The sequence below is a fragment of the Coptis chinensis genome, chromosome 9, assembly GCF_015680905.1.
Source record: "Coptis chinensis isolate HL-2020 chromosome 9, ASM1568090v1, whole genome shotgun sequence".
Classification (NCBI taxonomy): Eukaryota; Viridiplantae; Streptophyta; class Magnoliopsida; order Ranunculales; family Ranunculaceae; genus Coptis; species Coptis chinensis.
This window is the reverse complement of record NC_141464.1, coordinates 15,360,219-15,501,309: the sequence shown is the minus strand read 5'-3', so window position 1 is coordinate 15,501,309 and position 141,091 is coordinate 15,360,219. Positions and strand designations below refer to the sequence as shown.

General features: G+C 37.2%; 3 non-coding genes and 88 pseudogenes across 3 annotated transcripts; 1 reads left to right on the top strand and 90 right to left on the bottom strand.

Moving 5' to 3' along the window:
• The first annotated feature begins 34,413 nt into the window (after positions 1-34,413).
• Positions 34,414-36,358, top strand: LOC147475004 (leucine-rich repeat extensin-like protein 6 pseudogene; annotated as a pseudogene).
• Positions 36,359-58,576: 22,218 nt separating this feature from the next.
• On the bottom strand, positions 58,577-58,695 carry LOC147475003 (5S ribosomal RNA; annotated as a pseudogene).
• Positions 58,696-58,808: 113 nt separating this feature from the next.
• Positions 58,809-58,927, bottom strand: LOC147475002 (5S ribosomal RNA; annotated as a pseudogene).
• A 115-nt stretch (positions 58,928-59,042) lies between these two features.
• LOC147475001 (5S ribosomal RNA) lies at positions 59,043-59,161 on the bottom strand (annotated as a pseudogene).
• Positions 59,162-59,521: 360 nt separating this feature from the next.
• On the bottom strand, positions 59,522-59,640 carry LOC147475000 (5S ribosomal RNA; annotated as a pseudogene).
• A 119-nt stretch (positions 59,641-59,759) lies between these two features.
• On the bottom strand, positions 59,760-59,878 carry LOC147474999 (5S ribosomal RNA; annotated as a pseudogene).
• Positions 59,879-60,237: 359 nt separating this feature from the next.
• Positions 60,238-60,356, bottom strand: LOC147474998 (5S ribosomal RNA; annotated as a pseudogene).
• Positions 60,357-60,467: 111 nt separating this feature from the next.
• On the bottom strand, positions 60,468-60,587 carry LOC147474997 (5S ribosomal RNA; annotated as a pseudogene).
• Positions 60,588-60,704: 117 nt separating this feature from the next.
• On the bottom strand, positions 60,705-60,823 carry LOC147474996 (5S ribosomal RNA; annotated as a pseudogene).
• Positions 60,824-61,182: 359 nt separating this feature from the next.
• Positions 61,183-61,301, bottom strand: LOC147474995 (5S ribosomal RNA; annotated as a pseudogene).
• Positions 61,302-61,633: 332 nt separating this feature from the next.
• On the bottom strand, positions 61,634-61,752 carry LOC147474994 (5S ribosomal RNA; annotated as a pseudogene).
• Positions 61,753-62,112: 360 nt separating this feature from the next.
• LOC147474993 (5S ribosomal RNA) lies at positions 62,113-62,231 on the bottom strand (annotated as a pseudogene).
• Positions 62,232-62,594: 363 nt separating this feature from the next.
• Positions 62,595-62,713, bottom strand: LOC147474992 (5S ribosomal RNA). Its single transcript, XR_015209919.1, has one exon. It is a non-coding gene; the product is annotated as a 5S ribosomal RNA (ribosomal RNA).
• Positions 62,714-62,825: 112 nt separating this feature from the next.
• LOC147474991 (5S ribosomal RNA) lies at positions 62,826-62,944 on the bottom strand (annotated as a pseudogene).
• A 120-nt stretch (positions 62,945-63,064) lies between these two features.
• LOC147474990 (5S ribosomal RNA) lies at positions 63,065-63,183 on the bottom strand (annotated as a pseudogene).
• A 127-nt stretch (positions 63,184-63,310) lies between these two features.
• Positions 63,311-63,429, bottom strand: LOC147474989 (5S ribosomal RNA; annotated as a pseudogene).
• Positions 63,430-63,788: 359 nt separating this feature from the next.
• On the bottom strand, positions 63,789-63,907 carry LOC147474988 (5S ribosomal RNA; annotated as a pseudogene).
• A 76-nt stretch (positions 63,908-63,983) lies between these two features.
• LOC147474987 (5S ribosomal RNA) lies at positions 63,984-64,102 on the bottom strand (annotated as a pseudogene).
• Positions 64,103-64,223: 121 nt separating this feature from the next.
• Positions 64,224-64,342, bottom strand: LOC147474986 (5S ribosomal RNA; annotated as a pseudogene).
• Positions 64,343-64,450: 108 nt separating this feature from the next.
• LOC147474985 (5S ribosomal RNA) lies at positions 64,451-64,569 on the bottom strand (annotated as a pseudogene).
• Positions 64,570-64,686: 117 nt separating this feature from the next.
• On the bottom strand, positions 64,687-64,805 carry LOC147474984 (5S ribosomal RNA; annotated as a pseudogene).
• Positions 64,806-64,917: 112 nt separating this feature from the next.
• LOC147474983 (5S ribosomal RNA) lies at positions 64,918-65,036 on the bottom strand (annotated as a pseudogene).
• Positions 65,037-65,557: 521 nt separating this feature from the next.
• LOC147474982 (5S ribosomal RNA) lies at positions 65,558-65,676 on the bottom strand (annotated as a pseudogene).
• Positions 65,677-65,793: 117 nt separating this feature from the next.
• LOC147474981 (5S ribosomal RNA) lies at positions 65,794-65,912 on the bottom strand (annotated as a pseudogene).
• A 108-nt stretch (positions 65,913-66,020) lies between these two features.
• LOC147474980 (5S ribosomal RNA) lies at positions 66,021-66,139 on the bottom strand (annotated as a pseudogene).
• Positions 66,140-66,259: 120 nt separating this feature from the next.
• LOC147474979 (5S ribosomal RNA) lies at positions 66,260-66,378 on the bottom strand (annotated as a pseudogene).
• Positions 66,379-66,504: 126 nt separating this feature from the next.
• Positions 66,505-66,623, bottom strand: LOC147474978 (5S ribosomal RNA; annotated as a pseudogene).
• A 125-nt stretch (positions 66,624-66,748) lies between these two features.
• On the bottom strand, positions 66,749-66,867 carry LOC147474977 (5S ribosomal RNA; annotated as a pseudogene).
• A 121-nt stretch (positions 66,868-66,988) lies between these two features.
• LOC147474976 (5S ribosomal RNA) lies at positions 66,989-67,107 on the bottom strand (annotated as a pseudogene).
• Positions 67,108-67,499: 392 nt separating this feature from the next.
• Positions 67,500-67,618, bottom strand: LOC147474975 (5S ribosomal RNA; annotated as a pseudogene).
• A 1,078-nt stretch (positions 67,619-68,696) lies between these two features.
• LOC147474974 (5S ribosomal RNA) lies at positions 68,697-68,815 on the bottom strand (annotated as a pseudogene).
• Positions 68,816-68,923: 108 nt separating this feature from the next.
• Positions 68,924-69,040, bottom strand: LOC147474973 (5S ribosomal RNA; annotated as a pseudogene).
• Positions 69,041-69,149: 109 nt separating this feature from the next.
• Positions 69,150-69,268, bottom strand: LOC147474972 (5S ribosomal RNA; annotated as a pseudogene).
• A 118-nt stretch (positions 69,269-69,386) lies between these two features.
• On the bottom strand, positions 69,387-69,505 carry LOC147474971 (5S ribosomal RNA; annotated as a pseudogene).
• A 121-nt stretch (positions 69,506-69,626) lies between these two features.
• On the bottom strand, positions 69,627-69,745 carry LOC147474970 (5S ribosomal RNA; annotated as a pseudogene).
• Positions 69,746-69,866: 121 nt separating this feature from the next.
• On the bottom strand, positions 69,867-69,985 carry LOC147474969 (5S ribosomal RNA; annotated as a pseudogene).
• A 113-nt stretch (positions 69,986-70,098) lies between these two features.
• LOC147474968 (5S ribosomal RNA) lies at positions 70,099-70,217 on the bottom strand (annotated as a pseudogene).
• Positions 70,218-70,573: 356 nt separating this feature from the next.
• LOC147474967 (5S ribosomal RNA) lies at positions 70,574-70,692 on the bottom strand (annotated as a pseudogene).
• Positions 70,693-70,811: 119 nt separating this feature from the next.
• On the bottom strand, positions 70,812-70,930 carry LOC147474966 (5S ribosomal RNA; annotated as a pseudogene).
• A 111-nt stretch (positions 70,931-71,041) lies between these two features.
• On the bottom strand, positions 71,042-71,160 carry LOC147474965 (5S ribosomal RNA; annotated as a pseudogene).
• Positions 71,161-71,514: 354 nt separating this feature from the next.
• On the bottom strand, positions 71,515-71,633 carry LOC147474964 (5S ribosomal RNA; annotated as a pseudogene).
• A 123-nt stretch (positions 71,634-71,756) lies between these two features.
• Positions 71,757-71,875, bottom strand: LOC147474963 (5S ribosomal RNA; annotated as a pseudogene).
• A 115-nt stretch (positions 71,876-71,990) lies between these two features.
• On the bottom strand, positions 71,991-72,109 carry LOC147474962 (5S ribosomal RNA; annotated as a pseudogene).
• A 359-nt stretch (positions 72,110-72,468) lies between these two features.
• LOC147474961 (5S ribosomal RNA) lies at positions 72,469-72,587 on the bottom strand (annotated as a pseudogene).
• A 366-nt stretch (positions 72,588-72,953) lies between these two features.
• Positions 72,954-73,072, bottom strand: LOC147474960 (5S ribosomal RNA; annotated as a pseudogene).
• Positions 73,073-73,191: 119 nt separating this feature from the next.
• Positions 73,192-73,310, bottom strand: LOC147474959 (5S ribosomal RNA; annotated as a pseudogene).
• Positions 73,311-73,898: 588 nt separating this feature from the next.
• Positions 73,899-74,017, bottom strand: LOC147474958 (5S ribosomal RNA; annotated as a pseudogene).
• A 123-nt stretch (positions 74,018-74,140) lies between these two features.
• LOC147474957 (5S ribosomal RNA) lies at positions 74,141-74,259 on the bottom strand (annotated as a pseudogene).
• Positions 74,260-74,384: 125 nt separating this feature from the next.
• LOC147474956 (5S ribosomal RNA) lies at positions 74,385-74,503 on the bottom strand (annotated as a pseudogene).
• Positions 74,504-74,623: 120 nt separating this feature from the next.
• On the bottom strand, positions 74,624-74,742 carry LOC147474955 (5S ribosomal RNA; annotated as a pseudogene).
• A 119-nt stretch (positions 74,743-74,861) lies between these two features.
• Positions 74,862-74,980, bottom strand: LOC147474954 (5S ribosomal RNA; annotated as a pseudogene).
• A 121-nt stretch (positions 74,981-75,101) lies between these two features.
• Positions 75,102-75,220, bottom strand: LOC147474953 (5S ribosomal RNA; annotated as a pseudogene).
• Positions 75,221-75,562: 342 nt separating this feature from the next.
• On the bottom strand, positions 75,563-75,681 carry LOC147474952 (5S ribosomal RNA; annotated as a pseudogene).
• A 341-nt stretch (positions 75,682-76,022) lies between these two features.
• LOC147474951 (5S ribosomal RNA) lies at positions 76,023-76,141 on the bottom strand (annotated as a pseudogene).
• Positions 76,142-76,262: 121 nt separating this feature from the next.
• LOC147474950 (5S ribosomal RNA) lies at positions 76,263-76,381 on the bottom strand (annotated as a pseudogene).
• A 125-nt stretch (positions 76,382-76,506) lies between these two features.
• On the bottom strand, positions 76,507-76,625 carry LOC147474949 (5S ribosomal RNA; annotated as a pseudogene).
• A 1,063-nt stretch (positions 76,626-77,688) lies between these two features.
• Positions 77,689-77,807, bottom strand: LOC147474948 (5S ribosomal RNA; annotated as a pseudogene).
• A 116-nt stretch (positions 77,808-77,923) lies between these two features.
• Positions 77,924-78,042, bottom strand: LOC147474947 (5S ribosomal RNA; annotated as a pseudogene).
• Positions 78,043-90,366: 12,324 nt separating this feature from the next.
• LOC147474946 (5S ribosomal RNA) lies at positions 90,367-90,485 on the bottom strand (annotated as a pseudogene).
• A 118-nt stretch (positions 90,486-90,603) lies between these two features.
• On the bottom strand, positions 90,604-90,722 carry LOC147474945 (5S ribosomal RNA; annotated as a pseudogene).
• A 121-nt stretch (positions 90,723-90,843) lies between these two features.
• LOC147474944 (5S ribosomal RNA) lies at positions 90,844-90,962 on the bottom strand (annotated as a pseudogene).
• A 119-nt stretch (positions 90,963-91,081) lies between these two features.
• Positions 91,082-91,200, bottom strand: LOC147474943 (5S ribosomal RNA). Its single transcript, XR_015209917.1, has one exon. It is a non-coding gene; the product is annotated as a 5S ribosomal RNA (ribosomal RNA).
• A 121-nt stretch (positions 91,201-91,321) lies between these two features.
• Positions 91,322-91,440, bottom strand: LOC147474942 (5S ribosomal RNA; annotated as a pseudogene).
• Positions 91,441-91,553: 113 nt separating this feature from the next.
• Positions 91,554-91,672, bottom strand: LOC147474941 (5S ribosomal RNA). Its single transcript, XR_015209922.1, has one exon. It is a non-coding gene; the product is annotated as a 5S ribosomal RNA (ribosomal RNA).
• A 9,418-nt stretch (positions 91,673-101,090) lies between these two features.
• Positions 101,091-101,209, bottom strand: LOC147474940 (5S ribosomal RNA; annotated as a pseudogene).
• A 109-nt stretch (positions 101,210-101,318) lies between these two features.
• LOC147474939 (5S ribosomal RNA) lies at positions 101,319-101,437 on the bottom strand (annotated as a pseudogene).
• Positions 101,438-101,551: 114 nt separating this feature from the next.
• On the bottom strand, positions 101,552-101,670 carry LOC147474938 (5S ribosomal RNA; annotated as a pseudogene).
• Positions 101,671-102,437: 767 nt separating this feature from the next.
• On the bottom strand, positions 102,438-102,556 carry LOC147474937 (5S ribosomal RNA; annotated as a pseudogene).
• A 366-nt stretch (positions 102,557-102,922) lies between these two features.
• LOC147474936 (5S ribosomal RNA) lies at positions 102,923-103,041 on the bottom strand (annotated as a pseudogene).
• A 121-nt stretch (positions 103,042-103,162) lies between these two features.
• On the bottom strand, positions 103,163-103,280 carry LOC147474935 (5S ribosomal RNA; annotated as a pseudogene).
• Positions 103,281-103,399: 119 nt separating this feature from the next.
• LOC147474934 (5S ribosomal RNA) lies at positions 103,400-103,517 on the bottom strand (annotated as a pseudogene).
• A 125-nt stretch (positions 103,518-103,642) lies between these two features.
• LOC147474933 (5S ribosomal RNA) lies at positions 103,643-103,761 on the bottom strand (annotated as a pseudogene).
• Positions 103,762-104,126: 365 nt separating this feature from the next.
• LOC147474932 (5S ribosomal RNA) lies at positions 104,127-104,245 on the bottom strand (annotated as a pseudogene).
• A 121-nt stretch (positions 104,246-104,366) lies between these two features.
• LOC147474931 (5S ribosomal RNA) lies at positions 104,367-104,485 on the bottom strand (annotated as a pseudogene).
• Positions 104,486-104,599: 114 nt separating this feature from the next.
• Positions 104,600-104,718, bottom strand: LOC147474930 (5S ribosomal RNA; annotated as a pseudogene).
• A 120-nt stretch (positions 104,719-104,838) lies between these two features.
• LOC147474929 (5S ribosomal RNA) lies at positions 104,839-104,957 on the bottom strand (annotated as a pseudogene).
• A 122-nt stretch (positions 104,958-105,079) lies between these two features.
• On the bottom strand, positions 105,080-105,197 carry LOC147474928 (5S ribosomal RNA; annotated as a pseudogene).
• Positions 105,198-105,318: 121 nt separating this feature from the next.
• On the bottom strand, positions 105,319-105,434 carry LOC147474927 (5S ribosomal RNA; annotated as a pseudogene).
• A 488-nt stretch (positions 105,435-105,922) lies between these two features.
• Positions 105,923-106,043, bottom strand: LOC147474926 (5S ribosomal RNA; annotated as a pseudogene).
• A 1,241-nt stretch (positions 106,044-107,284) lies between these two features.
• On the bottom strand, positions 107,285-107,403 carry LOC147474925 (5S ribosomal RNA; annotated as a pseudogene).
• Positions 107,404-107,767: 364 nt separating this feature from the next.
• LOC147474924 (5S ribosomal RNA) lies at positions 107,768-107,886 on the bottom strand (annotated as a pseudogene).
• Positions 107,887-108,004: 118 nt separating this feature from the next.
• On the bottom strand, positions 108,005-108,122 carry LOC147474923 (5S ribosomal RNA; annotated as a pseudogene).
• Positions 108,123-108,243: 121 nt separating this feature from the next.
• Positions 108,244-108,362, bottom strand: LOC147474922 (5S ribosomal RNA; annotated as a pseudogene).
• Positions 108,363-108,719: 357 nt separating this feature from the next.
• LOC147474921 (5S ribosomal RNA) lies at positions 108,720-108,838 on the bottom strand (annotated as a pseudogene).
• A 121-nt stretch (positions 108,839-108,959) lies between these two features.
• On the bottom strand, positions 108,960-109,078 carry LOC147474920 (5S ribosomal RNA; annotated as a pseudogene).
• A 358-nt stretch (positions 109,079-109,436) lies between these two features.
• Positions 109,437-109,555, bottom strand: LOC147474919 (5S ribosomal RNA; annotated as a pseudogene).
• Positions 109,556-109,678: 123 nt separating this feature from the next.
• On the bottom strand, positions 109,679-109,797 carry LOC147474918 (5S ribosomal RNA; annotated as a pseudogene).
• A 122-nt stretch (positions 109,798-109,919) lies between these two features.
• On the bottom strand, positions 109,920-110,038 carry LOC147474917 (5S ribosomal RNA; annotated as a pseudogene).
• A 26-nt stretch (positions 110,039-110,064) lies between these two features.
• LOC147474916 (5S ribosomal RNA) lies at positions 110,065-110,183 on the bottom strand (annotated as a pseudogene).
• Positions 110,184-110,529: 346 nt separating this feature from the next.
• On the bottom strand, positions 110,530-110,648 carry LOC147474915 (5S ribosomal RNA; annotated as a pseudogene).
• An 825-nt stretch (positions 110,649-111,473) lies between these two features.
• LOC147474914 (5S ribosomal RNA) lies at positions 111,474-111,592 on the bottom strand (annotated as a pseudogene).
• Between the last annotated feature and the right edge of the window lie 29,499 nt (positions 111,593-141,091).

Below are 141,091 nucleotides of genomic sequence, written 5' to 3'. Positions count from 1 at the left end.
CTAACATCACCTATTACGGGTGGTTTTTAAAATTTAGAGTTAAAGAATCACTGCTTTTGGGTAAGAGTATCTTTATAGCATCTCTACATAGTTTTCAAAATCGGAGGATATAAAAATGAAAATTATACGCCCCGGAGTAACCAAAATGATACCGGTTCAACGTATACTTTTATCTTCCTGTCAAAACATCTATATGGTTAAAGATACATTTAGATTGAGAAAAAAAAAATTACTATAACATAACACACACACACATTTTATATGTGTCCATTTAGATAGTTGTTTACGTACTTTACATTTTGCACTTTTTATTGTTAGTTTAATAATAATTATGCATGCATGTTAGATTTTTTGCACTACTTAAGTTTTCAAAAATACAAAAACCCAAAAACTTTCATAGTAGAATAATTACGTAGACCTACTAGTACATTAACCCATGTACTTCTCGTTCTATATCAAACAACCCACGCTCCAAACTTATTTGGGGGTGGTATATTTTCATCAAAAAGAACAAAGTACAGAGGTATTGCCATTTTTTCTCATGTTTCTATGGTAATCTCTTTCCTTATCTCTTCATACTTTGAGGGCAAAACATATTTCTATTTGGGGGTGTGAAGTAGACTAGTGTAGGTATCTCAAAGTTTGTTTTTGATGTGGTTCATCCTAGATTGTTTAAAGTTTGAATGATGGGAGTTTGAAGGAAGAAGGTAGGCTCTTAGTTTAGAACTAGTTTAGTTTATGAATGAAAAACATTGAAACTCAAGTTGTTTAAGATGGAAATGATACAAAACAATGAAAAGAAGTATTGAAATGAAGATTGAAACAAATAACAACAAAATAAGATTGATTGATTGATTAAAATAAGCAAAATAACAAGATTGAAATGAAAAGAAAATGAAGAACAATAAAGTAAAAAGACTTGAAATATAAATGACTAGAAATTAAATCCTACATGACACTAGATTAAGTCTAGGTGCCTTCTCTCGCCTTAACTTTTAGATTATATACCCCTAATTTTGCCTTTTACTAATTTGCCCTTCTCTATTATAATTGGGACACCTCACACTTCACTTTTTGTTTTTTCTTTTGCTTGTTGATTTCTTCTTGACCAAGATAGGTTTTGGAGAATGCCATATTTTGAGATAAGGTCCTCCATCTCTGGTCTTCTGAGTTGAGGGCTTTGACCTTTGACTTTGACAGTTGACTTTGACCTTTTTAGCACTTTTTCATAGCAGCTTCTGGTCTTTATAATGAGCGTGATTAAGGCTCCTAAGATGCAGCTTTTATAATAAGTGGTCTGAAATTCTTTGTAACCTGAAAAAGATAATAAAAGCTATGAGTTTTCTTTTCATTAAGCGTAAGAAGGGCTATAATACAGTAATATAAGGGTAATAAAACACACATTTGGGAGCTGATCACCACCCCCAAATAGCATCTTTCTTGTCCTCAAGCAAGGATGAGAGAAAAAACTAAGATCACAAATGAGTGATTTTTATATGTTATACTAATCTCGTTTCGCATAGTGCGATTGCATTGAACATATGTAACAAGGCCTTAAACTACTAGGAATTCCCTAGTAGATGAGCTTTAAGCCTCATAAGAGTTTTCTAGTGAAGGTACTCACAAACTTCTTCTATTTAGTACAAAGGGTCTTGTTTCCTTATTTATTCTCAGAAGTCTATATATCTCATTAGCGGGGAATAAGGACAAGCTCCTTTGAACTTAGAATAACATATGTACAGTAATTTAATCATCTAAAGATAAATGTGCAAAATATGAGCTATGAAATGCAAAAGCAGAGTCGTTTCTGAGACTTTTGGAGAGCGTCCTTAAGGTGGGTTCACATAGGGGTGTGTTGCAATCATAACTCTCTGATAGATTTACTCAATGTTTATTCTCTCAAGTGCAATGGGCACTTATATTCCTCACATACTCAAATGACGTTCAAAGAAACTGGTGTCGATTGATCACGCTTGCCACTTACTATCACACCATCCTATTCTTAATTGAGCTAGAGGTATTTTATTAGGAGTTACGGGGCTAGGGTGGTGGGTTAGAAAGAAAAAGGAAGGGAAAATAAAATTTTGATAAGTTGAGGAACTGGTTCTTCAAGATACTTGTAACCAAAGAAGAATCTCATTTTGTTATTTTGCTTTCGAATTGTGATACATTCTTTTAGCCCTTTGACTTTGAAACTCCATATGATTTTGAATTTTTGGGAGTTCTAACCTTGCTTTTATTTATTTTTGTTTTTGTTTCTAATATCGTCTTCTTTTGAATTTCACTTTTTTGGGAGATTCGATTTTTGACTCCTTTAATTTTTTTGGAGTTTTTGTTTTTGATGGGTCTTTCTTTTCTTTTTAAAGCAAATAACTGTTCTGTTTTTGTACAAGGTATTCTCTTCTCTTTTTCTGATATCCATCCAGTTCTCAACTTGTTAGGATGCTTTTTATTGTGTGTTGTAACGGGTTAGGAATTCTTTGTGAAAAATAAAAAGGCTTTTAGAAAAGGGTGAACTATATTTTTGGGGTTTTAACGTTTATTTGGCTATATCGATCCATAAAAGACCTAAATTATCTCTTAGGATAAGGCATGGTGATCAAGCAAATGGATGTGTGGTCTTTCTATCCGGACATCCTTTGTGTCATCACTCAATAATCATTCTGATGAGGCTTTTGGCTAGATTCTCACATGATATAGAACTTAATTGATCTAACCTTGGTCTCAGAAACTCACTGCTATATACAAACAAATGTTGATGCATGCCATTCATGAAAAGATGTATAAACTATTGAATGTATATTAGTCTAAGTACGAAGAATGAATCCTTACTCTACTGCTATATTAAGACTTCTCCAGATGAGGGACACATGCTCTATGACCTTCCCCAAATCTTAGTGTCTAGTTTAGCACGAACCCTATAGTATGAAGCATAAGTACTTTCTTATGCCTGTCTTGGTTTGCCGCATAATGCTATGTTTCTTTCCTGAGTTCTGTACCTATTTCACGGATTGGGTTGGGGTTGATATTATGAGACCCACCAATTGCATTATAAGTTTTTTTCATGTTATGATTTGGCCGGGGTGGAGGCTACAACCTAATTGGGTTGCTCCTTACACCCCATCCGGCCAATTGGCGTTTAACACGTTAGAAAAGGTAGATGATAAATGGTGTGAGGACTGGTAGATTATCATGGCTTGGCAGGACGCAAAGGAACCTCACTTCTTTATAGAAGGGGAGGCCAATGCTTAGTGCTAGATCTGAGGTAAGTTTTACTTTCTATTAGTGTCTGCTTATGTCCCAAGAAATTTAATTTTTGTTATTCTCATAATGGGTGGAACTCATATAGAGTTGCGTCTATTTTTCTTCAGCTATATTAGTATGTTTTAAATTTGTTTTGCAGGTGCTCTAAAATTTTACGCGTTTCCATGATATTTCCTATCCTTCTTATTTCTATACTTTGAGGACAAAACATGTTTTTGTTTAGGGGTGGCATAGAAACACACATAATTTAAGGCATCTGTTAGGATATATATATGTATAATATGCACTTTTTTTCTAGTAAAAAAATAATAAAAAATATTTATACTATGCACTTAGGAATATTAGTATTGTTTCTTTTTCGGTGATGATAGTAGTCTAGAAGTTTCACTTAATCTCTTAATATAGAATAGTTTTTAGAAACATAGGTTAATATGTAGGTAATAGTCATTGCATCTTTCCATAAATATATTGCATGAGTATCTATGTTTGTATTGGCAGTAAGTTTATGAAATCTAGGCTAGAGTACTTATTCTACAAATCCTGTGAGAATATAGCCTAAAAGCCTAATATGAGTGAAATATTTGAGTAATGACACAAGGGAGAAGTAAATTCCGAATAGATAAATCACATATCCACTTGCTTGATCACTATACCATATCCTAAGTGAGAATTTAGGCCCTTTTTGGATTGATATAGCCAAAAATTCAAACCTATATAAAATTATTTTCCGCTAGTCGCCCCTCTGAGCCTTTCTTTAGCCTTTTCATAAACCACACATCCTTTACCCTTTTATAAAAACAAAATAAAAATAAAATCAGCCTATCCATTTTTGAATGAGTCTGAAAAGTAGGATGAAATGAAGAAAAGAAAAGAGAAAGACTTGTGGAAAACCAAAAATTTGTTAGTTGCTTCAAATAAGATAAGAAAAGAAAGTTTCCATCCAAAGAAAAAAAAAAAAAAAAAAAAAAAAAGTTAGAACTCTAAAAACAGAATCAAAATAGTCAGAAGCCAAAAGAAAAAAAAAAAAGGCTAAGGATGGAAACAAAGTGTAGAAGCAAAGTAAGAATAAGGTTTTCTCTAGTTACATATGTTGAAGATCTTATTATCTCAGACTTGTCCTTTTGAATATCCATTTCCTTCTTTTTTAAAACCATCACCTAATCCCCGCAACACTTAATAAAGACCTCTAGCTCAATTAAGAATATGTTAGTGTGATAGTAACTGGCAGATGTGTTTGATCGACCTCGGCTCCTTTGTACGTCGTTGAGATTATGAGGAAAAGTGTGCCCACTACACACTAGAGTGAGCGAAACTTGAGTGGAAAAATCAGAGTATTTTTGTCTTGGCATATTTGTGAAGACCTACTTAAGGACGCTATTCCAAAGTTTCAGAAACGGACTTGTTATTGCATTTCATAGCATAGTTTATTATATATATATATATATATATATATATATATATATATATATATATATATATATATATATGTTTATCCGTAGATGATTGATTATTATGCACGTATTAGCTTAGGTTTCCAATTGATTATTCTTTATTAATTATTAATGAGATATATAGATATCTGAGAAGAGTTCATGACTATTTAGTACCACGTACTTTCACTTTTTTTCCTAAATGGTACCTGAACTTTGTTTCTCGCTTATTCGTACCACGAACTTTCAAATTGTTTCAATTTAGTACCTCAAGATATTTTCCATCCAATTCCGTCCAATTTCACTAACGGTGTTAGCACTATTCACATGAATAATGTTTTCCATCCAACTCGTTTTTAAAAAAAAATAAACAAACACTATTCACGTGAACAATGTTTTTTTAAAAAATCAAACTTAAAAATAAAAAAACACTATTCACGTGAACAGTATTTTTTTTGTAATAATCTTTAATCAATCTTAAAAATTAATTCTTTAATAAAAAAATAAAAATTGATTAAAGATTATTACGTGAATAGTGAATAGTGTGTTTTTTTTAAAAGAATTAATTTTTAAGATTGATTAAAGATTATTACCAAAAAAAAAAATGTCCATGTGAATAGTGTTTGTTTATTTGTTTAAATTTGATTTTTAGAAAACATTGTTCACGTGAATAGTGTTTGTTTATTTTTAAGTTTGATTTACTGTTAATGTGAATAGTGTTTTTATTTTTAAGTCTGTTTTTTTAAAACACTGTTCACGTGAATAGTGTTTGTTTATTTTTAAGTTTGATTAAAAAAAATTAGATGGAAAACACTATTCACATGAATAGTGCTAACAATGTTAGTGAAATTGGACGGAATTGGATGGAAAATGTCTTGAGGTACTAAATTGAAACAAATTGAAAGTTCAGAGTACCTAATAGGCTAGAAAACAAAGTTCAAAAATTTAGGAAAAAAAAAAAAAGTAATGCGGGTACTAAATAGTCATAAACTCTATCTGAGAATAAATAAGGAAACATTAATTTTTTTCTTACTCGTTGTAGTATAAATAAAGTTTGTGAGTATCTTCTCTGTAAAACTCTCACGAGGTTATAACTTGTCCACTAGGGAAATCCTAGTGGTTTAAGGCCTTATTGCATATGGTCAATGCAATCGCACTCGGCAAAACGAGATTAGTTAGAACTCCATTTTTGGTTACTTATTTTAATTTCTCATCTTTGCTTGAGGACAAGGAAAATGCTGTTTGGGGGTGGTTTGATAAGAGCCCAAAACTGTAGTTTGAACCCCTTAATAATATTACATTTAGACCAATTATGTTTATAATAAATAAGAGTTAGTATTGTTTACGTACTTTTGTGTATTTCAGGTCTTAGAGTCAACTATGTGATGAAATATGTCACTTTTGCAAGAGAAAGAAGCAAAGGTTTGTTGCTAAGAAGTTCTATGGTTAAAGCCCAAGTTTCAAGGAGAAAAATCCTTTTTAACGCCCAGTTAAAGCTGAAAAGTCAAAGTCAACGTGGGCAGAAATAGAGCATAAAAGTTAACAAAACTTCCGTAGGCCGTATCATTGGACTCAAACCTTGGAATTGGGCCTACTATATGTCAAAACGACCGGCTCAGAAAGAGATTTCTAATGGTTCAAGCCTTGATTCAATAAGAGGATTAAAAGTGGACGAAAAAGCTGTTGTAGTAATTTTCAGCAGAGAAACCCTTTTTGGACTTAAGTAATTAGGTTTTGGGCTTTATTTAATGGCCCAAAATATAGCTCCAAAGACCATGTATGAAATTGTAAACCTAGCCCTCTCCTATATAAAGAGGACTAAGGCCAAACTCTAGGTATCTACTTTTCCATTAGTTAGAATAATTTAGACTTCTCTATATCTCCTTTTCCATTAGTTAGAATAATTTAGACTTCTCTATATATCTTTTTTCCATTAGTTAGAATAAATTAGACTTTCCTCTCTCTCCTATTAGTTATTTAATTTAGTCTAAACCTAGTTTTATGTTTTATTTGCCTAGCCACCATTAATACAATTCAAGTTATTTTTAATACAAGTATTCTTTCAATTATGTCTTCTTATTCTTATTATTTACTCCATGATTGTCTAATGAACCATAGCTAAACCTCCATTAGAGGGGTTTGATTGAAACTGTGATGAAGACTTGATGTGTTAGTATAGAATAGTTGTATGTATAGTAAGAGCTTCAATTATAGAGGGTAGTTTATTCACCATGGGAATGGGTTTCAACTTCCTCTCATGCTAATTATTAGTTGGTTAGGGATGCCATGAATAATTAGGGATAAAAAGACCTAACATTTATGTTAAACCTTGTGTGAAAACATAAAGATTATGGTTGCAACAAAATCTATACTAGCATGTTAGGGAATAATCAAGGTGGATTTCAAATCCCCCTAATTCCTTCTTCATATTCACATCATATTATTTAATTATAATAGTTTAAATTAGAATATTTTAAATCATAGTTTTCACCATATTAGTTATATTCACAATAATTACTCTCATATTTGTTGAATTGTTAATCACTATTAAAATTAGTTATGTTCTAACCAATTAGGAGTGGAACGAATTCTGACTCCAGTTTTATTATATGATAATCAAGAGTAGAACTTTGATAACAATATACTAAAGTAGTTTTTACTTCTGCCTAGTTTAAATTAGCTAAGATAGGGTAAAAGCTTGTTTTTAGTATTATCAGGTTAGATATGCAATAGTCGAAAGAATCTCCATAGAGGAAAAAATCATCCATAAAGACTTCCATGAATCTCTCCACCATATCACTGAAAATGGGTAACATGCAGCGTTGAAATGTGGCAGGTGCATTGTAGAGACCGAAGGGCATACATGCATACGCATATGTTCCAAAAGGGCATGTGAAGGTAGTATTTTCCTGATCTGCTTCATCAATTAAAATCTGAAAGTATCCTGAATACCTATCCAAGAAATAGTAATAAGCATGTCCTGCTAAACGTTCAAGCATTTGATCTACAAACGGCAAGGGGAAATGATCTTTCCTTGTGATTGCATTTAACTTCTGATAATCAATACAAATCCTCCACATGATGGGAACACGTGCTAGAATTAACTCCCCTTCATCATTACAGACCCTTATAATCCCAAATTTCTTTGGCACCAAATGAATATGACTGACCCATTCGCTGTCAGATATAAGGTAAATGATTTCAGCATCCAGTAATTTTAGGATCTCCTCCCTTACTACTTCTTTCATAGCTGGATTTAACCGGCGCTGTGGCTCTCTAGAGGTCTTGGCGTTCTATTCTAGGTGAATCCAGTGGGTTCAAATCTTTGGATCAATTCCTTTTATATCATCAAGAGACCAACCAATTGCAGAACGATGTTCTTGAACCACTCTAATTAAGTGCTCTTCTTCACCTTTGGACAATTGGGATGAAATGATGATGGGATGTGTACTATCGGTATCAAGATAGATATATTTTAGGTCTGGAAGGAGAGGTTTAAAGGCAGCAGTAGGTGATGTGGGTAATAAGGTCTCTATAGGATTCTATTCTTCCACAGTAAACACTTGGGCTCGTGACATCTCTTTATGTTTAGGTATCTCATCATCTGAATTGGTGGTAGTTGTATCTTCTTTATAATGATCCATATCAAATTCTGAATCTCTGAAGGATAAGAATTGATGCACCTCATTTTTTGGGAAACTCCGGTTATAGTACTCTTGCAGTTGTCTATCATACTAACTTCTTCATCCAACTCTTCTTCCATCTGTTGTTGCATCATCTTGAAAACATTGACTTATATTGAGAGATTTCCGAAAGACATCGTCATAGATCCATTACGGTAATTTATGAAGGCATTGGCAGTTGCCAAGAATGGGCATCCTAGAATGATGGGTATGGCATCATGAGCTACTTCGGTGTCAAGGATGATGAAATCAACAGGGTAGCAAAAATCTTTAACCTTGACAAACACATTTTTGACTACTCCTTTTGGGTATTTGATAGATCGGTCGACTAATTGCAATGTCATGGTGGTAGGTGTAAGGTTGTGGAAACCGAGTTGTTTAAATAGGTAGTATGGAAGGAGGTTAACAATTGCTCCAAGATCGATCAAGGCAGTGGCAGTGTACTTATTTTCTATAGCGCAAAGGATGGTAGGACGACTAGGATCTTTATATTTGACTATTTCGTTGGTCTCTGTGAGGGATGTAAATTATTCTGTAAGGAAGACATCTTTTAGAATGTTAGTTTTTCTTTTGTTGGTGCACATATCCTTAAGAAACTTGGCATGTTTGGGTAAATGTTTGATGACATCGACAAATGGCAATTTTATGGTTAGACTCTTGAATGTTTCTCTGACTTCATCAAAAATTTCATCCTCCTTGGGAGTCATTAGGCGAGCTGGAAAAGGTGTCTTTGGTTTGTATTGCCTAACTGGGTTAGGTGGAGGAATTGATGATTTAGAGACTAGAACATTGATAGGGATATGTGGAGGTTTTTGGCTTTCAATTTCTGGTTCTGATACTGGAGCGGGTACTTCTATAGGTGTAGGGTCTTCTGGTAAGACTACTTTATTGTCAACTGTTTTGCCAGATCGCAAGGTTGTGACTGCTTTAATCTCTTGGGCTTTAAGGTTTTGAAAATTTTGGCCTAGCAATGAACTTTTATGGGTTTTATCTTGGGCTAACAAGTTCAGAGATTGTTGCATGGATGCTAGGATTTCGGTTTGTTGTTGCATGACAGATAACATTATTTCGGTGGGCTTATCTGTTTGGACACTAGTTGATGGTGTAACTGGAACTAGGTCTCTTTGGTTATTGATAGGTGGGTTTTGGTACTTCTAGTGGTAATAGAATGGAACCAATGCTCTGTTCTAATTATTATAGGTACCTTGTCCTTGTCCTTGTCTGAATGTATTTGTTGGTTTGTTGAATCGTGGAGGTGGTTGGTTTTGTGGAATGTTGGTGGAGGCGAAGTTTGGATGTTATCTTCATTGTGCATTTGGTACATTGAAAGCACATAGTTCTTCTGGCTGAAGTGATTATAGGTTTGTGATCAAGGGACATGTGGCATCTATATGATTTAGGCTTAGACAGAAATTGCATGGTGAGGTATTTATGTTCATCACAGGATGAGGGGTTTGGTTTTTTTGTTTCGTTGTGAGGGCATCTATCTTTCCTGTGAGGGTTTCGATTAAGGTTTTGATTTTTGGATCTGATTTCACCTCAAAAATACCACTAGCCTTAGATGTACTGAGTTGGGCTATTCTGGAATTGTTTATGTCGCCCCAATGGGAACTATTTTCAGCTTGGTTTTCAAGAAAGGTTAAGACTTCGGTTGCACCCTATCCAAAACATTACCATTACTTATGATGTCGAGGGTTACTTTGTGCTCTGGAAGAAGACCTTTGAAGAAATATTAGAGTTTTCTAGTTTATGGTGAGGACATGAATGGAGTAGGTCAGAGAATTTATCCCATGCTTCGAAAAATGTCTCACTTGGTGATAAGTGCTTAAAAGTAATAATTTATATCCCCAATTATATGTACGTTCATCTCCATTTTATATTTAAATATTCTAATATGATGCAATTTGAGTTTTTGCAGGTCAAAGAACCTAAATGTGAAATATAGAAGGAAAAGAAGTCAAACAAGTCAAAAAGGAGTAATTGGGATTTACAGCTAAAGGCCTAGGGCAAAAACGTCATATTTGTCTCCCAAAGTGCCAAGCCTAATCTACTATCTATATACTAAAGCAGAGAGTTCTAGGTGAGATTTTTCTCTCTCCTAGGTGACACTCTAATATCAAAGCTTTTGAGTATGCTACGCCACGTGGATCTCTAATTGAAACCTTTCCTACTCTAATTGAAACACTTCCTACGTGAAACCCTTTCTACTCTAATTGAAAACCATAATTAGAGTAGAGTAGTACCATAACTGAGAAGCCGATTGAAATCGACTCATTTGATACTCCTTTGAACATAACATGTGAAATGCAATGCTGAACATCGCAATCTCTCCAGCAACATGATTACCAACAATGTTGCCAACATCATAACAAATGAACCGTATCCTAAAATTGTTTGAGGTCTATTTTGCATTTGTCTCTACTTGATTGATTTCCCTCACTGAAAGAACACACGTACACCTAGATAATTACCTTGGGATAGACTAATTTTTGAACGAAATTGATCCTATTGTGAACATGCTGTAGCAAAAAGCAAATCCTCTCTGAATCTTGATTAAGATGGTTGATTAGCATGTTATGTATAATGAACAAGTTTGTAAAATATACTTGTGCTACTCTCAAGTTATTGACTACTTTTCAAACGAACGATTTGTCCTGTTTTCCAATTGCATGTCTTAAATGGTCCAAGTAAACTCTTTCACTGGATGACTATCTCTTTATAGGTGCAAGGGAGCTTGGTCACACCGCTCTAGTTTGGGATCAACGGTTAACGATTGTACTCCACATCGTGAAAGCCATATCATACATCCATGGACAATCACCTCTGTATGAGAAAAACTTCCAATTGAATGTTCATGGTAACATAAAAATTTCCAACGTCCAAATTAGAACCGATTTCTCAGCATGTTTGTCAGACTATGGCTTCATTCAATTGGCAGACCTACAAAAAGCCACTGGGGAATGGCAGTACTGTAAGTTAATGGAGACAACCAAACCCTTCATAAGTTGATGCAGAAAAACGACGACATATGTTGCTTTGGTGTGGTGTTGGACATGCTCGGGGGTTGAAGCACAATCTCAGGTACACTATATAATAGACAGGAAAGAGGACATAAAAGAAGGGGTGGTTGATTTTTTTGAGTTCTTTGTGAGAGGTAAAGAGAGGAAGCAGGCAGTGCATGTTTTGGACATTGCTTTGGTTTGCACAAATAGATCCCCTGAAGCAAGACCTTCAATAGATCAGACTTTGCTGTATCTTGAAAATGTTATGTTTTGAGAATGATGCAGGTTATATATTGTGGAAGTCTTATATAAACAATAACTTTTCTCCCCTCTTTTGTATATATGATGATTAGCCTTAATCCGATTGAAGTTTGCTTTTTGTAAATGTGCTTGTGTGGCTCTTTCCTCACGTCTCTTCATATATCATCATACTAGATGCCACTTATGATCATTACCTGCATGAAACGTTAGATAACTCCATTTTCAAGTTGATGGCATCATATTGCACAATCAAAAGGTTCAAATAAAACTGGAAATTTACATGTATGGTAATGGATTAATCAGTTCCTAAGTGCAATTGGTATAACGTTCTACAAAGTACGAACAAGTAACAGGTACAACCCCCTTGAAAATCATACGAGAGAATAGAAGAAAATAGTGAGCTATAGATTGCTGAGGAAAATTTATACAAATCTCTCTAAGTATACCAAGAGAAATAATATCACAGTCCTAAAAGGAAAATAAGTGGAAGCTTAGTACTCAGCGAGTTTGCAAAATCTCCAGGCTTCTTTTCCTAAGCATTTTCTACCTTGGCCATCTATATAATCCATGTGTAGGGTGCCATATGCATGTTATTTGCCATAACTTTGTATTCCGGTTATAACAAATGTTTTAAAGTTTTTGAATCTATTATTATGCCACGTGTAATTAAAGCTTTTAAGTCTAATTAAAACTCTTCCTACTATTTGAGTGCGAGTGTAAGTAAGTGTAGGCAGGGAACGGGTCGGGTTCGGTTGGCTATAGTTATATCCGAATCCGAACCCAGATAGTTTGACAATATCCAAACCCGAATCAAACCGAAAGCCCGACCGACCCGATCGGGTAACACTAAAAAATTAAAAAAAAAAACCCAAAAATTAAATCCAAAATAGAACCCGAATATGACATATCCAAATCCGAACCCGACCTGAATAAATAAACGAATATGAAAATTGACCCGAACCCGAACTATTCAGATTCTGGTCGGGTCGGATTTGGGTCAAACCATGCCCGATTCCCTGCCATAAGTAAGTGCGAGTTAAGTAGTTTCCTATTACAATTACAACTCTATTAGAAATAGTTTCCTCTATTATGATACCTTTATATGCTCGGTATCTATGAGACAGCCCAAATAATCAAGTAAACATGTTTTTGAGTTCTAGAGCATACAAATAAAATATATTGAGTTCCAGGGCATACAATAAAATGTTATTTTGGACAAATTAATGATCTTCTATAGAATGTTGTTTTGATAATTTTATTTCAGGGCATACTACGTATAAATTAGGCATTACCTCAGTACATATCTATTGCTATGGTGTGAAGAAAATATGAATTTAATTATCATCTTTGCCTACCTATAGATAGTAGAAACTAGATAGTTTAGAGTTAGAAATTATAGTATGCTTGGGATTTTTTTACAAATGCTCATTCAAATGGCTTTTGTCGTTATATGTTTTTCATATAAGCTCTGTAACTTAATTTAAAGGCACATGGTGCTTTGAGCTAGCTTTGACTCATGTTTTAGCTCTCCCAAAAAGCTTCAATTATAGTAATTCACTGTTATGTATTGATAGAAGATCAACTACAAAATGATTATTGTAGTTTTGGAGAAAAATCGATATGGAGTGGATTTAAGGGAGTAGTGATCACGGGTCGGGTTGTGTCGCCTGAGCATGGCAGGAAAGTGATTAACGAACAATTGTTCATGATGAGAGGTCATTTGAAGATTTTTGTTTAGATCACTTAGACCAATTTGATGAATTGAAGTGATAGGGATTCAAACCCAACGAAAAAATAGATGATTCATAGTACGTGGAGCGGAAAAAAGTGTATCAAAAGGGAAACAATGACAAGTTTGTTGCTATATATTGATGTATCCTAGGCGTATGTATGGTATTTAGGTATTGGGATGGGGAGGTTATCGATTTGGTGTATCCTCAATTGTCTAAACACTATATGTTATCTGTCCAGGTTCCATCTCTACATAGAATCATATCCATTAACTAATTTTTGTTTAGCATGTTATTATTCTATCCAGTCTAATATTGCATGAATCAATCACATTATCAAAGTGATACTTGAGGGTATATCACCCAAAGTGCTCTAGACAAAGAGATTGTTCTGATGGAGCAAATGCTTCTTCATTTACCCACAATTTATATATAATATATAAATTGTTGTGCTATGAGCTTACACAAAAGTTATGTTAGTAGAAGAGTTAGTAGATTTTCAAGTGATGTTGGTAAATTTAGTAGTGGGTCATTGGCCAGGTTAGTAGCTTATACTCAAAAGAGCCGTATAACTTACATCTTCTCCGTGAAACCCCACAAAAATTGATTTATCCAAGTGATTAATTAGTAATGGTTTCTCAGCGACAAGACATGAGCTATAATAAAGTTGGTTTGATTTGATTGATTTAATGAAAATGCAACAAGAATTCGATCAGGTGAAGTGCTGGACCAAAACCTTAAGTGGAAATGGTGCTTTTGCTTAAACGACACCTGAACTTTAGAGGGGATTGGGAATGGGACGCATGGGAATATGGGATAGGCTGATCAAGTACGCAATCAAGTTGAATATTAAGGTAGAGTTAAAAGGTATAGATTAATGCTTCGAATTATATATATTGCTTGCTACAATTTGTGCCTCCGTACATTATTTGTGATGCAGTTGACGTGTTCATGTGTGGGTGTTCGGAATTTTGCTACCAAATGTGTAGTTAAGACCTTTTGTACATACCTCCAAGGAAGGATTTTCTCTATCATATGCGACATCTTCTAATGGAGTTGTGGTGACACGGATATCTACTTGATTGGTAAGCTCTAATGAGACTATGAGAGTCCATTAATTGCAAACGTTGATTATTTTTAAATTAATAGCAATTATCTTTAAATATGAAAGATATCATAATTACCCCACAAATTCATAACTCTTTCAATTTGGAATATATAGTAATTATTTCCTAAAAAATAAGAAAGATTATTACAATTATTTCCTAAAAAATAGGAAATTAAGATCTTATAATCGCGGTTTTTATGATGGAGGACAGATTAAAGGATGTAATAAAAAATTCTTGAACTTTTAGTTTGGGCGATATATAATGTAGAGAACTACCTTATCACTGCATTGTGCGTATATATACTAACTATTGTGTTTGATAACGAGAATAAACATAGGCAATGACATGGTACTGATCGAACATAGGCAACACAATGATGAAAGGTAAACATTTAGATCTAAAGCAAACAATAAATGAGGAGGCAATGAATTGGTGAATGGTGATGTTGTTATCTTGTTGTTTCGTGGCTGTCCTTTGCCAAAATCAGATAATTAACATCCTTATTGTTGGTGGAAAGTTAGTATTCGATAATCAAGAGAGCGACTCTTAAAGGAATAAATGTTATATCACTATTGTGATTCTATTTTTCATTTAGAGCACATAATTTCTAAGGTTCGAAAAAACGACTCCATAATCAATGGAGCAGTTGTGATGGGAGAGAATGAATAGCTAGAGGTTAGCATATGAGGCCATGATCACCAGAGGCACACTCAACTGATTCACCATGGACTTTTTGAAATTGCTTTAGAGCATATATCCTTTTTAGTTCTTCAAATCGGCCTTTGTAATATATAGTTCGCACTCATGAATAAACTAATGGATAAATGTTGCTTCTTGATTGTTCGTGGTTTCAATAATATGCAACTACTAGAGACACATAAATAGAAAGTTTGCTTAAAAAATTAGAGGAAATCAACTATGTTAACAACTTATGATACACAAAAAATTGAATGAACAGGGGTCCTGAAAATATTGAAAGACAACAATAATATACGAGAAGTCACGACATTCCTGTGTGAAGTTCTCATAATAGGTTTGTGAAGTCGTGACATTATCAAAGCGATATATTGGAACACCCAAACAAGTGCTCTAAACATTGTGCAAGATAAATTTATACTCTTTGGAGTATTACATGAAAGAGCCATATAACTTACATATTCTCCATCAAACCACACAAAAATTGATTTATCCAAGTGAGTAGTGTTGGTGTCTCAGCGTAAAGACGTGAACTATAATCAAGTTGGTGTTATTTGATTGAATTAATGATCATTCACCAAGAATTCCATCATGTGAAAGTGCTAGCTTGAATGACACTTCGACTTCAAAAGTGCTTCGGAAGGGGACATGTGCTAGATTGCTAGAGTACGCATTGAAGTATAGAACACACTTGATCTTAATAAATACATAATGACATCTGCTCTGTGCTGCCCACTTGGCACATGAGAAGGAAACATGGGTTTGGAGTCTAACTATAAGGGAAAACTTTTTTTTTAAATGAGTTGTACGTATATTGTTTATTTAATATAAGTGTTTTAGTACATAAACAATGTTTGGATATTGCAATTTTAATACACAAAATATCTAAAAGATCCTGGGCGTATGCCCGGGTCCAAAATCTAGTCTATATACTAAAGCAGAGATCTTTAAAGGAGGATTTTTTTCTCTCCTATGTGGCACTCTAATATGAGAGTTAGCCTTTTCTCTATCCTATGTGACACTTTAATATGAAAGATAGTATTTCTAATAGCCTATAATCCCACGTACATTGAACCACTTTGGACAGTTTTAGTGTATTTCTAATTCGTATTTAGAGAGTTTGAGTATATTTCCAATTCTTATATATTTGATCAAATAAAAAAAAAATTGCTAAAAAAATAGGTGATTTGTAGAAAGTAATTTCCTATTACGAATCAAACACTTTTAGTGTTCCAATTTTTATATATTTGATCAAATAAAAAAAAATTGCAAAAAAATAGGTGATTTGTAGAAACTAATTCCCTATTACAAATCATACAATTTTAGTGTCTATGATAAAACACCGACTTATTTCGAATATATCCTTAACACGGCTTTAAAACATAGTTAAAAACAATTATACAAAATATAACATCACAAAATATATAATAGAAAATGAAAAAAAAAAAATAACGGCAAAGCAGTAATGACAAATATTTTAAAATATATATAATATTGATTGAAACTAATGTAAAAAAAACAATTAATGGGGAACTGAAAACTGGATGCAAATGCATCGAACTAACCTCAAATAATATTTAACAGGAAATCAGAAACTGGATGCAAATGCAAGCATTAAACTAATCTTAAAAAGTAATTAATAGAAAATCAAAATATGGATAAAACTGCATTAAACTAACCTCAAAGAATAATTAACAGAAAATTAAAACTTGGATGCAAATATATCAAACTAACATCAAAAAATAATTATCGGAAAATCGGAAACTGGATGCATGTATTGAGCTAACCATCAAAGATTAAATTAAAGGAAAATCAGAAACTGGATGCAGCTGCATTGAACTAACTTCAAAGAAAAATTAATTATAAATTGGAAACATAACGCAAATGCGTGGAACTAATCTTAAAAAATAATTAACGGAAAATCGGAAACTGGATGCAACTACACTAAACTAATCTCAAAAAATAAACTGGATGCAAAATCTCAAGAAATAATTAACGGGAAATCGGAAACTGAATGCAAACTCATTGAACTAACCTCAAACAATAATTAACGGGAAATCAGAAACTAGATAAAAATGCAACTTTATCAAATAATAAACGAGAAATAAAAAACTGGATGCAAATGCATTAAACTAATCTCACAGAATAATTAACGGGAAATCAGAAACTAGATGCAAATGCATTGAACTAACCTCAAATAATATAACAATTAACAATAGGATTTTGGAAATTGGATGCAAATGTATTGAACTAACCGAAAAGAATAATTAACGAGAAATCAAAAACTGGATGCAACTATATTGAACTGATCTCAAAAAATAAATAACGGGAATTAGAAATTGGATGCAACTGCATTGAACTAACCTCAAAATATAAATAACGGAAAATCAGAAACTGAATGCAAATGCATTGAACTAACCTCAAAATATAGTTGGGTTATATGTTATGGGAATGTCTCAATAAGTATAGTTTTGCATTTAAAATGGTATTTATCTTATCTCTTTCCGTATGATTGGGAACTCCTTGCTATTCAAGTAGTTTCAATATATATGGACTTCGCCTTATTAGGCAATCTCACAAAACTTCAATCAAACTTCTATTATTAAACAACAAAATAAATTTGAATTGTTTTATCAAGGGTGAGTTTTTTTTAAATGGAGAGTGAGGTTTTCACGTTATAAGAAATTTGGTTGAGTGATCAATATAATATGAATATATAATAGTTTTGCATATTTGCAAATATTTTTCAGAATAATTAATATAATAACACCCGTTCGTAGATAATCTTTGAAGATTCCACATAGTGAGTCATACATAATTTAAATAATAATTAATGGGAAATCGGGAACTAGATAATCTTCGATGATCCCATGCACATAGTAAATTAAGCATAATTTACTTTTTATGTCATGTTTGCAAGGACACTACAGATGGATCATTAGAAGTTGGTATTATACACCACATTGGATAATTATAAGGAAATCGGAAACTAGATCAAATACATAACTGAGCTCAAAGAGTAATTAACGGAAAATTGGAAACTTTATGCAAATTGCATTAAACTAACGATAGAGAGTAACTAATGGGAAATTAGAAATTGGATGCAAATCTTTCAAAAATATTTAATGGAAAATCAGAAACGATATGCAAATACATCAAAGAAATCTCAAATAATAATTAATGGAAAACCGAAAACTGGATGCAAATGCATTGAACTTAACTAAAAAAATAATTAACAAAAAATCAAAAACCAAATGCAACTGCATTGAACTAACCTTATAGAATAATTGGTGGGAAATCAGAAACTAAATGCAAATGCATTGAAATAACCTCAAAGAATAGTTGATGGGAAATAAGAAATCAGATATAATTATATCGAACTACCCTAAAAGCATAAATAATAAAAAACTAGATGCAGATGTATTGAACTAACCTTAAAGAGTTATTAATAGGAAATTAGAAACTGGATCCAAATGCAATAAACTAATCTCATAGACTAATTAACGAAACATTAAAAAATGGATGAAACTGTACTGAACTAACCTAAATGAATAATTAACGGAAAATTATAAATTTGATGTAACTGCATTGAATTAACCTCAAAAAATAATTAACGGAAATCAGAAACTTGATGCAAATGCATTGAACTAACCTCAAAGAACAATTAACATAAAATTGGAAATTGTATGCAATTGTATTGAACTAACCTCAAAGAATAATTAACGGAAAACAAAAAATTGGATGCAACTGCATTAAACTAAAATCAGAGATTAACTAACGGGAAATCCGAAATTGGATGCAAATGGATTGAAATAACCTCAGAAAATAGTTAACTAGAAATCGAAAGTCGGATGTAACTGCATCGCACTGACCTTAAAGCAAAAATGTCCACTTTTTTAGCCTCCTCACATGAGTAATTACGAGTAATTAGGAACCCAAAACAAAAGTGAGTTTATAAAAATAAACTTTTACATGTATGCAAACTGTATAAAAATTGTAAACTATCGAACTAACCTAGAAAAACAATTAACGGAAAATCAAAAACTAGATGCAGATGTATTGAACTAACATCAAAGAGTAATTAGCGAGAGATTGGAACCTAGATGCAAATGCAATGAACTAATCTCAAACACTAATTAACGAAACATCGAAAACTAGATGTAACTATACTGAATTAACCTTTTAATGAATAACTAACGGGAAATCATAAAGTAGATGCAATTGCACTGAACTAACCTCAAATAATAATTAATAGAAAATCGAAAACTTGATGAAATTGCATTGAACTAACCTCAAAGAATAATTAATGAGAAATTGGAAAGTAGATGCAACGTAATATATTAAACTAAACTCAAAGAATAATTAATGAAAAATCAGAAACTTGATGCAAATGCATTGAACTAATAACCCTAAAACATATTTGTATTATATATAGGGGGAATAAATGTCTCGACAAATATAGTTTTGCATTTCAAGTAGTGTTTATTATAATTCTTTTATTGTGATTGGGAATGCCTTGCTATTCAAGTAGCTTCAATATTATCTTCGCCACATTGGGCATTCTCACAAAACTTCAATCAAATTTCTATTATTAAACCTAACAATAAAAAGAAGTCGATGAGTTTTATCAAGGTTTGATGCTTCATTTTTATAGAGAGTTGTGCAAGAAATTTAAATGAGTAATTAATATAATTTTCATATCTCATAGCTATGCATAGTTACTAATATTTTTTAGAATAATTTAATATAACGGCACCCATTCGTAGGACACGTTCATGTGATAAATCTTTTCAAGTGGGAGTAGTTTATTCTTTGAGGATATGGAAACAATCAAGCTGTTTTAGTGATTTGTACATATTATTACGTAAGCCTAACGGTGATGATTTACCACTAAATTACCATAAATCTAATACAACTATTATACAAGCTAGATCGAGTTTAAGATCATTTTATTTGAAAATTACGGATTAATATTCTAAACCACAAAGTGAAAAGGCTATCTCAATTTGATCCCTTAGTTTCCAAGTACTTATGCACCATAATCGCTAGTCATTAACGTATTTCAATTTATTTTCAATAAAAATATATTCTTATTCGAAAATTTGTGTGAGACATTTTGTAAAGCCTTTTTAGCACACAAAATATTTAATAGATTCCGGGCGTATGCCCAGGTCCAAAATCTAGTGGGACTCTAAAAGAGGATAATAATTGTGTTAGAAAAGTCTTAAATCTAATCTCAAAACCTTAATTTCGAATTCATAGGAAGAAGAGATTAACATGGAAAAGAATTCATAGTTTCACAAAAATTAGAAAAATGAAAGTTGTCAGAAGCTGCAGCTTAGGAAATAGCCTGTAGGGAAAAGTGGACCACGTCTGACTTTTGTGCAACCTAAACTAACTTTTCCAGGATTGCTTCTAAAAACATTTCATAAAGTTTGACACTGAATAAATATATGATTCACATATCTATCTAGACGAACATGTAAGCCAATATATAAGGCACAAAAACCTCAGTTTATATCATCTAGGAAATTTAGTTTTTGCATCTTAGATCTAGAATTAAGAGAGAAGAAAGTTCAGGCCTTTTTCACCATTACATTAATAAAGATTATTCCTTTTCATATTATGTTCATAACATAGTATGAGGAGTTAATCTCCCTTCTCTTGGGAGGGGAGATGAAATATTTTTCTTATGTTTTAGTTTAGTTCTTCTTCTTTCATGTTTTAGTTTAAATCCCCCACTGAGTTTTTTCTTCTTCATTCATTGATCTAACGCTCCTTGTGGAGGTTAGGAGGTATTAGGTAATTCATGATTGTGTAGAGCCAAATACCACAAACCCTAGATTCTTTTCTTATAGTTTTTAGTGTTCTAGTGTGATGAATGGATTCTTTATGGCACCTCAATTAGTTGTATAGTTAATGCCACATGTGGATTGAATGCCACTTAAAGCACAATTTGGTTAGATAGAAGATATCATTGGATATTGAAGAAGTACTTGGTGGTAAGGTAGAAAGCACGTTGAAAACCAAATATTATCATCATATATGGTTATGAGCTTAGGTATGGTGAGTTTCTATTGGTGATTTATATTAAGCATGATTGATTAATTATTAAACTAATTCTATGATTTTGGTTGATTCATCACTCCCAAGTTATTCTCTCTCTTGATTTATATTAATATATTCAATTTAGTTTAGTTTATGCATAGTTTAAATCTCAAATCAAATCAACCATATATTCATTATTACTTAGCCACATCTTTTACTTGCATCCATTAGAATAATTTAGATTAGGAATTTCTATTATCATCAACTAATTATTTAGAGTAGGATTGATACCTTGCTAGCTATTATACTAATCAATATTTAATAAGCTAAGTACGATTTGCAAAAGAAATGTAACACAATCAACGGCACAAATAAATATGTGTTACGTGCTTTTTTACTTGGACTCTGTCTGAAGAACTATATCTTACTTCTTATCTCTTCTATTTTCTTCGACGGAAAGTACTTCTTCATGAAGGAGAACACAACATTTTCCCATGTACCAATAGAATTGGGATTCTGAGAAAGAAGCCAAGCGGCTCTTATTAGCTAGAGTGAAAGGAAACACTCGTAGCTTAACCTGATCATCGAAGACGCCCGGATAGTGGAAAGTATTACATATTTCATGTATCCAGCGTAGATGCTCATATAATAACTCGTGTTCTAACCCATGGAAGATGGGTAGAAGATTGAACACGTTTGGTGGAATGCGAAAATCACTCGTGAGCAGTGTGAGTCATATGCAAGATGGAGGCCCATCTTGCAAAGGTGTGTAGAAGTTGGAGAGAGGCTCTTCAACTTCCACTACTTCATCGGCCATCTTAGTAGATGGATGACTAGAAATAGGAGATTCTCTAGGATGACGTGCTCTTCTACGTGAGTAAGTTTTATTCATGCTAATACCTGTAGTGCCTGAACACAGTATCATACACTTTTAGCAAGACCCCAAAAATATCCTAACATGCACAAACGATGCAAATTATGCTCAAGAAATCGAAATTCGTTTTTGCAAGTATGGAGTTTTGAAAACTTTGCGTTGGTCTATAATTTACTATGCCCTATTCAAGGGAACAATTGGGTGCGAGACTAGGATGGCTCTACTATACGTCTCAGGAGAGTAGGCAGTCACTTTACCAAGTGGTGTGCTATCAAGAATCTCACTCACGATGAATTTGGGGGAGGGGAGTGAAGAAGGTAGTTGGTCCACTGGAATCTGGCAACTGATTACTCTCAATCCTTGTGGCTATATTTTTGTCATTTTCTGGAGAAGCGTGACTACTTTGGAATCTAGTTGATTGATTTTAATTCATTTTTTTGGTCTAGGGCTTCAAGAATCAAGCAACATCCATTTTACCAATATTGGGGAATGACTTCCCAATGGTTGTTAAGTGGCTCGGGTTCAACCTTATGCGTGAATGTAAATTGCGGTGCGGAAATTAAATTTCAAACAATCATGTAAGCATGTTTGAACACACAAGGTATCCTCTTACGTAGGCTTCGAGGAGGTTTAGATTTTATCTTTCAAGCTGTGCTTACACACTACTTGAGGAGAAGGTGACGTCGATTGGCGCATGATATGAGAATCAGGCCCAACTTTTCGAGCTTTACCTTGTTTTAAGTTACAATAAAGGTATCCTTAAAAAGCCCACAAGTTCGGTTTTTGATAATTAAACAACTTTGCCTTCAAGGTCCCAAAACCTAAAACTAAACTAATACTATACTAATCTAATAGATTAACTATTTTAGATTGATTATCTAGATTAACTAAAGTTAAATGGACTTAGAGTGTTGATTACCAAGTTGATTCAAAGTGTGCGAGCGATAATTCATGACTTGCCTCACACACTTAAACTTCCCAAGGTAAAGAAAACTATAATCTCTTGGTAAGTTTACAACTTCAACCAAGTTTCAACTCATGTTCATCCACAAAAATCAATCAAAAACCATTTTCTATTTTCTATTTTTTTTTCTTTTTTCTTTTTAGCTCTAACTATTACAAACAAGTTCCACTAATTTATACTACTTTATTACAAAATCCAGGTCTGGAGTTTAGGTAAACATCTCAAAACAACTGTAATTGCAAAAGACTGGACCACGATGTGCTGACGTGGCCTCGCGGTCGCCGTCGGCTAGGGCACGGTCGCCGTCGGCTTTCGGTGAACTTTCATCGGTTTTTGTCCATAGCTTCAACTCCTCTTCAATATGTTGATCCCGAACACTGATTTGCAAAAAAGTAATTTAGTAATGAAAAATAATGAAATAAAACAACAAAAATTTTAAAAAATAAGAAATGGAAAGGTGAGAATGGTGCTTCCTCCTTAGATGCTCAACCAAGCACTCTTGCTCCATCAATCCATGACGGCAGTGCCATTTGAAGTTAGTTGTCTAGTGATGAGTCTTCGAAATATTAGTAGTGAGGTTCACCATAAATTGTTTTGAGTTGAATGATTGGGAGTTTAGAAGAAGGAAGGTAGTTTCTCTTTAGGATTGGTTTAGTTTCTAGTGAATGAAGAACATGAAGAACACAAAAGAACTTATTTAATGAAAGATGTAAACACAAACATTAAAGTAATATGAAGATGGATTGAAAGAAATAACACAAAAAGGAAGATTGATTAATTGAATAACAAGCAAATAACAAGATTGAAATGAAAAGAAATGAAGAGCAATAAAGTAAATTACTTGAAAATGTAAAAGACTAGAAATTAAATCCTACATGACACTAGATTAAGTCTAGGTGCATTCTCTCTCCCTAACTTTTAGATTATATACCCCTACTTTATGCTTTTTACTAATTTGCCCTTCTCCATTACATTTGAAACACCTCACACTTTGCTTTTTTCCTTTTACTTTTTGATTTCTTCTTGATCAAGATAGGTTTTGGAGAATGTCATATTTTAAGATAAGGGCCTCCATCTCTGGTCTTCTGAGTTGAGGGTTTGACCTTTGACTTTGTCCATTGACTTTGACTTTTTCAGCACATTTTCATAGCAACTTCTGCTCTTCATAATAAGTGTGATTAAGGCTCTTTTTGGTGCTAAGATGCAACTGTTATGATAAGTGGTCTGAATTTCTCTGTAATCTGAAAAAGGCAATAAAAGATATGAGTTATCTTTTCATTAAACATAAGAAGGGCTGTAATGCAGTAATTTAAGGGTAATAAAACACACATTAGGGGGCTGATCAATTGTAAATACTGAACCCTCGCTTATCGACAGAAGTCCAAGGCAGTCTTGTGTTTGACATCTCAAACACCAATTTTCCCTAACTGCACGCCGTCTGCGCGCATAGGAATTTTTTCCTACACCAGGGGTGATGGTGTGAATTCTCTTCTAGATATCAAGTTGAATATCAAATGGAAGAGATGTATAAACTTTAGAATCAGAGGGTACATGTCTCCATTGAGCATTGCTCGATAAAGTTGAACTGTTTTTTAACATTCTGAAAGGTTTTTAGAAAGGGGGGAGAAAAGAAAAAAAAAATTGAAAAATGGGGGGCAGAAAAGAAATTTTTGAAAATTTTGTACAGAATGAGTCTTTTAACGTCAGATTCTCAAGACAAACATAGAGAGTGCATAAAATTAAATAGATCATGGTTTCACTTTGGGTTACATGAAGCTGATGTAGAGTGATGAGTCTTCAAAAGTTTGTAAGAAGTGAGGTTCATCCTACATTGTTTGGGCTTGAATGATGGGAGCTTGAAGAGAGGAAGGTGGAGTTCTTATCTTAGGACTTGTGTTTTTATCTAAGTTGTGAAGAACATTGAAAACAAAGTTTAAGTTTTTGAATGATTGAAAGAAACATAACTTGGAAACAAGGAAAGGAGATTGATTGCTTGAACAATAAAAGAAGATTGATTGATTGAAATAAAGCAAATAACAAGATTGAAATAAAATAAATGAAGAACAATAAAGTAAATGACTTGAATTGAAAAACAAGAAAAATAAATCCTAATAACACTAGATTAAGTCTAGGTGTGTTTCTCTCTCCCTAACTTTTAGATTATATACCCCTACTTTTGCCTTTTACTGATTTGCCATTCTCCATTATAATTGAGACACCTCACACTTCACTTTTTCTTTTGCTTTTAGGTTTCTTCTTGACTAAGGTATGTTTTAGAGAATGCCATATTTTGAGATAAGGGCATCCATCTTTGGTCTTCTGAGTTGAGGGCTTTGACCATTGACCTTGACCTTTGACTTTGACCGTTGACTTTGAGTTTTTCAGCACTTTTTCATAGCAGCTTTTGGTCTTCATAATAAGCGGGATTAAGGCTCCTTTTGGTGCTAAGATGCAACTTTTATGATAAGTGGTATGCATTTCTCTATAACCTGAAAAAGGTAATAAAAGCTATGAGTTGTCTTTTCATTAAGCGTAAGAAAGGCTGTAATGCAGTAATATAAGGGTAATAAAATGCACATTTGGGAGATGATCATTACACTACTTGTTTAATTCTAGATTTCGACACCTCATCGAGGGTTTTTTTTTTTTTTTTCAGAAGGTATCTCTAACCATGTAGAGGGTTTTTACAAGAAGATAAAATCATACATTTATCCAGTATCATTTTGGTTACTTTGGGACGTAAGATTTAAAATTTTTATATCCTCAAGTTTTTGAAAAAAAAACTATATAGAGATATATATCAAGAACTCGTACAAAAGCAGTGATTAAAAACATACCATAACAGATTGTTATAGGCAACTTTCATGTCAGCTCAGGTGAACCCAATCCAGAAAGACAGAGCTTCAGTTGTACGAGTTGGGGGATTTACTGCACAAGACATGATACATCCTAACCTGTGCGAATAGCACGGTGATATAGGTGACCATTAATAAGCAAAACTAATATAAAACCGCCCCTAGATTGCGTTTTTCTAGGGGTTGGTCTATGTAGAATCTATTACCCAGGCTTTAGAGAATCACATAACTAGTGTTGTACCGAGGATCCTCTATTATAAGCACAAAAAAACAAGAACTTTTGTAAAACCAACAAAGAAAAACTATTTTAAAAAAAGAATGTAAAATAAAGAAAAAAAAATGTATACTTGCTCCATAGAGGTACACTACTCAAACTACGAGTAAAAGTGCTAACAAGGAATATGCAAGGTATACTTGGACTCAATGCTCCAAAACTTACAACCACACACTCCAAGTAGAGGGTTCAGTTGCCTTTTATGATGTATTCCATTGAAGCAGTGTAACAGAATGAATGGATTGGAAATACATCATGGAAAAAAGGATTTAAACCTCATAGATAGGATCGTGGAGAAGGGTTTCTTTTACATCCGTAGACTGTAACTCATGATAGTGTTTTACTTGGGATCACTTGTAGCTTCAAAGGTTGTGTTTGCTTGTTTAGGATTGGGAACTGCTTGACCTTGGAACACACCTTTCTGGGCTTTCTCTTGAGTTAGTAGGTTTAGAGATTATTGTATGGACACCAAGATTTGAGATTGTTGTTGCATAAAAAATAGCATCATCTCGGATGTTTTATCTAATAAAATATTAGTAGGTTGGGTAGCTGGAACTAGGTCTCTCTGGTTGTTGATTGGTGTATTTTGGTAGTTATGGTTAAAATTGGATGGAACCATCGCTCTATTCTGATTGTTGTAGGTACATTGTCCTTGTCTGAACTGATTGAAAGCCTGGAGGTGGTTGGGTTTGTGGATTAGTATTCCATTGAAAATTTGTGTGTTGCCTCCATTGTGCATTTGGTACATTGAAATCACAAACTTTTTCTGGTTGAAGTGATGCGATGTTATTGAGCAAGGGACAATGGGTAGATACGTGATTTAAATTGAAACAGAAAGTGCATGGTGCTATATCTATGTTCATGACTAGTTGAGGAGTATGGTCTTTTTGTTTGGTTGTGAGGGCATCTATATTTCTTGTGAGGGTTTCGATTAGTGTTTTACCATTGGCTTTAGAGGTACTGGGTTGGGATGTTCTGGAATTGTTTGTGTCGTCCCAATGAGTATTGTTTTCTGCTTGGTTCTCAAGAAAGGTTAAAGCTTCTGTAGCACCTTTATCTAAAAAGTTTCCATTACTCATGATGTCTAGTGTGACTTTGTGTTATTGGAGAAGACCTTTGAAACAACATTGGACAAGAGTGGATTTTTCTAGTTTATAGTAAGGACATGAATGGAGCAGGTCAGAGAATCTATCCCATACTTTGGAGAATGTCTCACTCGGACTCTATCTGAAGAATTGTATCTTGCTTACAATATCTTCTATTTTCTTCAGTGGAAAGTACTTCTTCATGAAGGAGAACACTACCTTTTCCCATGTATCGAAAGAATTGGGCTTCTGAGATAGAAGCCATGTGTGGTTTTTGCTAGCTAGAGTGAAGGGAAACACTTTTACTTTAATCTGATCATCAGAAACGACCAGATGATTGAAAGTATTGCATACCTCATGTATCCGGAGTAGGTCTTCATATGGTAACTCGTGTTCAAAATCGTGAAAGACGGGTAAGAGATTGAACACATTTGGTGGGATGCGGAAATCTCTTGTGAGCTATGTGACTTGTAGACAAGATGGAGCGCCATCTTGTAACGGTGTGTAAAAACTAGATAGAGGCTCTTCAGCTTGTACAACCTTGTCTGCCATTTTAGCAAGTGGGGGATGAGAAATAAGAGTATGTCTAGATCGACGTGCTCTCCTACGTGGGTAACTTTTAAACACACTAAGCTTTGTATAGCCTGAGCATAGTTTCATGCACGATTGCAAGACTATTTAGAATGAGCACACAAATGTATTGGATACTCAAATAGTGAAATTCATTTGTAGCTTTGAAGTTTTTGAAAAGTTTGCATGCAATGTCTATAGATTGGAAACTATGCCCTGCTTGAATTGATCAGTGGGTGCGAAACTAGGTTTTGGGAACTACACGCGTCAAGGGAGAAGATTGCTACTTTACCAGATGGTGTGCCACCATGAATCTCACTCATGGTGAATCTGAGGGAGGGGAGTGCGTAAGGTGGTTGGTCCACTGGAATCTGGTGAAACTATGCCCTGTTTGAATTGAACAGTAGGTGCGAAACTAGGTTTTGGGAACTACACGCGTCAAGGGAGAAGATTGCTACTTCACCAGATGGTGTGCCACCAAGAATCTCACTCATGGTGAATCTGAGGGAGGGGAGTGCGTAAGGTGGTTGGTCCACTAGAATCTGGTAGCTCACTACTCTCTTTGTTCGTGCTAAATGTTTGTCCTGATGGACGTGACTAGATTGGATTTGCTTGATTGATTTTAAGTTTTAGTTAAGTCTATGTATCAATTTGAGCAATCAACGTCTGTTTTAAGTAACATACAAGTATCAGGTTTAGCCTTAGTGTTAACTGTAAAGACAAGATTGAATCGGAAATCACACAATCATGCACGCATGCTTAGTAATAGACAAGTATCCTATTACACTTTGTAGCGAGAATGTTTAGAAAGTACCGCCCAAGGTGTGCGTACACGACCCTTGGGGTGAAGGCGACGTAGTAGGGTTGACAAAGTGTTTGGTATCTTGCGTGTTAACCCACCATTCGAGCATTTCCTTATGGTTACAAGTTTAATCTATCTAAGACCCACAAGTCGGGTCAAAATATGGCCGACAAAAACAATAAGATACAATTGGTTGCCTTCGTGGGCCTAAAACAAAGTTGCCTTCGTGGGCTTAAAACTATGAAAGCGGTAAACATGAAAAGTAACTACGTTTAACTAATTAACTATTCACTAATGATTAATTAAACAAAATATTATTTTGATTTTTGAAAGCTAGAAAGTGTTCGTCAAAGATTGGAACTTCGACCCCTATGTTGGGTTGAGATGTGCGAGCGTGATGTCACACTACTCGCCTTGCGCATTCAACCAGTCGAAGTTGGTTGAATCACCAACTCTTGGTAAGTAAACTTAAACCAGAAGACTACACTTTCAAAACTTAAACTATTTTGTATTTATCCTAATTAATTTGTATTTTTTATTTTGGCTTAACTATATGATATTATCCTAAACTAACATGCATAAACAACAGTTAATTGAAAATAAAACCTAAGCATGCTCCTAAACTAATTTTAATATTTAATCTTTTCTGATGGATTACTACTTCATTTTAATTAATTAATTAATTTTTTGTAAAAATTTTAAATTATTTTTAAATTAATTTTTTTGGTTTTGAAAACTCAAAACTTTGCAAATCTATCTACTTTTTATCTACTAACAGTTGAATTAAACTAACTAGGGGAAAGTAAAATTCAAGCATATCTTTAGGGAAGGTAACCAAGCTGCAGACTACCTATCGAAAGTAAGTAGAGATTGTTGTAATGAAACTATGTACTACATCCCACCTATTGATAAAAAACTGGATGAACTGATCAAGGGGGACAAAGAAGGGAAAATGTATCTGAGAGGTTGCCATTAATAAAAGGTTGGGGCACCCTTAACCCCTAGTTATTTAAAAAAAAAAAAAAAAAAAAAAAAAAAAAAAAAAAAAAAAAAAAAACACTAACTGGGGGTAAGTAAAAATTGTATACATACGAAGATTCTGATCGAACAGAATCTTCGGTAGAGAAATTGGAGGTGTGGGTTCGGATTGATCATGCGCGGGCGCGACAAAGGCGCAGGTGCGGATTGATCACGTGCATGCGCGGGTCGATCAACACCGTTTTGGCTCGTTTTTCTCCAGCAGTCTCTGGTGAACCGTCTCATGCTATTCTCGGACTCCATTTGCTCAAAAGTTTACTGGAAGTATAAGAAAAAGAAACATCAGTTACGAAAAATGAGAGAAACTTAAAAAACAATTGAATTTAGATTGAGAAGAAGAGGTTGAGAGTGTTGGTTTGCTTCATCTTCCTCCTTGTTCTAAATCTATGATGGCGGCGCCATTCGATTGTTTGTATGGAGCGGGCGAGTAAGTGGTTTTGTTGTTCATCTTAAATCTATGCAAAGAAGGATGGTTTTGATGATAGAAACTCTCACTCTCTAAGCTTTTCTAATCAAACTATGGGTTATTTTTGGTGTTATCAAAGTAAAAACTTAGTTGTTTAATGGGAAGGTTTAAAACTAGAATTTTAAGATTGTTGATATGAAAACAAGTATGGAATGAAGTTTGTTTAAGATTGCTTAGTCACCAAGTAACACTCATTTAAACTTGTGTTTGAGGTTGTGAATGCAAGATTAGAAAGAGAGACGAGATAAGAGTAGTGGAAACAAGATTGAAAACTTTGTATTGAAGACAAATAAGAACTTGATTAATTAACTAAAGCTTGAAGAACATGAAAATGGAAAACAAGATAAATAACAGTTAAATCATTAATTAAACATATTAAACTACTCCTATTGAGCAAAGAATAATTCTAGGGTAAGTTCTCTCTCCTCTCACTTTGGCTTATGTACTACACTTTACAACTTTGCCCTCATCCTTTAGAAATAAGACATCTCATTAGGGTTATTTTATGCTTTAGGTATCTTCTTGAACAAGCTTGTTAAGGATGCCCACTTTTGAGTTGAGGACATAATCTTTGGTATTTTGGGTTAATGACATGATCTTCTATCTTTTGGTTTTAAGTCCTTAACTGTTGACTGTTGACTGTTGACTTTGCCTTTTTGTCACTTTTCTCCAAAGTTGGAATCTTCCCAAGCAGCGTCGATAGCACTCCTTTTTGTGCTAAAATGCATGTATTAGGAGTATAAGTCCTAAATGGCCTATATTCTGCAAAAGATAGTAAAAGCTATGAGTTGTCTGTTCATTAAGCATAAGAAGGGTATATTTGAAGCATTGTAAAGGTAATTAAATGCACATTTGGGGACTGATCATGGTTCCATCCACCCTGGCTCTTCCACAGTGGTTAACCACACCCCTTCGCCCTCAAAGGTACTTGGCTCCCTCAACACCCTAATCTCAATGGATTTGCCTTCCATACCAGGAAATGTTGCCGCGACATATTGACACATTGTCCTTTTGTGTGTATGTGATGGTATATGGATGATGTAGATAGATGATGGTCGTTAAACAAAAAAGAAGCGTATCAAAACCTAATTATCCTTCAATAAGTAAAGGATGAGTGGGGTATCGTTCCACTTGTAAGTGTATGTTATATGAAGGACATGACTGGAAAGGGGGTTTGAGGGATTAAAAACTATGATTGTAGAGATTGGAGATTCTAATGTTAAATTAAACTACACTAACTAAACTATTGAGAATTTATAGGAGAGGGAATTCAAGAGATTAGAATCCACCAATACCTTTGATCTATGACCATCTGCTTCATGGTTGTTCTCACAAGTAGACTACAATTAGGCAAACCACAGAGTGTCGATGCCCTATTGGATGAAACATCGTTAACGAATAACTCTACTTAAGGTTGTTCCTATGTTTATGCTATTAATATCTTCTTTCCTTTTATGTAAGCTCAGGCAGCCATTCAATGTATTACTGAGACCAACATCAAGGAGTACTTCCTAATAGGGAGGCCATTTAATGAATCACCACTTAAGACAAACACAAAGAATACTTCCCCTGGGTAGCCACTCCCTGAGCTACCCCTTCCAGGGTAACACAAAGAATACTTCCCTAACTCTAAAGAACTGCACTACTAGAAGAAAAGTAAAGAACACTAGCATGATATTAATATTGCAAAACATAAACCCTATTCTATACTTCCATCCCCTGGTGTGGGCAATGGAACTAATAACTAAAAACATAAAGAACTAACCTGATTAGAGAACACCATGAACCAGAAGAATCATCAAACCCTAAGCACCAGCTTCATCTCCTCCATTGAAGGAGAAGATTAGCCTTCCATGAAGAAAGAAGAACACGAAGAACAAGAAGAAGAAGAGTCGAAGAACATAAGACTAGAATCTTTTATTAAGACTAAAACCGAATATTTTATTGACTAATTTATTAAGACTCAACAAGTTAAAACCGAATCTTTTATTATTAATCTCTCTATGCCTCAAGTTTTAAAGACAAGAATGTAAGTGAATTGGTGAGTTTCATGAGGCACTTAGGTCCTCTATTTATAAGGGTTACAATGAGTTCTAGAAACATCCCAAACCGTGGCTTGTTTCCTATTACAAATCAACTTCTTTCAGAGTCCAACTTCATTTCCAAAACTATAAAAGAGGTGGGCTACAGTGTCAGTTCATGCATCTGGATGCACGATCCTTGTGTCCCAGACGCAAGAGTCGCGTATGGACGCACAGGCCTTGCATCCCAGACGCGAGAGTTTTTTTTTTCTCTTTTGCTCCATCCTTCTTTCCTCTTTTGCGGGCTCTGGTCCAAGCAACGAATCCTTTTGCCTTAGACTTCCAAATAAGCTTAAGAACAGGTCCAAGTCGCATCTTTCATAACTTCAATTCCTTGGCCTTCTCCATGATTGTCCACGGGTTTCCCATGTGATCCTTAATGCTCTGAGTTGCTCCATTTTACCCCTTTTTCTCTAATATTATACAAAACTCTCTTTTTCACCTGTAGAATCATAAAACACGACTTACAAGCACTGTTAGTCCACTAAGATGGCTAAACAAGAGGTATAATCGAGGGTTAAAATGCACTATTTAAGCACTTATCACAACCCCCAACTAGCCTTTTGCTAGTCTCTTAGCAAATAAGATAAAAAGAGATAAGTGATCAAAATCACATCCTAATAATAAAAATAAATTCCTAACTTACTTTTGTAGGCATTATGATTGCATTCACCATATGCAACAAGGCTTTAAACCTTTAAGTTCCCCAAAAAGGATGAGTTATAGTCTCGTGAGGGGTTTCAGGTGATATACCCATAAAATCAATCAATAACATGTTCAAGAATGATAGTATTTTTTAGAGAAAGAAATTCCTTACCCACTTAGTGCTTACTCTAACAGACGGTCTCCATTGCTAACTACATTGCTGCAAAGACTCATAGATTATGATGGGAGATAGTAAAAATTGACTAAATTCTCAATCAAGGCTTATGTGTGTACTAAGTCAATCTCCTATACTCTCCTATCCAAGAAACGGAATCCCTAGTTTACCTTTAGATAGATACTCTCGACTTTCAATCCTCACCGGTCATACTCTCAGAAAAGAATCTCTCAGAAGATGGTCTACTATTTTATCTCATGTATGTGGGGAAAAGAATAATGAATACGAACATCTCACATACTACCTTGAAAAACAGACTTCTAGATGATAGTAGTCTCATGGAAAGAATGTCAATCACATATGAAATGTCGGGTCCTTCACTTTAGCATCCTCCCACCTATTCTAGACTTCGTACCATACTGTAGTGATAAGTTATAGGTTGTAACTTGGTTTGGGTATTGGTTTATGAAGGAAAGGTAAAAAGGATTCAAAGGTTATTTTTGAAAACACTATGGGTTTTGCTTATTTCTTTAGAAGATTTCTTCAAATTCTGTACTGCAGAGAAAATTCTTCCGTTGTCTTAGCTTTTCCATCCATTATGTTCAACTTTTTTTTTTTTTTTTTTTTTTTTTTTCTTTAGCTCAGTTGTATATCCTTGATTAGTATTGGATATGCTTGTTTTCCACTAGCTTGTTTCACTTCGAACATAATGATGGTTTTCATTGTATCTCTCTAATATTTCTTTGTAATCTTCCTTTTGTGCTCTTTCTTCCTCCTTGTGCCCCCTAGTTCTCTCAAAAACATATGGGTATGGCTGATAAGGATTTTGGCTATACTCCTTCTCTGGAGTTGGGTCAATGGTAAAGGGTTTTATGAAAGAAAATGACTTGTTGTAAGGCTCAAAAGGGTTTAACATGATGGTCCTATTAGGTGGGATAAAGGTTGAATGGGTTCACTACTTGACTTATCAATATGATACTCTGTTTTGAATAGACTACAAGAAATAATGGCTATCTCCTCAGTTGATGTCACTTCGTGATTAACCAAATCAATGAATAATGAGACTATAATACAACGACATAAAGAACTGAAAGATGTTAAGTCACTAAGACTCGGATTTTTCGTAAGAACTCTCCAAAGAATGGGTATAAAGCTCAAGTCTCACGAGCTAAGTCAAAAAAATCTACTTCCAGTTTACTGGGGGTTAAATCTCTCTTCAAGAAAAAGTACACAAAACTGACCGAGTATTATGGTGGTTCCATTGATAAAGAATTCTATTAACAAGAACTATGTCCGAGCATAATAAATAGTCTAAGCGGTAATGAAATCAATAAGGGTTTATTCGTGAAAACCCCCCATTTTATGACATGTTTTTGTGTTTACCCCCCAAATTTTGAATCATCACAAAAGTCCCCCCACTCCGTCTTGGCCCCGTTCAGAAATCATCCATATTTACTCTATTGCCTAAAGTACCCTTGGGGGGTAAACACAAAATAAAAAAAAATCCGTCCAAGCCCAACTAACTAAACTAAACAACGAATGGGTGTATAGGATCACCCTCGCCCTCATCTTCTTCCTACCACCGAACCAGCAAACCCTAACCACAACAAATCCAACTGTTATAAACTTTATACATTTTTCTTTCTTTTCTTTGAGTCGACTCAGCATCTTCCCCAATTGAAACCCAAAAACTAGTAACACCATTATGACTCAGGACAGTAATATGAACTAAAAACCATCTAGATTTATACTTCTTTGTTACCATGTGAAAGTCAAACTGAATTCAGATTATCTGATGATCATCAAGAGCAAGAGCAATTCTATATTCACGTTCTAATCACTTCCATTCGTTTTAAATTGTGACATAGTCAGTTGTATTTGTTGATTATACCACATACTTTATTAAACTTAACAAGTCATCGACTCTCTTATATATTACACGTTCACTCAATAATCAAACCACAGAGAACATTCCAAGGATAAAAGCACATCTGTTCTTGTTCGTCTTGAAAATGATGAACTTACATCTTAGTCTGGGCCTCTTTTTTGTTCTTATTTTTCCTAGTTCCTCTCAACAAGCTTCCCTAGATCTCCTTAATCCAAGACTATTAAAAGCTTTTGATGCTCTTCAAGCATGGAAACATGTGATTGTCTCGGATCCAAAAAATTTCACTTCCAATTGGTATGGCCTAGATGTTTGTAATTACAATGGCGTCTACTGTGCACCAGCCCGAGATGATCGTCACATAATAACTGTTGCAGGAATAGATCTCAACCATGGTAACATTGGTGGCTCACTACCAGAAGAACTTGGATTACTTACTGATCTTGCTGTTTTTCATATCAATTCTAATCGCTTCTGTGGAACCATACTCAAGAGCTTTCAGAACCTACGTCTCCTCTATGAGCTTGATGTGAGTAACAATCTATTTGCAGGTCAGTTCCCTGAAGTAGTCTTATGCCTCTCTTCTCTAAAATTTCTCGATATTCGTTACAATGACTTTAAAGGTGATGTACCAAATAAGCTCTTCGACATGAAACCGGATGCACTCTTCATAAACAACAACAAATTCGCTTCACTTGCCAAGTAATATTGGCAATTCACCGTATCGATTACTAGTCTTGGCAAACAATGACCTTAGTGGTTGCTTTCCTTCAAGTTTAGCAAGATTAGGAAATACTCTAAATGAGATAATTCTCATGAATAGTGGGATAACCGGATGTTTGCCACCAGAGATTGGTTTGTTAAAAAATCTAATAGTTTTCGATGTTAGCCGCAACAAGCTAGTAGGCTCATTGCCTGAAACAATGGGTAATATGAAGAGTTTGGAGCAACTGAATGTAGCATATAACAAACTATCTGGTGAGATTCCAGCAAGCATATGTACATTGCCAAACTTGGAGAATTTCACTTACTCAAACAATTACTTCTGTGGCGAACCACATAGCTGTCTCAAACAAAGAAGTATAATGGTGTTGCTGGTTTTTGGGTTTCAATTGGGGAAGATGATGAGTCGACTCAAAGAAAAGAAAGAAAAATGTATAAAGTTTATAACAGTTGGATTTGTTGTGGTTAGGGTTTGCTGGTTCGGTGGTAGGAAGAAGATGAGGGCGAGGGTGATCCTATACACCCATTCGTTGTTTAGTTTAGTTAGTTGGGCTTGGACGGATTTTTTTTTATTTTGTGTTTACCCCCAAGGGTACTTTAGGCAATAAAGTAAATATGGATGATTTCTGAACGGGGCCAAGACGGAGTGGGGGGACTTTTGTGATGATTCAAAATTTGGGGGGTAAACACAAAAACATGTCATAAAATGGGGGTTTTTCACGAATAAACCCAATCAATAATATCAACTATCTATCAAACTCAACACTAAGCAGTATAGAATATATATCCCAGACTCATCATTAAAATTAATTTTTCTCATGGTACTGATATAGAAACAAAAATTGTTTTTGAAAACTAATTTTTGAAATTCATTTCTCAAGTACACCCTCCCCCTACTTATGCATGCATTGACCTCAATGTATAAAGAAGTAAATAAAATAGATGAGAAAAAGGTAGGATATTACCATTGATGTCGAATATCAATATTTTGATCTTTCTCTGTCATATAAAGGTTAAGCTCACAAAATAGAGAAAATCAAATACAATTAGTTCAAATCAAAATTAATCCTCATAATCAGCATTAGTTCTCATAATCATGTATCAGTATTATTATTGTTTTTATTTATTTTTTATTTATTTTTATTAGGTGTTTTTACGTCAGATCCCCAAGACGTAATGTGAGTTTTTTAAAGTCAGATTCTCAAGACTTTTGAGTCCTTTATAGTAAGATCCTCAAGACTAGTATTCCCACCCACTAGGTTTAACTTTTGTAGGGATTCTTCCGATCTCTCTCAGCAATTGATTTACAAAAATATACCTTGTACCAACAATTTTCTCTTAATGGTTATAACCCAGGACAAATTTCAGAATGGCAATTCTTGCACCAACCTAGCTTATGCACTCTCCTCTTACGTGCAAATGAACTTTTATCGAACCTTACGCGAGCGATAGAAATAATCTTCCTTTGAAGGTCAACGGGGAGCAAATCCTACAAACTAACAGGTGGTGAACACTTAGGTTTCCATTTCAAAAATGATCTCTCGACAACATGCTTACTTCCTATAGACATTTTATAGTCAGTCTACTAGAGTTATGAGACTTTGACTCCGGCGCTTGCAACTCCTCTCAGTAAAGGATAAAGTTATGAAAATATGAAGGCCTGGCTATCGGTGACACTTATACTAATGAGATCCTAAGGAGTCTGCAAGGTTACAACGCTTGGCTTCCTCATGCAAAAAACTTAAACTAGACAGAGTAACATGTTCAGCAAGACATAGAATGTAATCTTTAAGGTGTGTAGGTAACTTACCCCAATTTTCCGCTTTAACAGTGGTCTGATAAATCGGATCCTTGAGAAAAATGGCCTCCACGTCTCCAGTATGTAACTCCAGAAAAGGCTTCAGTCGATGAGCATTGACTTTGAAACGAATCCTTTTCTTTATGTCTTTTACTTTAATAGCTCCAAAAGGTGTGACATGTCTTACTACAAACGGTCCCGTCCATCTAGATCTCAACTTTCCAAGGAAAATTTCTAAACGAGAGTTGTAGACCAGAACCTTCTATCCAGGTTCAAATTCTCACTTCAGAATTCTTCTGTCATGTAATGCTTTAGTCTTATCCTTGTAAATCCTTGACTTATCATAAGCATCACTTCTCAATTCCTCTAATTCACTGATCTGAAGCTTCCTCCTTTCTCTTGCCTGATCTAGGCTGAAATTCATCTCTTTCACTACCCAATAGGCTTTATGTTCTAACTCAACAGGTAGATGACACGCATTTGCATATACCGAGCGATAGGGTGACATCCCTATGGGTGTTTTGAATGTTGTTATGTATGCCCATAGTGCATCTTCGAGTCTAAGAGACCAGTCTTTCCTAGAAGGATTAACTGTCTTCTCCAGAATACTATTGATTTCCCTATTCGAAACTTCTGCTTGACCATTAGTCTGAGGATGATATGGTAAAGCTAGCTTGTGAATTACTCCATACTTTGCCATAAGATTCCCAATTATACGGTTATAGAAGTGAGAACCGTTATCACTGATGATGGCTCTCGGTGCTCCAAATCTTGGTAGAATATTCTTCTTCAGAAAGTCCACGACGACTTTATGATCGGCGATCTTTGTAGGAACTGCTTCAATCCACTTTGAAACATAGTCCACAGCCAGCAGAATATAGGTGTAACCAAAAGAAGGCGGAAATGGTCCCATGAAATCTATACCCCATACATCAAAGATTTTTGAGATAAGGATCGGTTGTTGAGGCCACTCGAACCTTTTCGAAGTCTTACCCAAAAATTGGCATCTTGGACATACTTTGCAATAAATAGTTGCATCTTTAAAAAGAGTAGGCCAATAGAATCCAGCTTGTAATACCTTGTCTACAATACATTGTGGGCCAAAGTGTCCTTCGCAAGGCTGATCATGACATAATGATAGAATGGATTCCTATTCCGATTCTGGGATGCATATTCGAATAATCTGGTCCAAACACTTCTTGAATAAGTATGGATCATCCCAAAAATAATATATGGCCTTTGAGTAGAATAAATCTTTTTCTTGCTTGCTCCAATGCGATGGTACTTTGTCGGTCACAAGATAATTTGTGATGTGGCCGTACCATGGTACTCCTGATATATTGAACAACTGTTCATTAGGAAAAGTCTCACAGATTTCTAAATTGTCTTCCGTATTCTCCACTAGTAATCTAGAAAGGTGATAAACAACGACATTCTCTGTTCCTTTCTTATGATGTATCTCCAAATCAAATTCTTGTAAAAGTAGTATCCATCGGATCAACCTAGGCTTGGCATCCTGCTTAGTGAGTAAATGATGCAAGGTAGCATGGTCAGTATAGACTATTACCTTTGAACCTATAAGATATTGACAAAATTTGTCAAGAGAATAGACGACGGCTAAAAGTTCCTTCTCAGTGGTAGAATAATTAATCTGAGCTCCATTTAGAGTCTTGCTAGCATAATAGATTGTGTACGACACTTTCTTGTCTCTTTGTCCTAGAACTACTCCTATAGCATAGTCAGATGTATCACACATGATCTCAAACGGCTAGCTCCAATCGGGCGCACAAATGATTGGTGCTGAAGTGAGTGCTTCCTTCAACTTCATAAATGCTTCGACGCATGAGTACATTATCAAAATCAAAGACAACATCTTTCCCTAATAGATGTGATAGCGGTCTTACAATTCTGCTGAAATCCTTGATAAATCGACGGTAGAATCATGCGTAACCTAGGAAGGCACGTATATCTTTGACAGTTCTCAACTTGGGTAGATAATTTATAATATCAATCTTCGCTCGATCTACTAGAATTCCTTCCTTTAAACCTTGGTGACCCAGCACTATCCCTTCCTTTACCATGAAATGACACTTTTCCCAGTTCAGAACTAAGTTGGTATCGCAACAACGTTTAAGGACTAAGAAGAGATGGTGTAGGAAATCCTCAAAAGATGATCCAAAAACTGAAAAATCATCCATAAAAACTTCCAAGTATTTCTCTACCATATCGTAAAAAATACTCATCATGCATTGCTAAAAAGTGGCCGGTGCATTGCATAGACCAAAAGGCATACAATGGTAGGCGAATGTTCCGAACGGACATATGAATGTGGTCTTCTCTTGGTCCTCAGGGTGAATATGGATATGAAAATATCTTGAGTAACCATCAAGAAAGCAGTAATAAGCTTGTCCAGCTAATCTTTCAAACATCTGATCGATGAAAGGCAATGAAAAATGATCTTTCCTTGATGCGCTATTCAGCTTCCTGTAGTCGATGCAAACTCTCCATCCAATCTGAATCCTCGTTGGAATCAACTCATTGTTCTCATTCTCAATCACTGTGGTTCCGGACTTCTTCGGCACAACTTGAACTGGACTAACCCATTGACTATCAGAAATAGAGTAGATGATGCAAGCATCAAGGAGTTTGACAACCTCTTCTCGAACTACTTCCTTCATTTTTGGATTGAGTCTCCTCTGTGGTTGCTTAGAAGTTTTGGAAGCCTCTTCCAAATGAATTCTATGTTGAACTATCATAGGGCTGATCCCCTTAATATCATCAATTGTCCAACCAATAGCTGTCTTATATTCCTTTAAAAGTGTTACTAACTTAGATTCCTGCTCCTCAGTCAAATCTGATGCAATGACTACTGGGTAAGTTCCCAAATCTCCCGAGAAAACATACTTGAGTGTAGACGGCAAAGTCTTCAATTCTAGCTTAGGCGGCTCCTTCTTAAGCTCTTTAGATGGTCCATCAGGCATAGGTGATTCAAACTTTGCTTTGAACTTGCTGTCATCCATGACAGGTGATGAATCTAAAATCGCATTGATTGCCTGGACACTAAGTTCCTCACAGTTTGAGTCTATTAGAGTTTTCAACAACTCATCAGCAGGATATGAATAAGTCAGATAATCCTGTGCTAACGCTTCAATCAAGCATACCTCGTTCACAGCACACACCTCTTGTGGTTGCTGTAACATATGGAAAACAGTGGTCTCGACTCTCATATTACCAAAAGATAACATCATATTACCGTTTCAACAATTGATGAGTGCATTTGCAGTGGCCAAGAATGGTTTGTCTAGAAAGATTGGTATCTGCCTACCAGATGTAGGTTCTGTGTCGAGTATTATGAAATCAACCGGATAATAGAAATCTTCGATCTTGACTATGACGTCTTCAATTATTCCTCTAGGTATCTTCATTGACCTATCTGCCAACTGTAGAGTAACATCAGTCGGTTTAAGATCCTTCAACCCCAACTTCTTGTAGACGAAATATGGTAGAAGATTCACACTGACACCCAAATCTAATAAAGCTTGATCCTCCAAAGAATCTCCAATTCTGCATGTAATAGTGGGACTTCCAAGATCTTTTAGTTTCACAACCGCTAGATTCTGTAGGTACGATGAACATCTTTGAGTGATAAAAGCTTCTTTCAAAATGTTGGTCTTCTTCTTCACTAGATCTTTCACGAACTTGGCATACGAGGAAACTTGCTTGATGGCAGTCAGAAATGGGATATTAATCTGTAAATTCTAAAATACATTGCAAATCTCCTTATACTGGTCATCCTTTCTGGTATTCACTAGTTTTGAAGGAAATGGCGCTGGCGACTTCTTTAATGTAGGTTCTCTTCTTTCGGCTTCGGTTGGCTTGGTAACAGATAGTGGAGTGACAGGTGGAGTCACTCGTGATGGCTTCTTCTTACTTACTTCCATAGTAGTTTCTTTAGCTTCTCTCTCAACAGTTACTTCAGCGGGTGGCACAACACTAGATATATCTGGAATGTTAGAACTGGGTGGGATGGTGGGAACATAAGTTACCTCAGGCTCCGTAGAATCTTTTCTTGGTTCATAGACAATCTTGTTATCAACCTTCTTGCCTGACCTCAGAGTGGTGATAGCATTAACTTGGTCATTCGACTGAGTAATCTCCAGGTTATCCACTTTCAAGACACCTCTTCCTTTCGGATTTGGCTTCGGCCGGCTTGGTAATGCTCTTTTCGATCTTTCTGTCAAGGTGACAGTGATTTGCCCTATCTGACCTTGAATGACACTAAAGTTATTCTCCAGTTTCTGGGTTCTTTGATTTGTCTATTTCAGCTCATTGACAATGGTGATGATAACTTCTTCCAGATGTATTGAACTAATTATTTCTTCAAAAAGAGTTGATGCTATATGCCTTTACATTCGTATCCAGATAGTACGAACACTCTTCAGTGGTGTGGCCTTCATCAGAACATAGCTTACAAATGACATAACAAGGCTTGGATGGCTGCGGTTTAGCTTGGAAATTGTTTGCTTTTGGAGGATTCATAGAGAACTGATCAAACTTCTTGTTCAGAGTTTCAAGTCCTGTTGACAAGCTTGCCATAATTGATAGCATCGCTTGATTTGGGTCTTCACGAATTTGGTTACCAAATTGCTTCGGCACACCCTCCACTCTAGCTACATCCTCATTGTTGGTACTCTATTATTGAGTGTCTTCAGCTAAATTCTCGAGAAAGTTGTAGGCTTCCTCTCCATCCAATGATGTAAACTTACCTTGATGCATTGATTGTATCATCTGCTTGTTCATAGTAAAAAGTCCTCGAAAGAAAAAATGAGCCAATGTGCTCTTATCATAACCATGATGTGGACATGAGACTAGCAAATTATTAAATTTTTCCCAGCTTTGATGATATTCTTCAATCACCTTCCCTTTGAAATTATCGATGGCTTGCTGCATGGCATCTGTCTTCTGGGGTGGGTAGAACTTGTTCAGAAACTTTGTTCTCAACTTCTCCCAGTTGTTGATTGAATTTTTCGACTGTGCAGTTAACCATTCAGATGCTTTACTTTCGAGTGAGAGTGGAAAAAGAATTAACTTGATACTCTCATCCCTGATATTCTAGTTCTTGAAAGTTCTAGGACTGATAGAAATTTGTTGATGTGAACATAAGGCTGAATATTGTCTGAACCATTGAACTTTGGAAGCATAGAGATTACTGATGCTCTAAGCTTAAACTGGTTAGCTTCCGTCTCTGGAAAAACAATATCTGCTGGGTGGGTCTCCAATGATTGGCGAATAGAAATCACTCAACTTCTTCTTTTGTTGTGCTTGCATGGGTGGGATAGCTTCAAGATTATTTGGGTCCATAACACCTCCATCATTGCGTTCGGCCATTGTATCAATCTCATCTAGTATTCTTGTGAGTCGGTTGTTAAACCATGTCCACTATTGTGTTCTTACCGGACGATTATATGGACGATGGGGCATACACTAGAAAATGCTATGCGAAAATGACGAAAAACTATCCTACTATGCTTGAATGCAATTAAACTAATATGTAACTACTTTAAATTATACTAAAATACAATTATACTAATTTTTTTGGATTTTTAAAAAATAAAATAAAACTACTTTCCTTCAACTGGGTTGGGCTTCGCCGCTAGTATCTCGCCCGTTGTCTAAAGCTGTCTCTTCTAGGGTTATGGTGAATCACTTGGATTGCTTAAGTACCACTGCCCACAGACGATAGTCTGTTTGTCAAGATTCAGACAAGAAACACTAGAGTTTGATGTTTCACTGTGTCTGCTTGCAACTTCAATTGTGGAAAAGATCCTAAATGCAATTATACTAGAAAGCAATAAAACTAAACTACGATGCAACTAAACTAAGAATTAAATAAAAAGAATAAAGATTCGACTAACCTGGATGGGAGATCTTGTCTTCAAGATGTCCTTCAAGCTTCTCTCTCTCTCAAAAGGATGGATGATGTGGCTAAAATTACCTTAATATCCAAACTTCTAATCTTGAAAGAAAACGTTAAACATAAACAACTTAAAACGGCAGCGGCGCCATTTGACACGTGCTCCTCGGGCTATAATTAATTATATCCCTAGCAGCGGCGTCATTTCACATGTTGTCTTTTTGTGTGTATGAGATGGTATATGGATGATGTAGATAGATGATGGTCGTTGAACAAAACAGAAGCGTATCAAAACCTAAATATCCCTCAATAAGTAAAGGATGAGTAGGGTATCGTTCCACTTTTAAGTGTATGTTATAGGAAGGACAGGACTGAAAAAGGGGTTTGAGGGATCAAAAACTATGATTGTAGAGATTGTAGATTCTAATGTTAAACTAAACTAAACTAACTAAACTATTAAGAATTTATAGGATAGGGAATTCAAGAGATTAGAATCCACCGATACCTTTGATCTGTGACCTTCTGCTTCATGGTTGTTCTCACAAGTAGACTACAATTAGGCAATCAAGCGAGTGTTGATGCCCTCTTGGACAAAACATCGTTAACGAATAAGTCTACTTAAGGTTGTTCCTATGTTTATGCTATTAATATCTGCTTTTATTTTATGAAAGCTCAGGCAGCCATTCAATGTATTACTGAGAGCAACATCAAGGAGTACTTCCTAATAGGGCGGACATTCAATAAATCACCACTTAAGACAAACACAAAGAATACTTCCCTAACTCTAAAGAACTACACTACTAAAAGAAAAGTAAAGAACACTAGCATGATATTAATATTGAAAAACATAAACCCTTTTCTATACTTCCATCCCCTGGTGTTGGCAATGGAACTAATAACTAAAAACATAAAGAACTAACCTGATTGGAGAACACCATGAACCAGAAGAATCATCAAACCCTGAACACCGGCTTCATCTCCTCCATTGAAGGAGCAGATTAGCCTTCCATGAAAAAGGAAGAACACGAAGAACAAGAAGAAGAAGAGTCGAAAAACATAAGACTAGAACAACTAATTTATTAAAACTCGACTAGTTAAAACCGAATCTTTTATTATTAATCTCTCTCTGCCTCAAGTTCTTGAGACAAGAATGTAAGTGAATTGGCGAGTTTCATGAGGCACTTAAGTCCTCTATTAATTGGGGTTACAATGAGTTCTAGAAACATCCCAAACTGTGGCTTGTTTCCTATTACAAATCAACTTCCTTCAAAGTCCAACTTCGTTTCCAAAACTATAAAAGAGGTGGGCTACAATGTCGGTTCATGCATCTGGATGCATGATCCTTGCGTCCCAGACGCAAGAGTCGCATCCGGACGCACGGGCCTTGCATCCCACATGTGAGAGTTTTTTTTTTCTCTTTTGCTCTATCCTTCTTTCCTCTTTTGCGGGCTTTGGTCCAAGCAACGAATCCTTTTGCCTTATGCTTCCAAATAAGCTTTAGAACAGGTCCAAGTCGCAACTTTCATAGCTTCAACTCCTTGGCTTTTTCCATGATTGTCCACGGGCTTCCCATGTGATCTTTAATGCTCCGAATTGCTCCGTTTTACCCATTTTTCTCTAATATTCTACAAAACACTCTTTTTCACCTATAGAATCATAAAACACGACTTACAAGCACTGTTAGTCCACTAAAATGGGTAAACAAGAGGTATAATCGAGGGTTAAAATGCACTTTTTGGGCACTTATCACATATGCTAATGCGTTGGCATGTATATTCTCTCCACGACCTAGATGAGCAAACCTGATCTTAATGAACTTGCTCGCCTTTCTTTGTAATACCTCCAAATACCTCACCATTCTTGGGCATCGGGCCGTAAACCTTCCATTCACTTGACATATCACCAAGTTGGAATCAGAATAAATTGTCAGTTCGCTCACACCCAGATCCGCTACCAAGTCCAACCCTGCTATCACCGCTTCGTACTCTAACTCATTGTTCAAAGTCGTGAACCCCAGCTTCATCGACAGCTCTAGTCGATTATTCTCTGGTGTTTCCAATACCACCCCAATTCCATTCCCTGTATCGGTAGCTGACCCATCTGTAAAAACCCTCTATTCGTTCTGCATATCCCAAAGGTCTAAAGGGTCATGGATGTTGTCGCCTTCCTATTCCATAATATTCTCTTCCCCCTAAGTAGGGTCCTCGGTAGGGAACTCTGCCAGGAATTCGGCCATAACTTGTGCCTTTTCCGTGGTCCTGATTTGGTACTCAATGTCATAAGAATTCAGTATCACCGCCCATTTCAACATTCTTCCTGATTTGTCAACCTTCAAGGCCTATTTAAGTGACAACTTTGTCACCACAATTACCGAGTGAGCATCGAAATAAGGTTTTAGTTTCAACGCTAAGGAAATCAATGCCATGGTGAATTTCTCGATCCTGATGTATCTCATTTCTGCGTCTAACATTATTTTGCTATGAAAGTAAACTAGCCTCTTTGCCTTGTCTACTACCTTTATCAACAGTGACACCCCCAAATATAGATACAATTTCTCCCTTTGCCCTGGACGCGATAGGATCAGGGCCTTTCCTAAATAATCCTTTAACTCTTGGAAAGCCCTTTCACATGCTGCGGTCCACTGAAAGTCGGTTGTCTTCCTTAAGAGGAGTTATAAAAGTTTACACTTGTCTGAACACTTCGCGATGAATCTATTGAGGGCTGCAATTCTTCCGGCCAACCTCTAAACCTCTTTCACAGTCTGTGGTAACTGCATTTGCAGTAAAGCCCTGATCTAATTCGGGTTTTCTTCTATTATGCGATATGTAACAATATACCCTAAGAACTTTCCGGACGTCACCCCAAATGTACATTTTTTCAGGTTTAACATCAGCTTGTGTTTTCGCAGTATAGAGAATGTTTCACTTAACTCCGCCAGATGTTCCTCCTCGGTCATACTCTTTTCTACCATGTCATCTATGTAGATTTCCATACCTTTTCTGATTTTTCTCTCAAACATCTTCTCCGCAATTCTCTGAAATGTTTCCTCTGCGTGTTCTTCAGTCCAAAAGGCAATCTGGTATAACAACAAATTCCCCCTTCTACTATAAATGCGGTTTTCTCCTAATCGGGCTCGTACATTACCACCTGTTTGTACCCCATTGACGCGTCCATGAAGAAGAAGATCTTTAATTCAATGGTTCAGTCTACCAGTTCGTCGATCCACAACAAGGGGTAGGAATCCTCCGGGCACTCCTTGTTGACATCTGTGAAATCGACATACATCCTTACTTTCCCGTTCTTCTTGGGAACCGCCACTATGTTTGAGAGCCATTCTGTAAACTGGCATTCACGGATTATCCCGACTTCCTTCAGCTTTTGTACCTCCTCTTGGATTCCTTGCACATACTGCGGTTTAACACCCCTCATCTTTTGCCTAACGGGTCTTGCACCTTCTCTCATATGCAGTCTGTGAGACGCGAACTCAGGATCCAGTCCCGCCAGGTCCTCTATTGACTATGCAAACACGTCGTTGTTTTCTGTCAAGAAGGTCGTCAACCTTGCTTTCCATTCCTCCGGTAAACTGGCCCCGACGGGTACAAATTTCTCTTCCTCCACAACGCCTATATTCTCAGTCTCAATCTTATCCATCGTCTTTGCACCGTCGGTCATTTCCTCAACCTCGGTCACGGCCTGTAGTTGCTATGCTAGGAGTTTGCCCTTCCCTAACATATCCTTCTCTAGTGCGCGGAACAAACCTTTAACTATCAACTGGTGAATGTTTTGTGTCACAACTTGATCTCCTCTTATCTCGTACATTCCCCCGTTGGTGGGGAAGCAGATTACTTGATAGTAAGTGGATGGGATTTCCTTCATCTCATGAATCCATCTTCTTCCCAGGATGGCATTATATTGCGAGTTGGTGTCTACTATCACAAAGCGAGTAAATACAGTCACCGGTCCCACAGTCACGGTAGCATTAACTCCCCTATTGGCTCTGTCATACTGCCATTGAACCCAAACAAGTTAGTCTGGGGGACTTCATCTGTTTCTTTTCGATGCTCATTTCCTCCATCGTGTCCCTTAATAACAAATCCACTGAGCTTCCACAGTCTATTAACACCCTCTTCACCATGTACCCATCGTTATCGTGATCACCAGTGCATCCTCATGAGGCGAGATTACTAATTCCAGATCCTTTCAGGTGAACTCTATCATTCCCTCTCCCATGGAGGCTCCCGGAATTGGCCGCAAAATACTCACAACCTCATTTATCTACTGCAAGCTGGTCGTCCTCCTTACCTTGTCCCTGTGGATGTTCCTCCCCAACGATTCTCCACTAAAGATGATGTGATTGTACCTAGGATCTTGGCCACTACCGACTCTCTTTCGACTGGGCGTACCTCCTTCACAAACTCCCTCAGCATTCTCTTTTCTATCATTCTCTCCACCAGCCATTGCAACGTGAAACAATTGTTGGTTGAGTGATTCATGATATGATGGTATGCGCAAAACAGCTTCCCTTCCAATTCCCTAGGAGTACTTCGCGGCCCTTTATAGTACTACTACCCCTTGATTAATGGCAAGATTTCCTCCAACGGCTTGTTCAAAGGCGTTGAATTTATTTTGCGGTATGGCTTCCTCTCTCGGATGTCCCTCCTAACTTGGTCTCAGCCTCTTTCTGCTTTATGTGTCTCTCCCCTATAGGATCCCCCTTCTCTTGCCACAGCTTTGTCTCTACCTTCTCGATCCTCCTGTCCTACAATCTGCACTGATTTCTCTGACTTATTGGGTTCATTTGTATTTCTCTGCAAGATGTCCTCACATATGTACCTTTCGACCTTCGGATACAACGCGTGTAATGTAGTGACTTCGATTTTGGTCATAGATTCATGGACCCTAGTTCCCTGCTTCAACCCATGCTGGAAAGCAATGACCGCAGTATGCTCATCCAAATTTTCCACTCGTAGGGTCTCTTCCTTGAATCTACACAAAAACTCCCGAAGTGTCTTGTTGGATCTTTGCTTGACATTAAAAAGATCAGCAATGTCGACCACCCTCCTTTTCTGATGAATGATGTGGTCCACGAATGCCTACTCCAACTCCTCGAACTTACATATACTTCGCGACACCAATCAATAATACCAGTCCGAAGCTCCCCCTTTTAGGCTGGCGGGAAACATCATACAGTTGAGCCCATCATACTTGCTCTCTTGCCACAGCGGCATCTGTTGCATAAAGTGGGGTAAGTGGTCTGCAAGATCACCCTTCCCGTCATATCTCTCAAACCTTGGTTGTGTGAACCTTTTAGGTACCTCTAAGTTCAAGATAGAATCAGCTAGCGGGATCTGATTAAGACTTGCCACCACCTTTTTCGCCACGCCTTGGTTCTCCCTTTCCGCCGGATAGTTTACTTCTCTATCCTTTCCAATCATTACTTGGACTACTTCCAGCGTGATGCCTCCCTTAGGTTCATTCCTGGTCTATGAAGAGCTTCCTCATACTTACCCTCTACTTCATTATTTTATGGTTCTCCTGTCTCTGCTTCCCCCTGTGTGGTTTCTCTTTCTCTTCTCAGTTCTTCATTCTCATCTCTCAACTTCACTACCTCTTCTTGTAGAAGTCTTGTTGCTTCTGCCGTTGTATCTTGCACCTCCTCTTCCATTTCTTCCATCTCAACACTCATGGTTTCTTCCTTAACAGCCTCAGCCCTCACCTTTTTGGGTCTCCCTCTTCCTCTTTTAGCTATTGTAACCATACTATAACTTTCTATTTTTACCACTAGATCGCTGGCCAACTCGTCCCCATAGACGGTGCCAAATGTGTTACACACTAAGAACTCCCTCTCTCTTAACCCAAAATTACAGCTTCTCTCCTTGTTTTTCACCTCTTTCTTTCTTTTTTCAGTCTTTTCTCTTCTCCCCTCTATCTTTCTCTTTATATCTCTTCCATCTCTTTCTCCATTCGTTGGTCTCTTTTTCATAACTTGGTCGCTGACTCTTAACCTCTCCTTTTAAGGATATCCTTTTTCTCTACAATGTTTCTCCTCTTCTCACTCTTACTCTGCCCCTCACCTAGTCACCAACACCCCTTTCTCTTTTGCCCATCTGAGGCCCACTTCACTTTAGGTTCCGCAGACTCGCTATCGTGCATCTTGTTTCTCCTCCCTTATCCTGCCTTCGGTCTTCAGACATCACCCTCATGGGTCATGAAATAAGCTGATACACATGGTTCAGCAAATTGAATTTGTTGGTATGAGTAAAACTAAAATAAAATATATAGTACTACATTCATAACAACTGCACTATTAGACCTCGGGGCGAGTGTTAACTTACTCCATTTTTATTTATATAAACAACTAGGTCTAACAAAACTTCAACCAACCAAAATGACTTTACAGCTAGCCGATCATTCTATTAAGTATCCCAAGGGTGTAGTTTAAAATATTCTGGTCAAAGTTCAAGTCTTTTACTACCCAGCTGACCTCATTATTCTCGACACAGAAATTGCGCATGATTCTATTCCCATCATCTTAGGGCGTCATTTCTTGGCAACCGCTAATGCCCAAATCAATTGCCGGATGACTCAGTGACTCTTTCCTTTGGAAATCTTTTTGTGGAAGTGTACGCACAAAAATGTGTACGTAGGTCTATGAAATTGATTTTAGAGTCGCCACTAACTTTATTAAGGAAAAGTTGAGTAAAACCTATGTGAAGGACTAGCCCTCGAAACTAGATGATTATTGGGTTTGAGAGTCAAGGTACGATGTGGGAAGGTGTTAGGCACCCACGCTCGCCTAGTAAAACCAGCCTTACTTCTATTGAGGTGTAATGTATTAAAATAGGTGAATGAAGAAAGGTTGAAATTTTATTACGAAATTGGATATATGATCTTCGCTAAATTATTTAAAAGCAAATAACTATATGCTAGAGTAAAACTAAAAAACAAATAATCCTAATATGCAATACTAATTAAAATAAAAGAGAAAAAGAAAGATGTCACCTTGTATGGAATGTTGCCTCATACTTGATTGTTGATTGATTAATTGATTGTTGATGAATGATGATGAACTTGATCTTGAAATGACAACTTTGATTTTTGGATTGAAATAGGTCATTCAGGAGAAGAAACAATTTTTGGTGAAAAGGTGCTTCAACTCAGGATCGAAAAGAAGAAAAGAAGGCTAAAATGAAGAACACTCAAGAAAGGAAAACAACTAGGCTATTAGTACTTAATAACTAGCTGAAGATCCTTAGCTCTAAATAATTAGTTCCAGATTATTAGCTTCAAATCACTAGCTTCAGATGTTTTTTTATGAGTGAATGAGACCCCTATTTATAGTGTTTGGGCGTGGATTCCAATATGGTAATGAGTTTGATCCAAAGGCTGAGTGTTGATTAAGAAAAAATTCAATGGCTTGATATTTTTCTGGATGCACCTCCTAAATCTGGCCCTTGATTCAAGAGGTGGAAAGAAAGGTGTGATCTTGGCCCATGATTTCTAGGTTTTGTAGATGGATTATGGCAAAAATACAAACCCTAGACGTGCTCAATATTCCCACAATCTTGAGTTTCCAAACATGGCTCCAAAATGGCATATTCTTTAAAATATACTTGATTTTAAGGATCAAATCAAATCAAACAAATAATGAAGGTTATCTAGGGCTTTGGAGGCTTGAGAATAGTCTAGAAACCCTAATGAAAAGGTCCAAGACGATCTAGATCCACAGCCGATGAGCACATGTCCAAATCCAACCAAAAAGGCCCATTTTGACCATTTTCTTAACACTGCAAATTCCCTTTGACTAGGTCAAAATTATGCAAACTCTTCTTCACAAAAATTGTTCACTAATACATTAGGTAGGCCCATGAACTCTTAAAAATACCCTTGGGTCGAAATCTCACTTCAAAAATATATTGCACTGAACAACGTGCACCACGGGCTGAAAAGGGATAGGGCAAGATTAGGGTTTTTGAGATCCAAAAGATACCTAGGCAAGCTTGTACTCATTCCGAAGGATTTTTTAAGGGAAAATCACATATAAAATAATCTCATCCAAAGAAAGAGTGGAAAATTCGGAATTTGGGCTCCAAAGGGTTACAGGGGCATTTTGGTCATTTCCAGCTCAAAATTCAAAAAATAACGAAACTTCTTCCATAGCTAGAACATGATGAGAAGAGTCTAAAGATGCTAATAGAAGATGAAAAGAAAGAAGTTTGATGTAGAAATGAAGACTCTGGAATGTAAATCACCTTATATGATCAAATTTAATTCAAGGCAAAATCGTAAATGAATTATACTTGGGGTGCAAAAATGGGGTGTCTACAGTTGCCCCTCTTTGGCGGAGGTTGCTTGCAACAGAACGGCAAAGCCATGGAAACACACTATTTTTGCCAAGCTCCAGCCAAAATATCTCATGCAATTTTTGAAAATTCATTTGAAAAATATTTTTGAAAGAGGGCATTTCCCTGGATATTTGAAATCCTCAATTTTTTTCAAGTTGTTTGTGAAAGCACGGTTGAAAATGGTTGTCACTCAAGAGAGGATGGTATCCTACTTTACAAATGCGTGTTTTACGTCTTACCTTTTTTCAGTAGTCAACCAAAGGTATCACTCCTTCTAATGCATGTATTTTATGTCTTGTTACATCAGTGTATAATAGGATATATAATGGCGCTCAGGCCAAGCACTTAGGCTAAAAATGGTGATGGATAAGGATGAACAACTTTTTGAAATCAAGGGACAAATGTTTTTTGAAATTTGGTATTTTCAAATTAATTTTGAAAAACTGGTGAAATCAAATGGATATATCAATTCATTCATGATTTTGACTTAGATTAAAGATTCTCATATAATGGTGATAACCAAACACTGACGAAAGACGTACTCACTGGAGAGAGCTAGAAGATCCACTGGAGATAGGAGATTCTAATAATGAGGGAAGAAGACACAAAAGAACACTGCTAGGGAAGATAAGTAACTTGCTGTAGATGAAAGATGGATGCTGGGGATGGTGATATTCAAGTTCAATCAATCAATCAAGTACGTTCAAGTATACTTGGATTGGAAAAGACTGCCATTGTGAGTTCAAGCTGATCCATCCATGAGGTTGTCAGTAAGATCAACGTTGTTCTTGCGAACAATTTTAATGTTGCACAATGTGGTTACCGAAATGATATTAGTGATCAAGTGGTTGTCAAAAGTGCGATGAAGAAAACAAAAACTTTGATGAATATTTTATCATATTGAAGGGTAAGAACCCCATGATATTAGTATTCATCATTTATTTTTATTGCTTTGAAAAGTTTTTTTTATTTTTTATTTTTTTATTATTATTATTTTTGGGTCAAACTTAGTCAATTGTCAAAATTGAGTCAAACAGGTCAAACTTGTCCAAACCGGGTTGAATAGGACCGAACCTCAGTGACAAATGTAAGGGCACCCGACCTTCCTTGCTCGTGTTCCCACCATATCATTGTATTAAAACAATTTTCTTTATCAGGGAGCGACTCTAGAGGACAAATCGGCCGAAAGAGAAACTCTAGAGGGCACGTTATTTTTGTAATCACTCACAAGGACCGAGTGGATGAAAGTTCAAGTTTACCCTTGACGCGAAATAAGAACAGCTCGGGTAGATGAAAGGTCAAGTATACCCCTGAAGAAAAAAAATAAATGGCCCGACCCAACTGAAACAACCCGATTATGAACATTGATTGTTCATACCCACAATAGGTATGAACAATGATTGTTCATACCTATCCATGTATGAACAATAGCTATGAACATTGATTATTCATACCCCAAATTATGAACATTAATTATGAACAATAGCTATGAACAAAACAGATATGAACATTGATTGTTCATACCTTCTTTGGGTATGAACAATCCGTGTTCATACCCAAAAGAAACATGAACCCAAAACAGATATGAACATTGATTGTTCATACCCAAAATAGACATGAACATTGATTGTTCATACCTATTGGAGCTATGAACACTCATTGTTCATACCTTTAAACATGTATGAACAATAAATGTTCGTAGCCCCAATTATGAACATCAGTTATAAACAATGATTGTTCATACCTATCCATGTATGAACAATAGCTATGAACATTGATTGTTCATACCCCAAATTATGAACATTAGCTATGAAAAATATGTATGAACAAAACAGATATGAACAATAAATGTTCACACCCAAAACAGATATGCACATTGATTGTTCATACCTTCTTTGGGTATGAACAATCCGTGTTCATACCCAAAAAAACATGAACCCAAAACAGATATGAACATTGATTGTTCATACCCAAAACATATATGAACAATAAATGTTCATACCCAAAACAGACATGAACATTGATTGTTCGTACCTATTGGAGCTATGAACACTCATTGTTCATACCTTTAAACAGGTATGAACAATAAATGTTCATAGCCCCAATTATGATAATCAGTTAGGAAAAAGGATATAAATAATATGAAAATTAGTTATAAATAAAGAAAATATAAATAATAATAAGAGAACACATTAAGAACACCAATATTTAACTTTCATAAACAAAATATCATTGTGCACAAAAAAATGTTTGTGCACAAAAAACACCACAAAATATCTAGAGTCGCTCCCTGTTCATAAACAAAATATCATTGTGCACAAAACACACCATAAAATATATTGTTTTTTGCCTTCCTCACATTAATTTAGTAAAACATTCCCTTTCTAAAATCTCACAATCATTCAGCAAACATTCCCTTCCTATAATTTTCCTGAAAATCATGATTTTCTTTACTCCAACTTCTCAGCAAGTCTGAAAGCATTCTGCATGCAATGTGAGGGCGCAGCTTTTGTATTTCCTCTTCATTTATAAATTGATAGAAATCCATATGACCTTGTTCATACAAAATTTCCATCATTTTACAGATATGGAGCCCACAATCAATGCTGCAATTTAGAGAATACACAATCAATGCTAAAATATAAGGAATCATTGTATTCATACGTATTGGAGTATAAACAAATATTGTTCATAGTTCTTATGGGTATGAACTATGATTGTTTATAGCTATCTAATGCATGAAAAGTCATTTTTCATACCTATTGTATACCTAAATTTAGAGAGTACACAATCAATTTAGAGAATACACAGTCAAATCACAATCATTTCTAAATATGACTAATCATTGTATTCATACCTATCTGAGGCATGAACAACCAATGTCCATAGCTATCTGAGGTATGAACACTCATTGTTTATACCCAATAGGTATGAGCAATCATAGTTCACACATGTAACACATAAATAAATAATTACCTATTATTTTGTTGCGGACATTTTGGTGAAACTATTCTTCCTTTATTACTGACAAGTTGGATTTTCAAATCCCCCTTTTCTGATAAGATTGTTTATTGACTCAACTAGTACCTTCTTCTGCAAAATTAAAATAAGTTATTTCTTTATATTTTAACAGAAAAAATTTTATATAATTTAAGTGTTTAATGTAGAACTCACAAATTCTTTTGCAACTTCCAACCCCTTTTTTGTCTGGCTTAGGGAGTTGAAGTAATACCATCTTGCTTGTTGTCCCTCCACTAACTCCAACACAAGAAGAGTCCAATGATTGTCCGAATGAATTGGAATGGCAATGAATTTCATATTGAAGTCGATGCTCTTCAATATGGTTTCCAATCCTACTTCTTCCAACAATCTCTGTGTCAACAATTGTGTGAAATAATAAGAATGTGACAATAATAATAGATGACACAATATTTTTTTTTTATAAAAAATTAACCTTGGAGTTTGCAGATACTAGACAAGTCTCTGCTTTTCCAGTCTTCCTTTGTTGAAGTTCTATCGCCCACCAGTCAATGACCTGTTGAATGGATAAGTGTTTTTTAAAAATTGGCATCACATAAATAGCTTATGACTATGAACAATGAATGTTCATACCCATTGCTGGAGTATGAACAAATAATGTTCATAGTCCAATTGTGGTATGAACAATGAGTGTTCATAGCTACCAGATTCTTGGCAAGTTGCTCGAGTATGAACAATGATTGTTCATACCCATTGCTGGAGTATGAACAATGATTGTTCATAGTCCAATTGTGGGTATGAACAATGAGTGTTCATAGCTAAAGACTATGAACAATAATTATTCATAGTCCAATTATGGTATGAATAAAATTTACCTGGTGATCAATTTCTCTATCAAAGAGAATATCTTCAACTAGAACACCTTGAATTTGTAATGTTCCATTTGACCAAGCAATAACTATTCAAAAACCATAAGAAATAACCATTAGTCAAACAACATATTTACTCAAAATATTATTTTTTGGTATCTTAAACTTACCCACTGTCCGCAATTTTGAAGAACGTGTCAATGACTTCTCGATGGGTTTCTTCCAAACCCATATAGTATCGACACGTCTTCAGGTCAAACAGAGAACGAACGGTACTGTCATCAACAAGAGTTTGCTTGCCAGTGTCACCTTTCTTCTTATTTTTTCGCCCATCTCCAGTGAAATCCTCGCCAATCACTTTACTTTTCCTTTCTTTATTTTGCTTCACTTGCTTTACAAGTGAGCAAGGTTTCTTGGCTCCCTCGACATCCTTCTCCTCATCTTTATCTGAAGGTGACAAGGTTAGGCGTAGATCAAATGATGGACCATCAAAGGGTTTTGCGGCATTCTTACTCTGCTGAACTTTATCCGCAACTTCAATTGTGACTTCGTCAGAATGCCCCTGCTGCACTTTAGCCACTACATCCGTGACTTCATCAGGATGCACCTGCTGTAATTCTTTAGATGGGGGGACTTCATCAATTACTTCAGTTGTGACTTTGTCAGAGTGCCCCTGCTGCACTTCAGCCACTACATCTGTAACTTTATCAGGATGCACCTGTTGCAATTCAATAAGTGGGTGGACTTCATCCATTACTTTAGTTGTGACTTTGTCAGAATGCACCTGCTGCACTTCAGCCTGGTGGACTGCATCCGTGACTTCATTAGGATGCCCCTGTTGCACTTCTTTTGGTGGGTGGACTTCATCCATTACTTCATTAGGTTGCAATTCAACCTCATCAGACATATCCCTCTCTTGCTTCTCCTTTAACTTTTCCTTTAACTTTTCAATTTCATCTCTGGAAGACATAATTTGCTTTTCAAGCTCAATGACCCTCTCCTTCAGTTCTTTGTTCTCCAGTTTCAATGCATCAATATTTTCTACAGTAGGCTGGACTGTTACTTCATTGTTTGTGACTAAATCACTATACATGTCATGAAGTAAAGTCGTTTCAGCCTCCGTTGCTACTTCAGCATCAACAATAATCTGACTTGCAGCTATTTTTGTTATTGGTGTCTTTCGGAACGCATCAATCAAGGTCTTCAAATTCGACCTTGCACACCTCGGGAATTTGGTTTCATGGTCCTCTACCTTCTTGATGACTACAGAGTGCTCACAAAACCAAAACTGCAACGCACGTGACGAAAGCCATATTAGTTTACACACCAATAAACCAAACATTAAACCAATCAATGTTCATACACTAATAATATATATGAACATTGGTTGTTCATACCCAACAATAGCTAGAACATTGGTTGTTCATACCCACTAATAGCTATAAACATTGGTTGTTCATATCCACCAATAGGTATCTATGTATGAACAATCATTGTTCATACCCACCAATAGCTATGAACATTGATTGTTCATACCCACTATTAGCTATCCGCCAATAGGTATCCATGTATGAACATTCATTGTTCATATCCACCAATAACAATGAACATTGAGTGTTCATACCCACCAATAGGTATCCATGTATGAACATTAAATGTTCATACCCACCAATAGCTATGAACATTTATTGTTCATACCCACAAATTGTTATAAAAACATACAAACAACCATAAATTAAGGATATTGAGTTAAAGAATATACCAAAAACATTATAGTGCATCCATTGATCGTCTGTATTTTTGCTTCTTTGTATTCAATGGCAGCATCAATTAACTCCATGTGTATAGTAGTTGGCCAAGACAGACTTCTAAGTGTATTTAAGCTGTCAATAGCCTTGATCAATGGCCATGATGCTCTGTAATTGGCATTGCTAAAGAAACATTTAACCAACATGAAAAGCGACCATCAGCCTTGCAATATCTTCAGCTGCAGATTGCTCATCAGTGGTTGCCAAAGTCCTCATTATGCCATCTTCAACATGAGACTTGGAATACCTGGTGTTGCCATCACCAAAGTACTTTTTAATGAAGCTGGTTTTCTTTTCATCATCTCCAACAGTCCTATTTAACAGAACCAAAGTATCTGTGATAGGCAGCCCAAACATGAGACTAACCTCCTCTACAATTAGCTTTACTATTTTTTTACCAATCTCAAATTCCTCCTCATGTACTGATTTGAAATTGTCCAAGAGATAGAATATTTCTTTGTTTGGCTTGAATTTGTTTCCTTCAACAATCCCACTGTTGTATAACTCATAAAACATAAACCAGAATGGTGTCTTCTTCATTTCATCAACATACTTTTTTGGAATTCCCACTTCTTTAAATTTTTGTACCAAACTTATCATGTGTGAGAAGGTACATCGCAGCTGCACAGGTGCTACTATGCTACCTTTAACATTCTCTTTCTTATCTTCCTCATCTTCTCTCTCTTCCACCACCTTCCCTTTCCTAGTATTCTTAACCACAACCTTCCCCCTACTAGTATTCTTGACCACAACCTTCCCTTTACTAGTTTTCTTTGTCTTTAGTTTTTTCGATTGGCCGGCAGCGCTGCTCGACTCCGATTTCCTTTTTTTGGATGCAGATCTCAAACACAACATTTTGTTTGGTGTGTGTCAGATCTCAAAGATAACTTTCTACTCACACTTCAACTCACAGGGGACTTATCAACTTTCTTCTTCTTCTCCATATTGCTTTTCTTCCTTCCTCAGATTAAGGACTGCAAATAATTGAAGGTCAGACAGTACTACTCTCGCCCAAGCACACTTAACTGTGGAGTTCTGATGGGATCCGGCGCAATAGTGCTGGCATGATCACACTCGAAAGAATTGGTGTTTTACATGTATTTGATGAAACTCATGTTCGAACTTGCGCTCATTTCTAAATCGAAACAAACCTCGGTTTTCTTATTACAAAAAAAAAAAAAAAAAAAAAAAAATTGCAAAAAAGGGGTGCAAGACAAGGACTTCCCAGGAGGTCACCCATCCTAGTACTACTCTCGCCCAAGCACGCTTAACTACAAAGTTCTGATGGGATCCGGTGTATTAGTGCTGGTATGATCGTACCAGAAAGTATTACGGTTTTATTTGTATTTGACCCAACTCGTGTTCGAATTTACTCCTCGAAACAAACCTAGGTTTTCTTTTTACAAAAAAATTAAAATAAAAAAATAGCAAAAGAGGGGTGCAACACGATGACTTCCCAGGAGGTCACCCATCCTAGTGCTACTCTCGCGCAAGCACGATTAACTACGGAGTTCTGATGGGATCCGGTGCATTAGTGCTGGTATGATCGCACCCAAAAGTATTACGGTTTTATTTGTATTTGACCCAACTCTTGTTCGAATTTACTCTGATTATTAAATAAAAACAAACCCCGGTTTTTTTTTAAAAAAAAAAAAAAAAGAGCAAAAGAGGGGTGCAACACGAGGACTTTCGAGGAGGTCACCTATCCTAGTACTACTCTCGCCCAAGCACGAGTAACTACAGAGTTCTAATGGGATCCGGTGCATTAGTGCTGGTATGATTGCACCAGAAAGTATTAGGGTTTTATTTGTATTTGACCTAACTTGTGTTCGTATTTACTTTCATTTTAAAATCGAAACAAGCCTCGGTTTTCTTTTTACAAATAAGAAAAAAAAATATTGCAAAAGAGGGGTACAACTTGAGGATTTCCTTGGAGGTCACCCATCCTAGTACTACCCTCCCCCAAGCACGAATCACTGCTAAGTTCTGATGGGATCCGGTGCCTTAATATTGGTATGATCGCACCCATAAGTATTGGGGTTTTATTTGAATTTGACCCAACTCATGTTTTAACTTACTCCCATTTTTAAATCGAAACAATCCTTGGTTTTATTTTTACAAAAAAATTAAAAAAAAAATTGCGAAAGAGGGGTGCAACAATAGGACTTCCCAGGATGTCACCCATCCTAGTACTAATCTCGCCCAAGCAGGCATAACTGCGGAGTTCTGATGGGATCCAGTGCATTAGTGATGGTATGATCGTACCCGAAAGTATTGGGGTTTTATTTGTATTTGACCTAACTGGTGTTCAAACTTACTCTCATTTTTAAATCGAAACAAACCTTGGTTTTCATTTTTTAAAAAAATAAAATAAAAATTGCAAAAGATGGTGCAACACGAGGACTTCCGAGGAGGTCACCCAACCTAGTACAACTCTCGCCCAAGCACGCTTAACTAAGGAGTTCTGATGGTGTCAGGTGCATTAGTGCTGGTATGATCGCACCCGAAAGTATTGGGGTTTTATTTGTATTTGACCAAAACTGTGTTCGAACTTACTTTCATTTTTAAATCGAAAGAAACTTCGGTTATCTTTTTACAAAAAAATAAAAGAAATAAATTGCAAAAGAGGGGTGCAACACGAAGGACTACCCAGGAGGTCAACCATCCTAGTACTACTCTCGCCGAAGCACGATTAACTGTGGAGTTCTGATGGGATATGGTGCATTAGTGCTGGCATGATCACACCCGAAAGTACTGCGAATTTATTTTTATTTGACCCAGCTCACGTTCTAACTTACTTTCATTTTTGAATCGAAACAAACCTCAGATTTCTTTTTACAAAAAAAAAAAAAAAAAAAAAAAAGAGGCTGCAACGCGAGGAATTCCCAGGAGGTCACCCATCCTAGTACTACTCTCCCCCAAGCATGCTTAACTGCGGAGTTCTGATGGGAACCGGTGCATTAGTGCTGGTATGAACGCACCAGAAAGTATTAAGGTTTTATTTGTATTTGACCCAACTCCTGTTCGAACATACTTTCATTTTTAAATCGAAAGAAACCTCAGTTTTCTTTTTACAAAAAAAAAATGCAAAAGAGGTGTTCAACACGAGGATTTCCTTGGAGGTCACCCATCCTAGTACTACTCTCCCCCAAGCACGCTACACTGCGGAGTTCTGATGGGATCCGGTGCCTTAGTGCTGGTATGATCCGCACCCATAAGTATTGGTGTTTTATTTGTATTTGACCTAACTCATGTTTGAACTTATTCTCATTTTCAAATCGAAACAATCCTTTGTTTTAGTTTTACAAAAAAAAAAAATAATTGCAAAAGAGGAGTGCAACACGAGGACTTCCAAGGAGGTCACCCGTCCTAGTACTACTCTAGCCCAAGCAGGCCTAACTATGGAGTTTTGATGGGATCCGGTGCATTAGTGATGGTATGATCGCACCCGAAAGTATTGGGGTTTTATTTGTATTTGACCCGACTCGGGTTCGAACTTACTCTCGTTTTTAAATCGAAACAAACCTCAGTTTTCATTTTTAAAAAATATAAAAAAAAAATTGTGAAAGATGGTGCAACACGAGGACTTCCTAGGAGGTCACCCAACCTAGTACAACTCTAGCCCATGCACGCTTAACAGTGGAGTTCTGATGGTATCAGGTGCATTAGTATTGTTATGATCGCACCCGAAAGTATTGGGGTTTTATATGTATTTTACCCCAACCGTGTACAAACTTACTCTCATTTTTAAATTGAAACAAACCTCGGTTTTATTTTTACAAAAAAATAAAAAAATAAATTGCAAAAGAGGGGTGCAACATGAGCACTTCCCAGGAGGTCAACCATCCTAGTACTACTCTCGCCCAAGCACGATTAACTGCACAGTTCTGATGGGATCCGGTGCATTAGTGCGGGTATGATCACACCCGAAAGTACGGTGGTTTTATTTGTAATTGACCCAACTCGTGTTTGAACATACTTTCAATTTTAAATTGAAACAAACCTCGGTTTTTCTTTTTACAAAAAAAAAAAAAAAAGGCAAAAAGGCGCTGCAGCGCGAGGAATTCACTGGAGGTCACCCATCCTAGTACTACTCTCCCCCAAGCTCGCTTAACTGCGGAGTTCTGATGGGATCGCACCATAAGTATTAGGGTTTTATTTGTATTTGACCTAACTCGAGTTTGAACTTACTCTCATTTTTAAATCGAAACAAACCTCGGTTTTTATTTTTGAAAAAAATAAAAATAAAATTTCAAGAGAAGGGTGCAACACGAGGAATTCCCAATAGGTCACCCATCCTAGTACTACTCTCTCCCAAGCACACTTTACTGTGGAGGTCTGATGGGATCTAGTGCATTAGTGCTGGTATGATCACACCCGAAAGTTTTGGAGTTTTATTTGTATTTGACCCAACTCGAGTTCGAACTTACTCTCATTTTTAAATAGAAAGAAAAATCGATTTTCTTTTTACAAAAAAATAAAAAAAAAAATTGCAAAATCGGGGTGTAACACGAGGACTTCCCAGGAGGTCACCTATCCTAGTACTACTCTCGAACAAGCATGTTTAACTACGGAGTTTTGATGTGATCCGGTGCATTAGTACTGGTATGATCGCACAAGAAAGTATTGGGGTTTTATTTTTAATTGACTTAACTCGTGTGCGAAGTTTCCCTCATTTTTAAATCGAAACAAACCTCGGTTTTCTTTTTACAAAAAAATAAAAAAAAAATTGCAAAAGTAGTGTGCAACACGAGGACTTCCCAAGAGGTCATGCATCCTAGTACTACTCTTGCCCAAGTACCCTTAACTGCGGAGTTTCGATGGGATCCGTTGCATTAGTGTTGGTATGATCGCACCCGAAAGTCTTAGGGTTTTAATTGTATTTGACCCAACTCGTGTTCGAACTTCCTCTCATTTTTAAATAGAAACAAACCTCAGTTTTCTTTTTACAAAAAAATAAGAAAAAAAATTGGAAAAGAGGGGTGTAACACAAGTACTTCCCTGGAGGTCACCCATCCTAGTATTACTCTCGCCCAAGCACGCTTAATTGCGGAGTTCTGATGATATCTGATGCATTTGTGTTGGTTTGATTGCACCCGAAAGTATTAAGGTTTTATTTGTATTTGACCCAACTCGTGTTCGAACTTACTCTCATTTTTAAATCGAAACAAGCCTCGGTTTTCTTTTTACAAAAAAATAAAAATAAAGAAATAGCAAAAGAAGGGTGCAACAAAATGACTTCCCAGGAGGTCACCCATCCAAGTACTACTCACGCCCAAGCACGATTAACTGCGGAGTTCTGATGGGATCCGGTGCATTCGTGCTGGTACGATCGCACCAGAAAGTATTATGGTTTTATTTGTATTTGACCTAATTCGTGTTCGAATTTACTTTTATTTTTAAATCGAAACAAACCTCAGTTTTTTTTTTTTTTTTTAAAAAAAAAAATGGATGGGTGCAACACGAGGATTTCCTTGGAGGTCACCCATTCTAGTACAGCTCTCCCCCAAGCACACTTCACTGCAGAGTTCTGATTGAATCCGGTGCCTTAGTACTGGTATGATCACACCCATAACTATTGGGGTATTTGTATTTGACCCAACTCATTTTTGAACTTACTCTCATTTTTAAATTGAAACAATCCTTGGTATTATTTTTACAAAAAAATAAAAAATAAAAAATTGCAAAAGAGGGGTGCAACACGAGGACTTCCCAGGAGGTCACCCAACCTAGTACTACTCTCGCCCAAGCACGCTTAACTGCGGAGTTCTGATTTGATCCGGTGCATTAGTGATGGTATTATCGTACCCAAAAGTATTGTTGGTTTACATTTATTTGACCCAACTCGTGTTCAAAATTACTCTCTTTTTTAAATCGAAACAAACCTAGGTTTTCTTTTTCCAAAAAAATAACAAACAAAAAAAAAATTGCAAAAAAGTGGTGCAACACGAGGACTTCCTAGGAGGTCACCCACCCTAGTACTACTCTCGCCCAAGCATGCTTAATTGCGGAGTTCTGATAGGATCCAATGCATTAGTGCTGGTATGATCGCACACGAAAGTATGAGGTTTTATTTGTATTTGACCAAACTCGTGTTTGAACTTTCTCCCATTTTAAAATCGAAACAAACCTCGGTTTTCTTTTTACAAAAAAATTAAAAAAATATAGCAAAAGTGGTGTGCAACATGAGGACTTCTCAGGAGGTCAGCCGTCCTAGTACTACACTAGCCCAAGTAGGCATAACTGCATAGTTTTGATGGCATCCGGTGCATAAGTGATGGTATGATCGCACCCGAAAGTATTGGGGTTTTATTTGTATTTTACAAAACTCGTGTTTGAACTTACTCTCATTTTTAAATCAAAACAAACCTCGGTTTTCTTTTTACAAAAAAATAAATGAAAAAATTGCAAAAGTGGGGTGCAACACGAGGTCTTCCCAGGAGGTCACCCATCCTAGTTCTACTCTCTCCCAAGCACCCTTAACTACAGAGTTCTGATGGGATCCGGTGCATTAGTGCTGGTATTATCGCACCCGGAAGTATTTTGGGTTTTAAATCGAAAGAAACCTCGGTTTTCATTTTAAAAAAAAATAAAATAAAAATTAAAAAATATGGTGCAACACGAGGACTTCCCAGGAGGTCACCCAACCTAGTACTACTCTCGCCAAAGCACGCTTAACTGCGGAGTTCTGATGGTATCAGGTGCATTAGTGCTGGTATGATCGTAACCGAAAGTATTGAAGTTTTATTTGTATTTGACCAAAACCGTCTTCGAACTTAATCTCATTTTTAAATCGAAACAAACGTCCTTTTTCTTTTTAAAAAAATATAAAAAAATAAATTACAAAAGAGGGGTGCAACGCGAGGACTTCCAAGGAGGTTAACCATCCTAGTACTACTCTCGCCCAAGCACGATTAACTGTGGAGTTCTGATGGGATCCAGTGCATTAGTGCTGGTATGATCACACCTGAAAGTACTGCGGTTTTATTTGTATTTGACCCAACTCATGTTGGGAATTACTTTAATTTTAAAATCGAATCAAACCTCGGTTTTCTTTAAAAAAAAAAATGCAAAAGGGGGCTGCAATGCGAGGAATTCCAAGGAGGTCAACCGTCCTAGTACTACTCTCCCCCAAACACGCTTAACCGAGGAGTTCTGATGGGATCCGGTGCATTAGTGCTGGTATGATCGAACCAGAAAGTATATGGGTTTTATTTGTATTTGATCCAACTCGTGTTCGAACTTACTTTCATTTTTAAATCGAAACAAGCCTCGATTTTCTTTTTACAAAAAAAAAAAAAAATATCAAAAGAGAGGTGCAACACGAGGATTTCCTTGGAGGTCACCCATCCTAGTACTACTCTCCCCCAAACATTCTTCATTGCGGAGTTCTGATGGGATCCAGTGCCTTTGTGCTGGTATGATCGCACCAGAAAGTATTAGGGTTTTATTTTTATTTGACCTAATTCGTGTTCGAATTTACTTTCAGTTTTAGATCGAAACAAACCTCGGTTTTCATTTAAAAAAAAAAAAAAAAAAAAAGAGGGGTGCAACATGAGGATTTCCTTGGAGGTCACCCATTCTAGTATAACTCTCCCCCAAGCACAGTTCACTGTGGAGTTCTGATGGAATCCGGTGCCTTAGTACTGGTATGATCGCACCTATAACAACTGCGGTTTTATTTGTATTTGACCCAACTCATTTTTGAACTTACTATCATTTTTAAATTGAAACAATCCTTGGTTTTATTTTTACAAAAAAATAAAAAACAAAAATTTGCAAAAGAGGGGTGCGACACGAGGACCCAGAAGTATGATCGCACCCAGAAGTATTTGGGTTTTATTTGTATTTGACCCAACTCGTGTTCGAATTTACTCTGATTATTAAATCGAAACAAACCTCGGTTTTCTTTTTTAAAAAATAAAAAAAAAAAAAATAGCAAAAGAGGGGTGCAACAAAAGGACTTCCCAGGAACCCATCCTATTACTACTATCGCCCAAGAAGGGTTAAGTGCGGAGTTCTTATGGGATCCAGTGCATTAGTAATGGTATGATCGCACCCGAAAGTATTGGGGTTTTATTTGTATTTGACCTAACTCGTGTACGAACTTACTCTCAATTTTAAATTGAAAGAAACTTCGGTTTTCATTTTTAAAAAAAATAAAAATAAAAAAATAGCAAAAGAGGGGTGCAACAAGAGGACTTCCCAGGAGGTCACCCATCCTATTAATATTCTCGCCCAAGCAGGTTTAAGTGTGGAGTTCTGATGGGATCCAGTGCATTAGTGATGGTATGATCGCACCCGAAAGTATTGGGGTTTTATTTGTATTTGACCTAACTCGTGTACGAACTTACTCTCAGTTTTAAATCGAAAGAAACCTCGGTTTTCTTTTTTTTAAAATAAAATAAAAATTGCAAAAGATGGTGCACCACGAGGACTTCCCATAAGGTCGCCCAACCTAGTACTACTCTCGCCCAAGCACAATTAACTGTGGAGTTCTGATGGGATCCAGTACATTAGTGCTGGTATGATCACACCCGAAAGTACTGCGGTTTTATTTGTATTTGACCCAACTCATGTTCGAACTTACTTTAATTTTTAAATAGAAACAAACCTCGATTTTCTGTTTAAAAAAAAATGCAAAAGAGGGCTGCAACGCGAGGAATTCCAAGGAGGTCACCCATCCTAGTACTACTCTCCCCCAAGCACGCTACACTGCGGAGTTCTGATGCGATCCGGTGCCTTAGTGCTGGTATGATCGCACCCATAAGTATTGGGGTTTTATTTGTATTTGACCTAACTCATGTTTGAACTTACTCTCATTTTTAAATCTAAACAATCCTTTGTTTTAGTTTTACAAAAAAAAAAAAAAAAAATTGCAAAAGAGGGGTGCAACACGAGGACTTCCAAGGAGGTCACCCGTCCTAGTACTACTCTAGCCCAAGCAGGCTTAACTATGGAGTTTTGATGGGATCCGGTGCATTAGTGATGGTATGATCGCACCCAAAAGTATTGGGGTTTTATTTGTATTTGACCCAACTCGTGTTTGAACATACTTTCAATTTTAAATCGAAACAAACCTCGGTTTTTCTTTTTACAAAAAAAAAAAAAAAAAAAAAAATTGCAAAAAGGCGCTGCAGCGCGAGGAATTCACTGGAGGTCACCCAACCTAGTACTACTCTCCCCCAAGCTCGCTTAACTGCGGAGTTCTGATGGGATCTGGTGCATTAGTGTTGGTATGATCTCACCAGAAAGTATTAGGGCTTTATTTGTACTCGATCCAACTCGTGTCTGAACTTACTTTCATTTTTAAATCGAAACAAACCTCAGTTTAACTTTTTACAAAAAAAAAAAAAAAAAAAAAAATACAAAAGTGGTGTGCAACACGAGGATTTCCTTAGGGGTTACCTATCCTAGTACTACTCTCCCCTAAGCACGCTTCACTTTGGAGTTCTGATGGGATCCGGTGCCTTAGTGCTGGTATGATCGCACCCATAAGTATTGTGGTTTTATTTGTATTTGACCTAACTCGTGGTTGAACTTACTCTCATTTTTAAATTGAAACAATCATTGGTTTTATTTTTACAAAAAAATAAAAAAAGAAATTGGAAAAAAGGGGAGTAATACGAGGACTTCCCAGGAGGTCACCCATCCTAGTACTACTCTCGCCCAAGCAGGCTTAACTGCGGAGTTCTGATGGGATCCGTTGCATTAGTGATGGTATGATCGCACCAGAAAGTATTGGGGTTTTATTTGTATTTGAACCAAACCGTGTACGAACTTACTCTCATTTTTAAATTGAAACAAACCTCGGATTTCTTTTTACAAAAAAATAAAATAATATATTGCAAAAGCGGGGTGCCACACGAGGACTTATTAGGAGGTCAACCATCCTAGTACTACTACCATTTTTAAATCGAAATAAACCTCGATTAAAAAAAAATAAACATCAGTTTTGATGAGATTCGGACTTCATTAGTGCTCGGTAGTATGATCACAGCGAAAAGTTAACTGGGGGATTTTATTTGTATTTGACCCAACTCGTGTTTGAACTTACTTTCATTTTTAAATCGAAATAAACCTCGGTTTTTATTTAAAAAAAAAATAAACATCAAATTTCAAAAGAAGGGTGCAACACGAGGACTTCCCAATAGGTCACCCATCATAGTACTACTCTCTCCCAAGCACACTTAACTGTGGAGTTCTGATGGGATCCAATGCATTAGTGCTGGTATGATCACACCCGAAAGTATTGAGGTTTTATTTGTATTTGACCCAACTCATGTCCTTACTTATTCTCATTTTTAAATCGAAAGAAAAATCGATTTTCATTTTACAAAAAGGTAAAAAAAAGTGTTCCTCCATTAAAACTATTACAAGCTTTTTCAATAAAAACAAAAACTTAAACTTCCTTCTCATTTTCACTAAGGAACTAAAATAATGTCATGTGAGGAAAATAAGTCAAGGGATGTAATTGGAGTGTCCCAAACAATGACATTTGTCTAATTTCTTCTCCCATTTTGGGGTAGATGAAATTGTTCTCAAACCTTTCCTTTACCCACGTGAATTATCAAACCACATTGATTCATTTTTATCTACCACATTAAAACAAAGTGACACCTTGCCTTTTTTCACTATTAAAACCTAATCTAATTTATTTTCATGCAAATAATGTCATGGTGTCAACTTTGCACCAATAATTTGTTATCTTTGTCTTGACATGCTCCATGATTGATGACTCATCCAATCTTGTGGCCCCGATATGGGTCCATGTGCGATCCGATGGCGATCCGTTATTTTGGGCGCTTTTACAACTTCCGCCTTATCGTAGAGTTCATCGCCCTGATTGTCTGAGCATCTCTCTTGTCGCATTCGGAGTCCTGGTTCGAGAGGTAGGAGCTTTGGAAGTTTGATGCTTCAACGTGGATTTGGGAGAATTCATATATACGCCGTTCCTCGTTAGCTTTTATTGCAGTTTAACCAATATTTCCATGTTTACTGCAAATACCTGTAAAAGTATGAAAACATATTTATTTCATGATTATTAAACACATAATGAACCAAATTTATATGTCTCAATGGGGTTTCATAATACACTTTTGGGTGCTTATCATCACCCATCCTAGTACTATGCTCTCCCAAGCATGTTTAACTATGAAGTTCTGATGGGATCCGGTGCATTAGTGCTGGTATGATCGCACCCGAAAGTATTGGGGTTTTATTTTTAATTGACTTAACTCGTGTGCGAACTTTCCCTTATTTTTAAATCGAAACAAACCTCGGTTTTCTTTTTATAAAAAAATAAAAAAAAATTTGCAAAAAAGGGGTGTAACACAAGGACTTCGCAGGAGGTCACCCATCCTAGTACTACTATCGCCCAAGCACGCTTAACTGCAGAGTTCTGATGATATCTGGTGCATTAGTGTTGGTTTGATAGCACCTAAAAGTTTTAAGGTTTTATTTGTATTTGACCCAACTCGTGTTCGAACTTACTCTCATTTTTAAATAGAAACAAACCTCGGTTTTCTTTTTAAAAAAAAATGCAAAAGGAGGCTGCAACGCGAGGAATTCCAAGGAGGTCACCCATCCTAGTACTACTCCCCCCCAAGCACGCTTAACTGAGGAGTTCTGATGGGATCCGGTGCATTAGTGCTGGTATGATCAACCATAAAGTATTAGGGTTTTATTTGTATTTGATCCAACTCGTGTTCGAACTTACTTTCATTTTAAAATTGAAACAAACCTCGGTTTTCTTTTAAAAAAAAAATGCAAAAGGGGGCTGCAACGCGAGGAATTCCAAGGAGGTCACCCATCCTAGTGCTACTCTCCCCCAAGCACGCTTAACTGAGGAGTTCTGATGGGATCCGGAGCATTAGTGCTGGTATGATCGAACCAGAAAGTATTACTGTTTTATTTGTATTTGATCCAACTCGTGTTCGAAGTTACGTTCATTTTTAAATCCAAACAAACCTCGGTTTTCTTTTTAGAAAAAAAAATAAAAAATAGCAAAAGAGAGGTGCAACACGAGGATTTCCTTGGAGGTCACCCATCCTAGTACTACTCTCCCCCAAGCATTCTTCACTGCGGAGTTCTGATGGGATCCGGTGCCTTAGTGCTGGTATGATCGCACCCATAAGTATTGGGGTTTTATTTGTATTTGAACTAACTTGAGTTTGAAGATACTCTCATTCTTAAATCGGAACAATCCTTGGTTTTATTTTTACAAAAAAATTAAAAAAGAAATTACAAAAGAGGGCTGCAATACGAGAACTTCCAAGGAGGTCATCCATCCTAGTACTACTCTCGCTCAAGCAGGCTTAACTGCGGAGTTCTGATGGGATCCGTTGCATTAGTGATGGTATGATCGCGCCCAAAAGTATTGGGCTTTTAATTGTATTTGACCCAAACCATGTACGAACTTACTATCATTTTTAAATCGAAACAAACCTCGGTTTTCTTTCTACAAAAAAATAAAATAATGTATTGCAAAAGAGGGGTGCAACACGAGGTCTTATCAGGAGGTCAACCATCCTAGTACTACTCTCGCCCAAGCACGATTAACTGCGGAGTTCTGATGGGATTCGGTGCATTATTGTTGTTATGATCACACCCGAAAGTACTGCGGTTTTATTTGTATTTGACCCAACTCGTGTTTGAGCTTACTCTCATTTTTTATTGAAACAAACCACGGTTTTTATTTAAAAAAAAAAAAAAAAATTCAAAAGATTGTGCAACACGGGAACTTCGCAATAGGTCACCCATCATAGTACTACTCTCGCCCAAGCACACTTAACTGTGGAGTTCTGATGGGATCCAGTGCATTAGTGCTGGTATGATCACACCCGAAACTATTAAGGTTTTATTTGTATTTGCCCCAACTCGTGTTCAAACTTACTTTAATTTTTAAATCGAAACTAACCTCTGTTTTCATTTGAAAAAACAAAATAAAAAAAAATTGCAAAAGAAGGGTGCAACACGAGGACTTTCCAATCGGTCACCCATCCTAGTATTACTGTTGCACAAGCACACTTAACTGCAGAGTTCTGAAGGGATCCAGTGCATTAGTGCTAGTATGATCACATCCAAAAATATTGGGGTTTTATTTGTATTTCACCCAACTCGTGTTCGAACTTACTCTCATTTTTAAATCGAAACAAACCTCGGTTTTCATTTTTTAAAAAAAAAAAAAAAAAAAAAATAGAGGTGCAACACGAGGATTTCCTTGGAGGTCACCCATCCTAGTACTACTCTCCCCCAAGCATTCTTCACTGCGGAGTTCTGATGGGATCCGGTGCCTTAGTGCTGGTATGATCGCACCCATAAGTATTGGGGTTTTATTTGTATTTAACCTAACTCGAGTTTGAACTTACTCTCATTTTTAAATCGAAACAATCCTTGGTTTTATTTTTACAAACAAAAAAAAAAAAATTGCAAAAGTGGGGTGTAATATGAGAACTTCCCAGGAGGTCATCCATCCTAGTACTACTCTCGCCCAAGCAGGCTTAACTGCGGAGTTCTGATGGGATCCGTTACATTAGTGATGGTATGATCGCGCCCAAAAGTACTGGGGTTTTATTTGTATTTGACCCAAACCGTGTACGAACTAACTCTCATTTTTAAATCGAAAGAAACCACGGTTCTTATTTAAAAAAAAAAAAAAAAAAAAGAAGGGTGCAACATGAGGACTTCGCAATAGGTCACCCATCGTAGTACAACTCTCGCCCAAACACACTTAGCTGTGGGGTTCTGATGGGATCCAGTGCATTAGTACTGGAATTATCACACCCGAAACTATTTGGGTTTTATTTGTATTTGCCCCAAGTCGTGTTCAAACTTACTTTAGTTTTTATATCGAAACTAACCTCTGTTTTCATTTGAAAAAACAAAATAAAAAAAAAATTGCAAAAGAAGGCTGCAACACGAGGACTTCCCGATCGGTCACCCATCCTAGTATTATTGTCGCACAAGCACACTTAACTGCGGAGTTCTGAAGGGATCCACTGCATTAGTGCTAGTATGATCACACCCAAAAATATTGGGGTTTTATTTGTATTTCGCCAAACTCGTGTTCGAACTTACTCTCATTTTTAAATCGAAACAAACCTCGGTTTTCATTTAAAAAAAAAAAAAATAGCAAAATAGAGGTGCAACACGAGGATTTCCTTGGAGGTCACCCATCCTAGTACTACTCTCCCCCAAGCATTCTTCACTGCGGAGTTCTGATGGGATCCGTTGCCTTAGTGCTGGTATGATCGCACCCATAAGTACTGGGGTTTTATTTGTATTTGACCTAACTCGAGTTTGAACTTACTCTCATTTTTAAATCGAAACAATCCTTGGTTTATTTTTACAAACAAATAAAAAAAAAAAAAATTGCAAAAGTTGGGTGTAATATGAGAACTTCCCAGGAGGTGATCCATCCTAGTACTACTCTCGCCCAAGCAGGCTTAACTGCGGAGTTCTGATGGGATCCGTTACATTAGTGATGGTATGATCGCGCCCGAAAGTACTGGGGTTTTATTTGTATTTGACCCAAACCGTGTACGGACTTACTCTCATTTTTAAATCGAAAGAAACCACGGTTCTTATTTAAAAAACATAAAAAAAAATCAAAAGAAGGGAGCAACATGAGGACTTCACAATAGGTCACCCATCGTAGTACAACTCTCGCCCAAGCACACTTAGTTGTGGAGTTCTGATGGGATCCAGTGCATTAGTGCTGGTATTATCACACCCGAAACTATTAGGGTTTTATTTGTATTTGCCCCAAGTCGTGTTCAAAGTTACTTTAGTTTTTAAATCGAAACTAACCTCTGTTTTCATTTGAAAAAACAAAATAAAAAAAAAATTGCAAAAGAAGGGTGCAACACGAGGACTTCCCGATCGGTCACCCATCCTAGTATTATTGTCGCACAAGCACACTTAACTGCGGACTTCTGAAGGGATCCAGTGCATTAGTGCTAGTATGATCACACCCAAAAATATTGGGGTTTTATTTGTATTTCACCCAACTCGTGTTCGAACTTACTCTCACTTTTAAATCGAAACAAACCTCGGTTTTCATTTTTAAAAAAAATAAAATAAAAAAGTAAAAGTGGTTGCAACACGAGGACTTCCCAGGAGGTCACCCATCCTGGTACTACTCTCGCCCAAGCACGCTTAACTGGAAAGTTCTAATGGGATCTGGTGCTTTAGTGCTGGTATGATCACACCCAAAAGTATTTGGGTTTTATTTGTATTTGACCCAACTTGTGTCCGAACTTACTCTCATTTTTAAATCGAAACAAACCTATGTTTTCTTTTTACAAATAAAACAAAAATTTATATATCGCAGAAGATGGGTGCAATACGAAGACTTCCTGGAGGTCACCCATCCTTGTACGACTCTCGGCCAAGCACGCATAACAGTGGAGTTCTGATGGAATCCGGTGCATTAGTGCTGGTATGATCGCACCAAAAAGTATTGTGGTTTTATCTGTATTTGACCCAACTCGTGCTCGAAATTACTCTCATTTATAAATCGAAACAAAAATCGGTTTTCTTTTTACAAAAAAATAAAAATAAAAAAAATTGCAAAATAGGGGTGCTACCCGAGGACTTCCCAGGAGGTCACCCATCCTAGTACTACCCTCTCCTAAGCATGCTTCACTGCGGAGTTCTGATGGGATCCGGTGCAATAGTGTTGGTATTATCGTACCCGAAAGTATTGTTGTTTTATATGTATTTGACCCAACTGGTGTTCGAACTTATTCTCATTTTATAATCGAAAGAAACATCGGTTTTCTTTTTGAAAAAAAAAAAAAAAAAATTACAAAAGTGGGGTGCAACAGGAGGACTTCCCAGGTGGTCACCCATCCTAGTACTACTCTCACCCAAGCAAGATTAAATGTGGAGTTCTGATGGGATTCGGTGCATTAGTGCTAGTATGATCGCACCCAAAAGTATTGGGGTTTTATTTGTATTTGAATAACTCGTGTTCAAACTTACTCTCAATTTTAAATCGAAATAGACCTCGTTTTTCATTTAAAAAAAAAATTGCAAAAGTGGGTGGAACACAAGGAATTCCCTAGACGTCACCCATCCTAGTACTACTCTCTCCAATGCACGCAAAACTGCGCAGTTCTAATGGGATCCGGTGCATTAGTATGGGTATGATCACACGCGAAAGTATTTTGGTTTTATTTGTATTTGACCCAACTCGTGTTCGAACTTAATCTCATTTTTAAATCGAAACAAAAATCGATTTTCTTTTTACAAAAAAAATAAAAATAAAAATTGCAAAATAGGGGTGCAACACGAGGACTTCCCAGGAGGTCACCCATACTAGTACTACTCTCGCCCAATAACATTCACTGCGGAGTTTTGATGGGATCTGGTGTAATAGTGCTGGCATAATCGTACTCGAAAGTATTGGTCTTTTTTATGTATTTAACCCAACTCGTGTTCGAACTTAATCTTATTTCTAAATCGAAACAAACCTCGGTTTTCTTTTTACAAAAAAAAAAAAAAAAAAAATTGAGAAAGAGGTGTGCAACACGAGGTCTTCCTAGGAGGTCACCCATCCTAATACTACTCTCGCCCAAGCATGCTTAACTGCGGAGTTCTGATGGGATCCGGTGCATTAGTGTTGGTATGATCGCACCCGAAAGTAATGTGGTTTCATTAGTAATTGACCTAACTCGTGTTCGAACTTTCTCTCATTTTTAAATCGAAACTACAAACCTCGGTTTTCTTTTTTCAAAAAAATAAAAATAAAATTGCAAAAGTGGGGTGCAACAAGAGGACTTCCCAGGAGGTCACCTATCCAAGTACTACTCTCGCCCAAGCATGATTAACTGCGGAGTTCTGATGGGATCCGGTGCATTAGTGCTAGTATGATCGCACCAGAAAATATTAGGGTTTTATTTGTATTTGACCTAACTCATGTTCGTATTTACTTTCATTTTTAAATCGAAACAAACCTCGTTTTTCTTTTGATAAAAAAAAAAAAAAAAAAAAAAGTTGCAAAAGAGGTGTGCAACAAGAGGATTTCCTTGGAGGTCACCCATCCTAGTACTACTTTCCCCCAAACATACTTCATTGCGGAGTTCTGATGGAATCCGGTACCTTAGTACTGGAATGATCGCACCCATAACAATTGAGGTTTTATTTGTATTTCACCCAACTCAATTTTGAACTTACTCTCATTTTTAAATCGAAACAATCCTTGTTTTTATTTTTACAAAAAAAAAAAAAAAAAATTGCGAAAGAAAGGTGCAACACGAGGACTTCCATGGAGGTCACCCATCCTTGTACTACTCTCGCCCAAGCAGGCTTAACTGCGGAGTTCTGATCGGATCCGTTGCATTAGTGATGGTATGATCTCACCTGAAAGTATTGGGGTTTTAGTTGTATTTGACCCAACTCGTGTTCGAACTTACTTTCAATTTTAAATCGAAACAAACCTCGGTTTTCATTTTTTTAAAAAATAAAATTAAAATTGCAGAAGATGGTGCAACACGAGGACTTCCCTGAAGGTCACCTAACCTAGTACTACAGTCGCCCAAGCACGCTTAACTGTAGAGTTCTGATGGTATCAGGTGCATTAGTGCTGGTATGATCGCACCCGAAAATATTGGGGTTTTATTTGTATTTGACCCAAACTGTGTGCGAACTTACTCTCATTTTTAAATCGAAACAAACCTCGGTTTCCTTTTTACAAAAAAATAAAAAAATAAATTGCAAAAGAGGGGTGCAACAAGCGGACTTCCCAGGAGGTCAACCATCCTAGTACTACTCTCGCCCAAGCACGATTAACTGCAGAGTTCTTATGGGATCTGGTGCATTAGTGCTGCTATGGTCACACCCAAAAGTAATGCGGTTTTATTTGTATTTGAACCAGCTCGTATTCGAACTTACTTTCATTTTTAAATTGAAACAAACCTTGGTTTTGTTTTTACAAAAAAAAAATAATAAATTACAAACGGGGGCTGCAACGCGAGGAATTCCCAGGAGGTCACCCATCCTAGTACTACTATCCCCCAAGCACGCTTAGTTCTGATGGGATCCGGCTCATTAGTGCTGGTATGATCGCACCAGAAAGTATTACTGTTTTATTTGTATTTGACCCAACTCGTGTTCGAACTTACTTTTATTTTTAAATCGAAACAAACCTTGGTTTTCCTTTTAGAAAAAAAAAATTGCAAAAAAAGGGTGCAACACGAGGATTTCCTTGGAGGTCACCCATCCTAGTACTACTCTCCCCCGAGCACGCTTCGCTATGGAGTTCTGATGTGATCTGGTGCCTTAGTACTGGTATGATCGCACCCATAAGTATTGGGGTTTTATTTGTATTTGACCTAACCCGTGTTTGAACTTACCCTCATTTTCAAATCGAAACAATCCTTGGTTTTATTTTGACAAATAAATAAAAAAATTATTTTCAAAAGAGGGGTGCAATACGAGGACTTTCCAGGAGGTCACCGCCCAAGCAGGCTTAACTGCGGAGTTCTGATGGGATCCGGTGCATTAGTGATGGTATGATCGCACCCGAAAGTATTGGGGTTTTATTTGTATTTGACCCAATTCGTGTTCGGACTTACTCTCATTTTTAAATCAAAACAAACCTCGGTTTTCATTTTTATAAAAAATTGAATAAAAATTGCAAAAGATGGTGGAATACGAGGACTTCCTAGGAGGTCACCCAACCTAGTACTACTCTCGCCTAAGCCCGCTTAACTGCAGAGTTCTGATGGTATCAAGTGCATTAGTACTGGTATGATCTCACCCAAAAGTATTGGGGGTCAATTTGTATTTGACCTAAAACGTGTTTGAACTTACACTCATTTTTAAATCGAAACAAACCTCAGTTATCTTTTTACAAAAAAATAAAAAAAGAAATTGCAAAAGAGGGGTGCAACATGAGGACTTCCCAGGAAGTCAACCATCCTAGTACTACTCTCGCCCAAGCACGATTAACTGCGGAGTTCTGATGGGATCCGGTGCATTAGTGCTGTTCTTATCACACCCGAAAGTACTGCGGGTTTATTTTTATTTGATCCAACTCGTGTTCGAACTTACTTTCATTTTTAAATCGAAACAAATCTCGGTTTTCTTTTTTACAAAAAAAAATAATAAAAAAAAATTGCGAAAGGGTTCTGCATCCCGAGGAATTCCCAGGAGGTCACCCGTCCTAGTACTACTCTCCCCTAAACAAGCTTAACTGCGGAGTTCTTATGGGATCTGGTGCATTAGTGCTGGTATGATCGCACCAGAAAGTATTAGGGTTTTATTTGTATTTCTCATAACTTGTGTTCGAACTTACTTTTATTTTTAAATCGAAACTAAACTCGGTTTTCTTTTTACAAAAAAAAAAAAAAAAAAAATAGCTAGCAGTGCATTGAGTCTTTTTCTACCCGATTTTGACCTCAGTTCTATGGCTATGAATGCTACCATCCCCTTAAAACCACAAAAAGTTTGGCGGAAGCGTTTTATGCTAAGATTGTTGCTGGTCTTGAGAGGGAGTTTGTGTTATCTGCTCGTCAGAAAGCAGTCATTGGATGCTTGCAGCCAGAGCACGCAAATGATTTTCTACTTGCTATTCTGATGGAGGGACTTGGACCGCGTATGTCGCCAGTGGAGTATCATTCTATTCTCCGGTATCGTCTCATGATTGCTTTGTACGCTGATGGTGGTCTATGCCCTGTTTGCAAAAAGAGTAGACTAGATGCTTTCGGGGACCATGCAACACATTGCAGACATTTTCCAGGTTTCAAATACCGACATGATCATGTCAGAGATATTTTATGTGATGCATTTTGGAGGGCTGGGGTACAAGTGAAGGAGGAGGCTCCCATGAATTTTGTCATTGATCCGAATGAGGGAAGATCTACACTTCGCCCTGCGGATGTATTGATATACAGTTGTTCTGAGGGGAGACATGCATGTGTTGATGTAACTGGCGCCTCTCCGTTGGTAGGGCTTGGGAATGGAGTCTTTGAGGTGGGAGAAGCACCTAAGAAAGAAGCAACAGGGAAGATAGAGAAATATGAGAAAGCTTGCACGACTAACCAGCATTGTTTCATTACGTTTAGTTTCGACACTTTCGGTTTCTTGGAACAACAAGCTGTTGAGCTTCTCAAGAGACTTTAGAAAGTTATGGACAGTAATGTTATGACAGCAGGTTCTCATGAGTTTGTTTTTAGAAGAATAGGATATGTTATTCAGAAAGGACTTGCGGCGCAGCTTGTTGCACGTTTGTCCTAATTAATTGTAAAATTCTTCATCAGTATCAATAAAATTTCCACATTTAAAAAAAAAAAAAAAATTGCAAAAGAAGGTTGCAACCAGAGGACTTCCCAAGAGGTCACCCATCCTAGTACTACTCTAGCCCAAGCACGCTTAACTACGGAGTTCTGATGGGATCCAGGGCAATACTGCTGGTATGATCTCAGCAGAAAGTACTGCGGTTTTATTTGTATTTGACCCAACTCATGCTCGAACTTACTCTCATTTTTAAATCGAAGCAAACCTCAGTTTTCTTTTTACTAAAAAAAAAAATTATGCAAAAGAGGGCTGCAACACGAGGAATTCCCAGGAGGTCACCCATCCTAGTACTACTCTCCCCCAAGCATGTTTAACTGCCGAGTTCTGATGGGATCCGATGCATTAGTGCTGGTATGATCGCACCCGAAAGTATTAGTGTTTTATTTGTATTTGACCCAACTCGTGTTCGGACTTACTGATAAACGTAAAATTGGTAGTTTTACTAATGAATAAAGCGATGAAACTCTAAACGCAAGTAAAACTAAAAACTGAACTATACTCGTGATTATCAAAGATTTCTACTCTCGATACTATTGAATTAGAGTTGGTATAGAAGATTCGTTCCACTCCTAGTTCTTTAGCATTCAAGTTTCCTACGACTATCAATCCTACCGAAGTCAATGAGAGTTTTACGAATTATACTACCAAATGCTACGGAATACTAAGTTTGAATCTAGAATAAGAATTAGGGGGGAATTGAATCCACCTTGAATCCAACTTAAGAAACTAGCATAGATTGTTGTAATCCAATTCTTATGTTCTTACGGTAAAAATTGGTCGTTCTAATCCCTAATTATACATGGCATCTCTACCAATTCATAACTAGCATGTGAGGACGTCTACCCATTCTCATGGTGAATCAACAACCTTCTAGAGTGGAATAGACTCTTACAACGATTCTAAGCTACCAAAATCAAGTTTTCATCAAGGCTTCATCAAACCCCTCTAATGGAGGTTTAGCCTTGATACATCAAACTATCATTTCCATATGAAATTGAATACAATATAATATAAAGATTCAACCTTTATTAAATTTAACTAAACAATAATTGAAATCTAAATAACAACTAAGAATCATTAAATAACAAGAACCGAAATTAATCTAAACAATCATTAAATAAAAAGGATCAAATTTAACAAGAACTGCTATTTTATTTATCTAATGAATGATAAACAATGATTCAATACTGAAATTAAAATAAGAATAACAACTAACTAAATAATTGAAAAACTAGATCTAGAACTAAGCTTTAATGGCTACTCTAATGGCTACTTTTCTATCCTAAGCTAATTGATACTTAAGAGCTAAGTCTTGTGTGTGGAAATGGAGGAGACCAGATCCACATTTTCGTGCATGGGCTGAGGGTCCATGTTTTGGGCCTTCAAATGGAGCCCAAAACCTAATTTCTTCAGTCCACAGGGCCCTTTTCCGCTGGCTTTGACTTCAACAAGCTTTTTGTCCACTTCTGCTTCTTTTATTGGATCAAGGTTTAGACCATTGGAAACCTCTTTCCAAGCCGGTCGTTTTGAATTAAGGTATACCTAATTCCGAGGCCTGAGTCCAAAGATACGGTCTTTGGAAGTTCTGTTGACTTTTGTGTGCTGTTTTTGCCCGTCTTGGCCTTTAATCACAAAACTTCTTAGCAACCAACCCTTACTCCTTTATATCGCCAAAGTGGCACATCTATGCACATAATTGACTTCAATGCCTGAAATACATAAAAGCACCTAATTAGCATTAACTCTTATTTATTACTCACATAATTGGTCTAAAAGTATTATTGTTAAAGCGTTAAAACTACAGTTTTGGGCTCTTATCAAACCACCCCCAAACAACATTTTGCTTGTCCTCAAGCAAATATGAGAAATTAGCATAAGTGGCCAAAAATGGAGTTCTATTTAATCTCGTTTCGCCGAGTGCGATTGAATTGACCATATGTAACAAGGCCTTAAACCACTAGGAATTCCCTAGTGGATGAGTTATAGCCTCATGAGAGTTTTCCAGTGAAGGTACTCACAAACTTCATCTATACTACAATGACTCATAAATAAACTATTGTTTCCTTATCTATGTCTCAATTATCTATACATCTCACTAGCAATGAATACAAAATAATTAAGTCTAAACCTAAGCTAATATATGCATAATAATCAATCATCTACGAATAAACATATATACAATGAGTAATACTAGGAAATGTACTAGCAGGTTCGTTTATGAAAACTCGGAATAACGTCCTTAAATAGGACCTCACATAAATGTCAAGACAAAAACCACTCTGATTTTTTCGCTCAAGTTTCGCTACTCCAGTGTGCAGTGGGCACACTTTACCTTACAATCTTAATGACACACAAGGAAGCCGGAGTCGATCAAACACATCTGCCACTTACTATCACACTAACCTATTCCTAATTTAGCTAGTGGTCTTTATTAGGTATTGCGGGGATTAGGTGATGGTTTAAGAAGGAAGGAAATGGATATTCAAAAAGGACAAGTCTGAGATAATAGAGTCTTCATATTATGTAACTAGAGAAACCTTGTTATTTACTTTTGCTTCTACACTTTGTTTCCATCCTTAGCCATATTTTTCTTTTTCTTTGGCTTTAACTCCTTTGATTCTATTTCTTGGAGTTCTAACTCTTTATTTTCTTTTATTTATTTATTTATTTTTATTTGGATGGAAACTTCCTTTTCTTATCTGAAGCGACTAACAAATTCTTGATTTCAAAGGTTCTTCCCTTTTCTATTCTTCATCTCTATTCTCAGACTTATTCAAAGAATTGGGTAGGTTGATTTTTTCTTATTTTGTTTTGTTTGTAACAGGGTAAAGGTTTTGCGGTTTATGAAAGACTCAAGAAAGGCTCAGAGGGGTGACTAGCGGAAAATAATTCATAGGTTTGAATTTTTGGCTATATCGATCCAAAAAGGACCTAAATTCTTGCTTAGGATATGGTATAGTAATCAAGCAAGTGGACGTGTGATTTCTCCATCCGTATTTTACTTCTCCCTTATGTCATTTCTCAAATGTTCACTCATATAAGGCTTTAGGCTATATTCTCACAGGATTTGTAGAATAAGTACTCTAGCCTAGATTTCAGAAACTTACTGCCAACAATCATAGATACTCATGTAACATATGTATAGATAGATGCAAGGATTATTACCTACATATTAGCCTAAGTTTCTAAAAACTATTCTAATGTAAAAGCTACGTGAGACTTCTAGATTATTGAGAGCATAGAGAAAGAAAACAATACCAATATTCCTAAGTGTATAGCATACTTTTTATTTATATTTTTAAAATTTTTGAATTTTTTTTAACTAGAAAACAAATGCATATTATACATATCTATATCCTAACAGATGCCTTAATTACACGTGTTTCTATGCCCCCAAACAAGAAGCATGCTTTGTCCTCAAAGTATTTAAATAAATAGGTTAGAGGAATACCATTGAAATGCGTGAAATTCTGGAACATCTGCAAAATAAGGTTAAACATATTAATATAGTGATGCCTACATTTAGGGACAGGCTACCAAGGGCTATGTTGTAATGCCCTTGGTCCATTATACGAAATACCTTTCCCCCATAATACTCATGGAAATATGTATAGTCATAGAGGTATGCATTATCGGTCATATATCCCCACGTGTGAATATGATCAGGTATTGGAATTCCTGAAACTAATGCTACCACATACTTATTGAATTCTAGTGGTGTGTCATCGACCATGACAGAGAATTCTTGTTCTCTATATTGGTTACAATAGAACTTAACATTATTATAAAAAAATCCAGTAAGCTTAGGTGAATACGAGTCGTCTTCACTTACCAGAAGATGCCTCCATCCAAACTGCATGATCCTTTCGCGGAACCAATGTCCATAAGTCTCGCTCCCCAACAAGTGTTCGAAAAACTGCTCCGGTTTTACTATTGGAGAAGTCTTCACAAAACTACTCTTTAGAACAGCTGCAACGATCTTGGAACAACTCACAAAAAATTGGAATTTTTCTTGCCAACGGGGTTCTGGGCACGGGGTGTGCTCCACCTATGCCTGGATAGGGCACAGGGTGTGCCTTGGTGATTTCCGAGTTCCAGCACTTGGGCGCAGTTCGCGCTCACTTTGTGCCTGGGATGGGCGCTGGTCGCTCTCAGGATGAAAACTGGAATTTCAGTGTTGTGGGTGCAAGTTGCGCTCAGCTCAGGGCTTGGTAGGGCGCGGGTCGCACTCTGATGAAATTCTGTCAGACAGTGCCTAGGGCACAGGTCGCACTCCATGGGGCGCAGGTGCGCTCCGAGCTGCTGATAGTTCTAAAATGGATAAGAAGTTGGGAATATATAGGTTTTAAGTTGCTAAAACGAATCGGGAAGTTACCAAAAAGTTTTAAGGCAATTGCTGGAAACAAAAAATTTCCAAAACCGAAAACGGAAACAACCCATATTCTCCATTCCAAAATAACCCTAACATCTTTTAGGTTGAATTTAGGATAGAAACTGTCTAATTCATCGAGATTTCATCCTATCACAATATCTATTCATAGTCATGCCCATATCGGCAATATTCCCAACAATCATCACAAAATTATATAATAAATTTGTGGATCATATAAAAATCATGCTAGACTAACTAATACCACCCCCAAACAATTCGGGAAGGTGGGATTAACAATAAAACAATGCACAATTTGAAAATAGCTATATTATATTAAAAAAATGAAATTCAAACAACATTTTAACTACCGAGTTTAAATTTAACTATTGAATTTTAAAAAAACTTAATATCCGAACTAATAAAAACAATAAAAATAACTAAATAACATCGGAAAACCAAATTTTTTGAAACACCTAGCCACGTGATGAAGATGGACCCTGAGATGGAGATTGGGCCTGGGATGAAGAAGGCCCCGAGCCATCCGTCCTTTGGCGACGACGCTCATGCCTCTCAGACTCATCTAAAATAGAACCCTCTAGGGGTGGCATGCGTCGTAGAATCTCTACTTGGAACAGGCGTTGTGCTTCCATTGCTGCTTTTATCTTTGCATATTGCGCATTTTGACGTTGAAGGAGTGTTTCCATGCTAAAAAATAGATCATCCTGACGGTTTTGGAGGTTTTCATAACTAGTCTGAAGGTTCGTTTGTTTATTTCGAATTATAATATGCTTACCTCGTACATCTTCACAAATAGCATAAATGCAACGCATGCCAGTATGCAACACTGTCATGCGCTCTGAATCAGACGTACACTTCTTTAAGGCATCTTCATCCAAACATGTTATGTCCTCTATTTTCTCATCCGAATCAACCATCCTGTCCTCCGGCAACATCCAAGTCTTTTGGATACACTCCGTATAAATAATTTCATTTGAATGCAATTTCAACGTAGGCCGCTCAGTTCTTGGTTCCCCAAGACAACATTATCTTCGTAATTAAAGCAGGAAATGGTGCAATACTCTTCCCAACTCCTCTAATCATATTTATCAAAAACTCGAGGATACAGAATTCATACCTCGTCTCTTGCAATATCCAGATAATGTGCAGACATGTCAAACCGATGTCGCTCACTTTCTCCTTCCCAATGATGTTCTTACCAATCCACTGAGCTACAACCAGTTGGTTGGTTCGCAGAGATGGCTGTCAAGCACAATGAGAATTCGGATTATATTCACCTTCTATGAGAGTGTCGTTCATCAATGCAGGAACTCCAGTATACTGGAATTCCTGCACGGTGGAGTCGAGGTGGCATTCAGGCGTAATGCCTAGAATCTCAGCCAACTTCTCTCTCGATAATTCTCTCCTAACCCCAGCCACCTTCATGAAGACCTTCCGACCATCCAACTCTCTCTTCTTATAGAATTGTTCGACCAAATCGGAGTGGTAGAAATTATTTGTCGAGTACCACAACCTATTCAAATTCCTCATAATCAACTCATCACGAAAAAACGGCGCGAAGCGATCGGCCGTAAAAGCTTGTTCCAGCAGAATTCTTCATCTTAGAGCCATTGAAAGTTTTGAATTGATTTGGGGGTGGGTTTGTATGTGGTGTAGGAAACGATGTGAAACAACCCTACTTAAAAAAAATGATGGTGGTGGGAGTGTTGTTGCGCGGCAGTTCAAATATTTTGTGGTTTTTCTCTAATCTTCGGTGTTGGGGATGGTGGTGGGAGTGTTTTGGGTAAGGTTTTGAATTTGGGCCACATTTAGTTTTTTTTTTTTTTTTTTTTTTTTATTTTAATTTTAGGTTATGGTTTTGAATTTGGTAATGGCGGTTTTGGAAGGTGAAATCGCGACTGTTACGTTGAAGATGGAGACACACGTGCGTTGCACGTGTGCGCGAGATTGGGCTCAAGCCCAATTTCATTTTTCGAATTTTCGCGCAACTTCAAACTAAATTTGCCGCTTTGTTACCGGTCCTATTTTTGCAAATGAGCTATGGAAATAATCAGGAGAGAATTTCCAATCCAATGATCTATAAAACACTCTATTTTGACCGTGGATGATATATAAGAAAATGGAAAACGCCTCAGAGTGCATGCGTGACGTAAGTTATCCGAACGAATGAACTCTAATTTCATAGATAATGTCAACCAGAATCGAAATACCATTAAACATCCTACGCAACACAAATAGAAAGTTGAACAATCCAGAACAAAAACGAACACCCCACCCCCAAACAAATTTTTGGCAACGAAGTTTAGAAAATTTGGTTTAAAAGCGGGCCTTTTAAATTCAGATTCCTGAGACTTCCTAAATTACTATTTTTATGATTTTAACAATTTTTAATTTTTTTATGAATAAGATTAAATATAAGAAAAACAATAAAGCAATAAATGCATAATTCACACCATAGAAGAACATGACTCAAAATCCAAGAAAACATGTAAGAGTGGAAAACGTGAATTATGTTTAACGTGGACTTAGGATCCGGTACTTACAGTCACACACTCCATAAGGAGGGCCCGATTATCTGAGTGGTGCACTTACCAATATATGGAATTATAAGTAAGGACACCAAACAACAAAATGAGTCGTTTATAGTCAGATACTTGAGACTTTAACAAATAACTGGATATATATATATATACCCTTCAGTTTTCCATATATCAACAACCTAAAGAGTTGGGGGTCTTTCCATAAATAAATAACATGGAATGCACTCCTAAACATAATCAAGCCCCAAGATTCTCTACGACGCAACTTATTGAAATGAAAGTAAAAGTCTGATGGATCTAGAATGTAACCGCGCATGCACCTTCTTTTTCTCCTTTGAACGAGAGGGTGTCCAAGTGAATGATCATGAGAAAATGGATGTTTGTAGAAGATATGGTGGATATGGATGAATTTTAGACGTAAGGAATGAAAGAAATGAGAATGTAGGTTTGGCACAAAACTCATTCATGGTGTAGGTGGGAACTGTCTCAATTCTGAAAATGAAGGTGTCAAGTGCTTTTCCCTTGGGAATTATTTAAGTATTAAGAGGATTTAGAAAATCATTAAGTATAGAAGAAACAAAAGGGTCAAGCGCAAACTCCAGGTTCCTTTGAAAGGGTGGAAGGTGGGGAATATTGGTGAGGGAAGATGAATAAGTGTCAGCTAGAGCTCTCAGGTCTAGATCATTAGAAGCCTTGAGATATGCCAGACATTCCTCAATAGGTGGGTCAAAAGAATCACTGGGATAGAGGGTGAAAAATTCATCTTTCGTCATAGCGCCAAGGGATAAATGGATGTTGGCAGGGTGGGACTCGCGAGGTGGCAAGGAAGAGTTGCAAAAGAATTGAAGGAAATCTTCCTTAATTTCCTTTACATCCAAGGAGTATTTGTCAAAGTTGGAACTTCCAAAGGAAAGGAATTTGTGTATCTGGTCATTCGGAAACATGGTTTTGAAATAATCTTGAGTTAAGCTCTCGATCATGGTAACCTCTCCATCTATAGATGAATCTGGTAACTGTTTCATCATTTTAAAAACATTTACCTTAACCGAAAGATGGCCAAAAGACAAGGACATCGAACCATCGCGATAGTTTATAAGTGCGTTGGTAGTCACCAAGAAGGGACGCCCTAAGATGATTAGAACAGAGTCGTTAGCGACTTCTGTATCGAGGATAACAAAATCAGCAAGATAGTAGAAATCCTGGACCTTAACAAGCACATTTTCAACCACACCCTTAGGGTACTTAATAGATCAATCCGCTAATTGCAACGTCATTTTAGTAGGTTACATCTCTTGTAGACCTATTTGTTTGTATAGATAATACGGGAGTAAGTTAACACTCGCCCCTAGGTCTAGTAAAGCGGTCGTCGTGTGGGAATCTCCTAAGGTGCATTGTACAGTAGGACGACCAGGGTCCTTGTACTTAACTATTCCATTGTGTTCTGTTAAAGTTGGAAATTGTTTAGTTAAAAAGGTGTCTTTAGGAATATTTGTCTTACGCCTTTTAGTGCACAACTCTTTGAGAAACTTCATATGGTGAGATAATTTTTTAATTGCATCCAGAAAAGGTAAGTTTATCGTTAGATTTTTAAAAACTTCCCTAATCTCGTCGAAATTTGTATCCCTGTTTAACATAGCTAATTTATGGGGAAATGGTGGTTTCTCTCTATATTTAGCGTATGGATCAACTTGATGTCTAACCTTTGTTTTCTATTTCTTAGGTTGTGGTTTAACTGGTACCTCTACAGGGGTAGGCTCTTCAGTTTCTATTACGGTATCTAGTACAATCTCATGTGTAGGGATAACTGGTGGGGTAACTATAGGCATAGTTACTTTGTTATCAACCACTCTCCTAGAACGGAGAGTGGAGATAGCATTTAGCTCACCTACGTTTTCATTTTCCGTACTAGTATTACCATTTACCTCAGAGGCTGTGTTTGTTATTTTAGGATTAGCTATCTCTTGTCCTGGAAACACACCTTTGGGTTGTACTTTCTCTTGAGCTAACTGCTATAAGAAAAGTTTGATGGCTTGTAAAATTTTTTGTTGAGATTGTATAAAGGTATCAAAATGATCCGGTTGTGGAGTAGTATTTGCTACTGGTTGTGTGACAAGAACTATGTCACGTTGATTACTAATGGGTGGATTTTGGTAGTTATTATTACCAGAACGATATCTCTATTAGTATTATAATTATTATTGTTATAATTATTATAATTACCCTGACCTTGTCCTTGTCGTGGTTGAGCTTGGTTGTTATAATTATAATTACCCTGACCTTGTCGTGGTGGGCCTTAGTTAAATTGTTTGCTGGCCTAATATTTTGATTATTAAACCCTGGAGGTGTTACTTGTTGATTATTTCTCCAACTTAAATTAGGATGTTGTCTTCAAGGGGCGTTAGGAATAGGAAAACTATTAATCGAGCAAACATTATCTTGTTGTGATTGTTGTTGTTCATAGGCGAGAGGACAATAGGAGTCGGGATGCTCTGGACTCAAACAGAAATTACATGGATTGGAGTTGACATTCATGATGGGGATAGGCGTTTGTTGAACAGAAAAAGCCTCTACCTTTTTTGTTAGAGATTCGATTAAATTTTTAAGTTCCGAATCGGGTTTCATCTCAAACATATCGGCGGCCTTTACTGTTGTAGAAGAACTAGCGTTGCGGGAGATATCGTCATTATCGCCCCAGTTATTATTACGCTTAGTTTGATCTTCTAAAAATTTATAAGCCTATGAAGCTCCCTTACTTAGGAAACTACCTCTATTCATTATGTCAAGCACCTCCTTGTGGTGGTGTAACAGACCCTTGAAAAAGGCACAAACTAGCGTGTATTTCGCAAGGTTATGGTGTGGACACTCTATAAGTGGATCGGTGAAACGATTCCAAGCCTCTGAAAATGATTCATGAGGATTCTGTCGAAAGAAATGAATCTTGAAAAGCATTTCATCGGTCTTCAGTGGTGGGTAAAAATGTTCCATAAATAGTTGAACAAGTTAAGCCCACGAGTCCACAGAATTTGGCGCTTGGGCAGTTAACCAAGACGTCGCCTTATCGGCTAAAGTGAAGGGAAATACCCTTAGTTTAATTTGTTCAGCACCAACCGTAGGATGGTGGAATGTAGTAAGGACTTGGTCAATCCTATGCATGCACTGATAAGGCTTTTCATGGTCTAACCCATGAAAAACGGGTAACAAATTAAATATATTTGTGGGGATTCGGAAATCCCCCACTGGGTCTGATAGAACGATGCAAGATTTAGGGCTATCGTTTAAAGCTTTGTAAAAGTCAGAGAGAGGAGACTTTCTTTCTTCAGCCATTACTTCAGGTGGTGTGTGTGGTATATTAGTTAGAGGTGTAGTGAGTGGTATACTAGATAGGCGTGTTTGTTGACGTTGTCGGTTGATTATGTTAGGCGTTTTTCTTCGGCCTGACCTTAATCTCATGCAAGGCTAGGCCAATCTTAATGAAACACAACAACACTCCAAACAATCCTGATATGCTAGTATGAACCTCTAACATGAGATACGAGGTGTGGAAGAAAAGAGTACCTGAATACCTCCTTGCTTCACTTATGAATAACGTCTTGTTTACGCGTGCTCAGTGTGTATAACAAGTTAAAACACTTAAAACTATGAAGAAATTGAAATTTGAAACAAACCTGTGGAAATCAGGCAGTTTCAGCAGATAGGGCAGGTAGCGCTCAGAATAGGCCTAAGTAGGGCATAGGTAGCGCTCAGGTTCGAGCTGGAGTTCTAGGCTCTTGGGTGGCGTGCTCCAATTTAGCCTTGGTAGGGCGTGGGTGGAGCTCAGAGAAAACCTCAAGGTCCAGGCGCTTCAATGCGGGGGGGCGCTCGTGTTTTTCCTTGGCAAGGCGCGGGTCGCGCTCAGCCAAAAAGTGGAGTTCCAGGCGCTTGGTTGCGGGTCGCGCTCCATGTAATACTTCGAGGAAAATTTTCAATGCTGAGACGAACAACCACAGTGAGAATCAAACAATGGTGGGTGGGTTATGGGACTTTGGAAAATTAACAAATCTAAAGAAAACAATGCTAAAGGCAACTAAGATGGTAGCGGCGCCATTTGATAAACATAAAATTGGTAGTTTTACTAATGAATAAAGCGATGAAACTCTAAACTAAAAACTGAACTGTACTCGTGATTATCAAAGATTTCTACTCTCGATACTATTGAAGTAGAGTTGGAATAGAAGATTCGTTCCACTCCTAGTTCTTTAGCATTCAAGTTTCCTACGATTATCAATACTACCAAAGTCAATGAGAGCTTTACGAATTATACTATGAAATGCTACGGAATACTAAGTTTGAATCTAGAATAAGAATTAGGGGGGAATTGAATCCACCTTGAATCCAACTTAAGAAACTAGCATAGATTGTTGTAATCAAATTCTTACCGTAAGAACGGTAATAATTGGTCGTTCTAATCCCTAATTATACATGGCATCTCTACCAATTCATAACTAGCATGTGAGGACGTCCACCCATTCTCATGGTGAATCAACAACCTTCTAGAGTGGAATAGACTCTTATAACGATTCTAAGCTAACAAAATCAAGTTTTCATCAAATCCCTCTAATGGAGATTTAGCCTTGATTCATCAAACTATCATTTCCATATGAAATTGAATACGACATAATATAAAGATTCCACCTTTATTAAATTTAACTAAACAATAATTGTAATCTAAATTAACAACTAAGAATCATTAAATAATAAGAATCGAAATCAATCTAAACAATCATTAAATAGCAAGGATCAAATTTAACAAGAACTACTATTTTACTTATCTAATGAATGATAAGCAATAATTCAATACTAAAATTAAAATAAGAATAACAACTAATTAAATAATTGAAAAACTAGATCTAAAACTAAGCTTTAATGGCTACTTTTCTATCCTAAGCTAATTGATAAGCTAAGTCTTGTGTGTGGAAATGGAGGAGACCAGATCCACATTTTCGAGCATGGGCTGAGGGTCCATGTTTTAGGCCGGAAAATTGAGCCCAAAACCTAATTTCTTCAGTCTACAGGGCCCTTTTCAGCTGGCTTTGACTTCAACAGGAATTTCGTCTACTTCTACTCCTCTAATTGGGTCAAAGTTTGGGCCATTGGAAAGCTCTTTCCGAGACGGTCGTTTTGACAAAAGGTATGCTCAATTTCGAGGCCTGAGTCCAAAGATACGGTCTTTGGAAGTTCTACGGACATTTGTGTACTATTTCTGCCCGTCTTGGCCTTTAATCAAAGAACTTCTTAGCAGCCAACTCTTGCTCTTTTATATCGCCAAAGTGACACATTTTTGCATATAATTGACTTCAATGCCTAAAATACATAAAAGCACGTAATTAGCATTAACTCTTATTTATAGCCCACATAATTAGTCTAAAAGTATTATTGTTAAGGGGTAAAAACTACAGTTTTGGGCTCTTATAACTTACTTTCATTTTTAAATCAAAACAAACCCCAGTTTTCTTTTTACATAAAAGTAAATAAAAAAATTGCAAAAGAGGGGTGCAACACGAGGACTTCCCAGGAGGTAACCCATCCTAGTTCTACTGTCGCTCAATCATGCTTAACTGCGGAGTTTTGTTGGGATCCGGCGCATTAGTGCCGGTATGATCGCACCCGAAAGTATTGGGGTTTTATTTGTATTTGACCCAACTCGTGATCGAACGTACTCTCATTTTTAAATTAAAACAAACCTCGGTTCTTTTTTTACGAAAAAAAAAAATTGCAAAATAGGGGTGCAACATGAAGACTTCCAAGGAGGTCACCCATCCTAATACTACTCTCACCCAAGCACACTTAACTACGGAGTTCTGATGGGGTCCAGTGCATTAGTGCTGGTATGATCGCACCCGAAAGTACTGGGGTTTTATTTGTATTTGACCCAACTCGTGTTCGAACTTACTATAATTTTTAAATCGAAACAAACCTTAGTTTTCTTTTTACAAAAATTAAAAAAAAAATGCAAAAGAGGACTGCAACACAAGGAATTCCCATGAGGTCACCCATCTTAGTACTACTCTCCCCCAAGCACGCTTCACTGCGGAGTTCTGAAGGGATCCAATGCATTAATGCTGGTATGATCGCACACGAAAGTATTAGTGTTTTATTTGTATTTGACCCAACTCGTGTTCGAACTTACTTTCATTTTTAAATCAAAACAAACCGCGATTTTCTTTTTACAAAAAACTAAATAAAAAAATTGCAAAATAGGGGTGCAACACGAGGACTTCCCAGGAGGTCACCCATCCTAGTACTACTCTCGCTCAATCATGCTTAACTGCGGAGTTTTGATAGGATCCAGTGCATAAGTGTTGGTATGATCACACCCGAAAGTTTTGGGGTTTTATTTGTATTTGACCCAACTCTTGTTCGAAATTACTCTCATTTTTAAATCGAAACAAACCTCGGTTTTCTTTTTACAAAAAAAGAAAAAAAAATTGCAAAATAGGGGTGCAGCACGAGGAATTCCCAGGAGGTCACCCATCCTAGTACTACTCTCGCCCAAGCACGCTTAACTGCGGAGTTCTGATGGGATCCGGTGCATTAGTGCTGGTATGATCGCACCCAAAAGTATTAGGGTTTTATTTGTATTTGACACAACTAGTGTTCGAACTTACTCTCATTTTTAAATCGAAACAAACCTTGGTTTTCTTTTGACTAAAAAATGAAAAAAAAAAATGCAATAGAGGGGTGTAACACGGGGACTTCCAAGGAGGTCACCCATCCGAGTACTACTCTCGCCCAAGAACGGTTAACTGCGGAGTTCTGATGGGATCCGATGTATTAGTGTTGGTATGATCGCACCAGAAAGTATTAGGGTTTTATTTGTATTTGACCCAACTAGTGTTTGAACTTACTCTCATTTTTAAATCGGGACAAACCTCGGTTTTCTTTTTATGAAAAAAAAAAATGCAAAAGAAGGGTGCAACACGAGAACTTCCTAGGAGGTCACCCATCCTAGTACTACTCTCGCCCAAGCACGCTTAACTGCGGAGTTCTAATGGGATCCAATGTATTATTGCTGGTATGATCGCACCCGAAAATATTGGGGTTTTATTTGTATTTGACCCAACTCTTGTTCGGACTTACTCTCATTTTTAAATCTAAACAAACCTCTCTTTTCATTTTACAAATAAAAAAAAAAATTGCAAAAGAAGAGTGCAACACGAGGACTTCCCAAGAGGTCACCCATCCTAGTACAACTCTTGCCCAAGCACGCTTAACTGCGGAGTTCTAATGGGATGTAGTGCAATAGTTCTTGTATGATCATACCTGAAAGTATTGGTGTTTTATATGTATTTGACCCAACTTGTGTTCGAACTTACTCTCATTTTCAAATCGAATCAAACCTCCGTTTTCTTTTTACAAAAAATCTACAAAATAAAAATGCAAAAGAGGGGTGCAACACGAGGACTTCCCAGGAGGTCACCCATCCTAGTACTGCTCTAGCCCAAGCATTTAGGTTTTATGTGCATTTGTGCTGGTACGATCACAACCGAAAGTATTTAGGTTTTATGTGTATTTGACCAAACTCGTGTCCGGACTTACTCTCATTTTTAAATCGAAACAAACCTCGGTTTTCATTTTACAAATAAAAAAAAAATAAAAAATTGTAAAAGAAGGGTGCAACACGAGGAGTTCCCAGGAGGTCACTGATAAGAGCCCAAAACTGTAGTTTTAACCCCTTAATAATCATACTTTTAGACCAATTATGTGAATAATAAGTAAGAGTTAATACTGATTACGTGTTTTTATGCATTTCAGGCTTCAAAGTCCATTATGTGCAGAAGTGTGCCACTTTAGCCAGATAAAGGAGCAATGGTTGGTTGCTAAGGAGTTCTGTGATTAAAGGCTAAGATTCAAGAAGACAAAGCCTTTCTAAAGCCCGGTCAAAGCTGAAAAGTCAAAGTCAACGCGGGCAGAAACAGCACACAAAGTTAGCAGAACTTCCAAAGACCATATCTTTGGACTCAAACCTCGGAATTGGGCCTACCTTATGTCAAAACGACCGGCTCGGAAAGAGCTTTCCAATGGTCGAAGCCTTGACCCAATCAGAGGAGCAGAAGTGGACAAAACATTTATCGAAGCCAACTGCAGCTGGAGAGCCCATTTTGGACTAAAGAAATAGGGTTTTGGGCCTGATTCTCTGGCCCAAAACATGGCTCCAAGCCCATGCATGATTTTTGGATCTGAAAGTATAAAAACAAAAACTTAGCTCTTTGTTAATGGTAGATAGTTAGACCTAGATTAGAATTAGATTAGTTAGCCTCCATTAATGAGTTTTAGAACTTAGTTTTAGAATTTCATTTTCTTGTTTTAGATTAATTTCTTGAATCATTGAATATCATTCATTAGATAAATAAAATAGTGATTATTCTTGTCATTTCGGTTTTTGTTATTTCAATCTATTAGATCTAGTTTTAATTATTGTTCTTATTTCATTCTTAGTTAATTAATTAGATTTCAATTATTGTTTAATTTAGATTAGTAAAGTTAGAATTTTGATATGATGTGTAGTTATAATTCAATGCTAAAGTTAGAATTATTGTTTATCAAATGGCGCCGCTGCCATATTAGTTGCACTTTAGCATTGTTTTCATAGTAGAATTAGTCATTTTTAAGTCCCATTAAACCCACCCACCCTTGTTTGATTCATACTGTGGTTATCCGTTTCAGCGTTGAAAAATTCCGCGAAAAATTACACTGAGCGCAACCGCGCCTATAAGGAGCGCTGCTCTATAGCTGGGAATCTGGCGGCGACCAGAATACGCCGGCCGACCCGCATACGATTTTACTGGACCATGAGCGCGACCCGCCCTCATACCGAACGCGACCCGCGCTAACTTACTGGAACACGGGCGACCGGGCGACCCTATCGCGAAAGTGCACTGTGCCTAAGCAAAATTTTCCGGATTTCTACAGGTTTGTTTCGAACTTCGATTTTTAAGTTTTTCAGTGTTCTAACTTGTTATTTACACTGAACACGCCTAAACAAGACGCTATTCATAAAAGCGAAGCAAGGGCCGCTTATCGGTATTCCTTTCTTCCATACCTCGCATCTCCAGTTAGAGGTTCATACTAATATATCAAGATTGTTTGGATTGTTGTCGTGTTTAGACTTAGACTTGCATGAGATTAAGGTCTGGTCGGAGAAAAACACCGAACGTAATTAACCGTCAACGTCAACAAACAAATCTATCGAGTATACCAATCACTACACCTCTAACTACTATCCTACCAACCACACCTGACACAATGGTGAAGAAAGAGAGACCTCTCTCTCCGACTTTTTACAAAGCCTTGGCGATAGCCCTAAATCTTGCATCCTTCTAGCAGACCGATTGGGGATTTCCACATCCCCAAATATATTTAATTTGTTACCCGTTTTTCATGGTTTAAACCATGAAAAACCTTATCGGCTACATCGTAGGATTGAACAAGTCCTTACAACATTCCACCATCCTACGGTTGGTGCGGAACAAATTAAATTGAGGGTATTCCCTTTCACCTTAGGCTGATAAAGGCTCTTTGGTTAACTGCCCAAAGCGCTAATTCAATGGACTTGTGGGCCAAACTTGTTCAAATTGTTTATGGAACATTTTTACCCACACCTAAAGACGAATGAAATGCTTTCCAAGATTCACTTCTTTCGACAGAATCCTCATGAGTCATTTTCAGAGGCTTGGAATTGTTTCACCGATCTCCTTATAGAGTGTCCACACCATCACCTAGCAAAAGACACGTTAGTTCGTGCCTTTTTCAAAGGACTTCTACACCACCATAAAGAAGTCCTAGACATAATGAATGGAGGTAGTTTCCTATATAAAGGAGCCTCAGTGGCATATAAATTTTTGGAAGATCAGACTAAGCGTAATAATAATTGGGGGGGTAGTGACAATTACTCCCGCTCCGCTAGTTCTTCTTCAATAGTTAAGGCTACCAGTATGTTTGAGGTTAAATCAGATCCTGAGCTTAAAACTCTAATTGAATCCCTCACAAAAAAGGTAGAGGCCATTTATGTACAACAAAAGCCTATCCCCGTAATGAATGTAAATTCAAATCCATGTAGTTTCTGTTGGAGTCCTGAGCATCCCGACTCCCACTGTCCTATAGCCTATGAACATTCTTGTTCCATTAATAGTGAACCTAACGCCCCTTGGAGACAAAATCCCAACTTCGGTTGGAGAAATAACCAACAAGTCACACCTACAGAGTACAATAATCAATATGTTAGGCCAACGCCGCGGTTATAACCAAGCTCCACCACAACAAGGGCGGGGATCGGGGTAATTATAATAATTATAACAACCAAGTTCAACCCTGGACAAAGTCAAGCACAAGGTCAATGTAGTTATAATAATTATAATGCTAATAGAGGTATCGTTCCGTAAATAATAACTATCACAATCCATGCATAAATAATCAACGAGATAGTTCGATCCACATCACCCGTGACTACTACACCCACACAACCGGATCGTCTTGACACCTTCATACAAGTGAGCCAACAACTTTTCCAAACCATGGCTCAATCTAACCAACACATTCTACAATCCATTAATAATTTAAACCAACAGTTAGCCCAAGAGAAAGCCCAACCAAAAGGCGTGTTTCCAGGCCAAGCGATACCCAACCCTAAAACAGCAAACATAGCCTTTGAGGTAGACGGTAATACTAGTACAAAAACTACATCCGTAGGTCAGCTAAATGCCATCACCACTCTCCGTTCTGGAAGAGTGGTTGATAACAAAGTAACTATGCCTATAGTTACCCCATCAGTACTCCCTACACCGGATATCGAACTAGATACCGAAATAGAAACTGAAGAACCTACCACTGTAGAGGTACCAGTTAAACCACAACCTAAGAAACAGAAAGCCAAGGTTACACATCAAGTCGAGCCATACGCTAAATATAGAGCGAAACCACCGTTCCCTCAGAAATTAGCCATGCTAACTAGGGATACTAACTTTGAGGAGATTAGGAACGTTTTCAAAAATCTAACGATAAACCTTCCTTTTCTCGAAGCTATAAAAAAGCTACCTAACCACGCTAAGTTTCTTAAGGAGTTGTGCACTACTAGGCGTAAGACCAACATACCTAAAGATGCCTTTCTAACTGAACAATTCCCAACTTTATCTGAAAATAATGGAATTGTTAAGTGCAAGGACCCTGGTCGTCCTACTGTATAATGCACCTTAGGAGATTCTCACACGACGACCGTGCTACTAGACCTGGGGGCTAGTGTTAACTTACTCCTGTTTTATTTGTATAAACAAATAGGTCTAGAGGAGATGCAACCTACTAAAATGACATTGCAATTAGCTGATTGGTCTATTAAGTATCCTAAGGGTGTGGTTGAAAACGTGCTTTGGTTAAAGTCCAAAATTTTTACTACCGGCCGACTTCGTTATCCTCGACCGCGTAACTCACTAACGACTCTGTACCTATCATTTTAGGGCGTCCCTTCTTGGCTACTCTTGCCAACGCCAACTCATAAACTGCCGCGATGGTTCGATGTCCTTGTCCTTTGGCCATCTTTCTTTTTGAGGTCAATGTTTTCAAAAGCGAGGACCAGATATCGATTCATCTACAAATGGGGAGGTTAGCATGATCGAGAGTTTAGCTCAAGATTACTTCAAAAACATGTTTCGGAGAAAGATTAACAAATTCCTTTCCTTCGAAATTCTGACTTTAACAATGACTCCTCGGTAGTAGACGAAATCGAAGAAGAATTCCCGCAACTCTTTTGCACCGCTTCTTTACCACTTCGCGAGTCCCCCCTTGCCAACAACCATTCATCCCTTGATGCTATGACGGAAGATGAATTTTTCAATCTCTATCCCAGTGATCCTTTTGACCCACCTATTGAGGAATGTCTTGCATATATCAAGATTTCTGATGATATGGACTTGAGAGCTCTAGCTGAGAATCATTCACCTTCCATCACCAATATTCCCCACCCTCCACCTTTTCAAAGGAACCTCGAGTTTGTACTCGATCCTTTAGTTTCTCCTATGCTTCATGATTTTTTAAATCCACCTAATAAACAAATACTTCCCAAGGATAAACCACTTGACACCTTCATTTTCAGACTTGAGACAGTCCCTAACTACACCATGAATGAGTTTTGTGCTAAACCCACATCCTCATTTTTTTCATGCTTTCCCTCTAAAACTTATCCCAATCCACCATATTTTCCACAACCATTCACTTTTCCACACTTATTCACTAGGACACCCTCTCGTTCAAAGATGAAACATAAGGTGCATGCTCGGTTATGTTATAGGTCTATCCGACTTCGCTTTCATTCCACTAGGCTGCGTCGTAGGAAATCTTGGTGCTTGATTGTGTTTGGAAATGTTTTCTGCGATATTTATTTATGGAACGATCCACAACTATTTCGGTTGTTGATATATGATAAACTGCATATTCATACATATGTTTAGATAAGTCTAGGGAATCTGACTTTAAAAGACCCAAGTTTTCGTACAATACCAACGTTCGAGATTATAGGCCAAACAAAATTTTCAAACTTAAAAAAAGTTTTCCAATTTTGTTTGGGGGTGGCGATTTTGGTATTCATTTCAAATCATGTTGCCACCCTAAGCCTGTAATGTTTACTCCAGTAGAGTTTGTGTTAGTTAGTACGTACCAGTTTAATTGTGCTTCATATTATCATATCGTCTTTACAATATTTACATTACAGTCGCGCCAATTTTGCCACGTTTCTATGGTAAATTCTTTCCTTATCTCTTTACACTTTGAGGACAAAGCGTTCGATTGTTTGGGGGTGGGATAGAAACATTTGCAAAAATTAGACACTTTTAGGATGTAAATTACGCACTTTTATTTATAAAATGTTAAAAATTATAAAAATTAGTTAGTTACATAATTTAATTGTGCTATTAAATTGTTTCATGAACCCCCTTCTCCCAAATTGTTTGGGGGTGGTATAGAAACACGATGTAAATGTTAAGCACATATTAGGTTGTATATTACATATTATTTGTCTTAAAAATAATAAAAATGAAAATAAAAAGTTTATGCTATACACTTAGGAATATTGGTATTGTTTCTTTCTCTATGCTCTTAATAATCTAGAAGTCTCACGTAGCTTTTGCATTAGAATAGTTTTTAGAAACTTAGGTTAATATGTAGGTAATAATCTTTGCATCTATCTATAAATATATTATATGAGTATCTATGATTGTTTGGCAGTAAGTTTTTGAAATCTAGGCTAGAGTACTTATTCTACAAATCCTGTGAGAATATAGCCTAAAGCCTTATATGAGTGAAACATTTAAGAAATGACACAAGGGAGAAGTATATTCCGAATAGAGAAATCACACGTCCACTTGCTTGACCACTATACCATGTCCTAAGAGAGAATTTAGGCCCTTTTTTTTATCGATATAGCTAGAAATTCCGACCTAAGTATATTTTCCGCTAGTCAGCCTAATCCCCACCGAGCCTTTCATTAGCCCTTTCATAAACCACAAATCCTTTACCCTGTTACAAAACAGAACAAAATAAAAAAAATTCAACCTACCCAATTTAGATAAGTCTGAGAATAGAATAAGGAAGAAAGAAGAAGAGAAAAACCTGTGTAAACAAAAGTTAGTTAATTGCTTCAAAAAAATAAAGAAAGGAAGTTTCCATCCAAAGAAAAGAAAAATAAAAATAGAAATAAAATAAAAACTCCAAAAAAAAAAATAGAATAAAAGGAGTCAAAAGCCAAAGAAAAATAAAAATAAAAATATGGCTAAGGATGGAAACAAAGTGTAGAAGCAAAAGTAAATAACAAGGTTTTCTCTAGTTACATAATATGAAGACTTTATTATCTCAGACTTGTCCCTTTTGAATATCCATTTCCTTCCTTCTTAAACCATCTCCTAATCCCCGCAACACCTAATAAAGACCTCTAGCTTAATTAGGAATAGGTTAGTGGGATAGTAAGTGGCAGATGTGTTTGATCAACTTCGGCTTCCTTGTGTGTCATTGAGATTGTAAGGTAAAGTATGCCCACTGCATTAATCGGAGTAGCAAAACTTGAGTGGAAAAAAATCGAGTGATTTTTGTCTTAACTTTTATGTGAGAACCTACTTAAGGACGCTTATTCCAAAGTTTCAGAAACAGACACATTCTCGTGCATTTCATAGCATTACTCATTGTATATATGTTTATTTGTAGATGATTGATTATTATGCATATATTAGCTTAAGTTTCGACATGATTATTCTGTATTCATTGCTAGTGAGATGTATAGATAATTGAGACATAAATAAGGAAACAATAGTTTTATTTCTTAGTCGTTGTAGTATAGATGAAGTTTGTTAGTACCTTCACTGGAAAACTCTCACGAGACTATAACTCGTCCACTAGGGAATTCCTAGTGGTTTAAGGCATTGTTGCATATGGTCAATGCAATCGCACTCAGCGAAACGAGAGTAGATAGAACTCCATTTTTGGTCACTTATTCTAATTTCTCATCTTTGCTTGAGGACAAGCAAAATGCTGTTTGTGGGTGGTTTGATAAGAGCCCAAAACTGTAGTTTTAACCCCTTAATAATCATACTTTTAGACCAATTATGTGAATAATAAGTAAGAGTTAATACTGATTACGTGTTTTTATGCATTTCAGGCTTCAAAGTCCGTTATGTGCAGAAATGTGTCACTTTAGCTAGATAAAGGAGCAATGGTTGGTTGCTAAGGAGTTCTATGATTAAAGGCCAAGATTCAAGAAGACAAAGCCTTTCTAAAGCCCGGTCAAAGCTGAAAAGTCAAAGTCAACGCGGGCAGAAACAACACATAAAATTAGTAGAACTTCCGAAGACCATATCTTTGAACTCAGACCTCAGAATTGGGCCTACCTTATGTCAAAACGACCGGCTCGGAAAGAGCTTTCCAATGGTCAAAGCCTTGACCAAATCAGAGGAGCAGAAGTGGACAAAACATCTGTAGAAGCCAACTACAGCTGAAGAGCCCATTTTGGACTAAAGAAATTGGGTTTTGGGCCTGATTCTCTGGCCAAAACATGGCTCCAAGCCCATGCACGATTTTTTGATCTGAAAGTATAAAAACAAAAGCTTAGCTCTTTGTTAATGGTAAAAAGTTAGACCTAGATTAGAATTAGATTAGTTAGCCTCCATTAATGAGTTTTAGAACTTAGTTTTAGAATTTCATTTTCTTGTTTTAGATTAATTTCTTGAATCATTGAATATCATTCATTAGATAAATAAAATAGTGATTATTCTTGTCATTTCGGTTTTTGTTATTTCAATCTATTAGATCTAGTTTTAATTCTTGTTGATTATCATTTCTTAGTTGTTAATTAGAATTTAATTATTGTTTAATTTAGATTAGTAAATTTCAAATCTTGATATTATGTTTAGTTTAGATTCATATGGAAATGATTATGAATGATTCTCGGCTAAACCTCCATTAGAGGGGTTGAGAAGCCTTGATGAAAGCTTGATTCCGATTATCGTAGAGTCATCGTAATTTCTATCCCACTCTAGAAAACGATTAATTAAGCCATGAGAATGGGTTTAATCGTTCACATGCTAGTTATGAATTGGTAGAAATGTCATGTGTAATTAGGGATTAGGAAGAACCAATTGTTCGTGGCGATTCAATTCGATTACGACAATTAAATGGATTAGTGAGTTAAGTTGAGTTAAGGTGGAATCAATCCCCCATAATTCCTTATTATATAATCAACGTAGTATTTCCGTAGTTGAATCAATTATAGTTTGTATCTTATGGGTAGTTGCATCGTAGTATAATTCCCCCTCGTAAACCTCTCATTAGACTTAAGACTGATCAATTAGATATGAAATCATTCCATGCTAGAGAACTAGGAGTGGAACGAATTTGTTACTCCACTCTATTTCGATAAAATTGAGAGTAGAAACTTTGATAAATATAAACATATATGCTCATAAGAGAGTTTTAGTTTACTTACGTTTTGAGTTCATCGTTCATTTCGTAGGTAAAACTACTATTTTTACGTTTATCAGTCACCCATCCTAGTACAACTCTCGACCAAGCACCATTAACTGTAGAGTTCTGATGGGATCCGGTGTATTAGTGATGGTATGATCGCACCAGAAAGTATTTGGATTTTATTTGTATTTGACCCAATTCGGGTTCGAACTTACTCTCATTTTTAAATCGAAACAAACCTCGGTTTTCTTTTAAAAAAAAATTCAAAAGAAGGGTGCAACACGAGAACTTCCCAGGAGGTCACCCATCTTAATACTACTCATGCCTTAGCACGCTTTTAGCGGAGTTACATTGGGATCTGGCACATTTGTGCTGGTATGATCCCACTCAAAAATATTGGCATTTTATTTGTATTTGTCCCAACCCGTGTTCGAACTTTCTCTCATTTTCTAATCGAAACAAACCTCTGTTTTCTTTTTACAAAAAAAAAAAAAAAAATTGCGAAAGAGGGGTGCAACATGAGGACTTCCCAAGAGGTCACCCATTCCAGTACTACTCTCACCCAAGCACCCTTAACTATGGAGTTCTGATGGGATCCGGTGCATTAGTGCTGGTATGATGGCTTTCGAAAGTATTGGTGTTTTATATGTATTTGACCCAACTCATGTTCGAACTTACTTTCATTTTCAAATCGAAACAAAACTCGGTTTTCTTTGTACAAAAAAATTTCAAAAGAGGGGTGCAACACGAGGACTTTCCAGGAGGTCAACCATCCAAGTACTACTCTCGCCCAAGCATGATTAACTGCGGAGTTCTGATGGGATCCGGTGCATTAATGCTAGTATGATTGCACCTGAAAGTATTGGGGTTTTATTTGTATTTGACCCAACTCGTGTTCGAACTTACTCTAATTTTTAAATCGGAATAAATCTTAGTTTTCATTTTGAAAAAAAAAAAAAATTGCAAAATAAGGTGCAACACGAGGACTTCCCAGGATGTCAACCAACCTAGTACTACTCTCGCCCAAGCACGCTTAACTACGGAGTTATGATGGGATCCGATGAATTAGTGCTGGTATGATTGCACCCGAAAGTATTAAGATTTTTATTGTATTTGACCCAACTCGTGTCCGAAGTTACTCTCATTTTTAAATCGAAACAAACCTCTATTTTCATTTTACAAAAAAAAAAAAAAAAAAAAAAGGGGTGCAACATGAGGACTTCCCAGGAGGTCACCCATCCTAGTGCTACTATCGCCCAAGCGCGCTTAACTACAGAATTCTGATAGGATCCGGTGCATTAGTGCTGCTATGATAGCACCCGAAAGTATTGGGGTTTTTTTTGTATTTGACCCAACTCGTGTTCGAACTTACTCTCATTTTAAAATCGAAACAAACCTCGATTTTCTTTTAACAAAAAAATAAAAAAAAAATTGCGAGAAAAGGGTGCAACACGAGGACTTCCCAGGAGGTCACCCATCTTAGTACTGACTACCCAAAAGTATTGGTATTTTATTTGTATTTGACCCAACTCGTGTTCGAACTTACTTTCATTTTTAAATCGAAACAAACATCGGTTTTCTTTTTAGAAAAAAATAAATAAAAAAATTGCAAAAGAGGGGTGCAACACGGGAACTTCCCAAGAGGTCATCCATCCTAGTGCTACTCTATCCCAAGCACCTTTAAATGTGTAGTTCTGATGGGATCCGGCGCATTGATGCTGGTATCATCGCACCCGAAAGTACTGGGGTTTTATTTGTATTTCATCCAACTCGTGTTTGAACTTACTCTTATTTTTAAATCGAAACGAACCACGGTTTTCCTTTTACAAAAGAATAAAAAAAAAATTGCAAAAGAGGGGTGCAACACGATGACTTCCCAGGAGGTCACCCATCCTAGTACTACTCTCGCCCAATCACGCTTAACTGCGTAGTTCTGATGGGATCAGGTGCATTAGTGTTGGTATGATCGCACCCAAAAATTAATGGGGCTTTATTTGTATTTGACCCAACCCGTGTTTGAACTTACTCGCATTTTTAAATCGAAACAAACCTCGACTTTCTTTTTACAAAAAAATAAAAAAATAAATTTCAAAAGTGGGGTGCAGCACGAGGACTTCGCAAGAGGTCAACCATTCTAGTACTACTCTCTCCCAAACACGATTAACTGCGGAGTTCTGATGGGATCCAGTGCATTACTTCTAGTATGATTGGACCCGAAAGTACTGGGGTTTTATTTGTATTTGATCCAACTCGTGTTCGAGCTTACTTTCATTTTTAAATTGAAACAAACCTAGGTTTTCTTTTTACAAAAAGAAAAAATAATAAAAATAATACTAAAGAGGGCTGCAACACGAGGAATTCCCTGGTGGTCAACCATCCTAATACTACTCTCGCCCAACCACGATTAGCCGCGGAGTTCTGATGGGATCCGGTACATTAGTGCTGGTATGATCGAAAAAGAAATTATTAGGGTTTTATTTGTATTTGACCCAACTCGTGTCCGAATTTACTTTCATTTTTAAATCGAAACAGACCTCAGTTTTCTTTTTACAAAAAAATAAAAAAATAAAATGCAAAAGAGGGGTGCTACATGGGGACTTCTTAGGAGGTCACCCATCCCAGTACTACTCTCTCCCAAACACGCTTAACTGGGAGTTCTGATGGGATCCGGTGCATTAGTGCTGGTATGATCGCACCCGAAAATATTGGGGTTTTATTTGTATTTGACCCAACTCGTGTTCGAACTTACTCTAATTTTTAGATCGAAAAAAATCATGGTTTTCTTTTTACAAAAAAAAAAAAAAAAATTGCAAAACATGGGTGCAACACGAGGACTTCTTATGAGGTCACCATCCCAGTACTACTCTCGCCCAAACACGCTTAACGGCGGAGTTCGGATGGGATCCTATGCATTGGTGCTGGTATAATCGCACCCGAAAATATTGGGGTTTTATTTTTATTTGACCCAACTCGTGTTCGAACTTACTCTAATTTTTAAATCGAAACAAATCTTGGTTATCTTTTTACAAAAAAATAAAAAATAAAAAAAATTGCAAAAGAGGGGTGCAACACGAGGACTTCCCAGGAGGTCAACCGTCCTAGTACTACTCTCGCCCAAGCACGATTTACTGCGGAGTTCTGATGGAAGCCGGTGCATTATTGCTGGTATGATCGCACCCGAAAGTACTGGGGTTTTATTTGTATTTGACCCAACTTGTGTCCGAACGTACTTTCATTTTTAAATCAAAACAAACCTAGGTTTTCGTTTTATCAAAAAAAATAGAAAAACAAAAATTACAAAAGAGGGCTGCAACACGAGGAATTTCCAGGTGGTCAACCATCCTAGCACTCCTCTCCCGTAAGCACGCTTAACTGCGAAGTTTTGATTTGATCCGGTGCATTACTGCAGGTATGATCGCACCCAAAAGTATTAGGGTTTTATTTGTATTTGACCCAACTCGTGTTCTAATTTACTTTCATTTTTAAATCGAAACAAACCTCAGTTTTCTTTTTACAAAAAAACAAATAAAAAAATTACTAAAGAGGGGTGCAACACGAGGACTTCCCAGGAGGTCACCCATCCTAGTACTACTCTCGCAAAAGCACGCTTAACTACGGAGTTCTGATGGGATCAAGTGCATTAGTGTTGGTATGATCGCACCCGAAAGCATTAGGATTTTATTTGAATTTGACCCAACCCGTGTTCTAACTTACTCTCATTTTTAAATCGAAACAAACCTCGGCTTTCTTTTTACAAAAAGATAAAAAAATAAATTTCAGAAGAGGGGTGCAACACGAGGACTTCGCAGAAGATCATCCATCCTAGTACTACTCTCGCCAAAGCACGATTAACTGCGGAGTTCTGATGGGATCCTGTGCATTACTGCTGGTACGATCGCAACCGAAAGTACCGGGTTTTTATTTTTATTTGACCCAACTCGTGTCCGAACTTACTTTCATTTTGAAATCGAAACAAACCTCGGTTTTCTTTTTAAAAAAAAAAAAAATTGCAAAAGAGGGGTGCAACCCGTGGATTTCCCAGGAGGTCACCCATCCAAGTACTACTTGCGCCCAAGCACCATTAACTGCGGAGTTCTTATGGGGTCCAGTGCATTTGTGCTGGTATGATAACACCCGAAAGTATTGGGGTTTTATTTGTTTTTGACCCAACACTTGTTCGAACTTACTTTCATTTTTAAATCTAAACAAACATCTATTTTCTTTTTATAAAAAAATAAAAAAAAAAATGGAAAAGACGGGTGCAACACAAGGACTTCCCAAGAGGTCACCCATCCTAGTACTACTCTCGCCCAAGCATGCTTAACTACAGAGTTCTGGTAGGATCCAGTGCATTAGTGCTGGTATGATCGCTTTCGAAAGTATTGGTGTTTTATATATATTTGACCTAACTCATGTTCGAACTTACTTTCATTTTTAAATCGAATTAAACCTCGGTTTTCTTTTTACAAAAAAATAAGTAAAGAAATTGCAAAAGTGGGGTGCCACACTGGGACTTCCCAGGAGGTCACCCATCCTAGTACTACTCCCGCCCAAGCACTCTTAACTGCGAAGTTCAGATGGGATCCGGAGCATTTGTGCTGGTATGATCGGAACCGAAAGTGCTGGGGTTTTATTTTTATTTGACCCAACACGTGTTCGAACTTACTCTCATATTTAAATCGAAACAAACCTCTATTTTCTTTTTTCAAAAAAATAAAAATAAAAAATGCAAAAGAGGGGTGCAACCCAAGGACTTCCCAAGAGGTCACCCATACTATTACTATTCTCGCCCAAGCACCCTTAACTACGGAGTTCTGATGGGATCTGGTGCATTGCTGTTATGATTGCACCCGAAAGTACTGGGATTTTATTTGTGTTTGACCCAACTCGTGTTCGAACTTACTTTCATTTTTAAATAGAAACAAGCCTCGGTTTTCCTTTTACGAAAAAGAAAAAAAAAAAATAATGAGGGCTGCAACACGAGGAATTCGCAGGTGGTCAAGCATCCTAGTACTACTCTCGACCAAGCACGATTAACTGCGTAATTCTGATGGGATCCGGTGCATTAGTGTTGGTATGATCGCAAAGGAAATTATTAGGGTTTTATTTGTTTTTGACCCAACTTGTGTTCGAATTTAGTTTCATTTTTAAATCGAAACAAACCTCGGTTTTGTTTTTTCAAAAAAAAAAAAATATTGCAAAAGTTGGGTGGAACACAAGGACTACCCAAGAGGTAACCCATCCTAGTACTACTTGTGTTCGAACTTACTCTCATTTTTAAATCGAAACAAACCTCAGTTTTCTTTTTACAAAAAAATTAAAAAAAAAAATTGCAAAAAAGGGGTGCAACACGAGGACTTCCCCCAGAAGGTCGCCCATCCTGGTACTACTCTCGCCCAAGCACGCTTAACTGCGGAGTTCTGATGGGATCAAGTGCATTAGTGTTGGTATGATCATACCCGAAAGTATTGCGGTTTTATTTGTATTTGACCCAACCCGTGTTCTAACTTACTCTCATTTTTAAATCGAAACAAACCTTCGCTTTCTTTTTACAAAAAAATAAAAAAATAGATTTCAAAAGAGGTGTGCAACATGAGGACTTCCCATGATGTCAACTAGGGGTGTAATATGGGGCGGGCCGGGTCAACCACGGGTAAAATAGTGATGGGTCGGGGCGGGGCGGGTTGAAGTGTCATGTCTTAGTACCATCACCCGGCCTATTGGGTCATCTTACGGGGCGTGTTTCGGGCAGATCATCCGGGTCGGGTGGAAATTATCATTTTAACCCAATTTCACAAAAAAAAAAAAATTCTAATTCTGCAAGTAATATATTCCAATTCACAACATAGAGAAAAAAATAGAATCAATCAATAACAAATAAAAAAAAATAAAAAAACTTGAACTTGAACCCAAAACCATATTTGTAAATTTGAAACTTTTTTCTCCTGATTTACCATTTGTAAATTGATTATGTTTCATAGCATGATAAAATGATGATGGGAGCGGGGATCTATAGTACAAAATAATAAAATATAAACTAAAAAAATTCCAAATTAATATAAGGATGAATGATTTATCTTCTCCAAAATTGGAAAGTTGAATTTAAACTTTTGATATTTTCCCAATGTTTAACCTTGAATATTTGAAATTGATGTTAAACTCATAAGTTTGTGTTCATATCTCTCAAATTCTTACAAAAGTTAAAAGAAAATATAAACAAAATGCAAAAATATTAGAGTTAGAGTCTTGAAATTGTGAGGGTCAATGGGGTTGGGTCACCGACTCTTGACACGATGGGGGTCGGGCTGCTTGACGGGTCGGATTTGACCATAGAACCTATACCCATAGCCCGACCGCGTAAAAATGGTGGCGGGGTGGGGCGAGTCTGTTTTCGGGTCGGTACGGATTTGGGTGGAGGGTGAAGACCGGGTACCCCACCGGATGATGGATCAACGATTTTTTTTTACACTCCTAAGGTCAACCATCCTAGTACTACTCTCGCCCAAGCATGATTAATTGTGGAGTTCTGATGGGATTAGGTGCATTAGTGTTGGTACGATCGCACCTGAGAAAGTATTGGGGTTTTATTTGTATTTGACCTAACCCGTGTTCGAACTTACATTCATTTTCAAATCGAAACAAACCTCGGTTTTCTTTTTACAAAAAAAAAATAATTAAAAAATTAAAAAAAAATACAAAAGAGGGCTGCAAAACGATTAATTCCAAGGAGGTCACCCATCCTAGTACTACTCTCCCCCAGGCACGGTCGACTGCGGAGTTCTGATAGGATCCGTTGCATTAGTGCTGGTATGATCGCACCCGAAAGTATTGGGGTTTTATTTGTATTTGACCCAACTTGTGTTGGAACTTACTCTGTTTTTTAAATCGAAACAAACCTCGGATTTCATTTTACAAAAGAATTAAAAAAAAAAATTGCAAAAGAGGGGTGCAACACAGGGAGTTCCTAGGAGGTCACCCATCCTAGTACTACTCTCGCCCAAGCACGCTTTAATCATGGAGTGTTCGATGGGATCCAAATTAGTTAGTGCTGGTATGATCGCATCCAAAAGTATTGGTGTTTTATTTGTAATTGACCCAACTCGTGTTTGAACTTACTCTCATTTTTAAATCGAAACAAACCTCAGTTTTCATTGTACAAAAAAAAAAAAAAAAAATTGCAAAAGAGAGGAGCAACACGAGGACTTTCCAGGAGGTCAACCATCATAGTACTACTCTCACCCAAGCACCCTAAACTACGGAGTTCTGATGGGATCCGGCACATTTGTGCTAGTATGATCGCACCCGAAAGTACTAGGGTTTCATTTGTATTTGACCCAACTCTTGTTCGAACTTACTGTCATTTTTAAATCGAAACAAACCTCGGTTTAATTTTTACAAAAAGAAAAAAAAAATTGCAAAAGAGGGGTGCAACACGAGGACTTCCCAAGAGGCCACCCATCCAAGTACTATTCTCGCCCAAGCACTATTACTGCGGAGTTCTGATGGGATCAGGTGCATTAGTGTTGGTATGATCGCACTCAAAAGTATTGGAGTTTTATTTGTATTTGACCCAACTCATGTTTGAACTTACTCTCATTTTTAAATCGAAACAAACCTCTGTTTTCTTTTTACAAAAAAATAAATAAAAAAATTGCAAAATAGGGGTGCAACACGAGGACTTTCCAGGAGGTCAACCATCCTAGTACTACTCTCGCCCAAGCACCCTTAACTACGTAGTTCTGATGGGATCCGGCACATTTGTGCTAGTATGATCGCACCTGAAAGTACTAGGGTTTTATTTGTAATTGACCCAACTCGTGTTCGAAGTTACTGTCATTTTTAAATCGAAACAAACTTCGGTTTTATTTTAAAAAAAAATAAAAAAAAAATTGCAAAAGAGGGGTGCAACACGAGGACTTCCCAAGAGGTCACCCATCCTAGTACTACTCTCGCCCACTATTAATTTACCGAGTTCTCGATGGGATCCGTGCATTATCGTGTTGGTATGATCGCACCCGAAAGTATAGGGGTTTTATTTGTATTTGACCTAACTCGTTTTCGAACTTACTCTCATTTTTAAATCGAAAAAACCTCGGTTTTCTTTTTACAAAAAAAAAATTAAAAAAATTTCAAAAGAAGGGTGCAACAGGAGGACTTCCCAGGAGGTCATCCATCCTAGTACTACTCTCGCCCAAGTACGCTTAACTGCGGAGTTCTGATAGGATCCGGCGCATTTGTGCTGGTATGATCGCACCAGAAATTACAGGGGTTTTATTTGTATTTGACCCAACTCGTGTTCGGACTTACTCTCATTTTTAAATCGAAACAAACCTCGCCTTTCTTTTTACAAAAAAATAAAAAAATAAATTTTGAAAGAAGGGAGCAACACGAGGACTTCGTTGGAGGTCACCCGCCCTAGTACTAATCTCGCCCAAGCACCCTTAACTGTGGAGTTCTGATGGGATCCGGCGCATTTGTGATGGTATGATCGCACCCGAAAGTACTGTGGTTTTATTTGTATTTGACCCAACTTGTGTTCGAACTTACTCTCATTTTTATATCGAAACAAACCTCAATTTTCTTTTTAGAATTACATAAAAAAAAATTGCCAAAAAGTGGTACAACACGAGGACTTCTAAGGAGGTCACCCATCCTAGTACTACTCTCACCCAAGCACGCTTTAATCGGAGTTTCATGGGATCCGTGCATTATTAGTGGTATGATCGCACCTGAATTTATTAGGGTTTTATTTGTATTTGACGCAACCCATGTTCGAACTTTCTCTCATTTTTAAATCGAAACAAACCTCGGCTTTCTTTTTATAAAAAAATAAAAAAAAAAAAATTACAAAAGAAGGGGGCAACAACAGGACTTCCCAGGAGGTCACCCATCCTAGTACTACTCTCGCCCAAGCCCGCTTAACTGCGGAGTTCTAATGGGATCAGGTGCATTACTTTTTATATGATTGCTCCCGAAAGTATTGTGGTTTTATTTGTATTTGACCCAACTCTTGTTTGAACTTGCTCTCATTTTTTAATCGAAACAAACCTCGGCTTTCTTTTTACAAAAAAATTAAAACACAAATTTCAAAAGAGGGGGCTTCAACACGAGGAATTTCGAAGAGGTCACCCATCCTAATACTACTCTCCCCCAAGCACGCTTTGCTGCGGAGTTCTGATGGGATCCTTTGTATTAGTGCTGGTACGATCGCACCCGAAAGTATTGGGGTTTTATTTGTATTTGACCCAACTTGTGTTGGAACTTACTCTAATTTTTAAATCGAGACAAACGTCGGTTTTCTTTTTACAAAAAAATTATAAAAAAAAATTGCAAAAGAGGGGTGCGACACGAGGACTTCCCAAGAGGTCACCCATCCTAGTACTACTCTCACCCAAGCACGCTTAACTGCGGAGTTCTGATGGGATCCGGTGCATTAGTGCTCTTATGATCGCACCCAAAAGTATTAGGGTTTTATTTGTATTGGGGTGGAACACAAGGACTTCCCAAGAGGTAACCCATCCTAGTACTACTATCGCCCAAGCACGCTTAACTGTGGAGTTCTTATGGGATCCAGTGCATTAGTGCTGGTATGATCACACCCGAAAATATTGGGGTTTTATTTGTATTTGACCCAACTCATGTTTCAACTTACTCTCATTTTTAAATCGAAGCAAACCGTGGTTATCTTTTTTTTTTAAAAAAAAAAAAAAAATACACAAAAAGAGGGTCATGAGGACTTCCCAGGAGATCACCGATCCTAGTACTACTCTCGCCCCGAACACCCTTAACTGCGGAGTTCTGTTGGGATCCGGCACATTTGTGCTGGTATGATCGCTGGGGTTTTATTTGTATTTGACCCTACACGTGTTCGTACTTACTCTCATTTTTAAATCGAAACAAACCTCTATTTTATTTTTACAAAAAAATTAAAAAAAAAATGCAAAAGAGGGGTGCAACACGAGGACTTCCCAGGAGGTCACTCATCCTAGTACTACTCTACCCCGAGCAGGCTTAACTGCGGAGTTCTGATGGGATACGGTGCATTAGTGCTGGTATGATTGCACCTGAAAGTATTGGTGTTTTATATGTATTTGACCCAACTCATGTCCGAACTTACTTTCAATTTTAAATCGAAACAAACCTCGGTTTTCTTTTTACAAAAAAATAAATAAAGAAATTGCAAAAGTGGGGTGCAACACGGGGACTTCCTAGGAGGTCACCCATCCTAGTACTAGTCCCGCCAAGCACTCTTAATCATGGAGTTTTGATGGGATCCGAGCATTTGTGCCGGTATGATCGCACCCGAAAATAAAGGCTTTTATTTTTATTTGACCCAACACATGTTCGAACTTACTCTCATATTTAAATCGAAACAAACCTCTATTTTCTTTTTTTTTTTAAAAAAAAAATGCAAAAAGGGTTGCAACACAAGGACTTCCCAAGAGGTCACCCATACTATTACTACTACTCGCAAACACCCTTTTAACTACGGAGTTCTCATGGGATCCTGCATTGCTATTATGATCGCACCTCAAAAGTATTGGGATTTTATTTGTATTTGACCCAACTCGTGTTCGAACTTACTTTCATTATTAAATAGAATCAAGCCTTGGTTTTTTTTTTTTTAAAAAAAAAAAAAAAAAAAAAAACTAAAGGGGTGCAACACGAAGAATTCCTGTGTGGTCAACCATCCTAGTACTACTCTCGACCAAGCACGATTAACTACATAATTCTGATGGGATCCGGTGCATTAGTGCTGGTATGATCGCAAAAGAAATTATTAGGGTTCTTTTTGTTTTTGACCCAACTCGTGTTCGAATTTAGTTTCATTTTTAAATCAAAACAAACCTCGGTTTTCTTTGTTGAAAAAAAAAAAAAAAATTGCAAAAGTTGGGTGGAACAAAAGGACTTCCCAAGAGGTAACCCATCCTAGTACTACTCTCGCCCAAGCACGAGTAACTGCGGAGTTCTTATGGGATCCGGTGCATTAGTGCTGGTATGATCACACCCGAAAGTATTGGGGTTTTATTTGTATTTGACCTAACTCATGTTTGAACTAACTCTCATTTTTAAATCGAAAAAAACCTTGGTTTTCTTTTTACAAAAAAAAAATACAAAAGAGGGCTGCAACACGAGGACTTCCCAGAGTACTACTCTCGCCCCAAACACCCTTAAATGCGGAGTTCTTATGGGATCCGGCATATTTGTGCTGATATGATCGTTGGTGTTTTATTTGTATTTGACCCAACATGTGTTCGAACTTACTCTCATTTTTAAATCAAAACAAACCACTTTTTTATTTGTACAAAAAAAAAAAAAAAAAATGCAAAAGAGGAGTGCAACACGAGGACTTCCCAGGAGGTCACCCATCCTAGTACTACTTGATAAGAACCCAAAACTGTAGTTTTAACCCCTTAACAATCATACTTTTAGACCAATTATGTGAGTAATAAATAAGAGTTAATACTGATTACGTGTTTTTATGTATTTCAGGCAGTAAAGTCAATTATGTGCAGAACTGTGCCACTTTTGTGAGATAAAGGAGCAACGGTTGGTTACTAAGAAGTTCTATGAGTAAAGGCCAAGATTCGAGGAGAAAAAGCCTTTCTAAAGCCCGGTCAAAGCTGAAAAGTCAAAGTCAACGCGGCGTAAACAACACACAAAATCAGCTAACTTCCGGGCCGATCTTTGGACTCCTCGACCTGAATTGGGTCTACCTTATGTCAAAACGACTGGCTCGGGAAGAGCTTTCGAATGGTCCAAGCCTTGACCCAATCAGAGGAGAAGAAGTGGACGAAAATTTTGTGGAAGCCAAATCCAGTTGAAGAGCCCTTTTCGGACTGAAAGAATTGGGGGTTTTGGGCCTGATTTTTCGGCCCAAAACATGGCTCCAAGCCCATGCATGATTTTTGGATCTGAAGCATATAAAAACAAAAGCTTAACTCTTTGTTAATGGTAGCTAATTAGGGTAGCTAATTAGACCTAAACTATAGATAATTCTAGATCTAGTTTTAATTGTTTTAATTAAGTTTAGTTTCATTTCAATTCTTGTTTTAGATTAAACCTTTAAATCATTGTTCTTCATTGATTTGATAAATAAAATAGTAGATTCTTGTTCATTTCGATTTTTGTCATTTACAATTGTTTAGATCTAAATTCCTTTATTACTTGTTATTCATTTCCTATTTATTACCTGAGATTTCAATTATTGTTTAGTAAAATTGCATAAGATATTAGTTTTATATGATGTCTAGTTTTAATTCAATGGGAAATGATAGTAGTATGACTCAAGGCTAAACCTCCATTAGAGGGGGTTGAAGAAGCCTTGATGAAGCTTGATCCTGGTTAACTTAGAAATCGTCATGAAAGTTTATTCCACTCTAGAAGGTCGTTGATTCACCATGAGAATGGGTGGACGACCTCACATGCTAGTTATTGATTGGTAGAGATGCCATGTATAATTAGGGATTAGAATTACTATTTTGATATGCGAAGCATTCAATTTGGATCACGACGAGTCTTTGTTAGTTGATTAAGTCGAGTTAAGGTGGATTCAATTCCCTTTAATTCTTTATCTAGATTCAAACCCTTAGCATTCTATCATTTTGTTATTCGTAACTTGTTAATTGAATTCACCTTGTAGTATAGAATTCCCCTTGTAAATCTCTCATTAGACTTTCAACTGATTAGTTGACACGAAACTATCACATGCTAAAGAACTAGGAGTAGAACGAATCATCTACTCCACTATATCTCAATAGGACTGAGAGTAGAAAACTTTGATAAATTAGGCACGAAAATAGTTCTAGTTTTACTAGCGTTTAGAGTTCTCGCGAGCATTATTCATTTGGTAAAACTAGCGTTTTACAGTTTATCAAATGGCGCCGCTGCCATCTTAGTTCCCTTTAGCATTGGTTTCATAGTATAATTAGTCATTTTTAAGTCCCATTAAACCCACCCACCCTTGTTTGATTCATACTGTGGTTGTCCGTTTCAACATTGAAAAGTTCCTCGAAAAATTACACGGAGCGCACCTACGCCCAAACAGAGTGCGACCTGCGCCCAAACGCCTGGAACCCTGAGCGCGACCTGCGCCCAAACCGAGCATGACCCGCGCTCAAAACACTGTAATTCGAAGTTACACTGAGCGCACCTGCGCCCTCTGCTGAAATTGCCCGATTTCCACATGTTTGTTTCAAACTTTCCATTTCTTCAAGTTTTCAGTGTTCTAACTTGTTATACACACTGAGCACGCGTAAACAAGACGCTATTCGTAAGCGAAGCAAGGAGGCATTCAGGTACTCTTTTCTTCCACACCTCGCATCTCCAGTTAGAGGTTTATACTAGTATATCAAGATTGTTTGGAGTGTTCTCATGTTTAGACTTAGCCTTGCATGAGATTGAGGTCTGGTCGGAGAAAAACACCGTAATTAACCAGCGTCGCCAACAAACACGTCTATCTAGTATACCAATCACTACACCTCTAGCTACTATTCCACACACCACACCTGACATAATGGCTGAAGAAAGAGAGACTCCTCTCTCCGACTTTTACAAAGCCTTGAGCGATAGCCCTAAATCTTGCATCGTTCTAGCAGACCCAGTGGGGGATTTTCGAATCCCCCCAAACATATTTAATTTGTTACCCGTTTTTCATGGTTTAGACCATGAAAAACCTTATTAGCACATGTGTAGGATTAAACAAGTCCTTATAACATTCCACCATCCTACGGTTGGTGCGGAACAAATTAAACTGAGGGTATTTCCCTTCACCTTAGCCGATAAGGCGGCGTCTTGGTTAACTGCCCAAACGCCTAATTCTGTGGACTCGTGGGCTAAACTTGTTCAGCTGTTTATGGAACATTTTTACCTACCCCTAAAGACGGATGAGATGCTTTCCAAGATTCATTTCTTTCGACAAAATCCTCATGAATCATTTTCAGAGGCTTGGAATCGTTTCACCGATCTCCTTATAGAGTGTCCACATCATAACCTAGCGAAAGACACGTTAGTTCGTGCCTTTTCAAAGGACTTCTACACCACCATAAAAGAAGTCCTTGACATAATGAATGGGGGTAGTTTCCTAAGTAAAGGAGCCCCGGAGGCTTACAAATTTTTTAGAAGATCAAACTAAAGCTTATAATAATTGGGGGTAGTGATGATATCCCCGGCTCTGCTAGTTCTTCTTCAACAGTTAAGGCCGCCGGTATGTTTGAGATGAAACCCGATCCAGAACTTAAAAATTTAATCGAATCTCTAACTAAAAAGGTAAAGGCTATTTCTGTTCAACAAAAGCCTATCCCCGTCATGAATGTCAACTCCAACCCATGTAATTTTTGTTTTAGTCCCGAAAGCACCACTCGACCTATTGTCCTCCTCAGCCTATGAACAACAACAATCGTGAAGCAAGATAATGTTTGCTCCATTAATAGCTATCCTATTCCTAATGCCCTATGGAGACAAAATCCCAACTTCAGTTTGCGAAACAATCAACAAGTTACACCTCCAGGGTTTAATAACCAAAATGTTAGGCAAGCAAACAATTATAACCAAGCTCCACTTAGGTAAGGACAAGGACAAGGTCAGGGAATTATAATAATTATAACAACCAAAGCGCTTGACCACCTATTAAGGTCAAGCACAAGGTCGAGGTAATTATAATAGTTATAATACCAATAGAGGTATCGTTTAGATTAACAATAATAACTATCACAACCCTATATAAAATAATCAACGTGAGATAGTTCCAAATGCACCACCCGCGACTACTACACCTACACAACCGATCAGATCGACGCCTTTATACAGGTTACCCAACAAATTTTCCAATCAATGACTTAATCAACCAGCAGATCTTACAATCCATAAATCAGGGCATACAACAATTAGCCCAAGAGAAAGCCCAACCAAAAGGCGTGTTTCCAGGCCAAGCGATACCAAACCCTAAAACAGCAAATACATCCTTTAAGGTAAATGGTAATACTAGTACGGAAACTACAACCATAGGTGAGCTAAATGTCATCACCACTCTCCGTTCTGGTAAAGTGGTTGATAGCAAAGTAACTATGCCTATAGTTACCCCACCAGTAGTCCCTACACCGGATATCGAACTAGATACCAAAATAGAAACTGAAGAGCCTACTACTGTAGAGGTACCAGTTAAACTACAACCTAAGAAAAAGATACCCAAGGTTAGACATCCAGTTGAGCCATACACTAAATATAGAGAGAAACCTCCGTTTCCCCAGAAATTAGCCATGCTAACTAGGGATACAAACTTTGAGGAGACTAGGAACGTTTTCAAAAATCTAACGATAAACCTTTCTTTTCTCGAAGCTATTAAAAAGCTACCTAACCACGCTAAGTTTCTTAAGGAGTTGTGCACTACTAGGCGTAAGACAAACATACCTAAAGACGCCTTTCTAACTGAACAGTTCCCAACTTTATCAGAAAATAATGGAATTGTTAAGTACAAGGACCCTGGTCGTCCTATTGTAAAATGCACCTTAGGAGATTCCCACACGACGACCGCTTTATTAGACCTGGGGGCGAGTGTTAACTTACTCCCTTTTTATTTGTAACAAATAGGTCTACAGGAAATGCAACCTACGAAAATGACGTTGCAGTTAGCGGACAGGTCTATAAAGTATCCTAAGGGTGTGGTGGAAAACGTGCTTGTTAAGGTTCTTGATTTCTACTATCCTACAGATTTTGTTATCCTCGATACAGAAGTCGCTAACGACTCTGTACCGATCATCTTAGGGCGTCCCTTCTTGGCAACTGCCAATGCGCTTATAAACTGCCGCGATGGTAAGATGTCCTTATCTTTTGGCCATCTTTCTGTTGAGGTAAATATTTTTAAAATGATGAAAGAGTTACTAGAATTGTCTATAGATGGGTAGGTTAGCATGATCGAGAGCTTAGCTCAAGATTATTTTAACAACACGTTTCCCGAAAACCATATGTATAAATTTCTTTCTTTTGGAACTTCAGATTTTGTAAATGACTCCTACTTAGAGGAAGTCAACACCATCCTTGAGTCCACACCAATTGTAGACCCTTCGGTTGCTCCATATACTGAGTATGAAGACTCGCTACCTAAGCAAGTATTCATTACGCAAGATGAGGACCCTGATGAAACATCTATTGACATTCCTTCCACCCCGGTGCTTAAACTTCTTCTCCCGGAGTTAAAATATATTTAACTTGATCCGGATGGTAGTCATCCGGTAATTATATCTTCTCTGTTATCTAAGGATGAAGAGACACGTTTAATCAGGGTGATTAGGGAACATCGGTTTGCGATTGGTTGGTCCCTTGCCGACATTAAGGGAATTGACCCTAATGTTTGCACTTATCGTATCCATTTGGAGGATAACGCGAAGACTTCTCGCGAACCTCAGCGTCGCTTGAACCCTGCCATGAAAGAGGTGGTTAGGGAAAAAGTCTTATGATTACTCGATGCGGTATCATATACCCAATCTTCGATAGCGAATGGGTAAGTCCCATTCATGTAGTTCCTAAGAAATCGGGGGTTACCATGGTACGTAACGCCAAGGGTGACTATGTTTTCACACAAGGTCCTATTAAATGGAGAATCTGTATTGATTACAGACGTTTAAATGCTATGACACAAAATGATCACTTTCCTTTACCTTTTATAGATCAGATGCTCGAACGTCTAGCTGGTCATGCTTTTTATTGTTTTCTGGATGGCTACTCTGGCTATTTTCAGATTATTATTGATATTGATGACCAAGAAAAGACTACCTTCACATGTCCCTTTGGAACGTATGCCTATAAACGAATGCCTTTTGGCCTTTGTAATGCTCATGGTACCTTCCAAATTGTATGCTTCATATATTTAGTGACATGGTAGAGCTTTATATGGAAGTTTTCATGGATGATTTTTCTATCTATGGAGACTCCTTCATAGATTGCTTGTCTAACCTGTCTAAGGTTTTGACACGGTGTGAAGAAAAGAGCCTCATTTTAAATTGGGAAAAGTGTCATTTCATGGTGAAAAAAGGGCATAATACTAGGTCACATTGTATCTAGTGATGGCATCGAAGTAGATAAGGCCAAACTAGATAAGATAGCGACTCTACCTATACCACGGACTGTCCGTGATATTAGAGCCTTTCTAGGCCATGAAGGTTTTTATAGGGGATTTATTAAAGATTTCTCGAAAATAGCTAGGCCTTTAACTAATCTGCTTTTAAAGGATGCCATCTTTGATGATAATTTTAACTGTAAGCAGGCTTTTGAAACTTTAAAAGCTGCCCTAACCTCTGCACCAAGTATACAGCCTCCCAATTGGTCTAAACCTTTCGAACTCATGTGTGATGCTAGTGATTATGCAGTTGGTGCTGTCTTGGGACAGAAACTAGATAATAAGTCCACTGTTATTTATTATGCTAGTAAAACCTTAAATGATGCTCAACGGAATTATACAACTACTGAAAAATAATTCTTAGCTGTCATTTATGCTTTAGATAAGTTTTGTCCTTATTTGGTTGGTTCTAAAACTTTAGTTTACACGGACCTTGCAACCCTTAGGTACCTTCTTGCAAAGAAGGATGCTAAGCAGAGATTAATCGATGGATTCTTCTCCCCGCAAGAGTTCACATTAGAAATAAAGACAAAAAGAGGGTCAAAACGTAGTTGCCACCACTTATCTAGACTTACAAACGACGATGATAGTGATTCCGAGTCCATACCGGACTCTTTTCCCCGATGAGCATCTCAGATGCTATTTTTTTTACCATGGTATCGATATTGTAAATTATTTAGCGGCTGATGTTATTCCTTATAATTGGTCAAGAAATGAACGTAAGAAGTTCTTGGCCCGAAAGTTATTATACCACCGATGAGCCCTACCTTTTTAAGTATTGTGGCGACAGATTATTCGGCCGTTGTATTTCCCAAAGGGGAATATAATGAAGTTCTATCGCTCGCCATGACAAAGAGTGTGGTAGCCATTTTAGTGGAATGAAAACAGCCGCTAAACTTCTTCATGTGGATTTTATTGGCCTACCCTTTTTAAGGATGCCCAAGTGTATTGCAAGACGCGTATTCGCTGCCAACAACTTGGGCTTAATCAATCACGGCGTAATATGATGCCATTAAATCCAATCATGATAGTAGAAATTTTTGACGTTTGGGGCATTGATTTCATGGGTCCCTTCCCCTGTTTCCCACGGTTTCATTTATATTCTAGTTGTCGTGGACTACGGTCTAAATGGATAGAGGCCATGGCTTTGCCGTAGCAAATGACCATAAGACAGTTGTATTTTTTATTAAGGAGTATATTTTCTGTCGTTTTGGCATTCCTAAAGCCATCATTAGTGATGGTGGAATACATTTTTGCAACAGAGTTGTTGCATCTCTAGTGAAAAAGTATGGAGTTACACACAAGGTACCAACTCCTTATCATCCACAAACTAGCGGACAAGTAGAAGTTTCTAATAGGGAAATCAAAAAGATTTTAGAAAAAACTGTAAACCCTGATAGGAAAGACTTATCGAAGTGTCTATCGGATGCCTTATGGGCGTATAGGACGGCTTTCAAAACTCCTATAGGTATGTCTCCCTTTAGACTTGTATTTGGGAAACCTTGTCATCTGCCCGTTGAATTAGAGCACCGTGCTCTGTGGGCTATAAAAAGCCTTAACTTCAATATTGATGAGGCGGGTGTCAAACGCAAGTTGCAATTGAATGAGCTTGAAGAAATCAGTAGCAATTCTTACGATCTCGTGAAGGATTATAAAGCTAACATGAAACGTGTTCATGATAAGCAAATCTTGCGCAAAGAGTTTGTGGTCGGTCAAAAGGTCTTGCTTTACAACTCCCGCCTACATATTTTCCCTGTGGAAACTAAAACCCGTTAGTCCGTCCTTTTTCGTTTATCGGTCACCCCCTTACGGGGCAATCACCTTGGTAAATCCCAAGGACAATAGTACCTTTCAAGTCAATGGCCAATGGTTAAAACATTTTCATGAGCTTCTGTCCCCTAATGTAGAGGAAGTCCCTTTACAGGACCCTGTCTATGAGGACTGACCTTTGTCATTTGGTGTACTTCCTTTCACTTCCATATAGTGGTAAGTGCATCATTCAGTAACCGGCCCTCCCTATGGAGTGTGTGGTCGTAAGTACCGGATCCTAAGTCCACGCGTTCACATAATTCACGTTTTCCACTTTTGCATGTTTTCTCAGTTTTTGAGTCATGTTCCTCTTAGACGCGAAATTATGTATTTATTGTTTTTCGTTTTTCTTATAAAAAAAAAATCTAAAATCATAGAAATAGTAATCCAACAAGTCTTGGGAATCTGACTTTAAACGACCCACGTTTAAAACAATTTTTTTGTTTAAAAATTTGTTTGGGGGTGGGCAGTCAGTCTTTCCATCCGGATTGCTCGAACTTTCCATTTGTGTTGCTTAGGCCCATTAGTCTTAGTTCATTCGGGTTGACGTTATCTATAACTTAGATTTCCTTCGTTCGCATAACTTACGTCACACACACACTTTGAGGCATTTTTCCACCTTCTTATACGTCACCCATGGTTGGAATTGAGTGTTTTATGGATCATTGGATTGGAAATTCTCTACTGATCATTTCCATAACTCATTATTCCAAAATCGGACCCGAAGAACGGCGGCAAATTGAATTTGAAATTGTGCGAAATATCGAAAAAGTTCGGAATTCGAATTGGGCTTGGGCCCAAACCGCACGCACGTGCGTGGCACATACGTCTCCTTCCTTCCCAAAATGCAAACAGTCATGTTTCCTTTTCCATCCCACTAATTAACAAAGTTTAAAGGAAAACCTAACAACCAAAAATAAAAAAAAAAAAGAAAAAGAAAAGAAAAAACACCTATCTACACCACGCCCATTATTAACCACCAGCCCGAGTTCTCTCAAACAAATTTCCCCCACCACCGAAAACAGCCACCAATTCAAGCTTCCAACCTGCCACCGTACCCACCATCGCCACCACCATTGTTTTTAGTTTGTTTTTCATCAAACTCGCCTCCTCCACCGTCTACAAAACCATTGTTTGTTTCAAAAACTTCAATGGCGCTACGACGAAGAATTTTGCCGGAACAAGCATTTAGGCCCGACCATTTCGTGCCATTCTACGCGGCGGAGATGATTAGGAGGGATTAGAATGGACTGTGGTACTCGACTGAGGAGTTCTATCACTATGATTAGGTAGAACAGTTTTATAAGAAGCGAGAATTGGAGGGGGATAGGATTTTCATTAAGGTAGCAGGAACGAGGAGGGAAGTAACGAGACAGTTGTTGGTCGAAATAAGTTAGGGCGCCGAAAGCAACCTAGAAGCCACCATTCAGGAATCGCAGTATACTGGAGTTCCTACTTTGATGAAAGATACTGTCATGGAGGGTGAATACAATACGAGTTCTCATTGCGTCCGCCATTCAAGTTTGAGAACCAACCAACCGATCAGAAGCTTCGCTGGATTGGTAGGAACGCCCTCGAAAGAAAAAGTCACGACATAGGTCTGCAATGTCCGTGACGCTCTGGATTTTGCAAATGAATAAGTATAATTTCTGCATCCTCGAGTTAATTTTAAATGTGATTAGAGGAGTGGGACAGAGCACTGCACCCCTTCCAGTATTGATCACTAAGATCATGCTGTCTTTTAGAGCTGTTGCAAAATCTGCTCCTATTAAGATCAAATTGTATTCTAATGAAAGTATTTATACGGATTGCATCCAAGAGACTTGGCTATTGTCTGAAGGAAATGTAGTTGAGTTGGAGGATGAAATGGAAGATATGACATGTTTGGATGAAGATGCATTAGATAGTTGTAGTTCTAATTTAGAACGCATGCAAGTGCTGCAAACTGGCTTGCGTTGCGTTTATGGTATTTGTGAAGATATCCGAGATAGACAGATTGTACTTCGAAATAAACAAACGAACCTTCAGACGAGAGTTGAAATGCTTCGAAAGGGGGTCAGAAGATATCTTGTCTAACATGGAGACTATCCACCAAATCCGTCACAAGCCCAAGATCGCGATTCGACGGAGGATCGATGGAAGCATAACGCTTGTTCCGAATAGAGATGCTACGACGCATGCCAGCCTTGGAGGGTTCTGTTTCAGATGAGTATGAGAGGCATGAGCGTCGTCACCGATGAACAGATGGCGCAGGCAATTCATCACTCCAGGACCAATCTCCATCTCCGGGTCCAACTTCATCACGTGGCTAGGTGTTTCAAAGAATGTTGTGTTTTGATGTTATTTTGTTTTTATTTATTTTATGGTTTTATTAGTTCGGATAATAGTTCAGTAATTAAATTAGAATTTGGTTGTTTATGTTGTTTGAATTACATTATTTTAATATAATTTTGGTTATGTTCAGATGGTGCGTGTTTTTTTTTATCATTAATCTCGCCTTCCCGAATAGTTTGGGGGTGGTATTATTTCACCCTAGCACAATTCATTATATGCTCATCTTTTGTAAAATTGTTTTGGAGTGAGGGTTGACAATTTGGCCGATATCGGCATATCTATGATTATATGTGATGGCAACATGAAATTTAAGAGATTTTAGAAGTTACTATTCTAGATTCAGCCTAAGATATATTACGTTTATAATAGAATCCAGAATATGGGTTGTTTCCGTTTTCGGTTTGGAAACTTGTTGTTTCCGACAATTGCCTTAGAAATTTTTGGGAACTTGCCGAATCGGTTTAGGAACCCAAAGCCTATATAAACTTCATTCATTCTCCACACAAAACTCACATCTCCCACATTCAACCATCACCCTTCACTCCCACGTTTTCCCTTCTTTTCCTTCTCACATTCCGAGGTTCAACAACTCCGAAGCGCATGGCTCGCGGGAGCCACTTACCTTTGGCATCGCCGCAAATTCTAGTCGAGTGCACTCAAGGCTTCGCAAAGCGCACCTGGCGCTAGTATAACACCTCCGTTTTTATAATATTTTTTATATTTATTAATTAATTAAATTATTTATTTAAAATTCGTCGGATTGGACTCGGGATACGTGGGCCTGGTTTTGGGCCCGAGTCGGTGTTGGGCTTGGGTTTCGGACCCAAGTATATAAACACATTGTTCTAGAAAATAGGGTTCCGGGAGAATAAAATATATTAAAAATGGAGGCAGCTTGTTTACTCGAGCATTGGAGCACGACGATTCGGGCTGGGAGGATTCGTCGAGCTGTTACGTCAGGTGAGTAGAGTTTATCTCTCACCACTACTAAAACTATGATTTTCGTCGGTTAGAATTTACGTATTTACTGTTGAGGGTTTCCGACCAGCTTTATAATTTTAGTTTTGCCGAGATCTGTTAGTTTTATTTGAACTGTTGGAACTGAGTTCGTTAATGGCGCGCGAGTCCTCGCACTCAAACAAAACAGTGGTCCTGTAGATGTTTTGGAAGTGTTTGTATTTTCTTTTTGGTTATACTCTTGTTATGTCGAGTTGTATAACTGGATTGGGTAGGTGTGAGTGAAACTTTGAACCGGCAAGCATGGTGGTCTCCCATCATCATCCTCCTGTAAAACATAATTCGAACTGTTTTGAAGGGATTTCGTTGGTTGGTTGTTAATGGAGTGAAGTGGGGTAGTGTAGGGCGGTCGAGTGGGGGCAGTGAAGCTTCGAGGGAGGCTTTAATGGCGCCGAACGCCATTACTGTGTTACTGATGGTTTTTGATTTGTGATTTTTTTGTTGTTTGAATTGTTTGGATATTGTTGTGGGTGGTTTGATGATGTTTGGTGGTAGTAGGGATGGATGGGGGCTGTTGGAAGCTCCCAAAACTCATTAATGGCAACCGAAAATTTGTAGATCTAGTTTTGGGGAAAGATTGGATTTAAGGAGTTGGGGGTTTCGGTTTTGATAAAGTTGTAGGGGTTTTCTTAAGGAGAAAAATCGGTGGGTTTGTGTAGGGTGGTGTGTGGAGGTTGTGGTGGTCGGTTTTTGATGGTGGAGTGCAGTGGATGAAGACACGTGACTTGGATTTGCTCTTGGAGTCTTCTGGTTTAAGTTTTTCGAAAATGTATGGTTTTGAATTGAAACAAAGGTAATAGAGTTGGTTAGTAAAAATTTTATTTGTAAATGAAGCGTTGTTCTTTCAGTTTTAATTTGATCTCAGTTTTTAAATAGTGTAGTTGATAATATGTTAGTGGGTTTTGTTTCACCCCGGTTTCCGATGATTGAATGAATATCGGTTTAATTTTTCCGGAAATTTGGGGTGTGACACTTAGAGTAATCTTGTAAATCGAAACCATCGAGGCGCTGCGCCCTCCGAGGAGCCTTAACCGCCGGAAATCCAATTCTTAGGAGTGCCACTGCAAACCCCATCCGAAAGACTGGAAATTTCTGATTTTTTGAGTTAGTTGTTCCAGGATCGTTGCAGCTATTCCAGAGAGTAGTTTTGAGATGACATCTCCTATAGTCATACCTGAACAGTCTTTCGAAGACTTGATGGGAACCGATACCTATGGAGCATCATTCCGTGAGCGGATCGAGTAGTTAGGATGGCGGCATCTTCTGGTGAGTGATGACGATTCCTTTTCACTTCAGCTAACTGAATTTTTCTACAATAATATTACTTTCTATTGTAACCAGGCCGGAGAACAAAAATTTTCCCTTGCAATTGATGGCACGACTATAGAATTCAATAAGTATTTGGTAGCTTTGGTTTCGGGATTGCCCTTGCCTGACCCTATGTTCACGTGGGGGTATATGACCGATAACTCATACCTCTATGAATATGCATATTTCCACGAGTATTATGGAGGAGGGGTATTTCGTGTCATGGATGTACCCTATCGCTGAATGTAGGCACAACCATGTTATTCATTATGATGAATATTTTAGGGGAATGGCAGTTTACTTCTGCCAATAGTACCACTGGTGACGTTTTCCTTGCTCTAGCTGAGGGATGACGCAGATATGACATTCCCCGAGTTTTAGTGGCTACGCTGAAGAGAGCCCATACCATGAGGCATAAGTATCTTCTTATGCCTGTTTTGGTTTGCCGCATTATGCGCGGTTGCTTACCGGAATTCTGTACCCAGTTCACAGATTGGAAAAAGGTTGAAATCATGAGACCCACCAATCGCTAGTCAAATCATTCGAGCCATGACTTGGCGGATGGCGTGTGCAACCTCATTTGGTTGCCCCTTACACCCCATCGCACCAAGTAACACCGAGAGATTAGCAATGGTTGATGATACACCTACGGAAGCGGCGCAAGTGTTGTTATAGCATGGCAGGATGTGAAAGAACCTCACCCCTTTGAAAAAGAAGAGAATGACGAGTAAGCGGGAGTGCAGGTAAGTTTTTTCTTCCAGTTAGTGTCTGTTTATGTCCCAAGCAAGTAATTTCTTACTACCCCATAACGGGTGGAACTCCTATAGAGTTGCGTCAGTTTTTATTTTCTATATTAGTATGTTATAACTTTGTTTTGGAGATGTTCCTGAATTTCACGCGCTTCAATGGTATTTTCCTACCCTCTTTATTTAAAATACTTTGAGGGCAAAGCATGCTTCTTGTTTGGGGGGTGCATAGAAACACGTGTAATTAAGGCATCTATTAGGATATAGATATGTATAATATGCATTTGTTTTCTAGTTAAAATTTCAAAAATTTCAAAAATAGAAATAAATAAGTTTATGCTATACACTTAGGAATATTGGTATTGTTTTCTTTCTCTATGCTCTTAATAATCTAGAAGTCTCACGTAGCTTTTGCATTAGAATAATTTTTAGAAACTTAGGTTAATATGTAGGTAATAATCTTTGCATCTACCTATAAATATATTACATGAGTATCTATGATTGTTAGCAGTAAGTTTCTGAAATCTAGGCTAGAGTACTTATTCTACAAATCCTGTAAGAATATAGCCTAAAGCCTTATATGAGCTAAACATTTGAGAAATGACACAAGGGAGAAGTAAAATCCGGATAGAGAAATCACATGTCCACTTACTTGATCACTATACCATATCCTAAGCGAGAATTTAGGCCCTCTTTGGATCGACATAGCCAGAAATTCAACCCTTATGAAATTATTTTCCGCTAGTCGCCCCTCTGAGCCTTTCCTTAACCTTTCATAAACCGCAAATTCCTTTACCCTGTTACGAAAACAAAACAAAATAAAAAAAATGAACCTACCCAAGTTAGAATAAGTCTGAGAATAGAATGAGTGAAGAAAGAAGAAGAGAAAAACTTGTGCAAACAAAAATTAGTTAGTTGCTTCAGAAAATAAAGAAAAGAAAGTTTCCATCCAAATGAAAAAAAAATAAAAAAAAATAAGAACCAAATAAAAGAAAATAAAGAGTTAGAACTCCAAAAATAGTGTCAAAGGAGTCAAAAGCCAAAGAAAAAGAAAAATATGGCTAAGGATGAAAACAAAGCGTAGAAGCGAAGTAAGGAACAAGGTTTTCTCTAGTTACATAATACAAAGACTCTATTATCTCAGACTTGTTCTTTTTGAATATCCATTTTCTTCCTTCTTAAACCATCTCCTAAACCCCGCAACACCTAATAAAGACCTCTAGCTCAATTAGGAATAAGTTAGTGTGATAGTAAGTGGTAGATGTGTTTGATCGACTCCGGCTTCCTTGTGTGTCATTGAGGTTTTAAGGTAAAGTGTGCCCACTGCACACTAGAGTAGCAAAACTGGAGCGGAAAAATCAGAGTGGTTTTTGTCTTGACATTTATGTGAGGACCTACTTAAGGACGCTATTCCGAGTTTTCATAAACGGACTAAGGTTTCATCAAGGCTTCATCAACCCCTCTAATGGAGGTTTAGCCTTGAGTCATCAATCTAACATTTCCCATTGAATCTAAACTAAACATAATATAAAGATTCTAACTTTATGAAATTTAACTAATCTAAATTAAACAATAACAAAAATCTAATTAACAACTAAGCATTGAATAACAAGTAGTAAATGAAATTAGATCTAACAATTGTAATTGACAAATCGAAATGGAATCAAGAACAACTATTTTATTATCTAATTCAAGGGAGAACAATCATTCAATACTAAATTTAAAACAAGAATAAAACTAATTACTTTAATATAAAAACTAGATCTAGAACTAAGGTTTAATGGAGGCTAACTAATCTAATTTATTTTCTAACCTAACTATCTACCATTAACAATGAACTAAGCTTTTGTTCTTATACATTCAGATCCAAAATTCGTGCATGGGCTTGAGCTATGGGTTGGGCCGCAGAATCAGCCCAAAAACCCAATTCTTTCAAATTCAAAAGGCCTCTTCAGCTGCAGTTGACTTCCACAGACTTTTCGTCCACTTCTGCTCCTCTGATTGGGTCAAGGCTTGGACCATTGCAAAGCTCTTTCCGAGCCGGTCGTTTTGACATAAGGTATGCCCAATTCCGAGGTCCGAGTCCAAAGATACTTTTCTGGAAGTTCTGGCTGACTTTTGCTCCTTTATCTCAGCTAAAGTGGTACATTTCGCATTATAATGGACTTTGAAGCCTGAAATGCATAAAACGCTGTGAATCCGTGTTAACTCTTACTTATTATTCACATAATTGGTCTAACAATGATTATTAGGGGTTAAAACTACAGTTTTGGGCTCTTATCAAACCACCCCCTAAACAAAGATTTTGCTTGTCCTCGAAGCAAATATGAGAAATTAGAATAAGTGACCAAAATGGAGTTCTAACTACTCAAGCTTTACTGAAAAGCGATTGCATTGACCATATGCAATAAGCAAGGCCTTAAACCACTAGGAATTCCTCTTTCTAGTGGACGAAGTTATAGCCTCGGAGAGTTTTCCGTGAAAGGTACTCACAAACTTCATCTATACTACAACGACACTAAGAAAATAAAACTATTGTTTCCTTTATTCATGCTCAACTATCTATACATCTCTCTAGCAATTACATAAGAATAACCAGTCAAAACCCTAAGTTAATATATGCATAATAATCAATCATCTACAATAAACATATATACAATGAAAGTAGTACTATAAAATGTTTAGCAGGTGTTTGTTTTAGAACTCCTGAATAGCGCCCTTAAGTAGGTTCTCACAATAATAGTCAAGAAACAACACTGGATTTTTCCACTCAAGTTTTAAGCTACTCCGGTGTATACGTGGGTACACTTTACCTTACAATCTCAATGACAACAAGGAAGTTCGGGTCGATCAAACACATCTCGCCTAATTTACTATCACACTAACCTATTCCTAATTGAGCTAGAGGTCTTTATTAGGTGTTACGGGATTAGGAGATGGTTTAAGAAGGAAGGAAATGGATATTCAAAAAGGACAAGTCCGAGATAATAGAGTCTTCAGATATGTAACTTAGAGAAAACCTTGTTATTTTCTTTTGCTTCTACACTTTGTTTCCATCCTTAGTCAGATTTTTTTTTCTTTGGCTTTGACTTTTATTCTATTTTTTGAGTTTTTATTTTATTTCTATTTTTTTTCTTTTCCTTTGATGGAAACTTCTTTTCTTTTCCTCAAGCAACTAACTAATTTTTGTTTACATGTGTTTTCTCTTTCTTTCTTCACTCATCTCTATTCTCGACCGACTTAAATCGGGGTGGTTGATTTTTTATTTTGTTTTGTTTTTGTAATGTAGGTAAAGGAATCTGTGGTTTATGGAAGGCTAAAGAAGGGCCTCGTGAGTGGCTAATTAGCTGAAAATAATTTACTATTATGAATCAAATGTTTTCTAACTATATCATACACAAACCTTTTCCTATTTCGTGGACATTTGTTACATGGGCGCGACACATGGTCGACGCTTCATCTTTGCCACTAGCTTAATAGAATAAAATAGGAAACCCCCTGCCTATACATACACACCTAAGTCTGTCATTTTTCATTCATTCAATATTTTCGAATCGGGTTGAGACATCTGCAAGTAAGTAGCACATCAAGTAAACATACAAGGAACAAGTGATAGGGTCAATGTCATTCTACTATACCGCTTTTAGCACTATCATTTTATGAAAAATTTGTTGCACAACGCTCTATAAATATTGAACTATCTCGATAAACAAGCCAAACGGTGCCTACATTTTAAATCCATTAAATTGCTAAACATGATCATATGTACTTCAATTGGTAAACACAATTAGATACTTAACTACTTTGGCACTAGAAGGATTAAGTGTGGACTGATTTCAAACGCTTTTACTTTGAAGGCATTATAACATATAAGCTAATGTAATGCAAGACAAAATAAAGATGGAACAGGATTGAAACCCCCCCACACACACACACACAAACACAATTCTTATCAAGAGTTTAAAGACAATCCATTCACCACAACCAAGCATAGCATTAAATAAAGTTATAAATAGAAAGTACAAGCACCAACCATTCCAAACATGCAAATTTTCAAAACATTGCTAACAAAGTTAAAATTTACAAGCAATAACAAACAAGCTAAATAATCCAAGTACACGAAAAGTAGTGGTAAAATGTTACCGCCAGTGATAAAGACTTCTCATTCCCCCAACACACAAGCGACACTCTACTCAAGATAATTGCTTGAAATTCATAGTCTTAAAAAAAATATAAATATATGCTATCGGTTTGCACATATATACAAAATCATGTAGTTCATTGTAGATTTTATTCCAAAGGCTCGCCCAATAGGATGCGGACTGTCAAATCACTTTGATACGAGTTTGAAAATTTTGAACCTACTTCAAATATGACTCTGAATTTCAAAAAGAGATACTTATCAGAAACAAAACATGGGTTATTCTTTGTTTAAAATATTTCAACCCATTCCAGCATGAACTCTAGAAAACCCTATCCACGCTATCTAACTCCAAAGAAAAGGGAAAGTGCGGATCCACAAACCAGAAAAATATAAATCATAACATAACTAAAATAAGTAATTTTAATACTCAACATTAATTACTAATTACATATAGAAGAGCAAAATCAAACAACAAAAATCAAAAATTTTAATGAATAACACAAGTAATAAAATCGCAGACGCTTGGTTTATAGCTATAACAACTAACACCCAAGTTAATTTTGGGTTTTGTGATATCACCTAGTAAAGTGTGAAAATCGAAAAAGAGATATGAGATGATGAAAATATAAAACCATAGAAGAAGAAAGCGAAGGAAGGACGTTACCTAATAGCAAGCAGCAACAAGTGTCAGCCGACTCCCAAAAGTTGAGAGAGAGAACGATGAAAAATATGAGAGAGGAGATGATATAAGAGAGAGGCTTATGAAAAGAGCATATGATATAAAGTCGCTTTTTAGTAATCTTTAAATAGGAGAGAAGATCAGCGATCATTTTGGTATTTCCTCTCACCAAAAATTCTTATATAGTAATATTAAATTCTAATTTAGCTATTATTTTAATATTATATTTAACCTTCATGATTTTTTATGCTTTTCTGGTCTAAAACAAACACTTTAAAAACTAAACAAATTAATTCTCAAATTGGGCAAAATTAACGTAACACTTTTATATACAATTTTAACGCTTTATAAAACGTTAGGAACCTAGTTACACTTTTTAAAACCGCTCCTAAGCAAAAAAAAAAAAAACACAAGCATTACTAATATCCTGCTTTGGTGTAGTGCCCATTGAATTTCTTTTATCGAAGTCTGGCTTGCATTCAATCTCCAAAGGAGTGCACTGCCAATTCATTGACAAAATTGAACATGAAGCTCTTAGACAATCTACCCGCTGTATGAATTCCTTTGCCGCATTTCAAATTTCTAATGTAGCCATGGTTAAAGTTTGAATCTTTTGTACCTCCGCAAGTTTCTCATCTTCCATATTGCTACCATCAAACTCAGGACTGTCAGCAAGTACACAATTCTTTGATCTGGGTCTTGCTTGATTTGCCGCTTTCATAATTTCCTTCATGTCATCATTTCCACTAACCGAAATTGCATTCAATTGGAATAAGTTTTTAATCCATTCCCAAAGAGCCCTAGAGTTTGGGCAGCCTAATAGATGATCAAACTTTCTTCATCTTCCTTGCATCCGCTATTCCGAGAGGCCAATGAATACCTTTGTTTGTGACTTTGTCGCCTATTGGTATGATTTTGACGAAAATGTTCCAAGCCATTCTAGTAGTTTTGGGGTGGATATAATTGTTCCGTGATGATGTGATGCAAACCGCATAACATTCCCTTTTCCCTTACGTGTCATAAGTCGAGAGAACAATGAACTTGCCTTCTTTTGTCGCTTCCAAATTCAGCAATCATCAAACTCATTGCAAGGTGGTGGTAGAGAGAAGTTACATACTCAATTAGGTCAAAGAACTGAAGATTTTCAGTAGGAAAGTTCCATCAGATTATTCATTATCAAGTCAGCCGACTCGATTTGAGATTTCTCCAAATGTGCAGGTGGAAGCAAATTGAAATCGGGACGAGGCCCACCTCAAGCATCTCGCCATAGGTCTAGTGAAGTACCATTTGCAATAGCCCAAGAAAGGTGGTTTCTCATGGATTCCAAAGCCTACTTAATCCCAAAACCCGCATAGAAGAACATTTATAATAGACAAGCCATTTGCCATTTTTCATTTTATACTTATGTTCCATGTACCTAGACCAAGAGTTATCCATGGTTGAAGTTGTAAGGTTAGTTTCATGAGGAGTAACGATTCAACTCCCCTTGAGAAACTTTGATGCCTAACCCTCCTTCCTCAGATTTAGTTTGCGACTTTTTGCCCATTTAAGAGTAATGGACTTCCTCACTATATATGGGGTCCCTCGACCATATGAAATTTCTCATGGCTTTTTCTCCTACTTTGATGCTTTTCCAAGGCCACTTGTAGATGACCATGTTATACACGGCATGCAATTCAGAATATATTATGCTAAGACAATCCTCGACCCCCGAAAAAAAAGATAGTAGTTTTCCAAACCCCATCCACTTACTCTCTTTTTATCTTGTCCACCCAGATTTTAAATGTCAAGGGGAGAGACTCGGGCTTTGGAAGAGAGGAACACCCAAATAGTTTTTAGAAGATGTCCTTCCTTCATATCTAACAAGGCTTCCACTTTCTTCTCTTGGTGATGAACCATGTGATAAGAGCCCAAAACTGTAGTTTTAACCTCAGAATAATCATACTTTTAGACCAATTATGTGAGTAATAATTAAGAGTTAACACCGACATTGTTTTTATGCATTTCGTGCTTCAAAGTCCATTATGTGCGTAAAATGTGCCACTTTAGCTTAGATAAAGGAGCAAAGGTCGGTTACTAAGGAGTTCGCGGATTAAAGGCCAAGATTCAAGAAGATAAAGCCTTTCTAAAGCCCGTCAAAACTCAAAAGTCCATGGTAGAAACAAAGACACAAGTCACAGAACTTCCAAGGCGTATATCTTTGGACTCAGACTCGAATGGGACCTACCTTATGTCAAAACGACCGCTCGGAAAAAGAGCTTTCCAATGGTCCAAGCCTTAACCCAATCAGAGGAGAAAAGTGGACAAAAAGTCTGAAGCCAACTGCAGCTGAAAAGCGCATTTTAGATCTAAAGACTGGTTTTGGGCCCCGATTCATCGCCCAAAACATGGCTCCAAGCTCATGCACGATTTTTGGATCTCAATATATAAAAACAAAAGCTTAGCTATTTGTTAATGGTAGATAGTTAGACCTAGATTAGAATTAGATTAGTTAGCCTCCATTAATGAGTTTTAGAACTTAGTTTTAGAATTTCATTTCTTGTTTTAGATTAATTTCTTGAATCATTGAATATCATTCATTAGATAAATAAAATAGTTATTATTCTTGTCATTTCGATTTTTGTTATTTCAATCTATTAGATCTAGTTTTAATTATTGTTGGTTACCATTTCTTAGTTGTTAATTATATTTTAATTATTGTTAAATTTAGATTAATAAATTTCAATCTTGATATTATGTTTAGTTTAGATTCATATGGAAAATGATTATGAATGATTCTCGGCTAAACCTCCATTAGAGGGGTTGAGAAGCCTTGATGAAAGCTTGATTCCATTATCGTAGAGTCGCCGTAATTTCTATTCCACTCTAGAAACGATTAATCGGGCCATGAGAATGGGTTTAATCGCTCACATGCTAGTTATGAATTGGTAGAAATGTCATGTGTAATTAGGATTAGGAAGAACCAATTGTTCTGTCAGAAGTAGCAGTTCATTCGATTACTTAACCATTCGATGCTAGTGAGTTAAGTCGAGTTAAGGTGGAATCAATCCCCCTAATTCCTTATTATAGAATCAACGTAATATTTCCGTGAGTTGAATCAATTATGGTTTGTATCTTATGGGTAGTTGCATCGTAGTATAATTACCCCTGTGAAAAACCTCATTGCACTCAAGAATCGATTAATTAGACTAGGAAACATTCCATGCCTAGAGCATTAGGAGTGGAACTTAATTTGTTACTCCACTCTATTTCGATAGAATTGAGAGTAGAAACTTTGATAAACATATAGGCTCATAAGATAGTTTTTAGTTTACTTACGTTTTGAGTTTAATCGCTCATTTGTAGGTAGACTATTCATTTTATGTTTTATCAAATGAGCCACTTGCCGCCTTAGTTACACACTTTAGCATTATTTTCATAGTAGAATTAGTCATTTTAAGTCCCATTAAACCCACCCACCCTTGTTTGATTCATACCGTGGTTGTTCATTTCAAGATTGAAAAGTTCCGCGAAAAATTACACGGACCATCGCGTTCATACCGAAGCGCCAACCGCTTTTAAGTTATCGAACACGGAGCGCCGACCGCCCATACCGAGCTTGACCCACGCTAAGTTATCGGAACATAGCCAATTCGCCCTTATACCGACACCCCGCTAAGTTATCGGAACACGGAGCACTCCATCAAGCTTCTATGAAGCGCTAAGCAAAATTTTTCCGGATTTCTCATGTGTTTGTTTCAACTTCGATTTTTTAAGTTTTTCAGTGTTCTAACTTGTTATATACACTGAACACGCCAGAACAAGACGCTTATTCATAAGCCGGCAAAGGACGCTTAATCGCATTCCTTTCTTCTACACCTCGTGATCTCCAGTTAGAGGTTTCTACTAGTATATCGTAATTGTTTGGAGTGTTGCATGTTTAGTTAAGTTCGACTTAGTCTTGCATGAGATTAAGGTCCGGGTCAAGAAAACAACAAACGAATTACACACTAACGCCAACAAACAAGTCTATCTAGTTTCCCACCCACTACACCTCTAGCTACTATTTCACACACACCACCGATATTATGGATGAAGAAAGAGAGACTCTCTCTCAATTTTATAAAGCCTTGAAGCGATAGCCCTAAATCTTGCATCGCTCTAGAGACTCAATGGGGATTTTCAAGATCCCCCAAATATATTTAATTTGTTACCCATTTTCATGGTTTAGACCATGAAAACCTTATCAAAGACACGCGTAGGATTGAACAAGTCCTTATAACATTCCACCATCCTACGGTTTGGTGGGAACAAATTAAATTGAGGATATTCCCTTTCACCTTAGTCGATAAGGGCGCCTTGGTTAACTGCCCAAGCCTAATTTCGTGGGACTCGTGGGCCAAACTTGTTCACCTATTTATGGAACATTTTACCCACCCCTAAAGACTAATGAAATGCTTTCCAAGATTCACTTCTTTTCGACGTAATCCTCATGAATCATTTTCGTGAGGTTTGGAATCGTTTCACCGATCTCCTTATAGAGTGTCCACACTATCACCTAGCAAAAGACACACTTAGTTCGCGGCCTTTTCAAAGGACTTCTACACCACCATAAAGAAGTCCTAGACATAATAAATGGGGTAGTTTCCTAAGTAAAGGAGCCCCAGAGGCATATAAATTTTGGAAGATCGACTAAGCTGTAATAATAATGGGGGTAGTGACGACACTCCCACTCCGCTTAGTTCTTCTTCAACAGCTATGCTACCAAGATATTTGAGGTTAAATCAGATCCCCGAGCTTAAAACTCTAATTGAATCCCTCACAAAAAAGGTAGAGGCCATTTCTATACAACAAAAGCCTATCCCCGGGCCATGAATGTAAATTCAAATCCATGTAGTTTCATTGAGTCCCCGAAGCATCCCGACTTTAATCGTCCTATAGCCTATGAACATTCTTGTTCCATTAATAGTGAACCTAACGCCCCTTTGGAGACAAAATCCCAACTTCGGTTGGAGAAATAACCAACAAGTCACACCTACATGGTACAATAATCAATATGTTAAAGCCAACGCACGCTTATAACCAAGCTCCACCACAACAAGGACAGATCGGGGTAATTATAATAATTATAACAACCAAGCGCAACCTCGCACAAGGTCAAGCACAAGGTCAATGTAGTTATAATAATTATAATGCTAATAGAGGTATCGCTCGGGTAAATAATAACTATCACAATCCCCATAAATAATCAACGCCGAGATAGTTCCACTACACCAACCGCGGACTACTACACCCACACAACCGGATCGCCTTTGACACCTTCATACAAGTGAGCCAACAACTTTTCCAAACCATGGCTCAATCTAACCAACACATTCTACAACCGCTAATAATTTAAACCAACAGCTAGCCCAAGAGAAAGCCCAACCAAAAGGCGGTTTCCAGCCGCCGATACCCAACCCTAGAACAAGAAACACAACTTTTGAGGTAAACGGTAATACTAGTACATGAACTACAACCGTAGGGTGAGCTAAATGCCATCACCACTCCTCCGCTCGAAGAGTGGTTGATAACAAAGTAACTATGCCTATAGTTACCCCATCAAGATTCCCTACACCGGATATCTAACTAGATACCTCAAAATAGAAATCAAGAACCTACCACCGTAGAGGTACCGCTTAAACCACATCCTAAGAAACGAAAGCCAAGGTTACACATCAAGTCGAGCCATACGCTAAATATAGAGTTTAAACCAATCGCCTCCTAAATTAGCCATGCTAACCGTGGATACTAACTTTGAGGAGATTAGAACGTTTTCAAAAATCTAACGATAAACCTTCCTTTCGAAGCTATAAAAAGCTACCTAACCACGCTTAAGTTTCTTAAGGAGTTGCGGCACTACTAGGCGTAAGACCAACATACCTAAAGACGCCTTTCTAACCTGAACAGCTCCCAACTTTATCCAAAAATAATGGAATTGTTATACAAGGACCCGGGTCGCCCCATCGCAATGCACCTTAGAGATTCTCACACAACGACCGCTTACTAGCACGGGGCTAATGTTAACTTACTCCCCGCTTTTATTTGTATAAACAAATAGGTCTAGAGGAGATGCAACCTACTAAAATGACATTACAATTAGTTGATCGGGTCTATTAAGTATCCTGGGTGGTGTGGTTGAAAAACGCTTTGGTTAAAGTAAAAAATTTTACTACCCACCGACTTTCGTTATCCCCTAATACGTAAGTCACTAACCACTGCACTCTATCATTTTAGTATGCCCCTTCTTGGCTACGCCAACGCTGGGCCATAAACCGCCACGATGGTTCGATGTCCTTGTCCTTTGGCCATCTTTCCGTTGAGGTAAATGTTTTCAAAACGAGGACAAGATCCCGATTCATCTACAAATGGATAGGTTAGCATGATCGAGCTTAGCTCAAGATTACTTCAAAAACATGTTTCCGAGAAACAGATTAACAAATTCCTTTCCTTCGAAATTCGACTTTAACAATGACTCCTGGTAGTAGATTTAAATCAAGAAGAATTCGCAACTCTTTACACCGCTTCTTTACCACTTTCACAGTCCCCCTTGCCAACAACCAATCATCCCTTGATGCTATGACGGAAGATGAATTTTTCAATCTCTATCCCCTGATCCTTTTGACCCACCTATCGAGGAATATCTTGCATATATCAAGATTTTCGATGATATGGACTTGAGAGCTCTAGCTGAGAATCATTCACCTTCCATCACCAATATTCCCCACCCTCCACCTTTTCAAAGGAACCTCGAAGTTTGCACTCGATCCTTTAGTTTCTCCCCTGGCTTCATGATTTTTAAATCCACCTAGTAAACAAATACTTCCCAAGGATAAACCACTTGACACTTTCATTTTCAGACTTGAGACAGTCCCTAACTACACCATGAATGAAGTTTTGTGCTAAACCCATATCCTAATTTTTCCATGCTTTCCTCTAAAACTTATCCCAATCCACCATATCTTCCACAACCATTCACTTTTCCACACTTATTCACTCAGGACACCTTCTCGCTCAAAGATGAAACATAAGGTGCATGCTCGGGTTATGTTATAGGTCTATCCGACTTCGCTTTCATTCCACTAAGCTGCGCAGAGGGAAATCTTGGTGCTTGATTGTGTTTGGATATGTTTTCTGTGATATTTATTTATGGAACGATCCACAACTATTTCGTTGTTGATATATGATAACAGCATATTCATACATATATTTAGATAAAGTCTCAGTATCCGACTATAAACGACTCAATTTTTTGTTTTGGTGCATTTCCTTTCATTTCCATATATTTGGTGAATGCACCATTCAGGTAACCGGCCCTCCCTATGGAGTGTGTGGTTGTAAGTACCGGATCCTAAGTCCACGGTTCACATAATTCACGTTTTCCACTCTTGCATGTTTTCTTGGTTTTGAGTCATGTTTCTCTATGGTGTGAATTATGTCTTTATCGCTTATTGTTTTCCTTTATATTAAACCTAATTCATAAAAAGTAAAAAGTTTAAAGCTATAAAAATAGTAATCTAGCAAGTCTCGAATCGACCTTTAAAAGACCTGACGTTTTAAAACAAATTTTTTACAAACCTGTTTTCAAAAATTTGTTTTCAGCGGGTGTTGGTTTCCATTCTTGATCACTCAAACTCCTATTCTTACCGCCACCTCGCCCCCTTGTCAAAAAAATCCCGAGGCGCACTCGGAGCCATGGCATCTACTGACTTCAAGAAGACCAGAAAATTTCCAGTTTTCTGCGGGTTGTTCCCCGGTCATTTGCAGCTGTTCTAGAGGCGTAGTTTGAGATGACATCTCCTACAATAATACCGAACAGTCTTTTCGAAGATTTGTTCCCAAGCACTACTTATGGTGCTTGGACTCATGAGGTGATCACACACATAGGTCGGGAACCGCTTATGGTTCTTTCTAGCATTTGTTCTTGGACTTGCCATGCCCCATGAAATACAAAACCCATGGTGCTATTGGGTAGATAATATGCATGTCGAGGGAGATAAGGTAAGTTTTAATTCCATTTAGTGTCTGCTTATGTCCCAAGCAATTTAAGTCTGTTAACCCCATAATGGGTGGAACTCTTATAGAGTTGCGTCAGTTTTTATATTAGTATGTTTTAACCTTGTTTTGCAGATGTTCTAGAATTTCACGCATTTCCATGGTACTTTTCTACCCTCTTTATTTAAATGCTTTGAGGACAAAGCATGCTTCTTGTTTGGAGGTGGGCATAGAAACACGTGTAATTAAGGCATCTGTTAGGATATAGATATGTATAATATGCACTTGTTTTCTAGTTAAAATTTCATAAATTGAAAAATATAAATAAATAAGTTATGTTATACACTTAGGAATATTGGTATTATTTTCTTTCTCTATGCTCTTAACAATCTAGAAGTCTCACGTAGCTTTTGCATTAGAATAATTTTTAGAAACTTAGGTTAATATGTAGGTAATAATCTTTGCATCTATCTATAAATATATTACATGAGTATCTATGATTGTTAGCGATAAGTTTCAAATCTAGGCTAGAGTACTTATTCTACAAATCCCGTGAGAATATAGCCTAAAGCCTTATAAGAGTGAAACATTTGAGAAATGACATAAGGGAGAAGTAAAATCCGGATATAGAAATCACACGTCCACTTGTTTAATCACTAAACCATATCCTAAGCGAGAATTTAGGCCCTCTTTGGATCGATATAGCCAGAAATTCAAACCTATAAATTATTTTCCGCTAGTCGCCCCTCTGAGCCTTTCTTTAGCCTTTCATAAACCACAAATCCTTTACCCTATTACAAAAACAAAATAAAAAAAAAAAATAAATAAATAAATAAAAAAAAAATCAACCTACCCAATTTAGAATAAGTCCGAGAATAGAATGAGGAAGAAAGAAGAAGAGAAAAACCTATGTAAACAAAAATTAGTTAGTTGCTTCAAAAATAAAGAAAAGAAGTTTCCATCCAAAGAAAAGAAAAATAAAAATAGAAATAAAATAAAAACTCCAAAAAATAGAATAAAAGGAGTCAAAAGCCAAAGAAAAAAAAATATGGCTAAGGATGGAAACAAAGTGTAGAAGCAAAAGTAAATAACAATGTTTTCTCTAATTACATAATAAGAAGACTCTTTTATCTCAGACTTGTCCGTTTTGAATATCCATTTCCTTCCTTCTTAAACCATCTCCTAATCCCCGAAACACCTAATAAAGACCTATAGCTCAATTAGGAATAGGTTAGTGTGATAGTAAGTGGCAGATGTGTTTGATCGACTCTAGCTTCCTTGTGTGTCATTGAGATTGTAAGGTAAAGTGTGCCCACTGCGCACTAGAGTAGCGATACTTGAGTGGAAAAATCAGAGTGTTGTATCTTGACTATTATTGTGAGAACCTACTTAAGGACGCTATTCTAAAGTTTCATAAACGGACCTGTTACTGCATTTCATAGCATTACTCATTGTATATATATTTATTCGTAGATGATTGATTATTATGCATATATTAGCTTAGGTTTCGACTTAATTACTCTATATGCATTGCTAGTGAGAGGTATAGTTAATTTAGAGCATGAATAAGGAAACAATAGTTTTATTTCTTAGTCGTTGTAGTATAGATGAAGTTTGTGAGTACCTTCACTTGAAAACTCTCACGAGACTATAACTCGTCCACTAGGGAATTCCTAGTGGTTTAAGGCTTTGTTGCATATGGTCAATGCAATTTTCAATGAAACGAGTAGATAAAACTCCATTCTTGGTCACTTATTATAATTTCTCATATTTGCTTGAGGACAAGCAAAATGCTGTTTGGGGGTGGTTTGATAAGAGCCCAAAACTGTAGTTTTAACCCCCTCAGAATGATCATACTTTTAGACCAATTATGTGAGTAATAATTAAGAGTTAACATCGCGATTCGTGTTTTATGCATTTCAGGCTTCAAAGTCCATTATGTGCAGAAATGTGCCACTTTAGCGAGATAAAGGAGCAAAGGTCGGTTACTAAGGAGTTCCGTGATTAAAGGCCAAGATTCAAGAAGATAAAGCCTTTCTAAAGCCCGGTCCAAAAGCTGAAAAGTCGACGCGGCGTAAAACAAAGACAAGTTAGCAGAACTTCCGAAGGCCGTATCTTTGGACTCAGACCTCGGAATGGGACCTACCTTATGTCAAAACAACCGGCTCGGAAAGAGCTTTCCAATGGTCTAAGCCTTGACCTAATCAGAGGAGCAAAAGTGGACAAAAAGTCTGTTGAAGCCAACTGCCACTGAAGAGGCCTTTTTGGACTGAAAGAATTGGGTTTTGGGCCTGATTCTCTGGCCCAAAACATGGCTCCAAGCCCATGCACGATTTTTGGATCTGAATGTATAAAAACAAAAGCTTAGCTCTTTGTTAATGGTAGATAGTTAGACCTAGATTAGAATTAGATTAGTTAGCCTCCATTAATGAGTTTTAGAACTTAGTTTTAGAATTTCATTTCTTGTTTTAGATTAATTTCTTGAATCATTGAATATCATTCATTAGATAAATAAAATAGTTATTATTCTTGTCATTTCGATTTTTGTTATTTCAATCTATTAGATCTAGTTTTAATTATTGTTGGTTACCATTTCTTAGTTGTTAATTATATTTTAATTATTGTTAAATTTATATTAATAAATTTCGAATCTTGATATTATGTTTAGTTTAGATTCATATGGAAATGATTGCGGAATGATTCTCGGCTAAACCTCCATTAGAGGGGTTGAGAAGCCTTGATGAAAGCTTGATTCCGATTATCGTAGAGTCGTCGTAATTTCCATTCCACTCTAAAAACGATTAATTCGGCCATGAGAATGGGTTTAATCGTTCACATGCTAGTTATGAATTGGTAGAAATGTCATGTGTAATTAGGGATTAGGAAGAACCAATTGTTCTGCTGAGCAGTTCAATTCGGATTCTGACGATTCGGTCGTTAGTGAGTTAAGTTGAGTTAAGGTGGAATCAATCCCCCTAATTCCTTATTATAGAATCAACGTAGTATTTCCGCAGTTGAATCAATTATAGTTTGTATCTTGTGGGTAGTTGCATCGTGAAGTATAATTCCCCCCTCGTAAAACTCTCATTAGACTTAAGACCGATTAATTAGACTAGGAAACATTCCATGCTAGAGCACTAGGAGTGGAACGAATTTGTTACTCCACTCTATTTCGATAGACCTGAGAGTAGAAACTTTGATAAACATATAGGCTCATAAGATAGTTTTAGTTTACTTACGTTTTGAGTTTAATCGTTCATTTCGTAGGTAGACTATTCATTTTATGTTTTATCATCATGCTAACAGAAGCAACTTACTTTCACCTTTGTTAATCAACTGACCAGCC